Source organism: Phascolarctos cinereus, unplaced genomic scaffold (assembly GCF_003287225.1).
Source record: "Phascolarctos cinereus isolate Bilbo 61053 unplaced genomic scaffold, phaCin_HiC Scaffold_726;HRSCAF=1367, whole genome shotgun sequence".
Taxonomy (NCBI): Eukaryota; Metazoa; Chordata; class Mammalia; order Diprotodontia; family Phascolarctidae; genus Phascolarctos; species Phascolarctos cinereus.
The window spans coordinates 220325821-220453200 of record NW_027556098.1 but is presented as its reverse complement, the minus strand read 5'-3'; the positions used below and the strand labels follow the sequence as shown (position 1 = coordinate 220453200).

Below are 127380 nucleotides of genomic sequence, written 5' to 3'. Positions count from 1 at the left end.
TACATACAAGTGGAGAGTGGATCACACAAAATAATCAAGATTGGTAGTTATTAGCACCTATGATAGAAATGCAAACATTTACCACCCTTCAAGAATGGAGTCAACCTTCTGTTCATGCCTGTGGATGTTTGTGTACAAAGAATCAACATTTTCTCAAATCCAGACTTTACTTTAAACTTCCATAGTCTCTTAACACCTACATGACCAATACTATAGTCCTTCTAGTAACTCACAGACCTTTAAAGAAAGCTCACTCCCCTCTGCATACATTTGACTTCCTTTCACACCTGTTGCCTCCAACGTTTCTCCAATAGGAACAATTTTTGCTCCTTTGATCTTTCCCTCCATCTACAATTCTATTATTCCATCTTCTTGCAAATCAGGAAACACTGGCAGGATGAACAATGTTTTTGTGTTCTGATCATATTGTAAATCTTATTTAATTTCTACTAAGCTTTCCTTTTTGAAAGAAGGGTTATTGCAGTGTCATAGTCTAAACTCATTAGGACCACTGATTAGCCACTCACCCCAGCCAGGAAGGCCTGTCTAAATTAAATAACATTTTCAAAGCAGCTTTGTTATTTTCTTTTGTCTCCTGTAATTCAAACTATGTTAACAAAATTAATTAATTCATTCAAAACATTGCCTTAGGCAAGGGCTTTAAAATAGAAATATTAATTTGTAATTTGTGTAAGAATTGTATGTAAATAATGTTTTTGAAAGCATTTTATTGTATATACATCCTTTTCTTAAATATTTTAACTATCCCCCCACCCAACTCCCAATCTTTCTCTGTTATCAGAGCTTAAACTAGGTCAGGGAACTGGATCTTTGACTCAACTCAGGGCATCTGTATTTAGAGAACACAGACAGCATTCACACCCCTTAACAGCTAGAAACAACTGAACTTAGCACTTAGGAAGAATAATCGGATAAAGTATGAAACTGCATCCTCTTTCTGAAGCTTCTTCTCAATCTAGTCTTCTCTCTTCCCCACAGAAGATTCTTGAAGTTTCAGAGTCTCCCCCCACCAATTAACTTATTTTTAAAAAGTTGATTTTAGAGCAAATTCATGATACTTGCCATGGACTTCTTTTGTGAAGCTTGTCCTGAACACTAAACTTGTTAGTTAGCTCTGATAACTATTTATCTGGACTGCTAAGCCTTATCTTGCCTCAGACACTATAAATTCCAAATCTGTGAACTCCAATTTAATGAGACAAAATTGCATGCCATTATGATATGCCTTGCCTTATTAGCAGGTGCTGTGGTCCTGAGGATGGTGCAGTGTTGGTCACATAGATCCTAAAGTGTATTATCCAATGTTGATGGCTTTGAGAGAATCAGCCACTTCAGGCAATTTGAAGTGCACACATACACACTCACCCATCCCTCCACATACACACACACTCCCATCCCCCCTCCACACACAAAGGGTGTGCTTTAAGCTGTTGCTTAAAACTACAGAAAGACTTTTGAGACATGCTGTATAATGAGGCAGTTATAACAGGAAACCTGGCCCACAGCCCAGAGAGAAGTCAGGGCAAACCTCAAGAGAACCAGGCAGAGAATTAATTTTACAAATGAGGAAGGGCTTGGAATGAAGAAGACTCATCTTAATGAGTTTAAATCCAGCTGCAGACATATACTAGCTCTGTGACCCTGGGCAAGTCACTTAACCCCATTTGCCTCAGTTTCTTCATCTGTAAAATGAGCTGGAGAAGGAAATGGCAAACCACTTCTGTATTTTTGCCAATAAAATGACAAATGGGGTCATGAAGAGTTGCACATAACTGAAATGACACAATTGCAACCACTAAAGGTACTTGAGGCCTCGTAAGGCTAAGCTGCCTATGGCACATAGATAGTAAACATCAGAAATGGGATCTGAACCCAGTTCTTCTCATTCAGTCATTAAACATTTCTTAAGTGCCAACTATATGCCAGGCACTGTGCTAAGTGTTGGGAATAAAATAAAGGCAAAAGACAGTCCCCGTTCTCAGGGTATACACAGTGTAGTGGGGAAGACAACGTGCAAATAACTTGATATGAATTGGAGGTAATCAACTGAGGAAAGGCTGGTGCTCTTACAACCATACTACTGTCTCATACTGCATCCATCTGCTCATTGTCTCTATTGCTCCCCATTAAACACATCCCCTTTCTTCTGACAGTTTCTGTTCTGCCTGATTTTTGCAGGAGCTAAGGAGAGGTACCCCTTAGATTGTTCTAAGAAGAAGCAGTAGATGGTACTGGGGAGAACTATAGATACTCAATGAAAAATTTTAGGTTAAATAGGAAGTTGTAGAACAGAGGATTTTGACTTATTTTTGTGCAATGAAAAATTTTCAGTTTAAATAGGAAGTTGTAGGACAGGATTTTAATCTATTTTTGTGCAATGCATCCCTTTGGCAGTTTGGTGAAGTGTATGGAGCCCTTCTCACAATGAGATTTTTAAATACATAAAATAAAATACATAGGCCTACAAAGGAGATGAATACGATTGAAATATACTTATCCAATTTTTTTTTTAATTTCAAAAATGAGGTTAAGAACCCCATGTTTTAGCACCATGTGTTTTTTGCTTTCATACCCAGGTCATGGTTAAGAAACCATTTAGGAATGGCTCCTGCAACTCCCATTTCCCTCACAGCTTTTTCCCATATTTTTAAAGCTTAAAGAATACAATTTAGAGTTTGGGGGCTACTTTCAAAGTTGTTAGTTATTATTACTATTCCCCTGACAAGACCATGCATATTTAAAAAGAATACTCTATTAAAAACTACTGCCTTAATAAATTATTTGGGACTTACAGGAGCTCCCACAGAGCCTACAACTTATAAACCTTATGCATTGATCTTTGAAACATATTACAACACTTTGTAAATGCATTTTACAGCTAGAAAAATTGCTGAATGGAGATGCTAAGAGAGTTTACTTTAGACATTCTAGTTCCAAAATGACTATTAAAAAAATCTACCTTATATCATCCTACGATATATGATGTCCTAGTGGTTGTCACCACTTTTCCTTTTATAGTTTTTCATCTTTACCATTTAGCTAGTCCTAGACACAGCTGCTAAGGAAGGCAGGCTCAGATGGTTATAGATTTGGAGCTGGAGGGGAACTCAGAAGCCATTTGGTCCAATCCTTTCCTTTTATGGGCAATATAGGTAGTTGAGGCGCCATGAGGTTAAGTGACTGACCCAAGGTACCTAGGTAGATGCATGGAAGTAGGATATGAAATCAGTTCCTCTCACTGCAGAACCAGCGCTCTTTCTACTAGACCACAAAGTGGTCCTAAGTGAACTTACCCTTGTCACTATGTATAACTTTTCAACTCCTACTTAGTTCATTTTCTGTTCTGTCTCAATGAACTCTGGCCATGCTCCTGTTAAAGCTCAGTCAATAGAATCCTGGCCTTTCTTCTTCAACTTTATAATGATAAAGTAAGCACAGAGACATATCCAGTAGCATATTAAAGGGGCCACACCTTTAAAGGGAGCTATGCATGATACTCAGGAAAGCCCCCAAGATGGATTTAAATTGCAAATGATATCATATTCACATTTTGTGATCTTTGAGAAGAAGGAGAAGGAAGAAGAGCAGGAGGAGGAGAAGGAGAAGGAGAAAGAGAAGAACAAGAAGGAGATGAGGAAGAGGAGGAGGAGGAAGAAAAGAAGATTATACTCAATGATATTTCCCCAAAGATGTGAAGATTATATCTGAAGGTCAGGGAAGCATCATGTAGATAAAGCTGCACTATTGAATCATTCCTTTTATTCTCCTGTTTCAGGGCTGTCATTAATAATGGCTAAATAGGCTTCTAATTTCTGCAAATATGGCCCATAATCAAATTCTTATCTCAATACCTCCACCCTTTGCCTGCTAAAATTTCACATTTAAATGAAAATTTGATTTTTCAGCTTCCATGACATTTCATAAAAGAGCTCTGTCCATCTATCCTTTTCATTTTGTGCCCAATAAATTTTTATTATTAGTCAACAGGGCAGCATTGAATTGTTGTTGTTGTTATTTTAACCCTATCATCTTTCCAAATAATTGCATGTTTATACTACAGAGCCTTGGGGATGCCTTCCTTTGGGTGTCTAGTTATTCTGGCTTTTCTGTCTGTGCCAGAGAAGTGAGCTGCTTCTGAATTTTAGTGTCTCCTTCAGGAAGGAGGAAGCTGTTAACTGCAAATCTACCAGCTGGACTGACTTTTCAGGTTTTTTTCATTCGTTGTTCAGATTGTCCTAGGTCTGATTTATTGGGTTGCATGGTGTATTTGGAATGTTACAGAGCTATTATATATACCGTCTGATTACTAATTATGGACCTTAGGAGTCTACAACTTACTAATGAGCATATTACTATGCTATGCTGGCCAGTGCTAATTAGAGGATGATCATGTGCATTGCCTTATTTACATTCCATTCACTTAGATTAATTGGGCATTTAATTGAGGACAATGTGAAAGAAATTTGAATTGTGGTTAGAGGATGGTTTAAGGTACTGTCCTTAAGTATCTAGGCCAGGCGTGGGGAACTTGTGGCCTTGAGGCCACACGTGGCCCTCTAGGTCCTCAGGCGTGGTCCTTTGATTCAATCCAAGCTTCACAGAACTAATGGGGATTTGATAGGAATTTGTTATGAAAATGTCTTTATCTATCAATATTTTGTGCCCTTTGCTCATATGTCTCTAGCTTAAATTGTTTTCTTGTCTCTTCTCTCTTTTCCTGTCTTGGTTGGCTGGGGTGAGGTTATAAGGGTACATTATAATATGATATTATTCTACAATATGACATTATCATATTATATGATATATATTATATAATAATATGCATTATATAATAATGTAGCATATCATGTTTATATATTATGTATTACACATATCTATTACCATTTTGTACAAAGATTAGTTTCAATGTTGTCTATATGTCCTTTGTAAACCAATTAAAATTTTAATGAAAAGAATTCTGATTCTATGTACTTCATTCTTTTACTATAAAGAATCAAAAGAAGCAAAGGACCAAAATTATGAGGTGATGTAATAATACTCTCAATTTTAAAGTCAAAGCAGTATTATTTTTCTTTTCCATATTTTCAACTTTTACTAAAAATTTCCGTGTATCACATGCATACTGCATTAAATAAGATTAAAAAAATAAGATCCAAAGGTTAACTTCTCTATTTAACTTGTAAACCGTTGTGGTTTTGGCTTCTGGATGGCTGGAATATGAATGCTAGTATAATTTTGCTATTTAGATACAATTTTCAGCTGAGCTGAATGATGGGCGACATTGAAGCATAACAGATTAGTGGGAATTCCTGTGTATCTTCCCAAGGCTGCTTTGATGGGCAGCCTTCATTTGGAAGGAATAAAAGGATAGGGGCAAGAGAAGATTCAGGCTGTCAAGGGCGAGCTTGAGATGTTGGGGGTGGGGTGGGCAGAGGAAGCCATCATCTAAACATGAGAAAGGAACCTCCTTTTATGTTCTTTGCATCCTAAGAGGCACTTTAGCGTAGCAGATTGAGTTTGGCAACAGAAAGATCTGGGTTTGAATCCTGTCTCAGGTATTTGCTAGTTGTATAATCTTGGTCAAATCACTTTTTAGTCTCTGGGCCTCAGTCCCCATCCCCCACTCCCATAAAATATGGATAATTGTAATAATAGTTATTATTATCACAAAGTTGTTATGAGTGGCAAATATATTTAAAATGCAATATAAATGTGAGCTATTATTATCTTGAAGTAAGGTATTGTTCTTTTACTGGCCTTTCATAGGGAGCAGTTTAGTGCTAAAAGGGGCAAAGGTATAGAAAAGGCTTTAAATTAACCAATAAAGGGTGTAAGGTACTGCCACTCTTATAGACGAAAATTTTATTGTTTGAAAGTAGAAAAATAACTTTAATTTAGTAAGAATTGCTAAAATATGTATATGAAGAAATAGTTTTCAAATGGGATTTGAAGAGTTTAGAACTAAAAATGAATTATGGCATAAACATAGACAAATCATCTTATAAAAATTGTAGGAAGATTTCATCATTTGTATGCGAACATTTGGATAGTTTAGAGGGAACAGAGAAAGATTTTTTTAAAACTTAAAAACTTAGTATGAAGAAAATTTCAAGGACAGAAAATGAAATAATGGATTATGTTAAGAACTTAGATATACATGGCATTATGGTTCTTTAGTTCACTTTATATAATGTATTTTCAACTCTTAACATAATGAGAAATCTTGAGATTGATGGATTTTTTTTAAAAAAGAATGCTGATTTCTTGGGGAAAATTTGTGAGTTGCTATTTTTTAAGTGAAAGATGAGTCACTGAGAACCAGGAAACTAATTTAAACTATTGAGAGATATTGGAGGTACAGGCTGAGGCTCTCAAAATTGAAGAAATAGCAGGAGGGTAAAAAAAAAAACAGCTGTTGCCACAGTTGTTTGAAGAGACCACCAGCAGCAGTAGTCAGTTGACAGTCTTCAGCTATGTGATTCCTGATTGGCTGAAGACAAATTTAATCTCATTACACAAGAGTTTCAGTCCCAAATACTGCTCTTCAGGACCACCAAGAGCTTAAGAAACTCTTTAGTAGTGCCAGTAGCTCTTTGCTGACCCCTTCTGGCTTGATAAGAAAAAACCAAAATAGGAAAGACAGGTACTGCTGCTGATGTGTTATTTAAGAACTGGCTAGGCTGGTTTGTCTTGTTCAGCTGTTTTCTATAAGCTCCATTCTGATTTAACAACATAGCAATCTGGGAAGCACTGGCCAGGTTGGCCTGTAGCACCCAGAGATAACAAGCTTGATGAACTTTGCATTCTCTTACTTAAAAGGAACTGCAATTCAAATTAAGAGGCAATATTTTCTAAAAGCTAGGATGCTTCTAAACTGAACAAGTTTGTGAATGCTACATTATTTTGCATGCACAAAAGAGGAAGATTTGCCCTGCTATAGAGCAGTGAGGACCAGCAGGCAAGTAGCTAGCAGAGAAAAGGTTTCACAGTATGTAGATATTCCGGAATGGAACAGTCCACTCTTATATAGGCTGCCCTGAATACACTGTTTTTCCTCCCTCATGTCTTAGCTTGCCAGATTCTTTGTAATTGTGTACCCACTTTCCTCATAGTTATCAAGTGCATTAGTTTATGTGCGGATTGTGGTGTATTTTTATTATTATATATTAGCTTTAACGTATGAATATCTGTGATATTATTAATTTTTTGGCTAAGTAAATAATTTTATTTAAGATCTAAAGTCTCATTGTGAGTGGCTGGTTTGTGTAAGTAGAAATACATTGGTGGATGCTCAATGGCTAAAAGGAGGGAGAAGGGGAATGTATTTCCCATCAACTGAGTTACCCCTAGAACTTTGAGAGAATTTGAGTATAACTATTCTCTGGGAACCTAGACCAGCCAGTATGAGAAAAGGTTGGGGAGAATGAGCCAACCCAAAGAGTTTATGTGTCCACATGCCCTCATGAGAGGTGTGAAGATGCCTACATGTGGATATAGATTCTATGTCCACAGTCCCTTATATTTTGGGAGTTTATGCAGAATTTTACCCTACCCACTTACATTGACATGGAAGGAGAGACTCAAGGGCCCATTTGTCAGTCTAATCAGGGTAACTCACCTAGAGAAGTTACAGGTCAATTCCAGAAATATCCCATGTAGCTCAGGAACATAGTATAGTCAGCTTTTTTAAAAAAAAATTGATTTATTTTTAGTTTTCAACCTTCACTTCCGTAAGATTTTGAGTTTTAAATTTTCTCCCCCTCCTTTGCCTCTTTTCCAAGAAGACATGCAATCTGACATAGGCTCTACCTATACATTAATTTTAAATATATTTTCACATTAGACATATTGTAAAGAAGAATTAGAACCAATGGGAGGAACCATGAGAAAGAAGAAACAAAACTACAACAAAAAAGAGAATATAGTATGCTTTCATCTGCATTCAGACTCTAAAGTTCTTTCTCTGAATGTGGGTAGCATTTTCCATCATGAGTCTTTTGGAGGTGTCTTAGATCCTTGTGTTGCTGAGAAGAGCTAAGTCTATCAAAGTTAGTCATTGTACAATGTGGCTGTTACTATATACAATGTTCTCCTGGTTCTGCTCACTTCACTCTCACCTTTTGTTTCTTATTGTCTCTACAAGCCACCCAACTGCCACCCTCAAGGTCAGATGGAAGGCAGGAGGCAAAATCTGGCCTTAGAATGAATTAACCATAGGCAGAAGAGAGAAAGATGTCCATTTCCAAGCTAGCCTCTACCTAAGGCAAAAAAAAAGTAAATTTTCCCCTCCTCCCCCCATTGATTCCATTACTAATTAGAAAATATTTAGTTTAAATCAATACATAGAAATGTCTTCTTTTATGAAAGGTCAGTTCCTCTTTATCCAACCAAAAATGTTTTTCTCCCTCAGTTTTATGATTTAATAAAATTATTCTCTAAATACTTGGTACCACAGAAGCTAGTAATACTGCTGGTTAAATGAAGACAGCCCTTTAAATATAAATGCATCAGGAAGGCAGTGTGAATGAAACTGATGATAAAGCATGAATATATTCCTTTAAAAGCCATCATTATCCCAAGCTCATTGACAATTGCGGTTAGCCTTTTTAAAAGTAAAAAAAGGCAAAAGGTTAATTGAGTCAAGGGAGGTTAATCAAATCATATTCCATAGATGGAGAATACTTAGGAAATAAAGCAAGATCTTCTTTTTTAAGGAGTGATAGGTATACCTGGACATATCATAACTTAATGCTGTTTTTAGGACCCCTTTGACACTGGAGTTAGTAACATTTTCTCAAGGCACAGGAAATACTCAAATGTTTGAATCAATCATAAGACCTCCTTAGGTAGGATAGAACTTCTCAGTGTGTTACCTTTGTGCATATACACTTGTGGAAGGGTCTGAAATTTGTCTTTGTTCTACCAGTAGTGGCAGGACAAGCTTAAACCATGAGGAAGTGGGAAACAGAATTGATTAGAGGAAAGAATTTCAATTGCCTCCATACAAGCAGACAACTCTTGAGTCAGCTTCCAACAGAACAGGGAGATGAAAAATCCCCTTAAAAGGACTGAGGTTCTAAGAGGCAGTCAGTCAATAAACATTTATTGAACTCCTACTTTGGTCAGGCTCACTGGGGATACAAAAGGAGGCAAAAGACAATCCCTGCCCTGAAAGGAATTCAGAATTTAATGGGGGAGACAAGTAAACAAATACAAACAAGCTATATGCAAGCAAAATAGGAAATAATTTTAAAAGGGAAGGCACTAGAATTAAGAGGGGTTGTAGAAGATGGGATTTTAGTTGGGATTTAAAGGAAGCCAGGGAAGCCAGTAGGCAGAGATGAGGAAGGAGAGCATTTTAAGCATGGGGGACAACCAGAGAAAATGCCTGGAGCCAAGAGATAGAGTGTCTGGTTTAAGGAATAGTAAGGAGGCCATTGTCACTAGATGGAAGAGTACTTGGTGGGGAGTAAGGTGTATGAAGACTGACAAGGTGTGTATTGGGGGCGGGGACTAAGTTATGAAGGACTTTGAATAATAAATAGAGGATTTTATATTTGATCTTGGAGGCCATAGGGAACCATTGAAGTTTATTGAGTGGGGGAAGGGAGGTGACATGATCAGATCTGTGGTTTAGGAAAATCACTTTGGTCACTGGAAGATGGTCACCTCCAAGGGTGAGGTGATGAGGGTTGGTATTTTCTAAGGATCAAGAGTAGAATCTACAAATTCTTCTGTAGCATAGATTCATGCAATGGCTAGGTTTCATTTTATATTGGTCTAACTGGGAAGATCTACCAAATGTCAGGCAATTCAATGAACCTAGCTATAGAACAGTAAGTTAGTTACTCACTGAAGTTCCATGCCATTGTAATGCCAGCTAGTTCATAATTAACTCTCCAAGGGGTTAATTTGTATTCGAGTGTCTTGGTAGTTGGTATACTTACCAAAATGTCCCACTAATATACTCCTAAAGAGTAGTTTGCATGTTGGAGGATTGTATTTAGATTATACTTATACCACATTAAATTTTTCTTTGAAAATTTGTAAGATTCACTAGAAGCAACTGAATCTAGTATACCTAATGTGCAATAATTTTAGCAATGCTAACAATGGTCAATATAATACATATGATCACTTTTAGTCCCTAAGTTACTTGCAATGTTGCTTTTACCATGAGTTCTTTTCAGATCACAACTGATGCTGTAATCTTTAGCTTTCCTAAGTGTGGCAAGCAGCATTTTCTTTACATTGCAGCCAGTGACTGAGGACACATTTTAACATTACAGAACCACTCAAATCATGGAGACTCGGGACTCATCTAATGCATCTGGGTTTGCATATCCTAGCAGCCAAGTATAAGAGATGACTTTTCTGATTTCCACTGTCTCTTAGTCAGTGATATTACGTGATAACCAATTATGGAACAGCACAATCTCAAATGAAGCAAAATTCCTAATACAGGACAATGTCTTCCTTAAGGCATTTGTGAGTAAGTAGGCTATGACATGTTACCAATGGTGGATATGAATACAAGAAGTGTCTTAAAATATGTATTCAAGAGCATAAAATGACTAGAAAAAGAGATGGGTCAGTTATGGAACAAGAATAAGAAACAAAAGATAGAGACCCTGAGCTGGACAATAGTATTAAAATAACCAGAAGGTGTGCTGTGTGTTGGGTGTACACTCTGTGGAAGATTTATAGAAACAAATGGACAATCATCGTAAGAATAAAAAGGCAAAGAGGGGTTGTGATTCAGTTCAATCTGATATGCATTTATTAAGTCCCTACCCTGTGCTAGTGATGGTTCTAGGCATTGAACATACAAAGACAAAAACAAGGCATTTTCTGCCCTCAAGTGACTTATTTTCTACTCACTGGAAGGAGCAATTACATCTATGAAATCACAAATCCAACTAAGTTTTATCTTGTGAAGGCCGAAAGGTTAATGTACGGGCTGGGGTAGTTGCTTTTTTTGAAAAATGAATCTGCATTTTAAAAAAGGGAGTTATCATCTACTTAAGATTGAGATTGAATAGAAAGAAAGATCAATATTTCAAGGACAGTTTCAGGTACAAAAGCATCTCAGGTAGAGAAAGGGCTATAGCCAAGGTGAAGGGTCTTCCAGAATCTGAACCATGAAATGTTGACTTCACCTTTCTTCTCCAGTGATGATATCTCAGCTTCTTGGGACTAGAATGTCAGCTAACTCTGGAACTCCTTCCCTGCTCTTCTTCTTCTTACCCTCCTTTCCTATCCCCAGTCCATATTTCATGGTATATGGAGAGTAAAAAGCACCAAAAGCATTATTGCCCTACCTTTACAGAGCATGAGAGAAACTGCCCTGATTATGAGAAAACATTGAGCATAATGGAATTGGCTAATTACTCTTATTCCTAAAGCATCTTTCACAGTAGCTGTCCAGCTGTACTTCAAAGGAATTGTGGTAAGGACTCTGTAAGTGTTATACAATGGCTCTTCTTTTGGACTCTATGGTGTGTTTGCTTCCATGTTCTTCTCACAGGACTAATTTCTTTTCTCCTTTAGCTACAGCATAGTCCCCTTCACTACAATTCCCTTTTAAAAATTTTATTAAACACTTGCCATGTGTAAGGCACTGGGGATATAAAGGTAGATGTGACACAGCTTCTGCTTTCAAAGAGCTAACAATTTAATAGAAGAGACATCTATACAAGAAACTGGGAAACAAGGGTGAACATAAATGCAAAGGAGAGGTCTAAGAAAAGTATTATAAGAAACTTAAGAGAGAGAGAAGACTGTTGGTGGGAATCTGAATGGGGCTATGAGAGAAGGGGAAGGGCTGGGGGAGGGTGGGAAGATGGGGGAGAGGGTGGGGTCTTGAATAGATAGAAGTGTGGATATATGAGAGGGGCAGAATCTGGTCACTAGAGGTCTTTCAAATGTCATCAGTCTAGGTCCTAAACATACTGTTGTGTTCTAAAACTTTATTTGTAATTTGGATGCTTGAAATTTGGAGCACATTTTCCTAAAGAGAAAATACTATAAATAATCTATGCCTACTCACTAAAGCCTATTTAGCCTGTATGCCAGTGAACTTTAGAACTAAAAGCACTAGCATGAGTTTGGTGTTCAGAAGCAAGAGACCAGTATGAGGAAGTAGGGAGTTTCTTATTCCTTTCTTTCTCTTTTTTTTAGGCAATTGGGGTTAAGTGACTTGCCCAGGGTCACACAGCTAGTTAGTGTCAAGTGACTGGTCTGAGACTGGATTTGAACTCAGGTCCTCCTAACTTCAGGGCTGGTGCTCTATCCACTGCACCACCTAGCTGTCCCCATTCCTTTATTAAGCATAAGGAGAACTCCAGAAAACATTTTGAAATAGATGAGATTTTTTTTCCTTTGATACCCTCCTCCCTCCTTTTTTTGCACATCTCTTCTCCTATACCATTGTTCCTATGCTCAAATTTGCAGTCATCTCATGCTATCCAAGTAGCCTACCCAAGCCTGTTCTCCCTTCACCCCAAGCCAAGAGCTCCATTATTCATAATTACTTAATTTCTTTTCCTCTTAATCATAGCATCAGATCTAGGGCTAGAAGAGACCTAATAGATATCGAGTCCTACCCCATCATTTTACAAATGAGGAAATCGAGGCCTAAGGAGGTTAAGTGACTTGCCCAAGGTCACACTGGTAGTGAGCATGAGTCAGGATTTGAACCCAGGTTCTCTAATTCCATGGACAATAGTCTTTCCACTGGACCATGCAATCAGTGCTTCAATTTTCTCAGTGTAGGTAATCTTGGTTAAGTGTTGAAAGTAAAGTACTCTGATTGAATTTGTGCACATCAATATAGGTCTGATAGACCCATAAATCTCCCAGGGATAACTACTTCAGAAAAGGAAGCTTGGACACCCTTAGGAACTACTAATTGGTGGAATATCAAGTAACGTCACATAAAAAAGCAAAAATATTCAGGCAACATGGGGTACGATAACTTTGGTTGGCCATCACATAGGCAGGCTCACCCTGGCTATAATTTCTCTAGGCTGTTCCTGCTTTTCACAGTTTCTTTCCTCCCTCCATTTCTGAAACTATAGATTCTCTACAGACATAAACTTTTTCAAAGTATCCTCTCAGTGTAGTGATAACAAGACCTCTATTGAGGGTGCCCAGTTAGGGCATTCCCCAGATTAGGTTGAGATGAGTTGAGATGTGTTCAGATGCATAATTATTTCTACATTTTAAGTCTGTAGATCAGAGCCTTTCTGTTCATAAACATGATAGGAATATATCTATATACATATCTTTGATATAACCATTCTTTTATCTCATAACATCATAGGAGGATTGATTGAAGGAGCAGGGAATATTTAGTACAGAGAAGCGAAGGATGATGGGGGATATGATAGCTGTCAGCAGATATCTGAAGGGTTGTCTCAAGGAAGAAGGATTTGCATTTGTTCTGTTTGACCTGAGAAGGCAGAACCAAAGCAGTAGGTGTGAATTGAAATGAGACATTGAGGTTTGATGTCGGAGAAGGCTTCCTAACACTGAATTGTCCGTAAGTGGATTGGGCTACCTAGGGAGAAGGGTTCCTCTTCCTTTGAGTTCTTCACAAAGAGGCTGGATGACCACATGTTGGCTATCTTATAGCAAGGATTCCTTTTGTGTATGGGTTGGACCTGAGGACCACTAAAGTCTCTTCCAATTCTCAGACTTTGTGCTTCTGTGATCCTCATGGTTTCTTTTCAAAATACTTTTCAAAAACAACCTATATTTCAGATGTACAAGTTCTTGAAGGAAGTCAACTAATGGGTGCCCCTGTGGTGACTAGTTTGTAATATACTCCACCTCGGGCCATCAGTTCATTGTGAGTCCCTTTTTCTACCACAACACCCTGTGACACAACAGCTATGATATCTGAATTTTGGATGGTGGACAGGCGGTGGGCAATGACAATGCAAGTCCTTCCTTCTCTGGCTTTATCCAAAGCTGTTTGCACTGTCTGTGAAAAAAAGACCGAAAGTTCAAGTGAAGGAACATGGCACCAGGTGTCATCTTGTAATCTATGCATGGCTTAATACCACAAAAGCCTGATTGAACATGGTGAGCGCATCTTCACCAACATCATCACTGGCATTTATATGTTACGTTAGTGCAGTGGGCAGAGTGATGGACTTGGAGTCAGGAAGACCTTTGCATAAATCTTGCCTCAGACACTTATACTGTGTGACCCTGGCCAAGTCACTTAAACTCTCAGTTTTGCCTCAGTTTCTTCATGTGTTGTAAGGATCAAATGAGATATTTGTAAAGTGCTTTGCAATTCTTAAAGCACTATATAGATGCTAGCTTTTATTGCTATTTTTCAATAACTACCCTGTGAGGTAAGTACTATTGTTAATTCCATTTTACAAATGAAGAACTGAGAAGAAATCACCCAGCTAATAAACACAGATATGGTACTTTGCTAAAAAAAAAAGTTGCTAAAAACATTTTTGGTATATATGAGTCTCTCACCTCCCTCTTTGAATTCTTTAGGGCACAAGCCTAGTCATGGTATCACAGGATCAAAGGATGTAGATAATTTATCAGCTTTAAGGGAATACTTTCAAATTGCTTTCCAGAATAGTTGGGCCAATCCACAGTTCCACCAACAGTACTTTAGTGTGCCTGTTTTCCAGCAGTCCCTCCAACATTTGTCATTCACCTTTCCCTTCACCTTTACTAATCTAATAAGTGTTGAGGTATAACTCAGATGTCTTTTCCCAAATTGTATACTATGGAACTCTGGTGTTCCACACAAAGTGAAGAAGGTTTCCAAGAGAAAATTTTCATATTAGCAATATTTTTCCTTCTAAAATGCCAAATATAAGATTATGTATATATCAAAAATAATTACTGTGCATGACAATTTGTGTGTGTGAAAGTAAGCCAATTTTCCTCTGCCTTTTCCTTCAAATTCCCACAAGTCCTCTCCAAACTAATATTTTTGGGATTCATCGATATTTTTCAAAGCCAAAAGTGTCTCAGGTCCAAATTAATTTGGGAAACAGGTGTAGGGTTTAGTCAGTTACTCCTGACTCAATGTCCAGTATATATAGATATATATACACACATATACATATACATACATATATATATATATACAGAGAGAATGTGTATGAATATGTATACATATATGTGTGTATATATAGTATGTATGAATATATATATATGTATATATATACATATGTATATATACACATATATCATCACTTTCTTTGTGTTTTTATGAGTCAGGGCCCCCCTGCTCTGACTTGCAACCTTACATCTTCAAAAGATAAAATGAAGAAAGGAGATGGAACTGAAATGCAGATTGAGGCAAATATATATTTTTAGACATGGCCAAGACAGGACTTGGTTTTCTTGATTTTACATATTTGTTACAAGGGTTTTGTTTTCTTTCTTTTTCAGTGGTTGGGAGGTGGAGAGATAGAAAGAAGTCAGAGAACACAGATATTCATTAATTTAAAAAGATATAAAATTTGAAAAAAGACATATTAATTAAAAAATCTTGTTACTTAAAAAACCAAAAAAATTAAAAGATAAAATTTAAAGTAGAAAATTTGGTTTATAATAATCATTATCCTTTGAAAATCTCCATTTGGGTTCCTGAAAGAATTTTACAAATAAGCCTTATTTAATGATTGGACTTTTGCTTATTTGAAATAGCTACATTGAAAACAATATTGTTCTTAACTATTTGTTCAGTTGTATCTGACTCTTTGTGACCCCATTTCAGGTTTTCTTGGAAAAGATCCTGGAGTGGTTTGCCATTTCCTTCTCCAGCTCATTTTATAAATGAGGAAACTGAGGCAAACAGGGTTAAGTGACTTGCCCAAGGTTACACAGCTATAAGTGTCTGAGACCAGATTTGAATTTAGAAAGATGAGTCTTCCTGTCTCTAGATCCAGCACTCTATCCACTCTGCCACCTAGTGGTATTGCATGCTTCTAAAAGGAATATACTTCTAGAAGACTGGGAAAATGACACTACTTGTTACAAACACATCTAAAACCAAAGACATAGACATAATCACAGCAAGGCTTTCCATATTCTTTTGGAAATACATACCTTTTCACTTTCTGTATCTAAGGCAGAAGTTGCCTCATCTAATAACAATATTTTAGGATCCCGAAGGATAGCACGTGCTATTGCGATACGCTGCTTTTGACCCCGAGAGAGCTGGGAACCCTGAGCCCCAACGTTAGTTTCATATTTCTGAAAAAAAAAAAGTCAATGAAATTAATAAAAAATTTTTTTAAAAAGTCGATGAAGCAATGAGTTACTGAAGTGGGCCACTGTTGCCACACTGTATAAGTCCCTCGTTGGCAATGGCTTCACCACATGGCATGGCCTTGTATCCATTTTGCATTTATTATGTATGTACTTACATACGTCGTCATCCCTGTTACATATAGGCCCCACTCTCACCCCTGCGTGGGCTCTCAGTTTTGTCTTTTTATCCCCATTGCTAAGCCTAGTAGTGGACACAAAATTAGCACTTAATAAATACTTGTTAATTGTTGATTGATTGATGACTCAGGTCATCTCTTACTTAGAAGTCATCTAATTCAAAAACTCCATTTTATAATTTTTTGTTAGATATTTTTATTAGATTTTAAAAATCTGATCATCAGAGAAGTTAACTGACTTGTTTTAAGGTCATGAAGGTGGTGGTGTTTAGTTGTTTCAGTCACTTCCAACTCTCTGTGACCCCATTTTAGAGTTTAGAGATATTGGAGTGGTTTGCCATTTCCTACTCTAGCTCATTCTACAGATGAGGAAACTGAGGCAAACAGGATTAAGTTACTTGCCCAGGGTCACAGAGCTAGTAAGAATCTGAGGCAGGATTTGAACTCGGGAAGAAGAGTCTTCCTGACTCCAGACTCACTTCTCTATCCACTGTGTCATCCAGCAACCCTAAGCAGATAATTTAATCTCCTATTTCACTGAAGAGATCTACCACTCATGAGCTTTTTCAGCTCCCTTCCTCCATTCTCCATAACTGCTCAGCATCATCACTCACTTTCTCCTCCCTGATTGCAGGGATAGAAGAGATGTTCCTATTCTTTATTAATCCTACTAACCATATCTTTGCTTCCTTTACCTCCTCCCATCTTATCTAGGACCTTACTTAAGCAATTGTTCTTTTTTTTTTTGTCTTTTTCTCTCTCTGTCTGTCTCTCTGTCTGTCTCTCTCTCTCTCTCTGTCTTTCTGTGTCTGTCTGTCTCTCTCTCTCCCTCTCTACTGGTTTGTTCCCATATGCCTACAACATGTGCATGTCTCCAAAATCCTAATGTAACACCCTTGGACCATTACTGAAACTTGGGGTTTGCATGGACCAGATTCAATCCTGGAGGCTTCTCAATGATAAATAATATCTTTGATTCATGTTTGACCCCACCCAAAAAGGCTCTTCTGGTAACATGTGAATTTTATTTGTTTTGTCCCTACCCATGGATTCTCCTGGGAACATCGGAATTTTGCTCATGTCTAAAAGACCTCTCAGCTCTTATGTGAGTGCTCGGGCTAACAAAACATCAAATACAGAATGTTTTACTTAACACAATAGATTATTCCTCATTCTTGAGAACATAAACTGTCAGAATAATTCTCTTCCTTTTTCTGACTTGGTTTATATCTTCCACTAGTACTTATATAGCCTTTTAGACTTGTAATACTACGCTGTCATATATACTACCCCCGTCTACGTTTGATGCTGCCATTTCCAAGCCATCTACACTCCCCACCTCCACCCTTCATTTTGACCTTCTACTCCCACTACTGAAGTGAAACTATTCTCTCAAACGTCATAAATGACCCCCTAATCATCAAATCCAATGGCCTCATCATTCTTCACCAATTTCCGAGCTCCAACACTATTGACCCCTTTCTTCTCTTGGATTCCAAGACATGGTACTCCCTTGGTTATTTTCCTGCCTCTCTGACTGCTCCTTATCTGTTTCCCTCTTTGTTTCTCATCCTCTTTGATCCCCTTCATGTGACTGTTCTCTCAAGGCCTATCTTTGATTGTCCTCTCTTTTCTTTCTACACTCTTCTTTGGTCATCTCCTTTCCCTCTATAGCTTCAACCACCAGCTTCCAAATCTGGACACTCAGGCTTGACTTCCTTCTCAGCTCCCAACTCACATATCCAACTGCTGGGTATATGGTGTGGTAACTGACATTTACAAAGGCCTTTCAGGTTCACAAAGTGCTTTATATACAGGATCTCATTAGATCACAGCAGCTCTGTAAAATATGTACTAAGCCATTTTATCCTCATTTTATAAATAAGGAAAATCGAACCTTAAAGAAATTAAGTAGTTTGCCCATGATCACTTAACTAGTGAGTTCTGGAAGTGAGATTTGAACCCAGTTCTCTCCTGACTCCAAGATCAAGATTCTTTCCACCGTACCACACTGCCTATCATCCGTCCCACAGGACCTTAAACTCAAGATGTCCCAAACTGAGCTCTTTCTATTCCTCTTGACATATGTTCTACCTTTTGACCTTATATTTCTCTAGTCATTCTGTGCCCTATATTCCTAACCTTGGGGTTACTTTCAACTTCTCTCTCCTTCACCTCTCATTCACAACTAGTGACCAAGTCTTGTTGATTCCACATACATCACATCTTATATCCATCTCCTTCACTCTATTTCACTATCACTGTCCTAATACAAGTCTTTATCCACCATCCATTCTAGTCCTCTGTATAGCCTAACTATACATAGTTATTTACATGTTATCTCCCCAGTTAGATTGTGTTTGCTCTTCAAGGGTAGGGACTGATTTTTACTTCTCTTTGTATTGCCAGTGTTTAGCACAGTCCCTCATATGTAGTAGGTGCTTAATAAATGTTTATTGACTGACTGACTATTCTAGTCCATCTTTCATTATACTACCAGAATAATTTATGCTTATATTTTGTTGTATTGCTTCTCTGCTAAAAAATAATCTTGCACAATAGCTCCCTACCATTTACCAAATAAAGGTCAAACTTCTTTGACATTCAAGACCTTCTACAATCTTGTGACACTCTACTTTTTCTGAGTCATATTATTTCTCCATATACCTTTCCTTTATTTATAAGACCTATAAGCCTCATTCAGGCTCTATCTAACAATGGAGATCTGGGTCTGCTCTTCAGTTTAGAGTCTTTGAGAGCTGCCTGGAAGTTGTACTGAGAACCAAGATTATCCACTAGTATATTTCAGAGATATGCCTTTCTGACTCCAACGATGGCTTTCTGGCCACTGTCACGTTTCGCTTCATGGACCCCATGCTCCAGCCAGATTGAACTTCTCTCTGTCCCCTGAGCTTCCACACCTCGGTGGCTACTCTCAGGCTGTTTCCCGTGCCTATAATACATTCCTTCCCTGTTCTCTCTGCCAGTTGAAGTCCTATCTATTCAGAAAACCCACCTCAAATATCACCTCTTCTAGAAAAACTTTCCCAATCTCTCCTCCCTTCAGAATGTATAAAACACTTTGTTTTATAATATGCTTATTAGGTAATACTGAATAAATTTTCTTGGTGTCATTCTCATGCCAGACTATAACTTCCTTGACCATAACTGTTTTTTTTTCTTCTAGTGTCTGGCACATTGCTCTGCACACAGTAGGTGCCTGGTAAACATTATTTGTTGTTGTTGTGCTGAAATTATCCCCACAACTTTGAAATTTACAGTAAAGCAGTAATATTTGCCTTTCATATCAGGATATACAATGAATAATTATCATGTTGTTTGAGGATTAGACCAAGTCTCTGCAGAGGCTTAGAATCAAAACTATGGGAGACATTTAGCCAAAACCCTTGGAACAATGATCAGTAAGCAAACAATAAGCAAATAGGCCAAAAAAAAAAAAAGCCAACTTTCCCCTCCAACTCCACCCAGAGCACCACTCACTTTTACAAATAGAAAAGTAAGCAACTTTTGTGCCTAGGAGATTCTAAAGGAAGACAGAAACCAAAGTTAAAGGGTGTATTTGCCTCTCTGGGAGGTTCCAACTTCCTCATCTTTATTCTACTCTGAGCCCAAAAGAGACACCTGAAATAAACTCTTGGTGATGGAGAAGCACAGAATTAAAGTAGACATGAGTTAGTCCTCAGCACTAGCAAAGCCACTCCACAATATAGCAGGTGCAGTTTATACCTGCCTCCAAATAGATAGGGCCCAAATGAAGTATTATCTTGCCTGACAAATTCTGTAAGGTTCTTTTCTCAAGTGTGCTTAATGAGTCTTCCCTCAAAACATTACAGAATGTTGATACAGTACATTTATTTTACTTTGAGAGTAATAAAGTCTGAAGTACAAGAAAATTACTATGTGTTCATTTACAACCTTGGGTTTCCCTTCCCAGTCATCACTAGTCTGCTTTTGATTTTTGCTTCCCTTTTCTGTGGAAAATTCTTCTGGGAATTCTGGGAAATGATTCTGGATTCTACTGTAGTACTTACCTCTGGAAGTGACATGACAAAATCATGTAGCTGAGCCTTCTTTGCTGCATTGATGACATTCTCCATTGGAACATCCTTACTATTATCTCCATATTTGATATTGTCAGCGATGCTGCAGGCAAATAATATAGGTTCCTGGGATACAATTCCAATTTTAGATCGAAGGAACTGGACGTTAACATGTCTGCTATCATGTCCATCTATTATCTGCCAACAAAGGGGATAATACAGTTCATCATAGTTAGGAATTCCAGCTAGCAGGGCATTTTCCACATTCAGAATAATACATTTCTTCTTAGAGGAAGAGCAGAGCCAGCATTTCACAGCTCTAACAAGGCTTTGATTTGGTTGGAATTAGGCAAAACTATAGACCTACAAGGGACTCAGCTATAATACATCATCTAATGTATGCTTTGGGGCTCTATGACTTTGTTGATGTGGGTACTCCATCCATCAAGGCAAACCACAAACTTTCTAAACCTTAGTCAGTGGTGTTAATCTGTTACTATAACCAAAAAAAAAAAAAATCATCTGGTAGTCAACCTTGTGGTGAAGAGTTGACCACATTAGGCTTGGTTCTTGGATGGCAAACATATTGACCATCACTGAACCCATACTTGAAGACTTCCTGCTTGGAAGGACTTCCTAGGGCTTATGTTCCATTGTCCTAGCCCTTAGAACCTAGAATCACCTTTGCATCTTGTTGAAGCATCAGAGTAGGAATTTAGTAGAGGTGTTTCATGTAAAGAAAAGGATATATTCTCCTGTAATGTTGGTGCAAAAGATGCCTCTGCAATAAATAAATTATTCCCTTTTAAAAGTGTATGGTATAACAATGCTCTGCAATTGAGAGTCCAGTTGGCCTCATTAATACAGTCACTGCAACATACCACAATTCAGCAGGAATCAGAAAGCTAGCTGGGAGTCCCCCACATCGTATGGCAAAGCACAGAGTATTTCAATTCCCAGTTCCTCTGCCTTTACATTAAAGTACACTGAGCTGGATAATAGGAGACAACATGGAACAATAGAAAGAGCACTGTCTCTGGAGTCAGAGAACCTCAGTTCAAATCCTACTTCTGTTGCTTACTCCCTGTGTAAACTTGGGTAAGCCCCTAAACTTCCTCAAGTTTCAGCTTACTCATCGGTGAAATAAAAGGCAAGAACTAGATGACCTCGAAAGTTCCTTGTACTTCTAGATCTATGATTTAATGAGCCCAATCATTGTCTGATCATTAAAATAGACAAGTATGAAGACTACAAGGAAATCATGAGTTGAAAGAAGCATGAAAAAGTATGAATAGACAAATTATCCTAAAGAGGAGAAATCCAGATTTGGAAAAATTGAAAAATAAATGCTGTGATATTATATGGATTGAAATTAATGTAAATGTAAGCAGTTATTGAGCAAACATATATGCTTACTTTTATGTTTAATTTTTTTTCTAATAAAAATACAGTATTTCATAGACCTGTATTGATCAGTGAATGCTTGTCAGTCTTCAAGAACCTTGGTGTAGTGCAAAGGGCATTGGATTTAAAGTGAGAAAAGCTGAGTTCAAATGCCATTGGCTCTCTTACTTGTCCTTGAGAATGTTACTGTATAACTTTCCTGGACCTCAGTATCTTCATCAATTAAACAGGGGTACTAGACAAGCTGACCTATAAGGTCTCTTTCAGCTCTAAATCTTATACTACTATGATTGTTTACCTAAGTATTTATCTTCATTTGATAAACCTGCGACTAAGATATTGCTGATTTGGGACTCAATCTCTCATTCTCTGACCTCAATGTGTTTGTGGAAATACCTGCAACAGAAAGCACTGCTGGACACAAGACTGCTTTCCTAGCTAGGTGGCACAGTGGAAAGGGGGCTAGGCTTGGAGTTAGGAAGACTTGAGTTCAAACACAGTTGTGTGACCTGGGGCAAGTCACTTAACCTCAACTGTAAAATAGGGATTATAATGGCACCTATCCCTCTCAGCATTGTTGTTAGGTTCATATGAGAATGTTTGCAAAGGGCTTAGCAAGATGCCTGGCACATAATAGTCACTTAATAACTTCTTATTTCCTTCCTTCCTTCCCTCCTTCCTTCCTTCTTTTCTTCCCTTCTTCCTTCCCTCCTTCTTTCCTTTCCTTCTTCCTTTCCTTCCTTCCTTTCTCCCTCCCTTCCCCTTCCTTTCTCCCTCCCTCTTTCCTTCCCTTTCCTCCTTCCCTCTTCCTTCCTTCCTTCCTGCTTTCTTTCTTTCTTCTTTCCTTCCTTCCTTCTTCTTCCCTCCCTTCCCTCCTTTCTTCTTTACCTCTAAACAGCACTAAATTTACTCTCAAATAAGCAATGATGGCAGTGGTGGTGGTGGTAGGTAGTGTGTGTGTGTGTGTGTGTGTGTGTGTGAGATTGAACACTGCCTTGTTAGGAGACTCCAGAATGCCACATAGGGAGGGAGATACAGAGATTCTGCCTTAACACCAGAGTGGTCCTTAGAGAGGATCAAGGCTGGGCCAATATGTGATATGAGCTCACTGGGTGTGTGGATGGGAACAGGGGTGTGGGAGGAAACTAGACATTTGGTAGCTTTTTAGTTTAACAATTTTACTTCTTTCTATGCTGCTAAAGGAGGAAAAGCACTACCAAAATGTAAATTGAATACATTTTAAAACTGTACACTTTAAAAGAAACCATTATTTTGAATCTGTGCCACAAAAGTTTAGTGCCCTGGAACAGAATTCTGATTTCCTTATCCTGGTTATAGTTTGGTTGAACAGATACAATGCACTCTGCTAGTTACTATAGGGAGATACAAAAGACCTGGTAAACATGGTCCTGGTCTTCAAGGACTTTACAGTCATCTTGGGCAATAGGCTTCATGTAAATGGCAGTTTTGGAAATCATATTCTATTCCTTTGAAAAATGTTGATTCCACTATAATCTGTTTTATAAATACTCTGGTCAACAGCTACTTTCAAAGCAGATTAAATATCTTTATACTGAAAATGGTTAGCAGGAAGTGATGGTAAATACTATGTAATCATTCAGCATTCGTTGAGAATAACTGAGTCCACTTCTCCAGTATCTTATTCCTCTTCATCTCACATTCCTGGTCTTTCTTAATCTACTCATATCCATTTGCTTATTTCTTCTTAGCCCTTGTTTGCTTTGCTTTGCTTGGGAATGTGCTTTAGTTGCATCCTTCAGTTCCCATTGCGTCTATCATCATTATTATTCTCCATCCCCATTGTCCTCCTTTCTCAGTCTCTCCTCCTCACACTATTCCCTGCTTTGCCCTTTTCATTCTTCCTTTCTTTCCCTCTTTTTTCTCTTTTATTCTTCCCTTGTCTCCCTTTCTCCCTCTATCCTCTTTCCTTCTCTACTTGTCTCCCTCTTTCTCTCTTCCTTTTTTCCTCTTCCTGTATCTCCTTTTCTGCCTTCCCTTCTTCTCTTCTCCATTTTTCCTCCTATCCTCCCTCTCTTCATATCCCCTACTGCGCTCTCTCTTCTCTCTCTCTCTCTCTCTCTCTCTCTCTCTCTCACTCTCTCTCTCCCCCCCCTCCTCCATTCCCATTCCACTGCACCAATTGCCAAACAGAACTTGTATCCGTCTGACACTTTCATGGAGACCCCCCCCCGAAAAACCCAAAAAACTCTTTCAATAACTTGGGGTGGCCTTTAAAAAAAAAAGCAACATAGGGAAGTCAAAATAGCAAGCTAAATTCTTCATTTGAACATTCTGCTCCAGCATCTCCAGTATTTATTCCATTTAGATAACAAGCCACTTGAAAAAAAAAATCATCTACCAGGTCCTTGGGTACAGCCTTTTGACTGAGTCCAAGTTTTACAGAACAGATCTGTTCTGCGAGGTTTGGATTCAGTCGAAGGGCTGCTCTTGAGGATCAAGAAGGCTACATGTGGCCCTGGGGCCACAGGATCCCCACCCCTGATCTACCTTTTTCTTATATTCTACTTTGTACCAATTTTGACCAACTCAATTCACCATTTCCTGCTACCTTACCAATTGCCCCTTTCTCAGATTTCCCATCATCCCCATTCTGGTTGGGGATTCTTTCTGCTTTATTTCCAGGCAAGCCCAGGCTTCTCTTAAACACACTGAGCTCTAGGCTTACAGTGTGACCTGCTGTCATTGCATGATATAGTAGTCAGCAGGCTATCTGGAGGAAGGAATTATGGGAGCAAAGTCAGGTCAACCAGCAAATGATTGGAAATGGAAAAACATTCACAGGGTTAAGTGTTCAAAGCAAAAGCCAAGGAGTGTCTCTAGCCAACTGGAACCTTGGAAGACAATTTCAGGAGTTTGGAGATAGTCTGTAGTAAACAAGATAGCAGGAAGAAAGTCTTTGGACTGCTTACCACTTGCCCTTTGTTGGGGTCGTAGAACCTCTCCAGCAGCTGAACACAGGTACTTTTGCCACAGCCGCTACTTCCAACAAGTGCGAGGGTCTGCCCAGGTTTAACAGACACTGAGAAACCATTCAAAACTTGTACACTGGGTCGAGATGGATATGTAAATTTACAATCAATAAAGTCAATGCTCCCTTTGAAGTTGTCCTATGGATAGAAGAAATAGGGAATTACTTATGTTCACATCAGAGCCCAGAACCTTGAAAAAGTACATTAATCCTTTCTTTTTTTTCTTTTTTTGACTAGGCAATGGGGTTAAGTGACTTGCCCAGGGTTACACAGCTAGTAAGTGTCAAGTGTCTGAGGTCATATTTGAACTCAGGTCCTCTTGACTCCAGGGCCTGTGCTCTATCCACTGCACCATCTAGCTGCTGCACATTAATCCTTTCTTAAGACCCTTTTACCATTATGATGGCAGAGCATGCCACTTAGAAATAGGAACTGAATAAAAGTTCTAATTGTGCACTATTAGGTATGGAAGGTGTGAGTAATGAAGTGATAAGAATCTCCTTCCCTTTTCTCATTCCTGAGTTCATTTCCCTTCCTTGGTCTACTAGGAAGGAAACCAGATCTCAAACTCTGTGCCACTGAAGGCCTACAGCAAAAAAAAAGATATTAATAGGGCATGTTTCTTGAATTCATGCCTCCTGATCTATTCACTTTGTAATTCTAGAAAAAAACATCATTGATTTCCCTGAGAATGACTCAGAAGCAAAATCGCCAGGTCCTATAGAAAGCAAATTTAAATTATGGGCTGTGGAGAGACACGGTGACCTTTAATATCGTTCTCCAATTCACTTACAGTGGCAGAGTTTTCTTCTAAAGGTCGACTTTGTAAAGCTTAGGTTTATTCAGGTCATTTGGCCAATTTTAAAATATTTTTGAAGTTCTGAGTGTGGTGTAAGTTTATTCAGCCTTCTTGGACCGAAGGCAATTTCCACATAATATCCCCTTATCCCCCATCCCCAACACACATACATACACACACACACACACACACACACACACACACACACACACACACACACACACAGAGTCCATTAAAAAGATAGAAGGACTTAAAATCACTTTGGGGATTATCAGAAAATAAATATTTGGAAAGAGTACTAGATTTATTTCCCTGTGTGATTATTAGCAAGTTATTTAATCTCTTTGGACCTCAGTTTCTTTATATGTGAAACAAGGAGGCTAGACTAGATGGTTCCTAAGGTCTCTTCCCAATCTAAATCTGTGATTCTATTTTTTGGGGGAAGGCAATTGGGGTTAAGTGACTTTACCCAGGGTCACACAGTTAGTAAGTGTCTGAGACCAGATTTGAACTCAGGTCCTCTTAACTCCAGGCCCAGTGCTATATCCACTGAGCCACCTAGCTGCCTCCCATATGATAATAAACATAGCCTAAGGTCCCAAAACAAAGCAAAGACCCTAGGTTTTTTGGAAAATAAGAATTTGAAGAAGATTGAACCTCTGACCCATCTATTTATGTATACTCATAGCCATCAAAGACAAGAGAATGCTGAGGAAGGACACTAGAAAATATAAGAAGCTGCTCTATCCACCTTGCCATCTAGCTGCTGCTACGATCCTATTTTCTAAAGCTCAAATTAATGTGTTTTTTTTCTTTCTTTTTTTGGCTAGGCTAGGTAATGGAGTTAAGTGACTTGCCCAGGGTCACATAGCTAGTAAGTGTTATGTGTTTGAGGCCACATTGGAACTCAAGTCCTCCTGAATCCAAGGCTGGTGCTCTATCCGCTGTGCCACCTTGCTGCCCGAAGAAATTAATTTGGAGAAAAAAAAAAGAGGGGCAGTGAGGTGGCGCAGTGGATAGAGCACCAGCCCTGGATTCAGGAGGACCTGAGTTCAAATCTGGCCTCAGACACATAACACTTACTAGCTGTGTGACCCTGGGCAAGTCACTTAACCCCATTGCCTAGCCAAAAAAAAAAAAAAACCAAACCCAAAAAACCAAATTAATTTCTTAAAAGTTTACACAGTGCTTAAGATAAGTAGTTAAATCTTAGGGAGTTGATTGGGGTTAAAGTCAAATCAAATTGGGGTTAAAGGTTCAGTGACTTGTTCAGGCTTACAACATTTAAAACTATCAAAGACTAACTTTGACCTCAGGTCTTCCTGACTCCAGTCCCCCTCTCTATCCACTATGTCATGCTCAACCTGTGATTTCTTTGGTATAAGGGAGTTCTTCATGAGAAACTTCCTCTATCAATTTAGACTGATTCTCTGCAAGTCTTAGAGAGTTGCCTAGACTAGAGCACTGAGTAGTTAAATAATGTACCCAGGGTCACCCAGGCAGTATACGCCAGAGGCAAGACGCGAGCCCAGGTCTTCTTGGCTCCAAGCCCTGCATTCTAACTACAATGGCATACTACCCTTCATAATTCAATATTATTAGATGATAAATATATTTCAGGATTCCACACCAGAACAACTTCAATAGAAACATGGCAAGTACATCTGCTTTCATTTACCTTGAGATTAAATATATTTAACATTTGTTGTTCAGGCATTTTCAGTCATGTCTGACTCTTTGTGACCCCATTTGGGGTTTTCTTGGCAAAGATACTGAAGTGCTTTGCTATTTCCATCTCTTCAGATGAGGAAACTGAGGCAAACAAGGTTAAGTGACTTAAGTCATTTAGCTAGTAAGTGTCTGAGGCCAGATAGGAACTCATGAAGATGAGTCTTCCTGATTCTGGGCAGGCACTCTATCCATTACACCACCTAGCTGCCCGTGTTTAACATCACATAGAGTTTAAAACAGCATGTATCCTACCCTAATCCAAACATGATATGTTGCTATGACAGGAAGTTCTAATTCATTTCCCTCCTGCATAGGCATGAATTCAATGATGAGAAATTCACTTGAATAGATATGAATTTATAAAATGCATGGATTTTATAGACTGAGTTGGGCTGCCAAGGCTGAATGAATGACCAAGCTGAGTGTTACCGCCTGCATTCCTGTTTCCGTTCTTACCCATTTTTCGCCTGCACGGCTGTAGACGTTGATTTTGGGACAATGATCTAAGAGCTGGAAAAAACGTGCTGCAGCTATTTTAGCTTTAGCATAATTTGGAGTGTAAGAAGAGGCTCTTCCAAGAGCAGTTCCGCTGGTCACCACTGCAGAGATCACCCTAGGGGAACCCAGACAGTAAAATCAATTTATTTCAGGAAATACTTGAGAAGTATCCATAACATAACAGGTACTATACTGTGCACTGACACTCACATCCTCTAGAATAAGGGTTCTTAGCTTTTTTGTGTGTGTTTATGGATCCCTTTGGCAATCTGGTGAATTCTATGGACCCCTCCTCAGAACAATGTTTTTAGTTGCAATAATATAAAACACATGGAATGACCAAGGAAACCAATTATATTGAAATATAATTAATAAAAATTCGTGGACCCCATGAAATCTATCCACGGACCCTTCTCCCCTTTGGAATTCATAGATCCCAGGTTGAGAACCCCTGATAAAGAATTCTAATGGCTCCACATTCTCAACATTGTGGGCAATCCCTCCAACAAGGAACATTACAACCCAACAGTGAGTGCCTGCCCATCCTTTGAGATGCTTATCTATATCCTCACAGAAATTCACCACAGGGTATACAGTAAAAATGACCCATTCCCTACTCCCACAGAACTTTCAAAGTAATAAAATCAGTCAGCAAACTTCTATTAAGAACTTACTATATGCCAGGCCCAATGGCAGTCCCCCCAGGGATACAAAGACAAAATTAAGGATCTTATGTTTTAACCATTGAGCATCCATAGAAGTAGTATATAGTCTGCCAAATGCATGAGGACCTGTGCCAAGCATTTGATATTGCCTGTGCTTTTGTCTACATGACTGAAGTGTAGCCAGGTTTTTGCCCTCAGATGCCCTTTCCCCATTCTATCCTAAGTAACTACATAGCCTGTAACAAAACAGTGAGAGGGCAAGGACATTGTTATGTGGGTGGGTTTGTCTCAAGACTCAAACAATCAGCCATGGCTGCTTCAAAATCCCATTTTGTAAACACAGAAAATATTTCTGAGGAGGAGGGAAATTACTGAGAAGAAAAAATATCATAGATGTAAACCTGGAGGCAGGCTCAGAAGCAATGCCTTTATATTACAAATGTTGAAACTGAGGCTCAGAGGGGCTAAACAATTTGTTTGTGGTCACAGATGCAGGAAACATTAGAGGCAGAATTTAAACCAGATCCTTTGATTTGAGACGAAACCAGATGGAACATACAGAAAATTTTGTTTGGCCCAGGGAATAAGCCACTAAACAGCTCATTCCCATCAGGAATGTTTTGTCTGATTCTCTTTAACTTGATACTCTCTGAAATCTCAATCTCAGGCTCCTGTGAGTTTTGGAATGTTCAGTCATTTTTTGATTGTGTCTGACTATTTGTGATCTCATTTGGACTTTTCTTGGCAAAAGACACTGGAGTAGTTTGCCATTTCCTTCTCCAGATCATTTTGCAGCTGAGGAACTGAGACAGACTGGGTTAAGTGAATTGCCCAAGGTCACACAGTCAGTTAATAAGCGTCTGAGGCCAGATTTGAATTCATGAAGATGAATCATCCTGCCTCCAGGCCCAGCACTCTATTCACTGTGCCACCTAGCTGCCCTAAATCTTGGAAACTAGATGTCAAAATCACACATTTCCAACAGTCACAGGTAGGCTTCAGCTTCGAGGCAAGAACCATTCCTCCTTGCTGATCTTTGCTGTCTCTAACTGAGAGCAATTGGCTAGACACTCCCCCCCTCTCGGCAAGTAAACAGAAAATGAAAGTGTGCTCTTCATTGGAACACCTTGTTAAGTACAGTTTTTGGACTGGCCTGAGCTGGTTGGTCTAATCTTCATTGACACAGAGAATTGCCCCCTTCAGAGATATGGTGTACAAATTATTACCTGAAGACATAGCTGAAATGAAGTCCTTCATGAGGAACCAGATATCCCCCATATCTGTAAGAGGCTGAATTGGCTATGAATACTATGCCTTGTGAAAAGCCAAAGCATAATCCATAGATATTTGCTTTTCGGGTAGCTGTACTAAATAGCTTTTCCAGTGCCTTCTCATACGCTTCAATGAATCGGATTTCCTTTCCCATCCCAGCAACTGTACGGATATTACTGAGGGCTTCATTAGAAATCTGAAGAATAAAAAAGAGTCTCAGAGAAAAAGAGAAGAAATGACTGTTGTGTTCCCAGTACACCAAGAGCACGCCCATATGGCCGACCGCACAAGCCAGAGTTGGTTGCAGCAAGTCAGAAACCTTTTAAACAGAGTGTAAATGTGGATACTATGGCTCAGGATGTTTAGTAGAGTGACTATACCTGGAGTCTGCCTGACAGAAAGACTGACCTAACTAACCATGGAAATCAACATAGTTGTTCAGTCATGTATGACTCTTTGTGACATTTAGGTCCACAAGGTTTTCTTGGCAAAGATACTGGAGTGGTTTGCCATTTCCTTTTCCAGTGGATTAAAGTAAAGAGAGGTAAAGTGACCTGCCCAGAGTCACACAGCTACTAAGTGTCTGAGGCTGGATTTGAACTCTTACTGACTCCAGACCCAGCACTCTATCCACTGAGCCACCTAGCTGCCTCCATATAATAATAAAAAACATACACTGAGGTCCTAAAACAAACAAACAAACAAAAAAAAACCAGTTGTTTTTTGGAAAATAAGAATTGAAAGAAGATTGAACCTCTGACCTATGTTTATTTATAGCCATCAGAGACGGCAAAATGCTGAAGTAGGACATTAGAAAATAGGAGAAGGGTTGGTGGGAACTTTTTGGGTTGGTAAAACATTTTGTAGGTCAGAAAGTTCTTTACCCTGTGAAAAGCTAACATTCTGCCTGATTGCTTCTTTGTCCAACATGAAATTCAGACACCTCCTTACCCTCCAGTTACCTGGCCAGTAGCTTCTAAGACATGCTTATCCAAAGAGGCAAATCCCGTCAACATTCTAGCTTGTATGGCTCCTGATAAAGCCAGGAAGGGGAGGAAGCATGATATCACTAAACTCAGTTTCCAGCTGAAGATAAATGAAATGATCAGGGCCACACCAATATTTGAGAGGGAATTGACGATCATCCCAATCTGAGTTCCAGTAGCCTGAAAATCAAACACAACCCAAGGCAATGATTGTCATGATATAGGAAATATGTTACATGTGTTCAAGAAATGCAAAGCATTGTTATCAACATGGATCAGCATGGGTGTAACTCACTTTAAAATAAATCTAGTAAATGAAATTCAGTATGTTTTTTGGTGTTCCAAAATGAATTCCCTTAAAAATCAAACTCCTTTAGTAAATTTAAAATGTACTGCAAAGCATTCCCATGTATTAATATAAACTCCCAATGGAAATAGAAAGAAAAGGAAATCTGCGTGATCTAACCAGCAAGGGATTCAATTAAGGTATAATGAAGGATTTCTGGATGGGGAAGGCTATAAGGCATTGAATGGGCCCCTAAGGGAGGTTGTGACATTTCTTTCTCTAGATTTACTTAGAAGTCTTCTCTGTCTGGGAGGTGGTTAAGCTGTTAAGGCAGAAGCATGGATTATATGACCTTTACAAGTCCTCTCCATGGTTTGAATCCTTTGATTTCTGAAGCTCCAAAGGTAGGAGTGGCATGAAAACTAACCCATTACAAAAGATTCTTGGTTGGTGAGAGGAATAGAGAACACTTGCTTTTATTTTCTCTGATCAGTACTATTTACCACACTCACAAGAACTAACAGCAGTCATAGGACATATCCATGGTTCAGGAGAAAGCTTTCTCCCAACTTTTTCCTGGGAAATGGATACAAGTAATAAAACAAGTAACAGAAAGTATAAATTTGTGGTGGGAGTGGAGTGGAGAAGATTCCTAAGAAAATGCTGGTATTGTACTTGAGCTAAGTGAGACAAGTCAAATTAAATAGTGCTGGGAATATAGATGTCTAACTTTAAAAACGCACTGTTTCGTCGAGCGTGTCAAAGTCCCTTGAGTAAATCTGTTCTTTGTCATGCTCAGTAACAACCAATTAGGACTGCTCATTCTTTTAGCTCAGTTCCCCTGACCTGGCTTTTACCCTGGGAGCCTGAGAGAGTGGAAAAGGCCTTCTACTTCCACAGAAATCATACTCCAAGCAGGGGAACCCATGACCTTGGAGAATTTGGAATTCTGTTTGCCAAGAATGGGCTCAAAGCTCCACCAATCACAGGCAAATTCTCCTTAAGCACGTGTTATAAATTTCAAAAACTTGGAAAAGAAGCTGCAAGGTCTGGGGGAAAAAAACTATTGGCCATAAGGACCTTTCAAACGACATGGGATGGTATCCATTCATTGCCAATCTTAGAACTGATTGAAAATACAACTTTGGCACATCCCAGACCCTCAAGTACCTAAACCAGTAAAAAATGTGTAGATGTTTGAACATATCCAGGACAGAATTCCCCCTGGAGTTCTCCTAGCCCCTCCCTCCCACTGTCTGAAGACTTACCGCCTGCACTTGAGACGCATCTGTAGCAAGTCTCGTGGTCAGAGCTCCGGGGCTGTTCTTCGCATCATCAAACCATCCAATGTCTTGCCCTAACATGGCCTGGAAACCAAGTCTACGTAGCCTTTTGGTGAGCAGCTCTCCAGATTTGGCAAATGTATATCCCTAAAGCACAGAGAGTTTATTAACTGATTTTTGAAAGGGGGGAGCAATGGAATTTTTTAAAAATGTGGTTTTTTAAATTATTAACCGAAAGTTCATTACCTGTAGAAACTGAGTGCAAAAAGGACACAATTCCTAATACTATGAAGAATATGCATAGCCCATTAATCTGACGCCTTTGTTCCTCCATATCAAGAAGAGAGAAAGTCTTTGGGAAAATAACAGACAACAAAGAAATGTTTCATAAATAACACGTCCAATGAAATGACTTCATAGATGTTTTAAAATGCACTCTGGATTAAAAACATTTGTTTTTGCTTAAAAGCAAAACACTGAAGTAAAATGTTGTAAATATGCTTATAAAGATAACTATTTCTTTATGCAGCAAGAGGTACAATCAAGAGTCAGCATGGCCTAGTCTAATAACAACTAGAGCAGGGGTAGAGAAGCTATGGCCTTGAGGCCCATGGGGCCTTCTAGATCCTTAAGTGTGGCCTTTTGACTGCATCCCGAATTTACAGTTCCCCACCCCAACACTAGAGTGTTGGACTTAGAATCAGGGAGACATGATTTCAAATCCTGCTTCTGACCCTCATTAGCACTTGGTGGTGAGTCCCTTAATCTCTTGGACCTCAGTTTCCTCATCACTAAAATGAAGGAGGTGAATGAGATGATATCTGAGGTCCTTTCCAACTCTAGTGTCTATGATCAATTTTTATTTAATATTCATATATACTTCAAGATCCATAAATATTTCAATTCTTATTTAATGCTCATAAATACTTAAGCTATTCTAACAGTACTCAAAATGCAATTAATTTATAATGTGTGTGTGTGTGTGTTTAAATGATAGATGCAATGATGATGTTTTTACTTCCCATCTGGACCCTGTCTGTTATTATAGCTTTACAGGAACCATACGTAGAATAAGCAACGTAATAATTTCCAATAGTAGCAACAAATGTTTATCAATCTTTTATTTGTCTGATACTAGGACAGGGTATCAAAATTATAGTAAATCTGTTTTTATAATATTTATTATGCCCACCCTATCTCCAACTAGTTCATCCAGATTATGCTTCCAAAAACACAATTGTAATCATGTTTCCTCCGCCTCCCTCCCTGCCCCACCCCCCACATCTACTCCAAAACTCCTGTGGATTCTCATTACCTATCGAATAAAATCTAAACTTCTTGGTCTGGCATTCACAGCCCTTCCCAGTCTGTATCAAATTCATTGTTCCAACTTTATCTTCACCACTCCCCTTCATCAGACTATTCAGTATTCCTCAAACCTACCTCACAATTTCCCACTTCAGTGCTTTTGTTTTGCTTTTTTCATTGCCTCTCCTTAGAATGCCCTTCACACCCAGGAAAATTTCAGCTATCCTCTTCAAGATCCAGCTTAAATCCTGCTTCCTCTCTGAAACATTCTCCATGATCACACCAGCCAGAAGTGAATTGTCACTGCTACGAGTCTGACCAGTGTTTTGCCCAAATGTCTCTGATAACATATTGTTAAGTTAGATTTTCGTGTCAACGTTTTATTTTCCCTTCTTTCTTTGAAGATAGAAAGCATGCCTTATAGAGTTCATCTTCCCCCCTTTACAGTATATAACACAGTAATTTGCACAGTGTAGGAACTTGTCATTTGCCCTTGGTTCTCTGAGAGGACCAATGACATCAAGAGGGTGATATCTTGACTTGCAAGTGAATTGCATTTAAGTGAGGCAGGCCTATGCAAAACCATCAGCCTCACTTTCTGCATCTGGGTCCAGTAGATTATATATCGAGAGAGAGAGAGAGAGAGAGAGAGAGAGAGAGAGAGAGAGAGAGAGAGAGAGAGAGAGAGAGAGAGAGAGAGAGAGAGAGATGTCCTTGTCCTTTTCAAGTTAAGGTTTTTCCCAGATTTCAGTTTGTCTGAGGCAACACCCATTCAGTGATTAAGGCTAGGTAAGAAATGAGGCAAAAGATGGCCTCTTTTACCTACTTAAAAAAAAAATCAGTCTGGGAGGGGAAGACCCTCAGGGTTTCTGGCCAGAACAGAAACAATTGCTATTTACACTCACTTTGGAGCCAACAAAACTCAAACAATGACCAACAGAGCTTTGGGTTGGGACCTATGATCAGTGAGATTGGGTTTAAGGCATAGTCAGTAGTTCCATTTGAATCCCAATAGGCTATCAAAGCCTGGTTTTTCCAGAACTCTATTTCAAGAAATTTATATTCCTTTGGGCAGAGCTCCCACATGTAAGTGTATGATTCCCCATGGGGAGGGAAGAAGGAAGGAAGGAAGGAAGGAAGGAAGGAAGGAAGGAAGGAAGGAAGGAAGGAAGGAAGGAAGGAAGGAAGGAAGGAAGGAAGGGAAGAAGGAAGAAGGGAGGAAGGGAGGAAGGGAGGAAGGGAGGAAGGGAGGAAGGGAGGGAGGGAGGAAGGGAGGGAGGGAGGAAGGGAGGGAGGGAGGGAGAGAGGGAGGAATGGAGGGAGGGAGGAAGGAAGGAAGGAAGGAAGAATTGCCTAACTGGAACTGGCCAGTGATTTTCACAGTGTAGGAACTGAAATATGCGTGGAATGAATGAATATTATGTTTATGTAAAATTGGACATTTTGTTCCAAAATGAAATGCTCCTCTTCACAGTGGTATCTAGGGAGAGAACAGCACTATGGGAAGTGGTGTCTGGCCTCTGAACTGCAAGTTGGAGTCCAAATCCATACATTCCCTCATCCCTCTACATTGCCTGCTATAGTGTTCAATTCTTTCCTTTTGGTGTATCCTTCAGAGTTTGCCTTCTGATTTATTTCCTTCCTTCTTTCCTTCCCTGTCCCCAAAGTAGCAATTTAAAGTACAACTAATTGGCAAATTAAGTTGCTTATGACCTAAAAGCCACCTCTACCTACCACACCAGCTTCACCCCCTATCCCCACCCCTGACCCTGGGCTTCCGATTGATAGCAACCAATGCCAGACCAAATCCACCGTATGTATAGCTCTCATCCAGACCCTCAATGTTGGTGCTTCACCAACCTATTTAAGCCATGCTTCCTTGGGCTAGCTCAGGGAACAACGGTCAATCAACTAGATTCAATCAATTGCCCTATGATGCCATTTACCATTTCTGTGACTTCCCAAACCAAAACATCCCTTCTAAGCTACCACTCTCCATTACATGTTATCTTCCCATTAAAATGTAAACTCCTTGTGGGCAGAGACTGTCTTACTTTTTTGTATCTGACTCCCCAATACTTAGCACAGTGTCTGGCATGTAGTAAGTACTTAACAATTTTTTTTTCATTTATTCTCAATGCAAAGTCTATAGGTGTGGCATAGGCCAAGTCCTACCAACCCTAATTCATTCACCTTAGGTTCCCGCTATTTTCCAGTGTATAATGGAGTTTGGTAATGAGTCATATGAGCTTAGCTTCAGGAGGGAATAATTTTAATGATGGATATGAACTCAAATATCTTATGGAATAGGGAAAACTAAGACATACCGCTGTTATACAAACATCCAAAGACCTGCCATCATTGATTTTTACTGAGACACATTGACATTCAATGAAATGGATTTCATGTGTGGAAAAATCCCATCGACTTGTAACTTTGAATGAATGAAAAGTTTAAATTATAGAGTTTCAAAAAAAGAAATAGTTTCATTATCAAGTACTTCCACTAAAACCAGATTAACAAAATGTTACTCAATAGTGGCCCAGTATGATCTACTTTAAATCCAGATTAAAATTATTGCAACTAGCAATAGAGTAGAATGCTGAATTTGGATCTAGATTCAAATCTTGTCTCTGACACTTATTAACTGATGACCCTACTCTAGTCACTTAATCCCTCTGAGCCTCAGGCAACATTTTAAGACACTTCCTTAATTATAAATGGGTTGCAATCTACTTTGGCCAATGAGATCACAGATTCTTGAAGTAATTCAATTAAGTAGCTTATCAATTATTTCTATGATGGATTTTAAGTACCTGAAAGCATTTTATTTCCTCAAATAATTTAAACCTTTCAAAATTTATTATGCTAAGTTATTATTATTATTATATAATTATATTATATATTATATAATTATATTATATATTATATAATTATATAATAATATAATTATTATGATAAGTTTAAATAACTTAGCAAACCATTTGCTTTAGTAAAATATCCTTTGCCTGACCCTTGGGGTGTTTTCCCAAGGAGTTCTTAACTCCTTTTTTCTCTTTACTCTTTCCTTGTAAGCAGTGGCTTCACAAACCTAGACGTTTAGACCTAATCGCTTTTCTAAAATCCGGTGCATCTCCAGTTACCTATAAGAAACCTCTGCCAGGATGTCCCACCATCATCTCAAACTCCCACGTCCAAATCAAGTTTTATGCTCTTTTTCCACAAACATGCTTCTCTGATTTAATTATTTCTGTCCGTGGTGTTGACTTAATTACTCATGTTCGTAATTTCAGTATTGTCTTTGACTAATCTCTTTCCCCCAACTAATTTTTAACTACTTACCAATTCTTGCCACCCAGCCACCCAACTCCTTTTCATTCTCCCTGGCATTATCCTAGTATAGACTTCATCACTCTGTGAAAAACTATGGTCGAGAAGCCTTTTAACAGATCTTTCCAGCTCTGCTCTGTCCTGACTCCAATCTACTTCACTGTGAAGTGGTCAACAGAAATGGAATAGGATTCTACAGCTGCCTATGATAGGGAAGTCATCACTCTTACAGGCTACAAAGCAGCAGCTGGGATGTATCAAAGACCCTTGGTTGTAGAAAGTAGTGGGATAGGCCTGGCAAATTGTTGCTGCTAATGAATAATGACCATTCATACTTGTTGTAGTATTTTAAGAGTTTGCAAAGCACTTTATATATATACACAATTTCATTTGACCCTTACAACAACCATGTGAGGTACGGTGCTGTTATTAACCCCATTTTACAAACGAGACTGAGGCTCTGAGACATTAAATAACTTGCTCAAGGTGATAGCTAATAAGTATCTGAGGCAGGATTTGAACTTTGCTCTCCCTGATGACAAGTCCAGTACTCTGGGAGCTTGGAAGAGTCAGAATGAAATGATGAGGGACAATGTGTGAATGGTATTTATCAGGCCAAGAAGAAAGTGCACGGGAACAGGACCTGGTAGGTGGGTATCTTGGATGGTGGTTATCCTGACTAGGATCTTGTATTATGTTCCTGTAAATGTGTAAAGTGAGAGCAGCCTGCGTGGATCCTGACAATTTGTGAAGCTCATCCCTTCTGGTTGGGGATTCTGGGAGGAAGGGAGTGTAAATGGCAAATTGTCAGAGCAAGTATAAGTACACATTTAGTTTCAGTGCTGATTCCCCACTGAGTACGAGGAGATTTCTCACGGGGGAGTTCTCTACGCTAGTGAAATCAGAGGTCCAGGCCTTATGCCTGTCTTTAAAACCCAACTCAAATGATATTTCCTTATGGACCATGCTGGCTAGGATTTCAGATGCTCAGTATTTGACTGGCACATTGAGTCCTGGATGAGTCCATTTGGAGCTCAGTATGCTCAGAGGACCCAGAGTAGAGGACAGTGATTGTGGAGGATTGCAGAGCACCTGTGTCCTTAACACAATCCATACTTTATAATGCAGCCAGAATAATTTTTCCTTTGCCTAGATTTTGCCACACCAGACCCTTGCTCTGCAAATCTTCTGGCATTCTCTGTGGTCTATTTTGTTCAATTCAGACACCTTTGCTTGACATTCAAGGATCTCAACAATCTCATGCCAACTGCCCTCCTCACATTCTATGGTCCTGTCAAACCTGATGACATTCTGTCCTTCTCCTGATAGCTACTATTTATGTGGCACTTTAAGATTGCAAAGTACTTAACATTTTATCCTCACTACAATCCTGAGAAGTACGCTCTATTGTTATCCCCATTTTACAGATGAGGAAACTGAGGCATATAGAGGTTAAATGACTGGCCCAGGATCTCATAACTCAGGTCTTCCTGTGTACAGCAATCTAGTCACTTGAAATGGATTAGTGTCCCCTAACTGCCTCTTGTCCCAACGTCTTCTCAAAATGCCTTCTTCCCCAAATGTCTCCTACTTTCTACTCCCTCCAAATTCCTGCCAATTCTTTTTTTTTTTTTGGCTAGGCAATGGGGTTCAGTTACTTGCCCAGGATCACACAGCTAATAAGTGTCAAGGTCTGAGGCTGGATTTGGACTCAGATTCTCCTGACTCCAGAGCCAGTGCTGTACTCACTGTTGCCAATTCTTTAAAGACAGACTTTAAGCCACAAGCCATGAAGAGTTCAAGTCTAGCCTCTGACAATAAAAGACTGTCACCCTGGGCGAATCAATACATCTTTCTCAGTGCTCTAGGCATCTCTTTAAGACAAAGTAATTGCAGAGAACTGCCCAATCTGCATTGGTACGAGGAGATTTCTCATGAGGGAGTTCTCTATGCTAGTGAAATCAGAGGTCCAAGCCTTATGCCTGTCTTTAAAACCCTACTCAAATGATATTTCCTTCATAAAACCTTCCTCCTCTAGGCTCACATGGCATTTTGTTAAGTCAACAAGCATTTATTAAGCACTTACATTTTGTTTTGCAACTCTTTAATTCTCTTATGTCATAACTGTATATCTCATCCTAATAAACTATAAACTATAACCAAGGGTCTGTATCTTAGTTATATTAGTATGGAGGTATATGGATATTTAAATCATGTATAAGCAACCTTGATTGAAAATTCCAAATTAATGGATTCTAAGTGAAAAGTTTTACTTTTATTACTGATTAGTAGAATATGACAGAATTTGGCACTCTTAAGGTCTCATGACTTTCTTCTTGTGATGAGTATATGTGGAATGATCTCAGAACATATCATAGTAACTTTTTCCCATTTTGATGTAACATAATTCCATTGTTCAGTGAGAAAGAGTTTCATGAAGGGAAAAACCAAATATGTTTTGGTTAGATCTTAAGAAATCTTCTTTTAGTCCCCTTGTGTGCCAATATTATCCAAATGTAGATACCACTTTCATCTGAGTTACGATCCAGGTATTAGAATCCTAGAATTATAGGATATTAGAGTTGGGAGGGACCTCAGAACTCATCTAATTCCACTGACTCATTTTATAGATGAGAGGCTTGATGATTTGCCAAAGAAGGACACACAACTCATTACTGGCCACTGTTCAAGATAGAAGACCCTGTTATTTCAGACAGAGAGACCCAGTGATTTCCCTTTGTGTCCTCTCTCTGCCTATTAGCCTTACCCAGCTTCACAGGAGTGTACAGTGGAGAAGAGCCAAACTTGGCAAGATCCATTGTAATGACATTTGGTGAATACTCATCTAAAATCCACATTGACTGTCTACTGTGTGATAATGTTTTCAAGTCCAGGGAAAATACCTTTTATGAAAACAAATGAAGGCATCTCCTGTCACTAACAGTTTTGCCGCTGCTATCATCCCTGGAGAGAGTCCAGCTCACCCTATCTTTAATTGCTGAGCCTCTGGGCAGGCATCTCTACTACAGAATGGTCACTTAGGTAGCTGGGGATGCAGAACTGAAGCTGTAACATCTGCTCTGGGGGAATTCTGGCCAGTTTTCTAGCCAGCCAAATGAGATCCAGGGAAAGAGAGTCAGTCTCTTGTCAAATGATGCTTTACACTGAGCTAGGGCTTTATCTGGATTAGGAACCCAGCTCTGAATAGCTCCCAAGGCTTGGCTGGGTTCTCAAACCACACTGCAGTCTCAGTGCACCAAACACATGTCCTGCATGCATTAGTTAACTAGGATGAAAATGGCTCACTTATAAATTGGCTATTTTCTGGATGGGAAAATTAGACCTCGAGTATGAAAACAACATGCAGTTCTTGAAATGTACATGCTAATTAGCCCTGTTAGGGACAACCAGAAACAATCATCTTTAGCAAAGAGGGAAGACAATAGAGGTTGCTGGAGTTGGCTGATGCAGCCTTACTGGACCATTAACAACGAAGAGACTTTGGGTTCTTTCTTTCTACCAGCTGGCTGCTTGCCCCGCTCTTGTGGCACTACAGGAAAAATGCCACCGTCTCAGACTGCGTAAAAAGCTGCACCTTCTACTCTGTTCTATTTAATCGATTGGTATACTGAACTCTGAGATAGGCGAGTCTGCTACCACCAGGAGGCAGTGTGCTCAGTCAGACCCATGGCCAGTGGCTGCAAGCCGGCACTAGCTCTGCCGTGCAGATTTCCTAACCTTGGGCAGATGACAGGGGAAACCATTGAATACTAGTGATAGAAAAAGTCTTCTAAGGCAACTAGATGGCACAGTGGACAACATGCCAGGCCTGGAGTCAGGAAGACTCATCTTCTGAGTTCAAATTCGGCCTTAAACACATACTAGCTGTGTGAGCCTGGACAAGTCACTTAACCCTGTTTGCCTCAGTTTCCTCATCTATAAAATGAGCTGGAGAAGAAAGTGGCACCCCACTCCAGTATCTTTGCCAAGAAACCCCCGAATGGAATCACAAAGGGTCAGATGGGACTGAAACGACTCAGCAACAACAAAAATCCAGACTACTGCTTGCATAGATGAAAAAGATGAAGCTCAGAGAGAGAGGAGGTGGTTTGCCCAAGGTGATGCAATTAGGGAATGGCAGTGTTGGGACTAGAGCTCCCAACCCAGTGTGTGGATTAATGGAAAAAAAAAAGCACTGGATTTGGAGTTAGATGATCAGGGTTCCTATAGAGGTTATTCTTCTTATCATCATCATTGTCATCATTATTTTCACCATCACCATCACCACCATCATCATTCCACCTTAGCTAAGGCACTTTACACCCTTTGGATCTCTGTTTATTCATCTGTAAAATAAGAGGATTGGACTAGATGAATTTGAAGTTTCCTTCTAGCCCTAAGAGTTTAGGATTCATCTCTTTTCATCATACTATACAGTGAGAACTCAGCTAATCAGAACCATCAATAACTGGGTTTTGGTACAATGTAAAGAATACTGCAAGTGGACTTAAAACATGAATTGAACTCTCAGCTCTAAAACTTCTTATCTATGGAGAGACAAACAAGCACAAAGTGTTGAACTCCAAGTAAGAAAGATCTGGGTTCTAATCCTACTGGTGTTATTTACTGGTGGTGTGACCATGGGTAAGTAACAACTTCTCAGAGCCTCAGTATCCACATCTGTAAAATAGGCATAATAATACTTGTGTCTATGTCACACCATTATTATGATTCTCAGATGAGCTAATCTATGTGTCATAGGAGTGCTTTTGACATTAATGATTCCATTCTGATGAGACCGTACGGGTCAAGCCCATAGGTAGTAAACAGCTATGTTGTACAGATAACAGAAAAATTAATTGAAAAACTTGAAGTGCTACAATAATTTCAATTGTATATTATATGGCATGACTGGGTAAACAACAATGTCTCTGACTCTGTCTGTAAAATGGGGAACATAACATATACTATTTATCTCTCGGGGTTGTTACAAGAAAAGTATTTTTTAATTCTAAAGCAATAATATAAATGTGTATATATGTATATATGATGTACATATAAATAACATAAATATAAATTTTGAAATCTGCTCTATTTCAGAAAATGTCCTTGAGAGAATAAAGATTCAGATGAACCTCCTATCCCACCTACTACTGATTCTATATCAGGTGTTCTTTACATAAAACTTTTTTAAAAAAGCTAAATTTCAATATAATTAGTTTCCTGTGTGATCCTATGTACTATATTTTACATATTTAAAGTATTCTTCTGAGAAGGGGCCTATAGGCTTCACCAGACTATCAAAGAGGCCTATGACATTAAAAAGGTGAAGAATTCCCAAAATAATATTGTCCAATGCAGACTGATTTTCAGAGACTCTGCAAAGATCCTAAAGCACCAGAGAAAGATTCAGTTACATTCCCCGTACCATCTTCCTAGGATGATAAAGGAAACTTTTTAGAAAGGACTTATTTTAGAAAGATATTTAACAAAAAGTACCATGGAAATTAAAGGGTTCTAAACCCTCAGTTGACCAGAGAATCAAATTAAAGCCTCTCTTTCCCTGAGGATTCCAATTATGCTTTTTTGTTAGTTGTAAATAATGCTTCTCAGTGTATGAATAAATAACCAATGTATTGGGAAGACTAAATTCTGTAAAAGATGAGGGCATATGGCCTTCCAAAGAAATAAAAGAGAGATAGGATTTACATGTACACAAATACTTATAGTAGTTCTTTTTGAGGTAGCCAAGAATTGTGAAATAAGGACATATCCTCCTTTTTGGGAATGGAAATGGTTGAACAAGTTGTGACATATGAATATGTCATAAGAAAAGATGGACAATTTCAGAAGAAACTGAGAAGGTCTCTATGAACTAAGGCAAAGCAAAGTGAGCAGAAGTAGTAGAAAAATTTACACAATGAAAATAGCATTATAGCGGAAAACTTTCCAAGACTATAATATGCTGATCAACACAATGATAAACCATGAGGCCAAGTGTGCCTTCTCACAGGTGATGATTCTAAAATGCAGAATGTAACCTTTTTTTTTAACATGTCTAATGTGGAAATTTGTAGCTACATAGCTAGAAATTTATTTTTCTTTCTTTTTTTCCTTCCTTTCTTTCTTTCTTTTTTTAAAAATCTGCTCAGTGGGGTAAAGAGGTGTCTTGGAAGGGACAGAGACAGGTTTATAAAAGCACTAAACAAATTAATAAAAACCAAGGCTGACATCTTGATGACTGAATTAGGAGAGTGTGCAAACATCCAGGATAACCTATCTTCCTTCTTTTAACCATGTTGCACTTACTTCATTGGTAATTTCAGCAGAGAGAGCAAGGGTAAAAGTTTGATGGAAGAAAAGATGGAAACAATTGGCTAAATGAAAACTAGAATTATTTTTGTATTTCATTTATCCAGGATCTCTCAGTTCTAGCCCACATTACCACACTTCCCATTTATCGCCTGCACATATTCAGGTTAGACCTGAGTGTTAGCTGTAGGCACAAAAATTATTCAAAATGTGAATACCAAGTTATATTCTGCACTTTTACCATTCTACAAGGAAGGAAATTGCCTCCATTGGATACTAATGACATTGTACTCTCTAGACTGTCTGCCTTATTTTCTGGTCTGATTGCTTTGTAGGCAAATTGTCTTTTGCCACTATTTAAATTGCTTTCCTGATATCTTTTATACAGACCTTCTGATTCTATGAATGTAATGTAAGCCCAAATGAGAGAGCTCTGCTTTGCCTTTTTATATTCTCAGTGAGAAAAAAATATTCTCCTTATTGAGAAAAAATATATAGCTCACAACCAGCAAGGAAGAAGAAGGCACAGCTAGCAATTTCCTGAGGCTCTTTTTGCTGGTAGAGGAAGAGTGCTTCTAATGATACAGAAACAAAGAGACTGGAGGGCAGTATAAAAATGTACAATGTCTTACCCCAATAATCTGGCTGAATAAAAGAGCATAGAGGGGATTGACTGCACCATTCAGAGCTGCTCCAAAGGAACCTGCCAGCATGTAAGGCCATTCTGGAATGTTGTACTTCAAAATCCTCGTAACTGGTGCAGGCTCAACTTTTTCTTCAGAAGGATGATCCTTAAGGTGGGAAAACATTATAGTCATTATTAAATCAGGTGGGCACTTGCAAATGTCATAGGCTATATATACTTAGGAGTTATTGCTGGCTAAGACCTGTAACAAGCAGAAATGATTACTAAGCTTATTAAACATGGTTATACTTACATATGTTTTTCAAAATAGTATTTTATTTTTCTAATTACATGTAAAAACAATATTTAATATTCTTTTTAAAAAATTTGAGTTCCAAACTTTCTCCTTCTCTCTCTTAAACAGTAAGTAATTTGATATAGGTTATATATATATGTGTATGTATGTATATATATGTATGTATGTATGTATGTATGTATGTATATGTATACACAGCTGTATGTATGTGTATACACACACACACATACACACATATATATACAATCATGTAAAACATATTTCCATATTAGTTATGTTGTGAAAGAAGAAACAGACCAAAAGGAAAAAACCATGAAAACAATAAAGAAAATGAAAATAGTATGCTTTGATCTGCATTCAGATTACATCAGTTCTTTCTCTGGATGTGGATATCATTTTTCAACATGAGTCTTTTCAGTTTGTCTTGGATCATTTTATTGCTGAGAATAGCTAAGTCATTCACAGTTAATCATTGTACAATGTTTCTTTTATTGTATACAATGTTCTCCTGGTTCTGTTCACTTCACTTTATATTGGTTCAGGTAAGTCTTTCCAGGCTTTTCTGAAATCCACCTGTTGGTCATTTCTTACAACACAGTAGTATCCCATTACATTCAAATACCATAACTTGTTCAGCCATTCCCCACTTGATGGGCATTCCCTTAATTTCCAAATCTTTGCTACAACAAAAAGAGCTGCTATAAATATTTTTGTTCATGTAGGTCCTTTTCCCTTTTTAAAGATCTCTTTGGGATACAGACCTAGTAGTGCTATTGCTGGGTCAAAGGATATGCACAGTTTGTGTTCCAAATTGCTCTCCAGAATGGTTGGACCAGTTCACAACTTCACCAACAGTGCATCAGTGTCCCAATTTTCCCACATCCTCTCCAATGCTTATTTTCCTTTTCTGTCATATTATCCAATCTGATAGATGTGAGATGGTACCTCAGAGGTGTTTTAATTTGCTTTTCTCTAATAAATAGTGATTTAGAGCATTTTTTATATGACTACAGATAGCTTTGATTTCTTATATTATAGTAGAAGCAATATAAATGTTATAGCACTTTTGAGTGGCTTCATCAGTAATTACCTAATCAATAACAAATTTCTTTTTAAGCCCCTAGGACTTTTAAGCACATCCGTTTTGTTCTTCAACCAATGTTATTTTTCTGTTAAGGATTTTATAAGCTTTTAGTAACTCAATCTGTGAATTACTTGAATAAAGTACAACACATATAATTGGTCAGCAATGTTCTCATCTTTTAGCACTAGATGTCTTTCTTATCTTTTATCAGAATATGTGTGATACCTTCTGTTAAGAAAAGTGGAATCAGGTTTTTATCTAAGAGTAAGCTTGTAAAATTCTTTCTAGCAATTCATGTATCATTGTGAAATGTGCAAGCCAATAATTATGGATCTTCTCCAAACCCAATATTTTCAAGTTTTATAGAGAACCTAGAGCTTCAATCACATCCTTTTACTTAGTGGTTCATTATAGTAATGGTACACAAACTTTCTGGTTTATGTTTGATCCAATTTGTGTTTTTGCTGTGTTGGACTTCTTATGACTATCTAGCCTTTCCCTCTCCTTGTCTCCCATTGGCATCATCTGAAAAGATTAATAAGGGAAATACATCCAACTGGGAGCAGAGAGAGAAATACCAAGGACAAAAATGGACAAACATAAACACAGATAGGTACAACAGGATACCCACCAGAGCAAACAAACAATTTCAGGGAATGTGACCTCTCTGTGGTGGAGAGAATGCTAGCTATGGACTCTAGGAAAGCACCAATCTCAGAGCTTTAATAGGGAGCCACACCTGAGGAAAACATAATGAGCATTCCACAAAGGGAGAAAAGAACTCTTGTTGCCTTGCAAGGTACCTTCTTGACACAAATATTCCTTACATTTGTGCCTCACTATCTTTGTGCTTTAAGTGAACACATTCTTCCTAGGGACTTTTGTGCATGCAGGAGAAAAGTATACCTCACCTTTGAGCAGAATGTTTTGTACCAATTGTTGTTGTTGTTGTTGTTGTTTTTACTATATCTATTTAGTAACTATCTTTTGCTAAAAGCTTATTGAGGGCATTAATTGATTATCCATAGGGATCACACTGGTAGGGACCCATGAAAGACTTGGCCTCTCAGGGTTACCCTGACAACATTGAGAGAATAATAACAACCACCTTCTTAGGGTGGCACTTGGCCTACCAACCTACATGCAAACTGGTAAGTGGCTCCAGAGAGGGGCTATGCTTTCTTTCAGTTATTATGAGAGAACGTATTCTCCTATATACATCCAGGAGAATTCATCACGGCTATAGCAAACACCAGCTTTTCTGAATTAATCTGGTTTGGTATAGTTGACCTACTAGTTGGATTTATGCTATCAAATTGCGAAGGAGCTTTTCAAAATTCTGTATTCTTATTTCCTCTGTACTGTAATTTGAGATGTTGATATTCTTTTTGTTGCTTGTTTCATTATTAGATAGAATTTCTGGAGATTATGTTAAGTGGAGATTTTTAATGAACTGAGATTCTTCAACTTTCTCTCTTCTGATTTTAATAGTAACTCAATTTCAGCTCTCATTTCATCTAACCTGTATTTGGGGAAGAAGTTATTTCTTGCAATTGCCCTAATTTGTCTTTAATGTATTGCTGTGACCTGGAGCTATTGTAAAAAACAAACAAACCTAACAAACCTAAGATCTGTTTCTAATTTTTTCAACATACTTATTAGAGAATGGGGCAACTATGTAATACAGTGGGTAGAGCACTGGGTTTAGAAACAAGAACACTCATCTTCATAAGTTCAAATCTGGCCTCAGACACTGTGTGACCTGGGGTATCTCGCTGAACCCTAATTACCTCAGTTTGCTCATCTGTAAAATGAGTGGGAGAAGGACATGGCAAACCACTCCAGTATCTTCGCCAAGAAAACCCCAAACAGGGTCACAAAGAGTTGGACACTACTAAAACAACTGAACTAGAGAATAATGAAAGCATTTGTAGCCAGTAGTTTATCTACCACTCCCACCCCATCCCACATTGTGGGCTATTCCTTTGACTTTTAGTCACAGTTGCATCACACTGATTGGGTATCAACAAAGCGCAATTCATCAGCTTTTCAGGCTTCATAGCCACTGCATCTGTCACCATTGTACATTATTCTAACTGGCGTTGTCCTGCTTTGCCATCTGCTATCTCCCTCTAGTCCTCCACCTCTAATTATAGCATAGAACTGAAGCATTTTTACTATTGTTGTACACCCTTAACAATGATTTATATTCCATGTTCCTATTTAAGAATGTAGATGAATGGAATGCCTTAATTTTCTATCTTTCTAAAAAAAAAGAATCTAAAATAACTAAACTCAGTTTCTTTTTACTAATATGATTTAATTTTTTTTTTCTTTAGCATCAGTGGCCTTCAGTAGACTACGAGAAGGGCATTTATCCCCATAGTTGACAGTCAGGTGGTCTTGACTATCTCTTTTTTTCTAGAAACAAATTCTGATTTTATTTTAAAGCTTTAGATATTTCTACATACAAATGGATAAGGACCTCATTTGCCATGGACAAATATAATGCAATTGATCTTATTCTTTTTAACTTTCCTATTAGTGTCAAAAGATACCATTATATTCACAACTTAGGTGGTATCCTTGATTTTTCAGTCTCTCACTTCACATATCCAGTTAGTTACAGTGCTCTCCTTTCTACCTTCACAACATCTGTCATAGACACCTCTTCTCCTCTGACATTGTCACCACCTCATTCCTGGATTTTCAATGGTCTGCAAGTTTTGACCCCCTGCCTCAAGTCTCTGCCTACTCTACTCCCCTCTATTAGACTGATCTTCCTAAAGTACAGGTCTAACCATGGGTCTTGACTATACCTTGAGGCTCTACTATGAACTCTATAGACTTAAAAAATAAAGGATTTTGTTTTCTTCTTTTTGAATGGGCCAACTGCTTAAAAAGTTAATTGGAAAAACCATTAAAAAGGCAAAAATTGGAACTGGATTGTCTTTAAAATTTGTGTTCTGACTCTGGTCAGAGGTTAATATCTTTCTCCTCTCAATAATTTTTTGAATGAGACTCAATAAAATGCAGTCATTCAGTGATTGTCAATGGGAGTGTCATAATGACTGTAAAAGAATCCAGAACTGAAAGATATATAATATCTAGAATGAGTAACACCATATGGTTCTCATAAACATTTTCTATGACTCATCTTTTTTATAAGAAAACTGAGATCTATAATCATATTCAAACCTTCTTAGAAGTTGAATAATCTTCTATTTGTAAAATGACTCTGCATTAAGATAAAAGAGGACCTTTCCACTCCTTCTTGCTCCATCTTTTGTTTGTAAACCACACTGTAATTCACTCCCTTTCTCATAATGGGTCACAAATGTTCACAATTACTCAAGGCAAGTTTCTAAATTCCTGTAACCAAAACAGAATCTGAGATTTTGTTAAAAGAAAAAATGCTAAATGCACGGTTATCTTACTAAACACAAAGTCATGAATTCTGTTGGTACTTAAAATTGTAATATTTTATTGTTTCTTTTCTAACTTGCCTTTATAAAATATTATAGAAAATCTTTGCTCTCATGATAGAGGAAGCTTATGAGCTTAAGTAAGCTTAAACAATGTCTATGAAGCCCAGTATTTGCTGTATTACAAAGACAGACATTTATGCATATGTGTAGATTCTTTTCTTGTATCTTTAGTTTTTTGTGCTGTGACTTTTGTGCTTTATCATTTGTTTCAAATTTCTCCCAAAACCTAGAAAACTGTGTGTTTAAAGAAAGAAAGCTCACCATGAAACAGAACCAAGGTTGCAGAGTTGGAAGGAGTCTTAGGCACTGCATTCAACCCCTTATTTTACAGATTAGGAAACAGAGTCCTAGAGAGATTAAATGATTTGCCCAGGGTCACAGAGCTAGGAAGGATTTGAACTCAGGTCTTCCTGAATCCGAATTCAGTGCCCTCTCCAGTATAGTGTTCTGTAAATGACTTTAATTCAGATCCCATTCATTTAGAATGTGTTTTCATTTGGACAGGGTTCCAGGGGTGGGGAAACTGGGGCCTTCTAGGTCCTTGGGTGTGGCTTTTTGATTGAGTCTAAGTTTTACAGAACAAATCCTTTTATTAAGAGGATTTGTTCTGTGAAGTTTGGATTCAGTCAAAGGGCCCCACTTGAGGACCTAGAGGGCCACATGTGGCCTCGAGGCAGCAGGTTCCCCATGCCTGGTAGACTCAAGCATACCTTTGTTTAGCAAAGCCTTTCTTTGTAATTATGGGAATTATGTGGAGAAGTAGTGCAAATGTTTGTAAACCTGACTGCAGGGGGATATTTTAAACCATAAGAGAAAAAGGATGTTTTCTGTCATCCTCAAGTATTTTAGAAGCACAATTATGTGTCAGTAATTAATTTACTAATTATAAGCAATCCTTATTGATTCATTAATGTCCCCTACAAACCTCTATTACACAATGTTTTATTCACCTAGTTTTCATTACTGTTAAGTACTTAAAAACAGTGAGAATTCTGACATGTTATCACTTGAGCATAACTTACCCCCAATTAATCTGAGTTAGAACAATTTATTGTAGAAACCCCCAATCAATCCATATGCTTAGGTTTAAATGGCATCTGAATGATATGGATTATATTTATCCTTAATTTTCCCCATGCATAGTTATGTCTGACCTTGTTGTCTTCTTCATAAGAAGATATATTGTCTAAAGCAGGTAACGGGGGCTGCTGCATTATATTAGAAAGTTGAGACTTGGAACGCTGGCGGAGGGAAGCTCTGAAAACAGAAAGATGAAAGAGAGGTAAGTGATCCAGACAGGTTGGAATGAGCTCCCCTTCTACTCAGGTTTACACCACAAGCATGAATTGAAAAAAATAATAATCAACAAAACTTTTAATCCAGCATTAGTAACAAAGGGCTTCCTGGCAAGATTAGTGATAAAGCTGGGAATTAAGTGATCACTCCAAGATGCAGGCATTCATTTGAATAGTCAGAGGGGCAGAAGTGACCTGCTAGCTGATTGCTGAAAGGAGAATCATAAATGGTTAATGCTGGGAGAGACCTTGGTTTGCTGCTCTCTTCTTTCTAAAAAATGGAGGCCAGAGAGTGGAGCTACTGCCTAAAAGTAGCATAGCCTTTGTGGTGAGAGGCTGATATGTATACAATCGGCACATTCCCACTCCTCCCCACCACCACCTCCAAGACAAAGCTATTCTTGTCTTCCTCGTACACCTCCATTCAGTCTGCATGCTGCCCTTTCATGGTGACTTCTTATACATTTCAAGGCTTCCTTTGATTCCCTGTAGTGGAAAACTTGCTGAATTTAGATGCCCAAGACCTAGAAATCAATGTGTCAACTTGAGACAATTCCCCAGAGCTTCAGTTTCCTCATCTGTCAAATGGGGATAATACATAAACCACTTATTCCACATGATTATTACGAAGCAAATACTTTATGAACCTTGAACCAGGGTGATTTTTTTTTAAATTGTCAATGTTCTCTTCATTTATTGTAACCTAGAGCTCTAATCTGCTTTAGGACCTCAAATGACAGAGACCATTTTTGGATCTGACTGATGGGTTTATAAATAGCATATGAACAGCTGGTAGAATACTTGTACACACACACACTCTCAGCTACCAGGAGACATGATATCCTCAATTTTCTTCATAGGATTATAGATTTAGAGCTGGAAGGGGCCCTAGAGGTCACTTATTTCAACCCCCTCATTTTACTGATAAGGAAAATGAAACCCAGAGATTTTATCTGAATAGCCCAAGGTCCTCTAACAGATTTAGGGGTACAGCCAGGTTTCAAACTCAAATGTTCTGACTAAACCCAGCTTACTTTCTACTAACTAAAATGCCTTCATATACATTTTGAGAAGTGAAATCAGCTCTCCCCAGAACTGAAGACTGAATCAGAGTGGGCCTAGGAGCTTGGAGCAAGCATTTTCTTATACTCAAGAGGACAAAGGGAGATAATAGGGTTTGGTTTTTTGTTATTTATTTATTTATTTATTTATTCTTTTTTTTTTTTTTACAAATCTAGGTTAAGCAGACCCCCCCAAGAGCTTTTAAATATACCTACCATTTGTAGATCCTACAAGGATAAACACAGAGGTAGGTAAAATTACACCTACAGGGGTAGGTATCAGGGGTTGCACCTACGGATTAATTTATTAGTCATTCTAGATATTTCTTTGCACATGATTCCCTTCTTCCCTTAAGGGAAAAAGGCATACATGGTCCAACCAGATCGCATCACCTGATTTCCTCTGTATAAATATGTTCATGGGTGTGATACAGGGAGGGTACAGGGCAACATTGTGCAGGTTCTACGTACCAAACACAAGGATCACCTTGTGAATATTTTAGTAAAATTGAACCAAGGACATTATCTTTTCATACATATTCACTCAGCTATTGGAGCAGTCCAAAAACAGTTGGGATCAAAGAAGGGACACAAAGTTGGTCCAGCCCACAGATGTTCTTCCCTATTGGTCTGTCATGATGCTAAGCTCACCCCCCCATGTATTCTTAGATTCCCTAGCATCAGAGTCCCTTCTTTAGATTAGGTAACATAGGTAGAATCATTTTTTCCAGAACGAAGAAGTGACATACAAGACAGGTAGGTTTCAACCTGGGGAAGGTAGAAGATACACCAGTGGGGGGTGGTGGCAGCAGCAGTAGGATGCTAGATTAGAAACAGGAAGACCAATTAAAAGGCTGTTGCAATGGAGCAGGTAAGTGGTGATAAGGGCCTGAACTAAGGGTAGAGGCTATGTGAGTAGAGAGGAGAAGATGAACATAGAAGTGGTAGTCAAAGATAGAATTGACAATGTTCCTTTCCTTAGAAGTTTGTAATGGCTCCTGCCAAGTGGTGTCATTGTGAGCTCTGAGGACCCTTCTTAAATGTACGAGTGCTTTATTTGTTTGCAGAACACTAATTTCAGGTGACATGATAAAATTCACGTACCTAAGATTCTACTAAGGAGGAACTGAAATACTGCAGAGATGAGTCCAATCTTTCAGCACAAAATTTTTCATAAGAGGCAGGGTGACACACTGGAAAGGGAACTGGCCTTTGAGTCAGAGGATCTGGGTGCAAATCCTGTATTTGACACTACTTATGTGACCTTAGGAAGGTCACTTAACCTCCTTAAGAGCCTCAGTTTCTTCTTTCTTCATCTGTAAAATGAAAAGTTGGGACAACCCCTAAGGTCTCTTTCAGCTACCAGTTTAGGCCTCCTCACTCATTCCAGTTAATCTTTTCTGCCAAAGAGTAACGGTTTCTTCACTATGTGTACATCTCTCTGTCAGTATCTCTTCATGGTCATTGAAAAAGTTGTTGTTTTTAGAATTCATCAAATAAAAAAGGTATGTTCTAGAATATGACTAATTGATACAAATGGTAAACATTAAGCAGACACATTAGAATATTTATTGTGACTTTAATCTGAAAAACTCAAACCAGTATCTAAAAATTTGTTTAAAAAAATCCCACTTCCTCATTTCTATCACCCTAGACCAGTCTTGGTCCTAGACCACTTTTGCTATTTCCTTTTCTGAACGCTTCACCTGGGAGTGAAAATAACATCCAGATTATTTTCTTTGTTAGAAAAGATAGGCTATTATCTTCATCACACTTATGATTTTTAATCTCCATTGGTAAGCAACATGGCTGAGTCAGGGAGTCAGACTCAGAGATAGGAAGATGACTTCCAGTCTTGTCTCTAGAACCTAATGACTGTGACCCCGACAAATCAAGTGGTCCTCAGTGCCCCAGTGACTCTTTATTAAGGAAATCAGTTGCACAAGAGATGCTGATCTGCATTGTTAAGGGGAGTCCCCTCACCAATGACATGAAAGGTCTAGAGGACTATTCCATTGAAATCAAAAACATGTGCACATAACCATAAGATTACTGGTTGCTGTTCAGTCATGTCCAACTCTTTGCGACACCATTTGGGGTTTTCTTGGTAAAGGTACCAGAGTTGTTTGCCATTTCCTTCTCCAGCTCATTTTACAGGTGAAGAAACTGAGGCAAACAGGGTTAAGTGATTTGCCCAGTGTCACCTAGCTAGTAAGTGTCTGAGGCTGGACTTTAAACCCAGATCTTCCTGACCCCAGGCCTGACACTCTATCCACTGCACCACCTAAGACATAAGGTCAAAAGACCTGACTCTGGGTACAACACTTAACTTGAGTTTCAGTTTCTCCATCTGAAAACATGGAGCCAATAATATTTGCTCTATCTTAGAGGGCTGTTATGATGAGAACATTTTGTAATATCATATAAATGCTTTTCACATATGAGTTCTCCAGAAAGTGAGAAGCAAGCCATGTGTTTGATGAGCAAGGAATGGCTGAACAAATTATAGCACATTATTATAACAAAAATTATTGTACCATAAGAAAGGACACATATGAAGGATACAGATGATAGGGTGCTCAGGCCTCAGCTCTAAGGTCATATCTCTGAAAGCCTCCCAATTTCTCAGTAGGCCCCTGTCCTGTGAGAAAATTTACTCTCATGGCAGAAAACATTCTCTTATCAGAACTGACAGAGGAGTGCCTGGCCTAAGGATTTTTGTCCCTGTCTTCCTCTTGCCAGATCCCCAAGGTCCATGCCTCTGACAACTTCCTCGACATCTGGTATACTCCCTACATTTTCCCATCCATAGCTCCCAAGGACACCCCACCCCTTAGATTACCTAATTAATATCCCTGGCATTCTTTTCCCATGCCCTTTTCCCATATAAACCCCAGCACCATCTTCAGTCTCTCACAGGTTTCCGTAAGGGACCCTTGCCCCCTTTTGCTAAAGTGTAACAATAAACCCTTTGCCAGTTGATTAAGAGAAGGCTTGAGTGTATAATTCATTCCAGGCAACTCTGCCTTGGCATTCTCATGTCCCAACACTCCAAAACCTCATCACAAAGAAATGCAGGAAGACTTAAATGAAATGATGCAGAGCAAAGAAAGCAGAATTAGGACAACAATGTTCAGGATCTTCTAAAAGTCTTAGTGCAGTTTTAAACAATTAAAGATATTAAAACTTTAAACCACACTAAGAATTTTGGGACACCATATACACACTAACTACAATTTTTTTTTAAGGCCAACATCTAAAAAATGCAGAAATAAAGAGAAATCAGAAGAGGATATAGCAGTAAGGATTTTTTGTTATTGTATTAAAGTTAATATATATAGTTAAAAACAAAATCGTAAGTAATTTGTAATTTATAGATTATCTATGAAATTTCATTTTGTTTGAATGATTTTGTTGATTGTTGCTAAGTTTAAGATAAAACATAAGCTATCATTATCAAAGCTTTAACATAATGGTTTTGACACTCAGAATTTTTTATGACTTTCACTATTCAGAGTCCTTCAAGTTAAGTGAATGTTTTGTGGGAAGGTGACTTTTTTCTTAAAAGATGTATCTTCAAAATGAAAAAAAAGAAAGAAAATTTTGCTACAAAGAAAAGCAACCATGTTCAGAATGCTGAGTGAGTTGGTATTTGAATTCAGTTTTAAGGAGAATAATTTTATCAGAACCTCTTGAAACTTTTCATTAAACAATTAACAACTGAAATGAGACAGTCCTATAAGTGAGCATCTTCTCAGGGCACAGACTTTAATTAAATGTCCTAGAAATAGTGCAGACAATGGTAGAGACATGCCCTGATATTTCACTAATTGTTCTATTAGACTCCAATCTTAACTCAAAAGAAAACCCTTAGAGACAGTATATTGATAACAAATATAGTTTGACTGAATTGTTTATATACACATCTTTATTCTTATGTGAGCAATTTGATTTAAACTTCAAATTAAAGTTCAAGATTAAAGTTTAGCATTTTCCCAGTAAAAACACAGAGCTATACCATTAGGGTGAACAGCCGTATTTATTAACCAAGAAAATAATGAGTTGCTCAACAGATCTTTGGAAACCCTACCTTGACTGCCCCACAAAATACATTGCTCATTTAATTCAGTAAAAAAAACAGTGTAGGATGTCTGGTGGGTTACTCTGGCAACAGACTTTTTTAAAAAATTATTTGTGTTTGTCAGAGCATGGTGCTAATAAAGAAAAATTCATGGGTTTGATTTGCAAGATAAAATTACATAACAATTGGTTTTGGGGAACAAATAGCTAAAAACAATCACTTTTCCATTTATCAGCTTTCTAGGCTCAACAAACAATTCTTTGATCAGTTATCACATCCCTCTGCCTTGCTCCTCCACATGATCAAGAATATTTTATCTCTTGCCTCTTAGAACACCTAGCTCCCTTTAAGGCTGAGCTCAAGTGGAGCTTCTTACTAGGAACTCTTCCTAATCCTCTCAGTTATTAGTTCTCTTTCACACATCCCCAAAATACGAATTACTTTGTATTTACTTATCAATATATACATTATTTCCTGCCCTCCACCCTCCCCATCCCCATCCCCATAGAGGCTCCTTGAGAACAGAGATTGTTTCATTTCTATCATTGTGTCTCAGGAGCCCGGCACAGTGCCTGGTAAGTTTATTGTAAGTGTTTGAGGAACACTTTTTGAATTGCACTGTCAGAGAAGCCTTCAATTAGATTGAAAAGGAAGCCAGCATAGACACAATCCATTTATTTGCTATTTATTGATGGGTGCTGTGACATATATACATTCAAGATCCTTCTTTAAATTCTGTTCACTGATACGTGACCTTCGGAAATATACTAGTGGAGAACACAGTTTTAGAAGAACATGGAGAAGTTTTGAAAACTGTAAATTGCACTGTGTGCTTCAGGCTTACCGCAGACTGTCCCGATAACTCCCCCTTTGGAAGGTCTGCTTCCTCTCAAGTTTGGAATCTTCAGGCACATCATCTCCTGTACAAGATAGCACGAACAATCTTTCAGCACATGGTGAAAACAGAATAGATGATGAGGAGAACCACTTATTTTGATGTCAAAAATGGCAACTGCAATATATATGTTTGTTCGTCATAGATAATACTTATTACCACCATTGTGAAAAACAAGGCTTGTCACCTATATAGCACCACTGAGCTAAAAATGTCCAAATCCTTGGCATTTAGTCAATGAAGTTCTATAGTGTCCTAGGTATTGTCCTCTCAGAAGAAAAAAACATAACGAGAAACATACAGAGCCTGGGGACAACTTCTCAGGAAGGACAGGCAATGGAAAACAAAGCCAATTTAGACCAAGAGAGTCATGCAGGTGAAACTGAATGGACACATAGTTGACTCTGTAATGCATAACGTGAAGGGGGGGGAGTTTGTATTTATTTAGTTTTTAAAAAAAAACTTTTAGGAAGGAAGGAAGGAAACAGACATTTATTAAGCACTTTCTATGTGTTAGGCATTGTGTTAAGCACTTTGTAAATATTATCTCATTTGATCCTCTGAGATCAAACCCTGGGAGGTAGGTGCTTTTATTATATCCCATACTTGAAGAAACTGAGGCAGACAGGGATTAAGTGCCTTGCCCAGAGTCATACAGCTAGTAAGTGTCTGAGGTCAGATTTGAACTTAGGTCTTACTAACTCCAGGCCCCACATTCTATCCACTATGCCACCTAGCTGTCTCTCAAAAACACAAAACCAAAACCAAAATACACACACACACACACACACACACACACACACACACACACACACACACACCTGGGAGATCCCATAGCTTTTGAGATCTCTACTGCTGTGTAAAGTGCGTAGATACACCTGAGAGTCACCCTCTGCCCATTTACAAGCTCACTTCACAAGAGTAAGGAAAAAGGACACTTGCCTTTCACTGGCTTTTCATTTAAATTTTCGTCTCCTTGACTTTGCAAAGTCACCAGAGTGAAGTAAACACCTTTCCTGTTCAACAGCTCCTCATGGGTACCCCTCTCAACAGCCTTTCCAAGTTCAAATCCAATGATGACATCTGCAGCTCGTACAGTAGACAGGCGGTGAGCTATTGTGATTGTGGTACGTCCATGCTGAGCCTATAAGAAAGGATGGGTAACATTTTTTCTTTATTAAAAAATTAAATTTTACTTTTTTTCAATGTCTGAAAATTAATTTTCTCTTCCATCCTCTCCCACCAAGTTAAAAAAAATCTTTATGAGAAACATGTATAATGAAGACAAACAAATTTTTACATTGGCTGTGTCCAAACACATATATCTTATTCTATACCCTGAGTCCACCATCTCTCTATCAAGAGGTGGGTAGAATGGTTCCTCATTGATCTTCTAGAATCACTATTGGTCATTAAGTTGATCAGAGTTGGGCAATACTTTAATGATAGATAACTGAATAAAGACCAGGAAACACTGAGTCAAATTATTTTCTCAGTTCCTTAGGATGCTTTAATAGATCAGAAGTTTGTTGTATAGGAACACTGATAAGCAACTAACTATGCATGGACTAGCTTGGGCCATCCTACCTTCTGATAGTCAAAAAGGGAATCTCTCTTTGGTACCTGCCACTGATCTAGAACTGAGAATGATAAAAAAGAATAAAAAAAAAACACCAAATACTTTAAGTCCGCTAAGTTATTTAAAGGTTGGCAGTATTTCAATTTTACAAATATTCAATTGCTAGGTTCCACAATAAGAATGAAATTTTCAATATATCACTGACTTATTCAGGTCAAAAGAAAACAAATGTCTTTTAGACAGGCAACTTGTGCTGAGCAGTCACTAATGAAGGGCATTGGACTAGATGTTTCTGGAACATGCAAAAGAAACAGAAGATGGATATTGTCTCTGACCTCTAAAGATCAAAAACTTACTTGTAGAATAATAGTCTCCAAGCCTTTTTTTTCTAAATTTTAAAAAATTTTCAACTTACATACTAAAACTTAAATAACCAATAGGAGAAGAAAAGAAACATATTATAAACTTAAATATTAAAATTTGAATACAAAATAAGAAAATTGCCATGTACACAGCATAACAAATATACAATAATAAATTTCCATATCAAGAAAGCCTATATAATAAATACCATCCGTTGTATTCAGAGCTGTCCGTCTTTTCTTTGCTTCCTTGCAAGTTTTCTTTTGTTTTCTGCTGTGTACTTTTTACTTTGTTCTTTTTTTCCTCCTTCCTCCCCCTCCCCACCAAGAAGGCTACAATTAAGCATGGAGATACATATCTATCTATCTATCTATCTATCTATCTATCTATCTATCTATCTATCTATCTATCTATCTATATATCTATATACACACATATACATATACATAAATATACACAAATATGTACATATACATATATATACTCACCTATATACATATACACCTACGTGCACACATACATATACAAATATATACACATATACACAGCAAGATATATATATATATATATATATATACACATGCACATACATACATGCATTTAAATACACATACATATACTTAGATTTCTATAATCATACTCATATAGGCAAATACATTCATATGCACCTATGTAAGATCACACTATACTGATTTGTCCTCTGTTTCTCTGAGAGTGGATAAACTCTTCCTTCATAGGTCTAAGTCTTTGCATATTTTTCTAAGTTCACCAACTCATCATTTCCTACACCACAGCAGTATTCCAACCCCATACTGTCTAGTTATTTTAAATAGTCTAAAACGATATTGATTAATATGGCTGACATATAATATAGTTTCCTTATTTTCTCTTTTGATTAAATCTATTTTAGCTTTAACTTTGTATGAGATCATGATTACTACCTCTATTTTTTCCCTAACAAGTTCTACTCCTGATCTTTATTTTATATTTGTGTGTATCTCACATTTCCTATCCCTCCTGACTCCTCTACTTTACTTCTACCTACTATCTTGCCCTCCTATTAACCTACCCCCCTCCAAAGATCCCACCCTTATCCTCCCATTCCCTTAATCTAAATATTCTTCTATACCTCCACTTAATCTTATTTCCTCATCCTCCCCTCTAAAAACTCTCCCTTATCCTTTCCCCCTCCTTATCCTCTTAAGATTTTATTTCTTTCTGAATTTAGAAGACTTTTATACCCTTCTAAATATGTATGTATTATTCCCTCTTAAACCTATTCCCTACGAAAGTAGGGTTGCAGAACTACCAGCCCTGCCCCCCTCATCTAATTTCTCTGTGTCACTTCTTCCTCTAGCACCTCATTTGTATAAGATAATTTCTCTTTTTACCTTTTCCTAAATGGTTTTACTTTTTAGAATCCTATCATACTCAGATCTACTCCAATCTTTATTTTGAACTATGTAATTATTGATAACAATCTTAGTCATACATTTTACATTTCCTCATATAAAAAGTAAACAGTCTGTCCTTATTGAGTCCCTTGTAATTAGTCTTTGATATGTACCTTATATTTCTCTTGGATCTTATATGTCAAATCTATTAAAGTTCAGGTGTTTTTGTTTTTGTTTTTTAACAAAATCCTGAAAATCTGGCAATTCATTAAATATCCATTTCTTTTCATTCAGGGTTATGTTAACTTCGCTGGGTGTGATATTTTTTGGCCACAACCCCAGTTTTTTTCTCTTCCATATATAGTGTTCCAAGACCTGTGGTCTTTTAGTGTTGCCACTGCTAAGTCTTGTGTATTTCTAATAGTGGCACCACCATATTTAAATTGTATTTTTCTTGTTGCTCATATTTTCTCCTTGACCTGGCGGTTTAGGAATTTGGCAATGATGTTCCTGTAGGTTTTCTTCATAAGATCTCTTTCAGGTAGTGATCAGTAAATTTTTCCTATTTCTAGGAAATTTTCTAAGAAATTCTATTTCCCCTCTTGTTCTAGTGCTTCAGGATAATTCTTTGATTATTTCTTGTATTATTGTATCAACGTTCTTTTTTTGATCATAGCTTTCAGGTAATCACATTTTCTTATGTTTTCTTTTCTTGATATGTTCTCCAGATCAGTTGTTTTTCTTATAATATGTTTCATATTCTTTTCTACTTTTTCATTCTTTATATCTTGTTTTATTATTTTTTGATGTCTCATAACTTTGCCTAATTCTAGTTTTCAAGGAGTTGTCTTCTTCCTTAAGATTCTAAATCTCCCTTTCTAATTGGTTGACTTTTTTTTTCATAATCTTCTTGTTTTTCTTGGACTGTTCTTTTAAAAAAAAAAATTTCCTCAATCTTTCTCATTTGATTTTTAAAGTCTTTTTAGAGTTCTATGAATTCTTTTTGGGCAGGTGACCATTTGACATTACTCTTTGGGGCAGGAGAGGCTTTTTTTCCTTCAGTATCCTCCCCTGAAGACAAACCCTGGTCTTCTTTATTCCCATAGTAACTTTCTATGGTTGGATTCTTTCTCTTTTGCCCGCTTTTTAAAATTATTATTATTTGTAGCAGCTTATTTTTTGTAATCACCTCTAGCCCTGAGACATGGAGGATGTTACCTCTGTCCTCATATCCTCCTTCAGTTCTCCCCTCTACCCTGGAACTGAAACCAAGAACTCTGCCTTCCTTTAAGTGCCCACAACTAGCACAGTCCCTGCCCCACTGCTTCTGCATTCACCAGGCATGTGCTGGTTTGTTCTTGCCCTGGGCCAAGTCTCAGCAGCATAGCTAGGTCTGGTGTTCTTTATCAGCAGCGGTTCCTTTAATCTTCCCCAGCTCAGACTCAAACTCTCAACACTGTCTGGGAAGTGAAAGTTCCTGTGTCTAACTCCCAATCCAGCAAGCCCCTGGGGTTCCTGCTTGCTGTTTCAGTGGAACAAGTCTGGAGGTGTTTACATTTCATAGGGACCAAACCTCATCCTGGGATTTTTCTTTGGATCTTCTCTGTGTTGTCCCAGGAGGACCTCTGTTCTGCCCTAACTCTTGTTTATTTTTACTGCTTTTCACCATAAGGCGCTATTTTGTCTTGTTTGTGGGGGAAATCTGAAGAGCTTGGAATTTTCTGACCTACTCTACCGTCTTACCAGAATCCTCTTCTCTCCAAACCCTTTTTGATCATATACTTATATTAGCAAAAACATTTTGTTATGAATCCCCAATATGTACAAGGTGTCCCAAAAGTCCTTAGGATACCACATGTACATATTTGCAATATGTACATGTATACATATACACATCTACATGTATGTACACATATAGATATAAAATGGTATGTCCACATTACTGTACCAATATATCCATTATAAAACATACACAAAATAGAAATAAAAAGACAAAATAAACAATATGTATAAAATAATTTATTTTACCTGACTGTGCAAAAACCTTTATGTTCCCACTAACTACTAAGTATAAAAATTTAGTGATTGAAGTCTGGTTCTAAGTTCAGTTTATTTGGAAATTTGGATTTAGTGGCTGTCATATATGAAAAAGATGTTTACAAAAGATAGATAAATCCAAATGCATATCAAAGACTATGCTTGCTGAATCATAATGCTCATTTTCTAACCCCATCTACCAATTATACAAATATTTTTAATTGAAATTTTGCTAGTAAATTTCCACTTTCCCTAATAACAATTAGTTGGGTTTTGGAAATGAATCAGAAGATATAATTTGTTAAATATAATTTTAACAAATAGGTCCAAAACCCACTGAAACTCTTCACTTTGAAAAATTTTAATTTAAAATTTAGTTCCAAACTTTTGAAATATGAATGAACATTTCTATAAAGGACATGCATTGTTGAGAGAGAGAGAGAGAGAGAGAGAGAGAGAGAGAGAGAGAGAGAGAGAGAGAGAGAGAGAGAGAAGAAAGAAAGAAGAAAGAAAGAAAGAAAGAAAGAAAGAAAGAAAGAAAGAAAGAAAGAAAGAAAGAAAGAAAGAGAATGAGAAATATTTCTCTCAGGTAAAAGATATTTATCTGTTTTCAAAACCCTCCTCTAGCATGTATCTTTTGAAAAGCAGTTAGTTTCTCCTTCATTATTTAAATGTCACTTTTACCTTGAAGAGACACATTAAATGTGTTCATCTAAAAAGCAAAACTGCTAGGCTGCATAACATGACAGCTACCTGAGAGAAAATAATTGGCAAATTGGAAATGCTTGTCTTTTTTTAATAAAAGAAAAATTCATTACTATTTTTTCTTTTAATAACCGCCACAAGATAATCAGTGAACTTCTGGTTCATAGTGGTAAAAAGATTTTCATGGTCACTCCCCACTTGGCCTCTTGTGAGATCTGACTAGATCATCATTATTTTTACCTAGTAATGTGACTAGCTCATGCTAGGAATCTGTCATAGAAGTCATTTCCCAGTCAGTTTTTGCTCCTTTGCAGGCCTCTTTTTAAGTTACCTCTCCATTTTTTAAGTTAAAATCAGTTACTATAAGCTGTAAGTCCTATTAACACAGTACAGGTAAACTATAGTACCTTACAAAGAAGGGCACCACTGTCAACCCAAGTGTTATAGAATTCCCATGGGGGCCATCTCCAGTTGTCTTGATTTATGTCTTACCACTGGACCCAGATGGCTACGGGGGAGAAAATAAGGCTGGTGACTTTGCACAGCCCTGCCTCACTTAAATCCAATTCACTTGCAAGTCATGGCATCACCTTTCTAATGTCATAGTCCTCCTCAAGAACAAAGGACAAACAACAACATAGAATTCCCATTCTTTCTTCAGGGACTTTGAATACTGTGGTGACGTGATCATCTGACAGTTAGATGGAGTGAGGGAATCAGTGCCAATGTACATATTAAACATTACATCGTATTAATTAGTAAATATTAATTTCTTTTTAAAAGAAAAAATAAATAAAAGTTCTAATTTTTCCCCATAGCTCAGTGGATCACCTGTGAATGGTATGTACTGAACTTGGAAGACCAGTCTTACAAAATACTAGATTGAACATTTTTTAAAATTTCAGTTCAACATCTTGATTATCTTAGCAGTAAGTAATACCACTAACCCTGAGCAATATACTCCTGAAATTAAACGTAAATTAAGCCATCTCCTTTCCCACATAGGGTCACTAGGCACTATAAGCCTGAAATTCTCCCTTTTCCTCCCACGTCCTACTGCTTGATTAAATTAGTGAATGAGCTTCCTATGGGTATGTGTCTGTAGCCCAACTATCAGATCACAAGCTCCCTGAGGGCAGGAATTCCATACGGTTATCTCTTCCACATGGCGACTTTCCCCGGCATAAGAAATTAAATGGGAATTTTTAAGGAGTTTCACAGAAGCCACAGATGACACATGAAGACCAGCAGATGACATAGAACCTCTGAACAAATACTTAACCCAAATTTTACAATAAAGTCTTGTAAACACCCCATAAAAGAAAAAGAAAAGAAAATCAGACTTTTTCTCTGATATGAAGGGAGGGCCAAAAAATCTTACACAGATTTTCCAGATCATTGGGGCACTGTAGTCCTAACCTCCATGACATCAAAGGGATAACTGTAGTACAGCGACATGCACAAAGTAGGTCTTTAGTAAATGCTTTTTAAATTGAACTGTCTGCTTATGAAGGCAGTTTGGTAAAACATTGGTGACACCTGGGTCTAAATCCTGCTTTCAATATTTACTAGCTATGCAGCCATGGACAAGTCATTTAACTTCTCTGAACCTCAGTTTCCACATCAGTAAGACGAGAATAAGAATAGGAGTAGCATCTAATTTAAAGGGTTTTTGTGAGCACCAAATTAAATGAGATATGTAAAATGTTATTTAGAATGTCAGCATTTATTAGACTCAGCAAACACTCTGAGGAAATAGGATATTCTTCTCTGTCTTTCTCTACCATTATTTCCCCTCATCCTGGTTCTCATGAGTGTTGCAAATGGTATGTGTCCTTTGCCTTGACCCTCATCTGATGCTGACAGGGGAAGGTAGGATCAGAAGAGGGAGCTGTCCCTGTGGTTTCCACATCTCAGCTGTTGGGCTCCCAAGCTTAAAAGGGAAAATTCTCTAACTTGCAGAGCAGGGACTCAATCCAGCTTCTCTTCTACTGACCTTGGGAACCCTAGAAAGAGAGACTTTCTTTGCCTCTTTAATAATCCAGAAGCAGAGGAAACCATTATGTTACTGCACACATTTGGCTAAACGTCAACACAAGCCACAGAACACAAATGTTTCCCAAAAGCTTCTTTACATATTGTAAATGAACCGAGCATTTCAACAGACCTCATTAAGTGCTTTCTGAACTATAGCTTCACTCTCATTGTCCAGGGCAGAGGTGGCCATGTCCAAAAGCAGGATCCTGGGGTTTCTGATCAGTGCCCGGGCAATAGCAATCCTTTGTTTCTGGCCTCCACTCATCTGGCCTCCACCCTCACCAACAAAGGTATCAAATTTCTAAGACAAAAGACAATAGTTAAAATGAGAGGTATCCTTTGGTACACGACAATGGATCAATACTTCCATTCTTTCATGCTATGTCCTGCTCAGACTTTAGCTTTCTTAGCTCTAACTTCCCAGGGAGGGGGGGAGGAAATTTCCTCCTTTAAGAAAAACAGGTTATATTCTAATCAATACTTTGGGGCACGTGTGATGTAAAGAAATTGATTCATGCTTTCATTCTCAAGCTCTCCAGGCTATACAAACACTCTTAACTTAGGCCAATATCAAATAAAACTCTGCAGTGAAAGGAAAAATTGATCAGGATCCTGAAAAATCACCTTAGAAAACTCTGCCACAAATCAAATTCTCATCTTTTCTCTCTAGGCAAACAACTCAGTAAAACACAATTCTCACAATTGTCTTTCTGCTATGAAAGAAAAAGTGATCAAATACGTTATGTCTTTCATCATGATAAAATGAATTATGCTATACAATTATGCTATATTATGTTAGTTATAATATATAATTATATCCCTCCCTGAAAGTAGGGACATTTTTTCTTTTATTTTGTCTGTATATGCCTACTACCCAGCACAGGGCCTATTAGTTAGTAATTAGCACGTAGAGGGCAGATAAAACAAAGGATCTGGAGTTAGGAAGATCTGTGTTCAAATTCACCTTCAGATACTTACTAATAGTGTGACCCTGGGCAAGTCATTTAACCTCTATTTGCCTCAATTTCCCCATCTGTAAATGGGAATGATAATAGCATCTGCCTCCCAGGGTTGTTGTGAACATCAAATAAGGTAATATTTATAAAATGCTCAGCAAACACTAAAGTACTATATAAATGTTAGCTATTATTATTATTATTATTATTATTAATTTGCTTAGAAAATGCTTGTTCACTTAAGTTGAATGAATTAGCCACAGATGTTTACTGAGTATGTACTCTGTGTCTGTCTAAATACACTAGACACTACAAATGGCCAGCGCATTAGCCAGACTTTAATCTTATATGAGGAAATGGAAATATGCAATATCATAAATGAACTTGAAAAATACTGTTCATCACACCTTTTCTACTTGAGAGCAGAAAAACTCAAGCTCAAGGTTATAGCAACTGCTCTGTGAGTTAAGAGATCAGTGACTAGAAACTTGCCCCACCTATTTTAAAATCAACAATATTATTTTAAATTTAATTATCCCTTTATAGAAAGACAGATATGGAAGGGGAAAATGTCTTGAAGATATGAGTTATACTATCTGGTTAACCATGTCTGGGTCAAGGAGCATAAAATCCCTCAAATCAATTATTTAAGACAAAATCAGTTGATTGCATGAGACCTCATGACATTGCTCCTTGGAGTGAAAACGGGTACTATACAGCTACCACAAGAGGAGTGGGAGGAGCAGGCAGGGACAAAGCTGGGAAGGAGTTCAACTACGGTGAATCTGGTAGTTCCTATTTTAACCAATTATTTTTGTTGAATAGGCATTCAGCTAATTGTTTTACTAAAAGATTGTAAATTCTACCACCACCCCTTGAATTTCTGAGACAAAGGTCTGGTTGCCACATATTTTATTATAGCTTGAAGATAGCTTCCTAAGCATAGAACAATTGAACTGAGAAGAGAGTTGTTAGATCTTAAACACCATTATACGAGTTATTTTCAAATAACCAATGGCACTCTCAGGAATCTCCATTTTGTTGAGTTACAGGAGTCAGAGACATGTTTAATGGCATAGCAATAAAATCATTTAAGTTTGGAGAAAAGAAAGTTTTTCAGGGCGTGTTGGAAAATGCATTGAACTTGTGGCTTATAAGACCTGGTTCTAAGAGTGACCTTGATACTAATTAGGTGAGTGACTTTTGGTAATTCACTTTACCTCTAGGAACCTGAATTTTCTTGCCTTTAAAATAAGAGAGTTGGACTAAATGACCTCTAAGTCCTCATAGTATTTTAAAAATTCTTTCATTCATTAAATAAACATTTATTAAAGAACTAATATGTGCAAAGCACTTGGGGAACAAAGGCATAAATAAAACAGTCATTGCCCTCAAGGAGTTTACATTCTAGCAGGTGGATTTATGACTTTGAAAATATTCTTCACTCTTTCATAAGTTATGTTGAAACCATAACACAGCAATGCCAAATAATTTCTCTGATAGAGAGAGAGAACTATGAATGGAGCTATGCACTCCCATGTGGGTTTGAAGGACCACTATTAAAGCAATGAGGAAGACTGAAGTTTTAAAAAAATTTTACTTGCTGCTCCTCACACTCAATATTCCATCTCCCAATTTCATGTCCTTCCACTGGCTGACTCTTATGCTTAGAATGCTCTTACCTCTGTCTTTTGGCTTCCTTCAGGTCTCTGCTCAAATGCCACCTTTTTATAAGAGAACTTGCCTGGTCCTTTAATACTAGTGCCTTTTCTCTGAGATTATCTCCTATTTTCCTTTTATCTATATTGTATAGACATAGTTTTATACATGTTGCCTCCCCCATTTGCCTGGGAGTTCTTTTAGGGCACAGACTGTTTTTGCCTTTCTTTGTATCCCAGGGCATAGCATAGTTCCTGAAATATCAAAAATGCTCAGTAAATGCCTATTGACTTGACTTGTTGATTTTCATTAGCAATTTTCTTCCATGTTATTACTTATTCCATGTTATTATTGGTAATTTATTTTAAGATGTAGATGGGCATTCAAGGCTGAAATGGAAAGAAAAATGATTACTATTCACTAAGTTTAGGTGAAGTAGAGGTAAGGCAGAGAGTACCAGTGGCAAATTCATGATAAAGTTGTAGATGTTGGCTTCTTTGGCAGCTTTGATGATATCTTCCATGGTTGCATCTTCTCTGCCATAGCGAATGTTCTCTGCAATTGTGGTGGAGAACAGGACTGGCTCTTGTTCAACAATCCCAATATGGGATCGGAGCCATTGAATATTAAGGGAGCGAATATCATGTCCATCTAGGGTCACCTGCAGAATATAAAAACATAGTCACCATTGAGATCTCCTCCAGTGATGTGAGTCTTAACGTTTTATCACAACCTATCAGAAATATACAAAGAGGCTCAATGATTACTAATGAAAACACTTTGTAAACTGTCAAGCACTTCGCTACTGTTCCAGTCTTCATATACAGAATGGGATCTCTTGGCAGGTAGTAAGTTCTTCATCACTGGAGGTCTTCAAGGGGAGGCTAGATGACCACAGTTGAATATATTATAGAAGGGATTCAAGCATCAAGCAGAGGTTAGATTAGATGACCTCTAAGTTTCCTTGTAATCAAATTATTCTAAGATTCAATATAATCAAATTATTCTAAGATTCTATATGATGGGTCTGTCACTAAGGTGATTTAGCTCTAGCTTCAATTGAATAAATAGTAAGTACCTGCCAAGTACAAAACTCTTCAGAATAGTTTGGACAGTGTAATCACTATCTAATCTAACATACTTATTATGGTGTTGGACAAGTTTTTTTTATTGTTGTTGTTGTTTTGTTTTTATTCCATTAGAGCAAAAAACAACATCTAAACTTGTCCTGGCAAAGCAAGTGACATGGCTGTGAATCATGTCAGTCACTAAAGAATTACAAGATTCAAAAAGAATGAAAACTATCACACAGAGGACAGTACAGAAGGCCACACTGGGTGTGAACCAGTAACAACACATTAAAAAAAAATGAAACTTTGAAGAGCTAGAATAAAGCATGTCAACAGGAAAATGTAAGACTATAAAACAAGTTGTTCTGGCCACATAGTAACAGCAGTAGATAACAGGTAGATAGCCCAAGTGCTCCACCAGTATTTTTACAGTATCAAGAAAAACTGAGGAAAGCCTCTAACACTTTGGGTAGATATACTGTGATGAACTTATGAGAAGACAAGAAGAGAGAGGCACATGACAGGGGCGGGCATGGATGAGTTATGATCTTCTTGGAAGGAATACTCACATTGATGAGAACATAGTTATACTTGAGGAACTAGGGATTTTGAATGTCTATTATTCTTAAACTAACACCCGTGTTGTTGTTGTTCATTCTTCGTTTTCAAAGAGGATCAATGACTTCATGGGGTGATGTCTTGACTTGCGCAGGATTTGGGTTTAAGTGAAGCAGAGTTGCACAGTCATCAGCCTCCTTCTCTCTTCCATATTCATGGAAGTCCAGGGGCAGAACAAAAGTCAAGACAACTGGAGATGACCTGGGATGCAGAAGATGACCTTGGAGTCTTTGATATCTGACCAAGCTCTAAGCACTCCAAAGTGCCTTCTTCAGCCACCTTCATGGCCACTGGAACAAATTGTTCTCATCCATCCATTCCACCTGGTCAAGTCTTCACGTGCTTGGGGTAGACATCTGCCTAACTCACCAATGGGTTTGAGGACTATCAGTTACCCTCAAACTGGTTGAGCCATCAGCTGAGATGGTACTGGAGTATGGCTGCTAGCCATGCTACAGCTTCTTGGAGCCACAGATGAGAGCTGGGTGATAGGTGGACACCAAAGGTGGATGAGCAGTTCTGAAAAGGGCTTGGCAGCCCTCTCACCAGAGATGCTAGTCCTCTCCAAACACCCCAATGCCCATGTAGGACATCGGTGAGTGGAGAAAATGTGAATGTCAAAAGCCACAGACTTTGTAAGTAGCTATCACCATACCGGGACATGAATTCCACAGTAAATTTTAGTTTGTGATAGTACATACAAAGACACCTTGCTATTGTACACTAGTATAATCTGAAAGCGGGGCATCAAGTTAAAGGACTATCTGCAAAAATGGTGCCCACTTTATGTCCTGTAAACTGTGGGTGCTATTCAGACAAGAGGAATGAGAACCATGAAAAGTGTATGAGAGAGACATCATGTCTGTGAAAAATGAGAAGTCACTTTTGTTGCTGACTTTTCTATTTGTCAAAATAATGCAGTTCTCCAGAGTGTGACAACACAAGGCATTTCACCAGAACCATCAATAATGTGTGTTCAAATGTGCTTGTCACTTAGAATCAGAGAGGACTGTGCCAACATGACTTTCCGCCTCTAGCTAGGCTTTCAGTCAGTTAGGCTGGAGAGTGTCCAGAGCAGGGCCTCAAACTCATGTCAAATGAAGATCAGTTGAATGGACTGGGGAAAGTAAGCCTGGAGCAAAGAATCCTTAGAGACAGACATGATGGTTATCCTCCAGGCATTTGAAGCGTAGGCATAGGGAAGAGAGATTAGATTTGTTCTGCTTGGCCCGGGTGGCCAAATTAGGAGCAATGAGTAGAAGGCAACAAAGAAACCAACCTAAGCTTGATGCAAAGGAAACTTTCTGCCATTATAGTTGTCCAAAAAGGGATTGGGTGGCCTCTGCAGCTGGTGGCTTCCCCTCTCTAGAGATCTTCAAGCAGAGTCTCGGTAAACAGTTGTAAATAGGATTCTTATTCAGGTGTGATCTGAATTAAATGCCCGCTGAGTCTTTCTAACTGAAAATCTATGGTTCTGTGACACATTTAAGGCTAAATTTGGGGAACTGCATAAATTTTGGGTGAAAATACCCGCTACTAATAATTAAGAACCATCCCGGGGGGCAGGTAGGTGGCACAGTGGATAGAGCACCGGCCCTGGAGTCAGGAGGACCACAGTTCAAATCTGGCTTCAGACACATAACACTCACTAGCTATGTGACCCTAGGCAAGTCACTTAACCTCAATTGCTTCACCAAAAAAAAAAAATAATAATTATCTCCAATCTGTAACTGAACCTTTCATTTAAAATCTATATAAACTTGTTATATTGTTGTTCAGTTGTTTCAGTCGTGGCCAACTCTTCTTGACCCCATTTTTGGGTTTTCTTGGCAAAAATACTAGAGTGGTTTGCCATTTCCTTCTCCAGTTCATTTTACAAATGAGGAAATGGAAGCAAACAGGGTGAAGTGACTTGCCCAGAGTCACACAGCTAGTAAGTGTCTGAGGCCAGCCATGAAAACTCAGGTCTTCCTGACTTCAACCCAGGCACTCTATCTACTGCGCCACCTAGCTGCCCTATATAAATAAACTCAACCCTAGGCTTTTTGGGGGTCCCTGGGCCTATGATTTATTTCATTGATATTAGGAATTCCCATTGATGTCAGAAAATGCCCTCTACTAACGCAGATCACAGTTTTGCAATTTATAACCTTAGAGATTTGCATGGGGTACTGCAAAGTTCAAGACTTGCCTGGCAGAGGGAAAGACTTGAACCCTGAGTAGAAAGCCAACTCTCTATCCTCTTTGTGTTGTCTCTAACTCTGAGCCACTTTGGTTTTAATGTTTTTGTTGTATACATTTTGAGCCTCTGTAACTTAGGCAAACAATATATGCAAAAACAAACAAAAGAGATTGACCACAAAATGTCAAGGAAGCTTAGGCTCAGAATGAAGGGGTAGAAGGGTCAGGCCTCATTTACACAGATAACCGGTTGGATCATTTTGACTGAATTCATCGTCAACTAAGCTTGTCCAAATTTAACCCAAAGAGTTAGTCCAACTGATTGTTCCAACTTTGCAATTTAGTCAAAATGCTCGAATCAGGGTGAGTATAGACACAGTCCCAGTGTAGACTAGAATTATTCTGGTCAAAGCACTCAAGACCAACTTCCACACACAGAGGGACTTCCTAAAGAAACTCACCATGCCTTCACTGGGATCATAGAATCTTTGAATCAGCTGTATTGCTGTGCTTTTCCCAGCCCCACTGGGGCCTACGATAGCTGTCGTCTCTCCAGATTTTATTACCATGCTAACATTATCTAAAATCTGAAGAAAAAATAAAACATAGGTCAGTTTTACAATTATCATCACATGATAGCATAGGATAAGCAAAAGGATGCCTAAGACAACTCATTTACTCTTGCATCTATAAATGTGCGTGCGCACACACAAATACACACACACACTGGATTGTGCACATTTGGATTTAATCTAATTGCTCATTTAATTGATGGCTGTTATTAGTGCATAAAAATGTTTGTTTAGATCATTGGAGTATTAAGTCATGTTGTTATTGTTGGTGACTGTAATTAATTTTTAAACAAAAGGAATTCCATCCTACCAAAGCCTCAAAATGAGACAGTTGATTTTTTTTAAGCAAACAAAACATTAAGAAGACAAATTTTCATAGAAACATAATCTCCAGTTTGCAGGTTGTCAATAGATATTAGGGAATTTGTACACTTTAGGCATGATACATACATCATATAACATTTTAAGATTAGATTCTGGTTAATGTCTACATTAAAGAGCAAAATCATAATTACATTTATGTTAAACCAATAATTTAAATTTAGGGGAGAAAATTAAACAAAAAACATTTTTACTATATGCTTCAGTGAGTGAAAATGCTTGGAGATTTCAAAATATGGTTAAATTTTACTAATATTTCATTTCATACCAGAGAAATAATCCTAACTCACATACACACACAAACATATATATATATATATACACACATATATAGATACATGTATGTATACATACAAATATATATATTCATATTCTAATGGCTTCAGTCAAAGAAGAAGATCTTGTTTAGGCAAATAAAGAATCAGCCTTGGGGACAGAAGTCTAAATAGAAATATAATTACTGAATTTCCATTCAAAAGCATTTATTGAAAAACCACAATGAGGTTGTTCTTTCATCACAGGTATCTGATTTTTAATCATCATTTATTTATAGTACCACCATTTACACACAAGATTAAAATACATCTTTTAGCTTTTCATATTATCAATTCTAGGAATATTATGTAAATCACAGACTCAGGTGGCAGTTGTGTATATTTCTACATAGCCCATATAAACAATGCTTATGTCTATACTTGTGAAGTGATCTATATAGGGACAATTTTCTTTTTTATCTTTCCCAATATCTAGCCCAATGTTTTGTACACAGTAGGTGCTGAATGCATGCATGCATGTCAGGTCATGCCAATTAAGGAGAATTCAATAGAGGGACAAGAGGAGAAGTATAGCTAGAGTTCCACTAGTAACAAAGAAGGACCAAGTTTAGCTGGCATGGTTTGAAAGGACCTTGATTTCCTTGAAGGGTCATTGCCTTGAAGACTTGCTATGTAAAGTCAGGGAAACTCTCATTAGAGGGTGCTAGTCTATCCCCATATCTGTGTTATGGGAGTGTAGTAACTCAGTAACACTTGCCCATCACTGAAACTTCTGACCTGGATGCCCTTGTGAACCTGCCCTACCAGTAAAAAAAGCAAGTAGGGGCAGCAGATGCATCTCTTTGCCACCTCACACACCCTGCAACTCAGTATAATGGCACTTTCCTGGAATCCCAGCAAGGTTGAGAGATGAAGCTTTTCTCTTGCATTGTCTCTGAACACTGTGTACCTCATATGGTCATGACCAATAGAATAAAAAGACCTATGTGACTAGTTTCAGCAACATCCCCATGGGCTTGACTGATCCCAAAGTACTGGCATTTGGTGTTCTAACCAAGGCACGTGCACAGAATGGAGAATGCAGAAGAATTTTGTAAGTGAGTAACTGGAGAGAGCAATTGTACAATCCTTAAGATCATTTCCAGAAAGTTGCTAATAAACTACTCCAGTTCCAGAAACAATCAGACTTCAAGGGAACCACCCTTATTGTGGAATCTCAGAAATTATTAATCAAATGAGAAGACTATAATATGTTAATAGACAATATTTGTCACCAGAGGATAATTACCTTGACATCAGGCCTGGAAGGATAATGGAAGGTCACATTGTGGAACTGAATTTCACCCTTCACTCTGTCCAGCTTGTAACCCTCTTCTGACATGCAGTCAATGATTGGTTTCTGAAGCAGAGTGGGAAGGGTTAAATGATCAAAAACTAGGAGCTTCAGTGTTTATCCCAAGCTTCAAACTGACTTTGAATTTACTATCTGAAAAAATCCTCTGTCCGGCAGTCCTTCGAACACCACCATCTATCTTTGGATCTGAACTCATCTCTAGTTTTGTCTCAGCTATGTTATGCCCCTAGGACTTTCTGGTCCTATCCACCAAAGACAGAGCTTTACCAGGTTCCTTTCTGTATAAGCACACAGGCTGGATAACCTACCAACTGTTTTCATTTTAATTTCTTGATATTTCCTGACATCAGCTATTGATGGTGGTGTAGCAGAAAACTACTGGAGTTCATGTGTGCAGATTGAAGCATACTTTTTCACTTTATTTTTCTTGCTTTCTTTTCTTTTGCAACATGGCTACTATGAAAATGTTTTGAATGACTTCACATATATAATGGCTATCACATTGCTTGCCTTTTCAATGGGTGGGGGAAGGGCTGGAGAAAAGAGACAGAATTTGGAACTGAAAAAAATTTAAGGGGGGCAGCTAGGTGGCGCAGTGGATAGAGCACCGGCCGTGAAGTCAGGGGGATCTGAGTTCAAATCCGGCCTCAAACCAAACACTTGACACTTAGTAGCTGTGTGACCCTGGCAATTCACTTAACCCCAATTGCCCCCCCCAAAAAAAAATTAAATGAAAAAAATTTAAATGAATGTTAAAAATAAGATTTTTTTTCAAAATAAAAATAAAAATACTGGAGTTATCTGTCTCAACTGAACTGAACTTCAGCGTCCTCAACTAAATGCTGATGAGGATCTGTTGATAATGTTGTTAAAAGTCTCTTTTTTCTTTAATCTTACTTCAATATGAAGATACCAATACTTTAAGATGTCAGAGTAGACAAAATGCTGGTTTTAGTGTCAGGAGGATCTATGTTTGAATTCTGCCTCAGACATTAACTCTGTGACCCAGACTGAGGAAATGATTTGTGAGCAACAAATTATGAGCAATACTTTCCTGGAATCCCAAGGAAGTTGAGATATGAAGCTTTTCTTTTGTGCTGTCTCTGAACACTGAGTACTTCACATGATTGTGTGCCAATGGAAGGACAAGAGCTGTATGACTAGTTTCAGCAATATCTCCATGGCTTGACTGTCACTTGGTTGCTCCTCTATTGCCTACAAACATGCCAATATCTCCCCAGTCATCCCAAAAACAAAACATAAAAAATACTTCGCTTGATCTCTGCTAGCTACTCTTGCATATCTCTTGTCTCCTTTGGGACTAAACTTGAGAAGGTCATCCTTCTATGCCTCAACTTCCTCTCCTCTCACTCTCTTCTTAACTCTCTGAAGTCTGGCTTTCAGTCTCATCATTCAACTAAAACTGCTCCCTGCAAAGTCACCAAAGATTTCTTAATCGCCAAAACCAATGGCATTTTCTCAATTCTCATCCATCTTGACCTCTCTGCAGCCTTTGACACTGTAGATCATTCTCTTTCTTGATATTCTAGTCTCATTCTGACCTATCTGTCCACTTCCTAATCTTCAGGTCACTCCCACTAACAGTAGATATCTCCAAAAGCTCTGTCCTGCTCCTGCTTCTGTTCTTCCCATACACTGTTTCACTCAGTGATCTCATCAACTCCCACAGATTCTATTATCATCTCTATGCAGATGATTCCTGGATCTCCTTACTCATCCAGAACCTCCTTCCTGATTTCCAGTTGCAGTCTCCCACTGCCTATTGGATATATCAAGCTGGATGTGTCATAGGCATCTTAAATTCAATATGCCCCAAACTGTACTAGGTTCTAGGGATATAAAGATAAAGGGATATAATTCCTGCCTTATCTCTGCCTCCTGGCTTCCTTTAAGTCCCAGTTAAAATCTCCTCTCTATAAGAAGCACTTCCCAATGTCCCTTAATGCTAGTGCCTTTCCTTTACTGATTATCTGTAATTTATCCTGTACATAATCTTGTTTGTAAATAGTTGTTTGCACATTGTCTCCCTCATTAGACTGTAAACTCTTTGGAAGCAGGGACTATTTTTGTTTTTATTTTATTTTTTGACCTCTTTACTTTCTTTGTATGTCCAGCACTTAGCACAGTGCCTGGCACACAGGAAATATTTAATAAATGCTCGCTGACTGACTGACTCTAGCTATATCAGCACGAATAGGTAACATACCCTCAGTTTTTCGACTTGTAAAATGGGGATGATAGCATCTTCCACAGGATTAAATGAGAAAAATGTATAAAGCACTTTGCCAACATTAAAAGGGCTATATAAATATCGGCTACTATCGTGTTGGTTTTAAAACAATTGAATAGCTTGTAAATTAGTTAACACATACCCGGTCTATTGTCTCAAAGATGGTAGCAGCTGCAGCTCGCCCTGTGGCAAAAACTTCCAAACAAGGTGATGCCTGACCAAGGTTTAAAGCTCCTATCAAGACTCCAAAGAAAACCTGAAATGTGAAAGATATATTACAGTAATTATCCATCAATTTATATATACTTGGACTTTCAACAGTTTTGAAAAATCCTCAAGATCATTCAAATGATTACTGAAGACTATCAGATTGCTGGTGATATCTAGCCCTGGCAGTCTGAAAGATGCATGCTAGCCTCTAGAAAACTTTAAGAGCACATCCTGTTCTTCCTCTAAAACTTCACAACTTTCTCCAGTTTGTTTTTGCAAAACAGGTCTCATTAGGTTGCTTCCATCAGAGATGATCTGGGACTGATGAGGCAGGACTAGACAGATGCATCATTCTCTGGAATGTTGGGATGTTAATTTGGCTAACAACATGAATGGCTTTAAAAATATGATTCTTGTGAAAGATTTGGTCTTTAATTCATATTTGTGAGTACTGCTACAACAGCAATTTATAAGGGGAGGAATCAAATAAATTCAGTTCAATTCAACATTAATTTATTAATTCTAATAACCTAGCATCATCTCTAGAGATTTTTATACTTATTCTCCCACTATACCCCCCCAAAAAAAACTTACTAAGGTTTGCAATCTATTTTGTACTTCAATGGGTATTTATTTTTTTCTTTTACAAATTTATTGATGTATTTTGGTTTTACATTACAAACTTTTTTTTATTTCCATTTCATTCAAGGTCTCTTGTAACAAAGTAAAACAAGCAAAACTAACAATACAGCGGCCTCATCTGAAAATTCATGAAAATTCATTCACATCCCACATCTGTAGCAGCCCCTCAACCTCTCTATTTTTAAATTGTTCTTTTAATTAATAGAAACCTATTTTCTCTCCCTCTTATCTCCAACCCCACTAAAAAAAGAGAAAACAAATTCTTTGTAACATATATACATAGTAAAACAAAACAAATTCTCTCATTTGCTATATGTAAATATATGTGTGTCTATATATACATATGCACACACACATATGTATATATGCCTCATTCTCTGTCAATAGGTGGTTAGCATATTTAATCATGGGTCCTCTGGAATCATTGCTGGTCGTTGCATTGATCATAGTTCTTATAGTTATAAAAGCTGTTTATCTTTACAATGGCATTGTTATTGTACAAATTATTCTCCTAGTTTGCTCATTTCATTCTTCATCAGTTTATAAAAGTCTTCAAAACCGTTCATTTTTATAATATTGCTGTTATAGCATAAGTCGTCCCTCTGATTCTGCTTGCTTCGCTCAGCAACTATTCATATAAGTATTTCCATGTCTCTGAAATCATCCATTTGTTCATTTCTTAGAGCACTACAGTATTCCATCACATTCATATACAACAACTTATTTGGCCATTTCTCAACTGATGGTAGTCCCTTTAATTTCTAACTTTTTGCCACTACAAAAAAGGTTGCTTTTTGTATATATAAGACCTTTTTTCCCCTTATTTCTTTGATCTCTTTTGGGTACATGCCCAGCAGTGGTATTTAAACCTATTAAGTGCTTTCTGTTTGCAATGGCACTGAATTAGGCACTACAGGTACAAGAAACAGCACCACAGTTCCTGTCCTTAGGGAGTTTGCACTCCACTGGGGGAAATGGTATATATGGTTTGTAATGTGCTTTTAAATACATTATCTTATTTAATTCTCATAAAACTCGAATCAAGCTAGGTACTATCATCCCCATTTTTCAGATAACTAAAGTGGAGGCTCATAAAAATGTTTCATCTTTGGTTACTATCTGTTTAATATCAGAAACCTAATTTGAACTTTGGTCTACTTGACTCAAAAGCATAGTTCAATCTAATTCATGACTGGGACAAAGATAAAGTATCCTAGGAAAATTTGAATAACCTATGAGTACTCTTTTATATTTGGAAGGGTCTTTATAAATAATCTTATCAGCCCCCATTCATTTTACCAATGGGGAAAACAAGGACCAGAAAAGTTAAGTGGTTTGCTTAAGGTTACTGAGGTAGTTAGTAGCAAGACTAGGATCTGAATTCTGTTCTGTAACTAGAAATCTAATACTATCCCACTTTCCACTCTGTCATCCTTTTCCTCTGGGGAACTTCAGCACCTGAACTTATCATTGAAGGGAGAGAAGAATTTCAATTGGCAAAGATGAGAAAGGATGTTCTGGAAAAAGAGACAATCTATGCAAATACATTGAGGTGGGTTGTAGAAGGGTACTCCAGTTTGGCTAAAGCATTAGAGTGTGTGAAGGAGACTAAGATAAAACAAGGCTGAAAAGGTAGGCTGGGAAAAGACTATAAGAAGGCCTTAAATGCCAGGCTGAGCAATGTGCATGTTATCTCAGAGAAAGGAGGGATTCTTAGCCTTTTGTGCCATGGACCCCTTCGGTAGTCTATTGAACCCTATGGATCCTTTCTTCGTATAATATTTTTAAATGCATAAAATAAAAAGACCTAAAGTGTGAAGAAAATCCATTATATTGAAATACAGTTATCAAAAAAGTTTTTTCTAAGTTCGCTGACCCCAAATTAAGATATTCTGCTCTAAAGATTCTTCACTAAGAGAGTGACATGATAAGACCTGTGGGTTAACGAGATAGAGGATGAATTGAGAGGGGCAAGAGTAGAGGCAAAAGACAAATTAGGAGGCCATTATAGTAATAGTCCAGATGAGATATGATGGGGCCATAAACTAGACTAGTGCCAATATGAATGGGATAGAGGGGAAAAATATAAGAGATATTTTGGAGGAAAAATCAATAAGAATTAACCTAGTGCTCGGCCCATAATTGGTACTTAATAAATGTTTTTTTTTAATCCTTTCAAGGCTTAGCAACTGATTAGATGTCGGGTTGAGGGAGAGGAAAGCATCAAAGATGACCAAGATTTCAGTCGTGGGTAACTAGAAGACAAGTGGTCCTGTCAAAAGATATAGGGAATTAGGAAAGTGGCATAGGCAAAAGCCCCAAAAGGGGAATCGTAAATTCAGCTTTGGACATGTATTGTTTTGAAGTGCCAGTAGATAGAGAGATGTTCTGCAAGCAATTGGAGAGGTAAGATTGCATATGGAGAACATAGTAGCCTCTTGCACAGTGATGATCATTGAACTCATGAAGTTCAACAGAGAAGAGAGAAGGGGAATGAGGAAAGAACCTTGAACAACAGTCACACTTAGAGATGGGAGAAAATGATGAGCCATGGAAGGACAAGAAGAAACAGTCAGGTAGGCAAGAGAAGGACCAGGAAGCCAAGGGAAGAGAGACTATCCAAGTGTGAATGGTCTATAACTTGAAAGTTTCAGAGAATTCAAGGATAAATACTGAGAAAAACCAGTGGATTTGCCAATTAAGAGTTTTAGTGACTTTTGAGGGAGAATTCCAATAGTCAGAAGCCAGATTGCCAGGATCTGGGGCATGAATAGGTGGAGTGGTAGGAGAAACAATCAAGAGTGAAAAGGAGGAGATATATGATGACAGCTTGAGGGGGTGGCAGATTCAAAGTAAGCATTTTTTTTTCAAAGATAAGAGAGAACTCAGCATTTTTTGACCAGATTAAGGAAACTGCCTAGACATGAGAATAGTAGCTAACTTATGACTTCAGTTCCAACTCAGGCTTTTTCAATCTCTTTCTTTTTCATTCGTTTTAGCATAAAGGTGGTCCTGGCTACACAGTCAGAGGTATTACTAGGAAGACAGTGACATTAGAAACCCAAGAATTCTGGTGATTCATGTTTGCACAAATGATACCTCCAGAATAAACTTAGTAAGCATTATTATGCAGGGGGAAGAAGGGAGAAATAACTGAAGACCTTGGTGTGTAGGGGGTGGGGAGGAGGCATGTTTCCATCTTTACTTCCAGCTGAAAGTAAGGGAGTCAAACGGGAAAGGCATTTATATAAAATGAGCAATTGGCTAGAAAGATGTTACCTGAGAATAGGACTAGGATTTTTTTTAATTGTCCTTTAAGAACAGTGGGTTCTTTTAGTATCTTTGCAATGACAAGAGAACATGATTAATGTCCCCAGGACACTGGGTACCCCCATTGTTAGACTTATTAGACAATTTATACAAGAATAATACTGAAAAGGAAGCCATGGATGATGTCCAGACTATATTGGTAGAAGATCAGTAAGATCACAGGTTTATCTGAATATTGGATATGTGGTTACTAAAAGCCAGCATGGCTTTATCAAGAGTAAGTTCTATAAAATTAATAAAATTTCTTTTTTTTTTTACAAGGCAGCTAGACTGGTAGATCTAGGACATGATATTGAGATATATATTATATAAAGGTATAAACTCAGATTTCAAATTATGTAACGGTCTTTAGCTCTATGCTTGTGAATAAAGAAAGCTATAACCTAGAAGGTTTTACTTTTAAATGGATTTGAAACTGTCTTAATGATTAGACTGAGAGAACCATTAGTTGATCAATGCCAACTTGGAGGGAAATCTCTAGTGGAGTGACATAGCAACCTGTCCTTGGGTATGTATAGTTCAATGACACATCAGTGACTGGGATGGAGACATAGGTGACATCCTTGCAGATTTACATATGACATGAATATTAGAGAAAGAGCTAACATATTGCATTTAAGAGTCTGGAGTGAGGAAACTCTAAGCAGTCTAGAATGATGGTCTGATTTGAATAAGGTAGAGATAAATATTAAGTTCTAAACTTGGGTTCAAAAAATGAAATTTGTAAATGTAAAATAAGAGAATCATGGCTAAACAACCATTTCTATGGAAAAAGTCTAGGGGTTTAAATGGACTGGGTTTTTTTGAGATTAGATCTTGCTATCTTGTCCAAGCTAGAAGTGCAATGACGACACGCCCATTCTTTCTAATGATCAGCTCTCAGCTCTCTGATCTGCTCTATTTCTGGCCTGGCTGGGTTTGGCCCTCCTTAGAGGCAGCCTGGCTTATTCTCAGGAGCTCACTAAGTTGGTGCCTGACTTAGTCAGTCAAGACTTGCCCCACTGCAGCTTGGAAGAGTATGAACAGTCTGCCAGCCTCTACTTCTCCAGAACCAGAGATTACAGGTGTGTGCCACCATGCTCAACTACAACATATTTCTTAAAAATGCTTCCCAGCTGCTATAATCTACACCAAAGTTTTTATGGCAGATTGATGTGAGGTGCGCAGAGTGAGGAGCGTTTTTGGAGCATGAGACACTGTGGGAAAACCAGAGCTAGATGAAATACTGGAATACCATAATACCTTGATCACCCTCCTCAAGCAGCATGAGGACACTGGGCTTCTGAGGGACAGGTAAGAGGAGACATCAGGAAAAGAAGAGCAAAAATGGAAGGAAGACCTTGCCAAAGACAAACTCTACTTTGCAATGCTATTTTGAGCAGATTGCCCTTCCTCCAGAGACCAAGCTGCCTTTCATTTATTTTCTAAAGCGTCTACTTCCTCTCTCCCTACCTACTTGCAATTCCGCCAGCTAGAAATTCGTTTGAGTTAAGAAGTCAACATCCCAGAGAGCCTTAAAGAAAGGGAGGGATGGTAAAGCTTGGAATCTGCTTAATCAAAACCAAGGAAGTGGGAGTTGGATAGGAAAGGAGATGGAGGTTTCGATCAAACAAAAGGAAGAGAAAGGAGAGTTTGTGACCCCAGAACCCAGAAAACATTGTGTTTGGATCTACCCTTCTGGTGAAAGAGAAGAGACTGGCTCACCCAGAGTTACAGATGCAAGGATCTTTTGAGGGCCACTGGAGAAGCTTCCTATTTCACTCAGTTATCTTTTCCTTCACTCCAGCAGCCCCCAAAACACTTGATTTGATGATGTAAAAGTAACAGTTATAGCACTGTGGAAAAAGCATTAGATTCAGAATCACAGGACCTGGGTTTCCAAGTACTAGCTATGTGCCATTGGGCAAGTCCTCAAACATCTTGGGTTTCAATTTACTCATTAGTACAACGAGGAAAGTTGAATTAGGTAACATCAAACACCTCTTCCAGCTCTACATCCATGAGCCTCTGATAATGATTGTGAATATCATGAAGCTTTTTAAATTAACTTTGTTCGAAGCTTGATTTGATTACAACACTAATGGTCTTTTTATTTCGTATTATAGAACATAATTGCCCACTCACAACTTTGACAAAATTAGAAGTCATCCTAACAGATAACTGGCCATTATCATCATTATGTAGTGATTTAAGACTTAGCATACATTATCGCATTTGATCTTCACAGAATCTAAGGTAGTAAGGTGGGCGCTATGAATAATAACAGGCAGGTGGAGGGTAAGTGACTTGTCCAGGGCCACAAAGTTAACAAGTATCTGAGGCAGAATTTGAACTCAGGTCTTCCTGACTTCAAGTGCAGTACTCTATTTACTCTAGGCAACATTGCTTATAGCATGTTACACTTATCTTCTCCTCCCTCACCTCAGAACAATATCACAATGGCTTAAAAGGTAGTAACAGGAAGGTGGGAAAAGCCAAGAGTAAGAGGTTAACAATTAGCAGTTAGAACATCAGGCACAGAAGAAGCAGGTCAACAAGGGAGAGATCTCCTATAGAAAACAGTATTAACGCCAGAAATACCTATCATATGTTTTATCCTTAGACAGAATGTCAAACACAGTCAGTTGTGGAGGGAACTACTTATATTGCTTAAGAATCAGTGGATAAATGGTTCATTCGTATGCTCTTCAAGTGGAGAAGCTAATGACCTTATAGGTTTACTATGCATTCATTACTGCAAATAATATAAATCAGAAACTTTGGATTCAGGTACATGACAAAACCAGTTAAAATTCTGTTCACTTTTCTGTAAAAGTGTGAGTATAGCAAAACAATAAATCCTGAATTTATGTTTCCAACTAATCTATTTTTGGTGCACAATACTTTGATTTTTTTATCTCAGAGTCTATACGTGCTGAGGATTTAGATGTAAGGATGGCATTTACTTGATTACACTCTATGAAGTCTTTAACAAAGAACTGTAGCTAGGTGCAAATAATGAATCCCCTGACCAGGTTACATTTATTCAAATTCATGCTATTTGAATAAAATTATGGAAAATAGGCTCATTGGTCCCAGAACAACAGAAATATGCCGGGTAAATTTGAATAGTGCAACCACTTCAGAAGATTCATTATTTGTAATGATCAGTACCCAACTGTACTATCTCTCCCTACTTTTTAGCAATCTTTGGACACATTCACTGATGCTACCACTTCAGAAAGGGCAACTTAAAATGTATTCTGAAATGCAGTAGCTGTGGAACCTCCTATAGAAGGCCCAAATGGTCAATAACATATATTTACATTACCTGCTCAGTTGAGGATGTTATTGCCCTGATACTTAATAAGCTATTATGTCGCACAATTATGCCTATTAGTACATGCTATAATACAGCTCAACTATATGAGCAAGCTAATTTTCAGCTGAGGGCATGGCTGGCTTTTCATTTTCATGGAATATTATCTCCTGGGCTACACTCAAACAACCACTGTTTTATAGCTATAAAAACTCTAGCTAATTGCAAATCATTAAACTTTTGATCCAATCAATTCAAGATCATTCCCCATAAAATGCAGAGGCATATCTTGGTTCTACAGATGGACAAAATTAAACACTATCAAATCAGTGATGCTTTCCATGCTTGGAAACTAAGGGAATAAACAGCAGACTTTCCTGAGAAACTAACCCAAAATGAAATGAAATGTCCCTGGACTCAAAAGTACCTGTAGAAGAATTCCGGGTGTGTATTCACCTTCCTCCAAGACAAGTTTTGAGCCATACCAGAAGGCTAATGAATAGCTCATGAAAATGATACACCACATATATCCAGTAAATAATCCCATTATCATCCCCTTTCGAATTCCCCAGCGCTGGGCAAACACAAGATTTTTCTCATATCTGTGAGGGAAGAACAAAGAAAAAGGGACATGTTTCACAATTATTGGGAATATGTGGTTCGAAAATTATCTCCTATCCCACTGTCATAGAACATCCCTCCCCATCTTCCAAAATACTCACAACATCATGGTGTTTCTGGACTGTAATCTATAATTTTAAGCATCCACCCCTGAGGCACTCTGTGTTGCATTTTTAATAAGCTTGAGAATGTAAAAAAAAAATTATACCTACTGAACTTAAGTTCCAAGAGTTTATTACTTTGGATAACATACCTCCTTCCTCCCCACTCAAATCTTGTTGGTATAAAATCAAAGCACAGTCTATAACTGATAATATTTTTTAGTGTAACTCTAAGTACATTTTTATCCCCAAAGAGACCTCATTTTAAGTATTCAGCTTATTTGCAGGGCAGTATGGCATAAAAATATTATAGCTTATATTTGTTATTAACAATAAAATAATTAACAACTATCAAAGATAAGGCAAATTCAGAGGAAGATTTGTACTTCAAGTAAGGTCTGGACTATATGACCTTGGAAGGACCTTGTAAATCTAATATTCCATAGTTCTATAAATATTGGTTCTGGCAGATTGCTAATGGCATTCAGTTGAACATCTTAAAATATTAAGATTATAGTTTTGGGGCTGGAAAGGATTTCAAAGATTACCTTCAAGTAACCTTTATAGATGAAGAAACTGAGCCCCAGGGTATTTAAATGATTTACCCAAGGTCACAGAGGCTATAAGTGGCAAAGCCAGGTTTTGAACCAAGGCCATTGTTTCCAAATTTTGTAGTGCTTCCACTATGACATATGGCCTATCAGAAGGGGCAGGGGGACTTCTGGAGAGCCTACAAAGCCTATTTTATTATTGAATTGGTGTATTTAATAGTGGCCTAAACTAAATGGTATGATCACACTGCATTCTGTGAGAGAGGAAAAAAAAAGTTTCCATTAAGTTGACAGCAATTCTATGAAGTTATAACTTATTCTTTGACTGTTGAGTCACAGTCATTTATTTTCATTGTTTATAAGAAGAATTAGTCTTTGCAGTTACAATCTTTATATACTCATGCTGAGTTTTACTTGCTAAAATAAAGACCATGTCAAAAACTCAAAATGCCCAATGGCATCCTAGTATAAAATATAGCTACTGTGGAAGTACAACTGTTTTCTTTAAAAGCAGCGAACTGAGAATTAAAATTATGCAGCACATTTGTCTAATATGGACAGTCACCAATCTGAGGGACATAGCAAATCAGAATCTATGTTGCTTTTTTAAAAAATGCCTTTAAAAAAAACCACATTATTAAAAGTCAGCTGATTCTTTATGGTGCTTAAACTAACTATTTTAGGTCATTCAATTCAGGATTGAGGTAGAGAAAATGTCCTAATTTTCAAAAAAAAAGGGAAAAAAGCTGAATCTATATAGACCAGCAAACTTGATATCAACTTCTAGAAGAATGCTACAACATATTATTAAACGAATGCCTTTTGAACATCTAGGAAAATGCTGATATGGCTATATCAAAAAGAAGTCAGGCCAGTCTTCCTTTTTTGAAATAATTACTAGACTTGTAGATCCTGGAAATATTAGTAGATATATCTTCCCTGGATTTTGGCAAAGTATCTGACATCTGTCTCTTATGCCATTCTTATGAAAAGGACAGAGTGATGTGGTAGGGGAAAAAATGCAGTTCAAAGGATTCAGAACTGTATGAATGGCTGGAGCCAAAAAATAGTTATTAATAGTTCATTGAGAACTTGGAATAATATTTCCTGTGGAGGACTTTTTGAATCTCTGCGTGGCCTTTGTCAATAATTTGTATAAAGGTAGAGAGATGGTGTGTTCATCAATTTTATAGGCAATGCAAAGCTTCAAGGAAAGTTGACACACAAGAGGACAAGAATTCAACAGATCTTGATAACCTAGAAGAGAGTGTCAAACAGGAAGCCTGTGGACTTCTGAAGCCCACAATCCTTCCTAGTGCTTCAAACCAGTTTTCTCTTTGGGTTTGGTATCATTGGGCTAGACAAAATAAAATAAAATAAAATGTAAAGTCTTAAATTTGGGTTCAAAAATCAATTTTAGAAGTATAAGATGGGGAACTTGTATTTAGAAAGCAGTTCATCTGAAAAAGATCTAAGGATTTTAATGGCCTTTAAGTTCAATATGAGTGAACAGTGAGAAATGGCAGCCTTGGAAAGCTAATTCAATCTTAGGAAGTAATAATCCTGCTATATTCTTTCCTGGTCAGACCACATATGGAGTAATGAATTATTGAATAATTTCAGGAGGACCTGAGTTCAAATTCCACCTCAGACATTTGAAGCTTAATAGCTGTGTGACCCTGGGCAAGTCACTTAATCCGACTGCCTCACCAAAAAGAAAAAAGAAAAAAAAAAGAATAATTTTATTCTGGATGCCACAGTCTAGGAAGAACTTATTGATAAAGTGTTCAGAGGAAGACTGTGAAGATTGTGAAGGGTCAGGAGATTTCATCCTATGAGGACTGGTTGAAAGAATAGGTATGTTTAGGTCAGAGAAGAGAAAATAGGAGAAAATGATAGCCATATTCAAGTATTTGGAAATCTGCCTTATAGAAAATTACTTCAACTTGCTTTGCCTGGCCATAAAGGGCAGAACTAGGAGCAGTGTTTAGAAGTTGTGAAGAGGCAGACAATACAAAGAAAAGCTTCCTAATATTTAGAGTGCTCCAAAAGTAGAATATGCAACTCTAGGAGGTAGTGAGTTCCTCAAGTCAATTTATTAAGCACTTACTATGTGCCAGGAACAGTGCTAAGTGCTAGGAATGCAAATACAAGTAGAGAGAAAAACAGTTCCTGCATTCACAGAGCTTGCAAGGAAACTGGAAAGAGAGGGATAAGGATAAAGGGAGGGAAAGGATTGTAGAGAAAGTTCAGGGGGAGAGCCAGGAGTGTAGCCTGGAGAACAATGACATGGTGAGTGACCTGGGCATCTTTCCTGAAATGGAGGGTCTAGGAGGAAACAGCCAATCAGAAGGAGGGATCACAGGGGCAGAGGGTACTTCCATTGGGTGAAGTGCAGGGCTTAAGTGAGATTTCAGGGTGAAGAGGTTTCTGGGATATTTCAGAGAAAGTCTGAAAGGAAAGATAGGAAGGAGTACAGTCAGGAGAGGATAAAGAGGATTTAGGTAAAGAACTCCCTAGAGTTCTTCCAGCAGAGTCTGAGTGGCCATTTGTTGTATGTATTATAGAGAAGATTTTTGTCCAAGAACAGATTAGAAAGAGGATAGACTCTGAGACCCTTTCTAACTCAGAGATTCTATAAGTTTATAATTCTTTGTAAGTCAACAAACACATAGTAAGTACATACTCTTAAATGCAAGGTATCACTGTTTGGTACTGGTTAGGATAAAAAGAAGTGAATCAGTTGAACAGAAATACAACATAAAGAGGAAAATGAACAGAATGTTTGATAAATGCAAAGAGTCCAGTTACTGGGAGGACTCACTGTTTGACAAAAACTCCTGGAAAAACTGGACAGCAGTCTCATCAAAATTAGAGTTAGATCAACACCTCTCAACATACATCAAGATAAGCTCCAAATGGATATATGACTAAGACATAGAAGGTCACTTCAGAAACAAATTGGAGAAAAAGGAACAAATTACCTTTTGGATCTATAGTTAGTGGAAGAGTTTGTGACTATCAGATGATAGGATCACACAAGTTAAAATGGACCATTTAGATTATATGAAATTTTTAGAAGTTCTTGCACAAATCTACTGTAATGAAAAATTAGAAGTGAAACAGGTAACTGGGGGGAAAATCTTTACAACAAATTTCTCTGATAAATATCTTATTTCAAAGATATGTAAGGACCTGATTCAAATTTATAAGATTAAGAACCATTCCCCCAATATGATGTGAAAGGTTTTCAAAGGATAGGAACAGACAGTTTTCAAAGAAAAAATGCAACCCATCAATAATTATATGGGGGGGATGCTCTAAATAACTAATAATTCGATAAATGCAATTTAAAGAAACTTTGAAGTTCTATCTCAAACCTACCTGATTGGCAAAGATAACAAAAGAGGAAAATGACAAATGTTGGAGGGGTTGTGGGAAAACCAATACATGGCTGGTGGAGCTGTGGGATTATGCCCATAGAATTACCAAAATGCAGATGTGTGTGTGTGTATAGATAGATAGATAGATAGATAGATAGATAGATAGATAGATAGATAGATAGATATACATACACATACCCTTTGACCCAGCTATACCACAACTAGACCTGTACCCCAAAGACATCATAGAAAAGAGGAAAAGAGGAAAAGGACCTATAGAGACAAAAATATTTATATTACCATTTATTGTGGTCAAAAATTGGAAACTAAGGCAATATCCACTTATTGATAAATGATTAAACAAAATTGAGGTATATGAATGTAATGTGATAATATTATGCTATAAGAAATGATAAAATGGATAATTTCGAAGGAATCTGGGAAGACCTAAATGAACTGATACAGAATAAAGAGAGCAGAATCAGGAAAACAAATCATACTATGAAAACAACATTATAGACAAAAATAACTTTGAAAAACTTTAGAACTTGGATCAACACAAGATAAACCTGGAGTCCAAAAGAATGAAGATGAAACACTATACTCACCTTCTGAAATGCAGAAAGAGATGGATATTTTTAAGCATGGTTAATGTGGGAATTAATGTAGGGGTCCGGGAAAGGCTTTAGGGATGGGGTTTTAGTTACTGGAAAGGAGCCTTGAGGATTCTGGAAGATGGAGATTAGGAAGCAGTGAATTTCAAGCATGGAGAATGTCTTGTGGAAGCCCAAGATGGAATGAGATGGAATGTTGAGTTCCAGGGAAAAGAAGTGATTAGTAATTCCAATTGTCTGGAACACAGAGTGGATGAAATAACAAAATATAAAATAACACTGAAAATATGGAATCAGTTGGTAGAAGGTATTCTCTTTTGTGTGTTTTCTTGTCTTCTGTTGAATATTTTGAAACAACTATCATCAGTGTGCTAGTGACTAAGGTGAGGTGGCTAAAGTAAAATGACGGGGAAGACAGTGGAGACTGCTAAAAATAAAGATGTTTATAATAAAAACTACAAGGGAACCAACCTTGCTACCTCTTTCTTTTCACCACCAAAAGCAGCTACCGTTCTAATTGAGGAAAGAACTTCGTCAGCCACAGATCCAGCTTTGGCATATGCCTTCAGCTCTCTGCTAGTGAGTTTGGCCACACTCTGAAAACACAAGCAAAAGAGAAAAACCAGACATTGTAGTAAAGTCAGCTAATTTGTCATTGTGGTGCCTTCACTTACTAAATAAACTAAATCTCTCCATGATGAAGCAGCTGGATGGTGCAGTGGATAGAGAACCCTACTTGAAATCAAGGAGAACTGCTTTCAAATCCTGCCTTCTACAGTCACTCGCTGTGTGACTCTGGGCACACATTTATTCTAGCCTCAGTTTTCTCACCAAAGATGAGATAGGGAAAATGGGGATAATCATAACAGCTGCCTCCCAGGGTTGTTGTGAGGATCAGATTGTTAATTTAAAGTACCTTACAGACCTTTTAAAGTTATAGAAATATTACCTCTTATGATGATGATTCAATTCAGTTAGACAAACGGGACAAATAGTTATTAAGTGCCTGTTATATGCAATGGCCCTAGACTAGTCTCAAGGATGCGAAGACAATAATGCAATAAGCCCTGTAGGAAAGGAGTTTACATTCTACCCGGGGGATATAAAACAGTTATGTAAATACAAAGAAACTGAAAGAGGAAGAGAACAGGAGCAAAGGTGGGGAAGAAGAAACTGAGAAGCTTTCAAACAGGAAGCCTAACCTGAGTTGCACCTTGAAGAAACTCAGGGATTCTAAGAGATGAGGGTTAGGAAGGAGTATAGTGTAGGCACATACCGTCAACAACCAGTACTAAGGCAGAAAGAATGGAGATGGAATACAGACTATTAAGGACCAGCCAGAAGAGCTAGGAAGGTAGGTGAGAGCCCAGACTGGGGAAGACTTTACAATCTGAACTAAGGAGCTTGTGGCATACCTCAGAGGTGTTGTGGGTTCATTCCAGACCACCGCAATAAAGCAAATATCACAATAGAGCAAGTCACATGAATTCTTTGGACTTCCAGTGCATATAAAAATTATGTTTACACTATACTGTAGTCTATTAAGTGTGTAATAGTACTAATTCAAAATAAATAATGTATATTATTTAACTTAAAAAATATTTTATTGCTAAAAAAATGCTAATCATCATCTTCGTCTTTAGTGAGCAATAATCTTTTTGCTGCTGCTGCTGGTGGAGGGTCTTGCCCCATTGTTGGTGACTGATTGATCGGGGTCCTGGTTGCTCAAAGTTAGAGGGCTGCGGCAATTTCTTAAGACAATGAAGTTTGCCAAATCAATTGACTCTTCCTTTCACTTGAACACTTAGAGTCCCCTCTAGGGTTATTAATTGGCCTAATTTCAATATTGTTGTGTCTCAGGGAATAGGGAGGTCAGAAAGAAGGGAGAGAGACTGGAGAACTTTCAATCTTCGGAGCAGTCAGAACACATACAACATTTATCAATCAAGTTCACCATTTTATATGGGCGTGGTTTGTGGCACTCCAAAAGAATTACGTTAGTAACATCAAAGGTCATTGATCAGAGTACACCATAACAGATGAAATAGTAATGAAGACGTTTGGAATATTGCAAGAGTTACCGAAATGTGACAAAGAGATACAAGGTGAGCACATGCTGCTGGAAAAATGGTGCCAGTAAACTTGCTCACCATAGGGTTGCCACAAACCTTCGATTCGTAAAAATGCAATATCGGCAAATCTCAGTAAAGTGAAGCACAATAAAATGAGGCACGCCTGTATTTTATCCTTGGGGCAATAAGGAGTAGGGAAGTGACATGGTTAGACTTATGTTTTAGGAATATTAGTTTGGCAGCTGAGTGAAGGATGGATTAGCAAGTGGAGAGACTATAAATAAGAACAATTAGGGGGCTATTGCAATAGTTTATTTATTTATTTATTTGTTTGTTTATTTATTTATTTAGGCAGGTAGGCAATGGGGTTAAGTGACTTGCCCAGGGTCACACAGCTGGTAAGTGTTATGTATCTGAGGCCAGATTTGAACTCAGATCCTCCTGAATCCAGGGTTGGCACTCTATCCACTGTGCCACCTAGCTGCCCCTGCAATAGTCTAAGCAAGAGGTAATGAGAGCCTAAATTAGAGTACTGTGGCTATGGTGAGAAAAGGACACATGTAAGAGATGTTAGTAATACACTGAAGCCTTAGTATAGCAATATTCACAACAGGACAAAACATAGTCCACAGTAGGTCCATTTTGGAGTACATCCAAGAAAGTTTAGCTTTTGAAATATCAAAATGACTTAAATATAACACCACCTAACCTAAGAGCTCTTGACCTAGGGTATGTGACCTTGGTTTTAAAAAACATTTTGATAGGTATTTTAATATGTTTGGTTTCCTCCGTAATCATATATATTTCGCTTTACACATTTAAAGACATTATGCAGAGGAGTCCCTAGGCTTCACCAGATTGTCAAATGGATCCATGAAACAAACAGAAAGCTAAGAATCCTTGATCTAACCTTTTAATCATATCATCATGAGGCAGCTTAGGTGGTACAGTGGATGCAGTACTAGACCTGGAGTTAGAATGACCTGGGTTGACATCTAGCCTCAGATACTTACTAGCTGTGTGACCCTGAGCAAGTCACTTAACCCCTGTCTGCTTTAGTTTCCTCTACTATAACATGTGGATAATAATAACACCTCCCTCGCAGGGCTGTTGAGGATCAAACGAGGTGATATTTGTAATGTGCTTAGCATAGCACCTGAGGTCCTTAATGAATGCTTATTACCTCCCTCATGCTCTCAGGAAAATTTTGTGTCAGCTTGCCAATTAGTTCTGATTGATGATGCTAGTTGGTCAAATGATGTGTGAATCTGTTTTCAGTTTTTATGTGAAGTCTATTCTCAGTCTAGAGCAGAATATAATATATATTTTATTACACATTTCCTTTTTGCTTGAGTTCAGGAGATATCATCCGGTTTGTCATTTTCTTCTAAAATAGATTTTTTTCTCTTATGGATTTAAAAAAAATAATAAGGTATGCTCATGGTCATTAAGTTAATTTATTTTGATAGCCCCCCCAAATTCCTACTCATGAACATCTATGCTTCCTTCTCCCAGAATACTTGTAGTGACTAGGACTACACCAATTTACAAATACCTGTAAAATGGGGCTAATGATGTTTGTATTGCCTGTTTCAGAGGCACTGGGAGGAAAGTGCTTTGTAAACCTTAAAAATCCTTTATGAACGTGCGTTGTCATCAACTTCATCATAACTGATGCTTGTTAAACACTATGTGCCATAGTGATAGGCAGAAAGAAGCCCCAAGATGACTTTGTGAGGTACCATGCTCTCACTAAGGGTAGCTGATTACACTGATTATTTGGTAGAGAGACACCATTACATTCAGAAAGATCTTTTCCCTGCTATTCCCGTATCTCTGGCTATGCCTCTAACATCTTATCAGTGACCTAAAACACCACAGTTGACAATTGATAGGAATAATGCTCATTGTAATGATACTTTGGGAAAAGCCAATACTGTTTAGACTTTCAGCCACACTGCTGAAGTCAATTTCTTTCTGAAGCTGGATGAATCCCCAGGAGGCACTCTTACCAGACCAATGACTGCTGCTCCTATTCCAAGGAGAGGACTGACTGAAATCATAACCAAAGTCAGTTTCCAGCCTTGGTAAAACCCCAGCAGGAATCCAAAAACACAAGTGGTCATGCGCTGGGTAAAGATGGCGACCTGGTCAGCAATGGCATCGTTGATTTTATTAATATCGCTGCAAACAAGAAACGCTGTGATTTCAAAAAACTGGGTTATGTCCATTGAAATGACATTTTCTGATGTTTTCTATTCATTTCCAGTTAATGAGTACCCTTCCATTATACACTAAACTAATGCCTTGGTTTCCTCATCTGTAAAATGGGAGGAGGAGGGTTCAAACCAGGTGACTTCTAAGCTCCTTTTCAACTCTATATCTGTGACCCTATGATCCTACTCAAACACAGGAAAGTAAGATATATGTGCATTTGAAGGACTTCTTAGGAAGTCATTGAATACATCCCATTATTTCCACATAAGATTTTCTTTGATCTGTCAGTCACAAATTAGTCTGCATTTTTTTCAAAGGATTTACAGAGGAGGAGCTCTACTCTACAATCCAGTTCTTTCTTTTAAGTAACATCAATTCCCCCTGTTCTGTTATAGGGGATATGTAGAATAACTGGCCACCAAACATTTCACGGTTCTTGCAAATTCTCACAAAAACTTATCTACATGGTAAGACTTAGAAATCCAGTTCAATTTGCTAAACTTGCCCAATTATGACCTCATCCAGAAGTTCATGGGGCCTGTCAACAGCTGTAGACCAGTATGTGTGATTTCCATTTTCAACCACTCCTTTTCCAGGCTGCTTTTAGGTCCTACAATAATTCTCTATGAAGGTGAGCTAACAAGTTCTCATTTTATCTCCATGTTGCATCTTACTCTCCCTCAGTTTTCTCTTCTTCCTCAGGCTGAAGTAGCCTAAATCTCTTTCTCATAATACCAATGTTTTAATGTTTTGATCATCACCAGAGGCTATAGTAAGTTTTCCATTTGTGATTGTATAATTATTACAGTTGACAATGTATAGGACATAAAAATACACCTTCCAGGAAGCACATTTTGAAGATTAAACACATCAGAAAAATCACAGAAGAAATTATTTCAATATATCATCTGGATTAGAGACATATAGAGATACATGAATATAAACAAGGTATTCCAAAGGCTTTAGTACAGGTTTAACCTTTAGTGGCTTCACAGATTATATGTATGCACACACACACACACACACACACACATATACATACACATATATGTGTAAATATGGCATTCCAAAAGTATATATTTACATATATAGTGTCCTAGAGGTATGTCTATATTTACATATATGTGTGTATGTTCCAAAAGTATGTATGTATATGTGCATGTGTGTGTATAACAGGTGTATGTAGTAATATCCTCTTCTTTAGTAAATACTTAGGTTGTGACATACAATGACATTTATATTTTAAAACGTTGTGCTGCTGATCTACTTACTCTGAGATTCTGGTATTTAGTTCTCCCACTGAATTGCAATCAAACCAGCCGATTTCCATTCTCATTACTTTCCTAAAGTAAACTTGTCTTATTCTCTGTATCTGACGAGCTGCAGAAACTACCCAAAAATATATCTGAGGAAAGGTAATATAGGTTTTTAGTACAATGATATTAAAATTCCATTCCAACAAATTTCACTTGATCACTCTAATAAGAAACTACTTTCAAAATAGCATTGGGAGAAAAAGAAGAGGGAGAATTTGCAAGATACTGTACATTAGAATGAGTGACTGGCTCTGGATCTGGTGACTTGGTTCTCATAGGGCATAGGAGCTGTCTCCAGGGTATTGGGTTTGTTGTTGTTGTTGTTGTTGTTGTTTTGTTTGTTTGGTGAAGGAGGGGGGTCATAGGATGTAGAGCTAGAAGAGACCATAGACATCATCTTGTACAACTCTTCATTTAACCAATAAAGAAACTGAAACCCAGAGACATTTAGTGCCCAAGGTCACTGAGGTAATCAATAGAGCTAGGATTCAAATTTAGGTGTTCTGCCTTCTTGTCCTACAAGGATTAACCATAATTCCTTAGCACTCTGTATCATTTGTATGTATCTGTTTTATGGATGTGCACAGAAGCTCCCCATCAGTCTTCAAGTCTCAGGTCAAACCAGGCAAGAACTATGATATGAAACAAAGAAAGAGAGAAGAGTGGGAAGGTTTTTCTTTTTTCCCACAGCAAAGCAGGGCACTCCCACCAAGCTAAAAAGGGAGAAACAAGTTGATTCATTCTGACAAGAATAACTTTATCTCTGGAAGTCTTAAGTCAGCAGTGAATTTAATGTTTCTCCCACAAAAGAGCAGCCAAAAAATGAATTGTTTTGCAAAATAGGTCAAGTAGACAGCTGGTATCTGAATGTGGATGGTCTGTGGATAGATTTCAGGGGGCCTGTGAACCTGGAGAAGAAAATTGCATCCTTATTTAGATATAATTTTTTCCTTGGTGTTCCTGTACATTTTATTTTGTGCATTTAAAAGCATTATTCTGAAAAGAGGACCATAGGTTTCACCAGACTGCCAAAGGGTTCCATGTTAAGGACTAGAGTCACAGTTACAGGGCTCTTTAGATCCTTCAAATTTCAAAGGATGGAAAGGCAGTTTTGTTAGAAAGAAATGGAAGAGAAGTTCAATTTTAATATGTTACTCTGAGATAATCTTTTCTATAGAAAAGGTTGGTAAAAGGTGGGTCATGGCTTGGCAAAAGGTATCATGTCCAGTGCAGAGCAAACAGATCATCCATCTCCTCTCCCACTGAACTACAGGCAGATTTTGAATGAAATGTGACACTAATCTACCGCCATCAAAGCTTCACTGGCATGGTGCAGAGAGTCATAGTGACACTACCTCTGAAGCCCTGACTTCGAATGCTGCCTTTCACGCTTACTACCTGTATAACTTTCGGCAACTCTTCTAATCTCCCTGAGTCTCAATTTCCTCATATGTAAAACAGGAGAGGTAAACTAAATGACCTCTAAGATTTCTTCTAGCTCTAGTTTTATGATACTACATTATGTGAAGGAAACAAAGGAATAGATTCTTAATTCTCCAGATCACACTGAGAGGAGCCACATGGAATGGAGTGCTGGACTTGGAGTCAGGAAGTCCTGAGTTCAAATCCAAATTCATATACTCTCTATCTGTGTGACCATAGGCAAGTCACTCAAGCTTCTGTAGCCTTAACTTCTTTATCTGTAAAATGGGGATAAGAATAACACCTATCTCACCTCACAGGGTTGGTGTGAGGATTAATAGGGTAGTACTTGTAAAGCATTTAAAGCACTACATAAATGCTAGTTATTTTTATAATAGTGATTATTCCCAAATGAGATCTAAGAGTTACCACCATAATGCAATCTCCTTAAGAAATTGGTCAAGAATTAAAATAACTTTGAACAAATTCATGTGAGTGCCACATACAGGACATTTTTGACATGGCCTAAAGGGAACATCCCAACATTCTAAAAGTGATCAGATTGGAAAGGAAACAAATGAACAAATTTAACAATGAAAGAAAAAAAAGGTACTTTTCTTTGATTCCTGCACCAAAGGACCTCAGTCCAGCTCAGCTGAGTGTATAGTTGTCCAATAATACCTTGTACTCATAGCATTTTACCATTTACTTAGTATTTATTACCTTATTTGATCATCTATAATAATCTTATAAATTAGGCATTTGTATCTCCTTCCTCCTACATGCTGGTTAGGTAACTAATCCCCACAGAAGTTAAGTGACTTGCCCAAGGTCCTACAGCTGGTAAGTTGTAGAAGTGACTAGAACCAAGGACTTGTGGCTCCTAGTTCATACCGATGTTTCCCAACTTTGTAGGTCAGTAAAATGTCTAAATTCTCTATCTTGAACCATTTCAATCCCAATATCAGCTTTCAGTAGCTCAAGAGGAAGAAACAGGGAACTTAGAAAAAGGAGAAAAGGAAGAATGCAATGGGTAGATAGGAGAAGCACCAAGGGGGAAGGAAAAGGAAAAAGAGTAGTTAGTTTAAAAAAAAAGTTTGCAGATTTTAAAAGGAAAGGATTTTTGGTAGGATAAGTTTTATGGACTGGTTAAAGTTTTTCACAAAATAATTAGCAACTGGTAAGAATTGCAAGACATCTTGTTATCCCTCTAATCATCAACTTGGCATGGAAGGTTCATCTGGGCAGGGTGAGAAGGGCAGAGCAAAGCAGCCATAGAATCAACAAACATAGTCATCATAAATCCACCCCAGATTTTCAGCTTAGCCCTCTATCTGAATTAACCAATCAATAGGCATTGATTATGTGCAGGGCACTGCACAAGTACAAAGGATGAAACAATACCTACTCTCTGGGAGTTTACATTCTAATGGGGGAGTCAATGAGTGTGTGTGTGGTGTGTGTGTGTGTGTGTGTGTGTGTGTGTGTGTGTGTGCAAAATCACTACAAATAAATAGAAGATAATTAAATAAAGGTGGTTTGGGAGGGGATTACTAGCAGTTGAGGAGAACAAGAGAAGCTTCATATTTCAGAAGGTGTTGTTTGAACTGAGTCTTGAAGGAAGAGAGATATTCTAAGGAGTAGAGGGAGGGGGGGAATACATTCTAAGCATGGGCATAGCCAGGGCAAAGGAAGGAAGGTGGGAGCTGGAGTGAAAACAGGGGGAAAACAGAGAGAAATAGAGTTTAGCTGGATTACAGATTGTAGGAGTTTTGGTTTTTGTTTGTTTTTGTTTTTTGTTTTTTGTTCTTTTAATGATAGAGATGTCTCTCCATTTCTTTCTGAAATTGTATTAAATATTAAAAGGAGAATCTGATCTGGGAATCTGAGAAAACTTGTTTTTTTGTCTTTAGATTGCGACTGGATTGAAGGCTCAAGGAAATTCTTTGCCGTGAATAGGTAACATTTTTCAAGTATGACTTGTATTATGTAAAGGGCACAGAAGATGATACTGACTTGGAGGTAGCCCAGGATGAAAACCGCAAAACCTGCTATAGCATAGTAACTAGCAAATGAGACCATCTCACTTTCAATATCCAACAACCTGCAAAAGAGGAAATATTTAAAAAGTTAGAAGTGCCGTGTTAAGCTACCTGGGTTGGATTCAATTGATGGGTAACATCCTAATCAAATTTATCATCAGTCAATCAACAATTACTTTAAATACCTACTATGTGCCAGGTACTTTGCTAGGTAATGGGGATACATATATAAGGAAGGAAACGACACCTACGTTCAAGCAGCCTAAGTTCTAATGGAGGAAGCAACAATTACTATATACAACATAAATGTAAAACAAATAAATTCAAATACCTACAAAGTAAATACAAGGGAGTTTGGAAGGTAGGGTGCTCACACTGAGGGGAAGGGAACCAGGAAAGGCTTCATGCTGAAGAAGGTGTTTGAGCAGCACATTAAAGGAATAGAAGTACTCAACGGGGCAGAGATAAGAAGGAAGTACATTCCAGGGAGGGCATATAGGTGGCTCAGTGGATAGAATGCCATCCCTGGAGACAGGATGACTCATCTTCCTGAGTTCAAATCTGGTCTCAGATACTTACTAGCTGTGTGACTCTGGGCAAGTCACTTCACCGTATTTGCCTCAGTTTCCTCATCTGTAAAATGAGCTGGTTAAAGAAATGGCAAACCACTCCCAAGAAAACCTTAAATGGGGTCACAAAGAGTCAGACACAACTGAAACAAATGAACAACAATAAAACATTCCAGAGATGGTGGAGATGGCCAGTACCAAGTTCCTCAGAAGGAAGCTGGAGTATTGTGTATGAGGAACAAAGAGAAGGATAGTTTGGCTGGATCACAGAGGAGGGGAATGGGAGAAATGTCCAATTGTGCTGGAAAGATAGATTGGAACCTGGTTTCAAAGGACTTTAAAAGCTCATGACTAAAACTTCTCAAATTATTTAAAAATCGGCTTTGTCTCTGTGGCATTGCAACTGAATCACGAATGACTTTAAAAGGCTCACAGTAACAACAAATCAGCAAACACAGAGGCCTTCATGCTGCAGATTGAGAAACTGGGCACATAGAGAGGGGAAAAATGGTGTGAATGATAACTAATCTATTGTCATCTGCTATCTTGTTGTCAGGATGGGGCCAGGGGTCCCTGGACACTAATTCAGTGTTCTAGCTGTGGCCTCTCCACTCGTGCTCAGCACATAATGATAATTCTATAGAGAAAGAAAAGTTTTAAAATCCCAAACAGGTCGTCTCCAAAGACCCCTGGGTAGAATAATGTGAGCTGTAATTCAGGAGGTTTAATGTCACCTCCTCTAGGAATCTAAAGCAATTTTATAGGTCTTCCATCTCAGGGTGATGTTGTAAAAAATGTTTCTGTCACTTTCTCACGGGGAAAAATGTGTTTCATTAGCTTTGTCTTTCTGCTGGGTACATACACACCATGCGGTTCCATTCTCCAGGATTATACTTAGTGTTACTGCCAAAGGCATTTGTAGCAAATAGCATGGAAGGCACTTAGGCATGTTACCAAAGTAATTACCAGCACTGTGAAATAAAAGGAGATAAAACATTTAGGAATTACTTTCAGGTGGCAAAGAATTAGGAAACAAACCCACTGCCCTCATGACAGCCCTATTTTTCAGAGAATGGACAGAATGACCACAGACTTGCAGCCATAGGAAAAGAGAGATACCATCTTACAGTCACTGAACTTTATTACTAGAAGGGACCTTAGTGACCATCTAATATAATTTCCCTTTATGGGTGAGGAAACTGAGGCATTAGAAGAGGAAGTGATTTTCTCAAAGTCATAACAAATTAGTGGCAGAGCAGAGACTGGAACTCCTTGTCCAGGGCTCTTTTCATTAAGCTATAATTAACTTTCCTTGCTACTTTCCCTAAACTTCCTCATCCTATACTCTGTTTTCTCCTGGCAGGTTCTCTCTTTGAAACCGAAGTCTAAAGAGATCTATCTTTCCTTCCTTTGCATCCTTATAGTTACTGTCTATATCATCATTTGACAATTAACAATATAAAGGCATTCCCCAATGAATGTTATTCACTGTCTCTGAAAACAAAACAAAATAAGACACGAGTCCAAAAACCAAAAGTTTTGGGAAGTTGAGATCCTGTGAGAACACTGTTTATGCACACAGAGTAAGTAATAAGGTAAAAGGAGGCAGGCAGAGAGGAAATTATACTGCCAAAGCTCCAGTGCTAGCTTGGATCATCCCCATCTAGCTGATTGGCATCATGTGGTACAATGAAAAGAGTGCAACATCTGAAATCAGAAGATCTAGATTCAAATCCCAGCTCTGCCGTTTATCACCTAACATTTCACCACTCTGGCTACAAGTGTCCTTATCTGTAAAATAAGGAAGTTGGAAAAAAAATTACCACTAAGGTTCTTTTCAGCTTTAAATCTGTGATCTTATGACCTAAACAGTCCAGCAATATTATAATGGAATTTCGTGATGTCAACAATGGTGCTTGTATATGATGGTATGGTAATGATACTAAGCTAATAGGATCACATAATACAAGGTTTGCCCCATGCCCTTGTTGTATCTCTTTTATTGCCTCTTCATTATTACTTGAATTTTTTGTTATTAATTAACTTCTCATTAGTTAATTGTTAATTAATTTTGTGTTGTCTACCCACCTGCATGAAAAGTCCTTTGAGGGCAAAGACCATGATTATGCTTCTTATGTTCAGAATGCCTGATAGATAGCCAGGCATAATGGATAGAGTCCTGTCCTTGGGGTAAGAAAGACCTAGTGTTAGGTCCTTCCTCTGACAAATACTAGTTGTATTTGTATGTATGTATGTATGTAATCAACCAGTAGAAGTTAAAATGAAAACTGCATAGAGGTCGGTCTTTAATCAACCTCTTTCACATCAGTCTGGCTTAGGCATCAGTGCCACATCAGAAGCCTGTATTGGACACTGCGCAAAGTTTGCCTTTGGCCCTCTGCTGCAGATGGTGTGGTGACTGTTGGGTAGCACTAGTGAATATTGGTCACTTATTGGAGGTTGTAGGGCTGACTGTTACCCTCTTGGGTTGGTTGTAGGGGTGGACCATCACAATTTGCTGCGATTTGTGGGGGCAAGTCAGAATACTAAATTAGGAGGGATGTGTTTACCTTTCATTGCAAACTCCAGAGCAGCTGAAGTTGGTATGTTCATCAGCTTTGTTCCAAGTGTTCAGAGTTGTATTCTGCCCATGAGATGTAAGGGAAATGGGAGGAAAGAGCGTGTGCTAAAATGTGCTACTCATATCTTTCCAGGGTATGTGAAGTACAATGTTCCAGAAGGAGAAAAAGAGGCATTAAATATTGTACTCCAATTCTTCAAGGATATGTAATTTCATCATTCCCTGTAATCTCTCCACCAAAAGAGATCATAAACCCTTTGTACCTAAGTCATGTGGTCATTAGCTATAGAATATTATTCAAAACAGAAAATTTTACTTAAATATATCCCACAGAGATACCCAATAAGAATCTCTTCTTGACGAAATATACAGTTTATATAATTGTGTGGGGGAGCTAGTTACAAAGAAATGTATATGTCTTATCTAATCCATGAATAGAAATAGGCTCATCATCTTACTAGAAAAAAAGTTCTCAGAAGATAAACATCGATCACTGATACAGTAGGAGAGTCACATTTCAATCATCATTTCTTACCATTCAGATGTCTTTGGGATATACAGCCAATAATTTGAATTGTTCCAAGGACAAAAGTTTGTATTATGGTTTCAATTCTTACTACCTAAGTATGTTTCTATGTCCCCAAAATAGGAATAACCAATCAGTATGACTAAAGAGAAAATAAGAATGAATTTTATCTATTCAAAATACATTGATGAACTAGTAATCCATAATGGTGCAATCCTGTTATAGTTGTAAAACTCTAGAAAATATTCTTTAAAGTATGTACCTATCAACTTACTGACCAAACTTTTGTGTTCCTGAAACCATACAGAATTGTGATAGTATATATACCTAGAAGTTCCTCTTGGTTAGGTTAATTTCATAGCAAGGCCTTTTAGAAAGATGACCCCATAGGCAGCTAGGTGGCACAGAGGATAGTATACTGGCCGTGGAGTCAGGAGGACCCGAGTTCAAATTTGACCTCAGATACTTGACATTTACTAGCTGTGTGACCCTAGGCAAGAAACTTAACCTCAATTGCCTCATCAAAAAATAAATAAATAAATAAATAAATAAATAAATAAATAAATAAATAGATAGATACAGAAATAAATGATGACCCCATTCCCGTTCATAGTTCAGATAAGACTACCACATTCATTTAAAAGCAGCTCCCCAAACAACTGTACAGAACATTTGACCCCACAATCAAAGACACTTATTTGTGGCTACTAAGCATCCCTGTAGAATGTATTTAAGTATGTATTCTACTGTGTTTAATATTCAGTAGACAAAGGCCGCCTAAGATTGCCAATTCTCATAAATTTCAGCATTTTTATTATCTGAGACATTTCCTCAATCAAAATTTCGTCATTCCAGGTGCTGGAATATTGTACACAAAACTGATGCTGGTTATTACCCTGGCTGCATCCACCACTCTTAGAGAGCTCAACTCTGACATCACTCAGACACTCAATATTGGGCTGCCTTTGGCAAAGTGCTCTTCTGCACAGTTCAGATCTGAAGTAGGTTCCTCCTTGAAGCTGCTGGTACTGCATCCTACAGCTCCCTGGTGTGTGATTGGTGCCATAGTTCAGTCCTAGGCTTTGTTTGGACATGGCTATCTTTCCAAGGTTCCCAAGATTGTATAATTTCTTCATAGACTACTCAAAGAAGCACGTTTCTTTGTAGGCAAGCCAGATATTATATTAGCATAAGAAGGTTAACATAGGTGTTCAAGGAAAAAGCTTATCCTTTTGCAACTCCTTGTATCCATTGCTTACTGAGAATCTACCTGACCTATACAACTTTGGGAAGTGGGTAGTATTAGTACTTGTGGCACACCTTCAAACTAAACTTCCCTTGCTGGCAGAAATTTGACTATTCTACATTTGGCAAATTCTTGAAGGTTTGTCTTCCTCACTTACTCTCTGGGCCATGCTGACTACCAAGATGGTGGCATTCATTTTTTAAGAATGACTTAAGATGTTGCAGGCTAATATTTTCACCAAAGCTTCTTTAAAGATTTATAGCGTATATTATGTAAAATCAAATAATCTACATACTACTTAGATAAAACTGCCATTTTCTGACTTTAGTCCATGCTTTCTCTCTCTTCCAATGGAATTATCTCCTAGTCCATAAATAAGCCAAAATAAGAGGAATGCAGAAATGTCTATGACTCCTGTTTCTTTGCAAAAGAAAGAACAGAGAGGTTTAAAAAACACACAATCTCTGTAATAAGCAGCCCAATCTAAGAGATCATGAAATCAGGAAACAGTCTTATGACAAAAGTTAAGAGAATACAGTTATACCTAAAAATGATGAATACCTATATTAGATGTCTATAGTTAGGAAAATAAACAGCGATTAAAGAAAAGCCATCTGCCTATATTTGTACACTGTAAGTCTCCATATATACTCTGTTGTTGAAAATGTGCATAGGCTTCTTTTAAAATACCATAAGTGCTTTTGTTAGGGCTAATCTAAGGCTTTGTCAGGACGATGATAATGAGGGTGATGATAATAATTTGCTGAGTGTACTCTAGGACTTAGCTCAAAATATTTCTTCCTCTTTTCTCCTGCTCTCCCTCCCCCAATCATTGTTTATCTATAACATCCTAGTGTAGAGATTGGATTATAAAGGAAGCCTTGTGTCTATGCTTTGAGTAGAGTTACTCATCGGTTATCTAATCCTTCCATTTTAGTGTGGAAATGCCTTTCAACAGTTTGGAAAGGCTATCTTGGAAACATAGAGAAATAAAGAGAGGAACTTGTTGCCATCATTACCTAGCCAGTGCCACCCACATTCTCACATATCCATTTATGTACTATTGAAATATTTATTTGCTATTGACAGAACCTGATATTGATTTCTGCAATATACTTTATTACTCTCTTTACAAGGCCATAGCTGTCTGTGCTGAGAATTCCCATCTTAACAGAAAACAATTGGCCATGTTCTTCCAAGTAAATTGCAACTATGTCTTACAGAGTAGCCTATGGATGAGGAGGGGTGCGGGTGGGGCATGATGACAGGGTTAATTTCATCAGAATAGCAATACTCTACATAGAAGAAAAGCCTTTTCTTTTTTCTCCAGTCTTTACATACACCAGCCTGTAATTGAACTTTGCTTTCTAGTTTAGGATTAAACAAATATCAAATCACACAGAAATCCAGAGTACATTCAGTATGTCATAGTTCACAAATGGCAAGAATTGGGAGAACTCATCATTCATAATGGTTGGCTAATGGCCTGAGTATGGCAGGAATCATATAATGGCCATGTGTCCAAATGACACTAGAAAACAAGTCATAGGTGTAGATGTTTAACATCATGAAAACAGCCAGAGCGAGGACTCTGAAGGTCAGAGGTTTTCACCCAGGATGTAATCTAGTCCAGAACTTCTTAGAGTGTAGGTCATGACTGTGGAAGTGCTAAAGGGGTCACAAGTGGAAAAAGTTGAAGAAGCCCTGAATTCTAGTCAACTTCCAGAACTTGACCCAAGTGCAATGATAGCATAGGGTGCTACTGTGCAATCCAAAAAACCAAATAGCTGAGATTTAGCTTCCAGGAGTGAGGATATTTCTGAAAACTGTTGAGATATTGACAAAAGAGCTGTCTTAGAACAGAAAAGAGCAAGTCATAGAATTCTGAATATGGGCTCTGTTTCCAACACCATTATCCAGGGGGACTTATTACCAGAAATACCAAAAAGGCCTTTTCCTGTAATGCAGACCTGAGTTATGTATTCTGACACAGACTGTATTATAGGGAAACTTAAATGGATTTTTGACAGTCTCTGATACCTTACTATTAACTAATGATTAGAATAGGTGAAAAGTACAAATTCTTTTGGGAAGGGCTTCTCATGGTCAGGATATGTCATGTGTTTTTTTTCTCTTTGAGTAGGGATGTGCAAATGAGGCTGTCAGCTATGAGGCAGCAGAGATTTTAGGTCTAGGTTGCAAAGTCCACTTCCTTGCACTGACTCAGTAATGTGTCTATTATAGACTTCATGATTACAATTAAGCCTGTGTTGGCCACATCATCAGTGGAGAAAGAAAGACTACCATAGTAAGTTACCACAGAATAGGAGGATCAGTGGATAGAAGTTGTAGAGAGACAGGTTTTGGCTCAATGTAAGTTAAAAAAAAAAACCAACTTCCTGACTGAGCTATCCTAACAGAAGTATTTAGTTCCCCATAACTGCAGGTATTCAAAAAGAGGCTGGATGGCCAAGTGTTGAGGAGGGTTATAGAAGGGATTTCTGGTTAGATATGGGTTAGACTAGATGACTTCTGAGGTCCTTCCATCTCCTAGAGTATATGATTTCTGCAAAATAAACAGACCATTACTGTCTTGACAAGGCCATTGCTGTCTCCTACATGATTACAATAGCCTCCTATAGGATAGGATCAGCTGCTCAAACTCTAGGTCATTTAACACCCTTATGTTGTTCAGTTATTTTTCAGTTGGGTCCAACTCTTCATGACCCATTTGGTATTTTCTTGCAAAGATACTGGAATGGTTTTCCATTTCCTTCTCCAGCTCATTTTATAGATGAGGAAACTGAGGCAAACAGGGGTAAGTGACTTGCCCAGAGTCACACAGCTAGTAAATGTCTAAAGCCAGATTTGAACCCACAAAGATGAGTCTTTCTGACTCCAAGGCCAACATTCTATCCACTGTGCCACTTAGCTGTCCAACATCCTTGTGACTCCCTCATATAAAAAGAAAGGTCCTTGACCAAATGGATCACCTGCCTCAGCACCCAAGGTACAGTAAGGATTTTGTTGGGAAACATAACACATATATACCAGAAGCAGAGAATTGAAGAGTATCCAATTAAAACAAATTCATGGATGAGAAATCACCTTACAGACAGAACAAAGCTATTACGTGAGCTGAGAGTCAACCAAGCTGTTAAATCCTTACAGCTGTCAGGTAAAATGAATGATTTCCAATCTAGTTTCCACTGAAATGAGAAGGTCAGATGGAGATAGTGGTCCCTTTAGGCCAGAGTATTCTGTAGCAATTTGGGTAAGTTGACATTTTTACTTACCATGTGGCAGATACATAGTCTCTAGAGCTGCCAATAAAGTCCCCTTCCCAAGTTCTGAATTTAAATGTAAAAACTGAACAAAAAGGAAAAAGAATAAATTGTGTCAACTCACCCACAACGGGTCCCGTTAGTCTCATTGTAGTTGAGGGAGCTGTTGACCCACACTATGGTGTTGTTCACACATATCCTACCAGGGACACTAAGCTCTTGTAACTCAATGTCATATTCAATAAAAGCATCTGTCATCAAGCCAAAAACAAGTAACATTCCTGGCTGGGCCATTCCATGTAGAAATGCACAGAGAGTTCCCCCAAACATCAGCCACTTGTCCCTTGATGAAGAAAATCGAAACTTGAAAAGAAAAAAACACAAAAGTTAGGAATGTGTGTATGTATGTGTGTGCATGTGTGTGTATATACACACCCACCACATATATACACGCCTATAACATATATTATATATAATATGTAGCATATATGCACATATATGTAATATATACTGATACTTGCATTTATAAATGTGTATTTATATATGTATATCTATATAAAATACACAAATATATTCTAGGAAGTGATATTGAATTATGATTTCATAACAGCCATATTCAACATCAAATTTTCTAAGGAAACCACTCCAAACAAGATAACCCAATTTTATTAAATTAAATCTGTACACCAATTTTCCAGAAACTTATTTAAATTATAATCATTTATTCAACAAATCATCATCATCATTTGTGTGACATTTCAAGGCTTATGAAAAATCTTTGCTCATAATAGCCCTGTGAGGTAAGAGTTTTCTCCTCATTCTCCAGATAAAAAACTGAAGCTCAAGGGTATGACAAGCCCAGGATCACATAAGTGATAAGTGTTTGAGGCAGAGGTGGAACTCCGGTTTGTAACCTCAAAGCCAGTTTTTTTTTTCCACTGAGGTTCTTAACATTGAGTCTGTGAAGTTGAATTTTAAAATTTAAGTCAATTCAAATGCTTCCATAAGACTTTCCCTGATTTACACCCCTTCAGCTTGCTTAGAATATAATCTCTATGTGGGAAAGGATATAGTGGGTAGTTAGTTCATGAATGGTCCTTGCTTTTGTTCCTATGTGGCATGGTGCATTATGTTAGACACTGAAGGATTAGCAAGACCTGGTGAGGAGAGCCCCAATTTAGGAATCAGAATGTTTGGGTTAGATTCATGCCTCCAGCACTTAATAGCTGAGTGACCTTGGGCAAGTGATTTAATCTTTAAGCTTCTCATCAGTTTACTTCTTGGATAAATGAGGATATTAATAATTGCATTATCTAGCTAATAGGAGTGTGAGGAAAGTGATTTCTAAATTGTAGAGTACCACAGGTATGTCAGCTACCATACAAAGATCAGTAAGACACGGTCCCAATTTATGATTTGGTGAGGGGTTCCCTTCCAACTTTAATTAGTATAGTGGTTCTATTCAGGCATTTGAATATTTCACTAGCCCTGAAATCTCCTTCCATTCTTAGTGTCCTCACTCACATAAATACTGATATTTCAAATGAATTTGTACTTTGACCTGGAAAAAAAATTATATCCTTTGATATAACATAGATGAGTATACAGATTTACGATCACGTGAGGTACATTTCTTCCCTAGAAAAATATTTTCCAATGTACCAAAAAAAATGAACACTTGTACAAATTTGTACAAGGTACAATGTACATTTTCCAATGTACAAAAAAAGAAAAATGGTCCCTGAACTTTATCATCTAGCGAATTTTTCCAAAATGTCAGATTTATCAGTTATTGTTTATGGCTTTCTTCTCTCCTTTCTTGCCTTGGTCCTATTTATCTAAACTTTATAGGAAGGATCTATGATTTCAGTGGTGGCAACTACCCTAATTAAGGAGACAGAGGAGATCTGAGTTCTCAATCTGCTTCTGACTAAATAGAAAAATAGAGGTTGAATGAGTTGTCCAGGCTCTCACAAATCAGTTAGGATTTGAATTCAGACTTCCTGGTTAGCATTTTTTTCCACCACTCCGGGATGCCTTAGCCAAAGAACTTAAATTGAGTCCTTCTTCATTTCAGACACATGTGTGTGTGTGTGTGTGTGTGTGTGTACACACATGTATATTTACATATGTAGATATATACATATATACACACATATACATGTGCACATATATATATATACATATACACATATATACACATATACACATATATATTTTTATAAAAGAGGTGGGGAAATCAATACCTTGCGTACCTCTTGCAAATGACTTTATTGTGCTGACAAGAATGGGCAAGTCTTGAGCCTATCTTCAAGCCAAGCTAACTTTTGTTATTGATGGTTAGAAGAAAAGTGTAAAAACTTGAAATGGAGAGAGACTTGAGGATCTAGGCTATGGAGGAGACACTTCAGAGTCTTTATGATAAAAGGGAGTATATACATTGCTATTAGAACACGATTTTCCTGATGAAATGAAAAATGGGGCCATAGAGGGTTATTTTTCTAGAACATTAAGTCCCAAGTAATATATTACCTAACATAAGGTATTTTACTAGCAATATGTATGCACTCACTATTTAGCATATGATCACTGGTGCACAGATTATGACTGAAAAAGTCCTCTCTGGAGTTAATTAATACCTTCAGATATGACTTTTACAAATGTAAAACTTCCTTAAAGACCTTAGTCAGTCCAATTACGCAATCAGTGCTGTAAATCTGCCACTGCGCTGCACGGCCCCACCCAGTCACTGACTGCATGCTAAAAACGTTTATTACCAATTGAAAGAAGCTGACTTGAATGCGTTCATCTTTCTTCCCATCTTGTGACCTGAAGAAAATGAAATGTGCAATTATAGACCATCCTTTCCAAGACAAGGAAAAATTCCCATGAAGGCACAATTGTATGTGTCTCAGGCCCCCTTGCAGAAGGAACAGGAGCCTCAGGAACCTACCACACCAGGCATCCCAAACACAAACTTGGAATATCTTTTTACGTGAGTGACCTTTCTCCTGCCAATCCTTGTTCTTCTCAGGTTATCTCCTGCTGACAGTAAAGCATACCTACCTATCTCTGGTGTTCAAAAAATGTTAAATACTACTGATATGAAAGAAATGCTGATGCTCCCTTGCTACCTACTGATAGGATTCCTACTCCTCATCTTTCTTGGAAGGTCATGCTTAGGCATCTACAATATGTCACTTGAAGTACAACTTGAGTTTACTTTAGTTTTCTCTAAGATCCTAAGCACCATATATAGAATTACTCTCATGCCACACAATTAGGGTCAGTTATATAAATAAGACCAGATGTAGGAAGAATTTGTGTTTAGTGTTAGGGAAAGAAGCACAGAGGGCATTATAGGGGCTGGGAGGAGATGAGGACTATGGATTGTAGACTGTGAAAGAATTTCAAAGCCAAGTAAAGTAAGTTTTCATAATGATGCTCAGACCTTCTGATGAAAGTTTTAAGCATTCAGAATACTGTTTGGTTGGTTGGGGAGAAGATAGGGAAAGCATCGGGAAAGTATATTCCTAGCACTATTCCAGAATAGGAATGGGTAAGAATTTCTATTTTGTTCAGTGTTTTTCAGTTGTGTTTGATTCTTTGTGACCCCATTTGGGGTTTTCTTGGCAAAGATACTGGAGTAAGCATCTGAAGCCAGATTTGAACTTAGGAAAATGATTATTCCTGACTCCAGGTCCAGCACTTTGTCTGTTGTGCCATCAACCTGCCAAGAACTTGAAAGTCTCCCCAAGCCTTCCATGAAAAGTATTTTAAGTTTCATGCTGTTTCATTAACATAGTAGTTGTTTAAACAAAAAATATAATGAAATATCACATATGCAGACTGTCAATATTCTAATTTGGAATTACAAATTTGGGGGAGGTTTTATCTTTTGAAGAAATCTTGACTGTTATAGGTTTAGAGCTAACAGAGATCACCTTGTCCAACATTTGCATTTTATATGTAACTTGCCTTAGGGGGATGAAGATTTTAGGGAAGGGTATGACTATTGGATGGAAAGTAGACTTGACTCCCCCAAATATTCTCCCCCTGCCTTGGGAGAAAGGAATTGTGGGTAAAAATTGTGGGTAAATTGTAGAATTGAGCAAACAGGTACATGAGATTACAGCACAAAAGCATGGATGAAGCAGCTGTTGAGAAGTAAGTCAGTACAAAGAGAGCAGCAGTGTAGGGATCTGGAGACTGGAGTTAGGAGAACCAGCTAAGGGGGAGGAGTGACTCTGTGACCTCCTCCCAAAGTACTTGTCTCTCTTCAATCTTCTATGACAGCTATTATTCCATCAGGTGCAACAGTTGAGTGTACAGCTGTCATGTTGGCCAATAGTTTTTTATAGTAGGCAAATGGAATCTAAATGGAAAGTAACAGATAAAAAATAAACAGATTTGCACACATAGCTAACTGGGAGAGGGACATTCAGGTTTGCCAAGAGTTGGAAAGGGTCATCAGATCAATCAGGATCATTCCAGACCCGCTGGCAGCCTCTCATGGCTTATCTCTCAGCAGTTGTCCACTGCAGGGTGTGTGCAGATGAAGAGAGGTAAGAAAAGAGCCAAAGACTAAAATCGCTCCTTTTATAGACTATTGGGAGTGGCTGGCACATTCTCTTTCAATGGCCAATCCTCTTTGTTACAGCTTTAGTACAATTCCCTTGCTTCACTTGGCTGGAGGTGGGAAGGAAAAGGGAGACCAAAGGACACCCCAAAGTTTCCTGCTTTTCATCCCAAAGCACCAAGTCCTTCAGAGCTGAGCACAGGCTTGGCACTCCATGATCTATCCAGGGCAGACCAGGGAGGGCCTGCTATCTGTCCCCATTACAGGTGTCTCCACATTTGTGTCTCTTCTTCCCACTTACTCAACTCTGTCTTCAGTTTCCTTTGTCTTCTACCCATAGGTCCTTGGAGGAAGCCTAACTTGGGGGTCAAGGCTACTATCAGGAAGGGGCGGGGGTGACAAGCCCTTCCTCAGATGTCTCTACCCCAAAGGAAAACATATAGTTGAGGAAACTCAAAGGAAAACCAAAGCTTAGAAAGGATCAGTAAGTTGCTCAAGCTAATAACTAGCAGAGTCAAGTTTCAAACCCAAGTCCTTGGGCTCCAAGTCCATCATTCTTTTCATTGTTCCAGGATGTCACACACATATCCATCTGGAACCACATTTAGGAGAGTGTGGCTATGTAACCACAGATTCAGCCAAATTTACAATTATGGAGAGTGGAAAGAGTTGAGCAAAGATCATTTCTCTATTTAGCCACAATACTTCAGTCCTGGGGGCAGGTAGGTAGCATCATAGATAAAGTACCCAGCCTAGAGTCAAGAAGACTCATCTTCCTGGTTCAATTGTGGTCTCAGACTTGTGGTTTTTGTCCTTCATTCTCAAAGAGGACCATGACATCAGGAAGATGATGCCATGACTTGCAAGTGAATTGGATTTGAGTGAGTGAGGGCTGTGCAAAGTCAACAGCCTCACTTTCTCCTCCAGAGCCATCTGGGTCCAGTGGCCAGATATAGGTCAGAACTGAAGCTGGGTCTTACAGCCACCACCTTAGCTCGGGCCCTCATCACCCAGATTCCTAATTGATCACACCTTCAAATCTTTCGCATCTCCCATCCTTCATCCACATGGTTGTCAAAGTGGCATTCTAAAAGCACAGACCTTACTGTGTCACTCCCCTGCTCAAGAAACTCCTGATTCTGCTCACTTCACTTTGCATCAGTTCATGTAAGTCTTTCCAAGTTTTTCCAAAAATCATCCTGCTTGTCGTTTCTTATAACATGCTAGTATTCCATCACAATCATATACCACAACTTGTTCAGCCATTCCCAAATTGTTGGGCACCATTTCCAATTCTCACTTTCCAATTCCTTGCCACCATGAAAACAGCCACTATAAATATAGTAGGCACTTAATAAATGGTTATTGACTAATTAACTCTAATGCCATATCCAGCACTCATTCCATCAAACACATTGTCTCCCATTTCATACCTCAAAAGCCTCAACCTCTCCTTTTTTTTAAACTCTTTGATAAAGAGGCAGTCCTTGATCTTGTGAGGACAAGCCACCCATCCTTTATCCTATATCGATCTCCTCCCATCCTTTTCAGGAGTTTTTTCTCTCAGTCATCCCCTCTCTTTCATCTCTTTATCATCATCAGTCTCTCCTCTTCATGCTCTCCACCACCATCCACGTACATACCTAGGTCTCCTCCTCTTAAAAAACTTCCACTAGATCTCATCATTCCCTAAGGCTACTAACTCTAAAAGCTATTGCCTTTAAAAGCTATTATCTCTCCTCCTTTTCATAGCCAGACTTCTAGAAAGAGATGTGGACACTTGTTGATTCTGCTTCCTCGTTTTTCAATCCCTTGCAACCTCACTTCCAGAACCATTTGAGCTTTGATATTACTGATTATCATTTACCTAATAGATCTAATGAACTTTTTTAGTTCTCATCCTTGTTTACCTCTGCAGCTTTTGATGTAGTTGACTATGCCATTTTCTTAGATGATCTCTCCCCCCTTGCTTTGTGTGGCACTTTCCCTAGTCTAATCATTCCTTTTTAGTTTCCTTTGCTGCATCTTTATCCTCTTTCTACCCATTAAATACGGACAGTCCCCTAAGTTCTGTCCTAGTCCCCTTCCTTCTATACGTACTGTCACTTGATGACCTCCTTAGCTTCTGTAGATTCAATGATCCTCTCTATACAAATGATTCTCAAATCTATTTTCCACCCTGAATTCATATTTCTAACTGTCTACTGTATTTCTCTATCTGGATATCCTTTTAGGAAACTCAAACTCAACATAGCCAAAACAAGAATTGTTCTATGTTTTGCCAAAACCTTCCCTCCTTGAAACTTCCCCATTCCTGTCAAGGACGTCACCATCTTTTCTTGGAGTTATGTTTGGTTCTTCTTTCTCTTCCCCTGCATCTGTTCAGTTGCAAAGCCTTGTTGATGCTACCTCCACAACACCTCATCTCCATTCACATAGTTTCCATACTAGTTCAGACCTTCGAAAACCAACTGGGTTCCCTGCTTCAGGTCTCTCCCATGCCTCAGTCTATCCACCACACAGCTGCCAAGTTGATATTCCTAAAACACAGATCTGGCATGACAGCCCTCTACTCAAAAATCTTCAGTGGCTCCGTATTGCCTTTCAGACAAAATATAACTACTCATCTTAGTACCTAAAAGCTATCACAATCCAATGTCAAGCATTTTCAGCTCTAGTCAAACTATCCTATTAACTCTTCACTCTACATAACATCTCACCTCCCACCTCCTTGACTTTTTATTCTATGTGTATAATGCTCTCCTGCCTCAGCTCTACCTCTGTATTCTCTGATTTCCTTCAAAGAACAGCTCAGGTGTAACCCCTTATGTGAGATTTTTCCCCTGTTATTAGCATTCTCTCCCTCATGACGTGATTTTCTATATATGTTTTATTTATATCATTATACGTGCTATATATCATTGCCATCACCATCATCACTCCCCAAACAAATGATTTTTGCCTTTGTATCTCTAACACCTGACATGGTATCTTACATACAGTAGGTGTTTAATACAGGCTTGCTGAAATAAATTACATGTAAAAATAACAACATCTGAGTGGACTCTGGAAGCAAATATAAATGCCTGGCTTAAACTAGGTAGAGATAGAGGTAGGGAACAAAGAATGTAGCTTAAGGACACCATAATGTAGAATCTCTTCTACAAATGGTGCTATTTTTTAGGTTATATTCCTTTTGTAAAAATGTCATGAAACAAAAAAAAAAGAGAAAAAAAACCCCAATTTATATTAGAAATGCAGCATTATTATTGACAATATTAACTTACCTTGCTTTCTTAATATTGTTATCTGTCAGGACAAAAATCAAACAAAAATTGTTAATACTTGGTGGTAAATTACATGCAAAATCACCAACAGTTTTATTTCCCAATGCCATAAAATAATGTTTTAAGGGGTATGGTCATACTGAGTAGGGTTCTGTGTCTGGTGTGTGTATGTATGTGTGTGTGTTGTGTGTGTTGTATAAATGTTGTGTGCATGTTGTTGTTTAGCTTATCCTCAGAAGAAATCCTTCTGAAAGATTTGACTTTTAAATAAAAACAAGCTAATTTCTATAAAAGAATGAAACTGTCATCCTGTCACAAAGACCCTGGTAGGTTTGGCAGTTAACCAGTAAGAAAGAAGGGTGTTATTGAGATGGATGCTACTAAAAACACAGTATGCAAGCTTGGTTATGCCTGAAAAAAAAAAAGTTTAGTTAATTAAAATTAGTATTTGTTAATTATATATATTCTTGCTTGTAGTTTTCCTTCAGAAATGTTTGTGTATACGTTTGAGGGTCTAGTCATTATTTGAACTTACATCCATATTTGCCACTGAATGAGAATAGAAGTCTAGAACTGCCTTATACTCAAAGGAAAAGAGATGGGGATGGGGTGGTCTTCCAGGTTGTCTGCTAGATTATGGTGCAGGGTAAGTAGGTAGCGAAATACCCAAGATTAATGGTTTCATGTTACCTTCCTCTTCTGGCCCAAGCTTTAACATAGTTATAGTCAAAAAACATTTATTAAGTCCTTATATGGGCCAGGCACTGTGCTAAGTTCTGGGGATACAAATATAAAAAAAGACAACTCCTGCCTTCATGGAACTTAGAGTCTAATGGGGGAAGACAAAACAGAAAAGGAAGCTGGAAATGGTGAGTGGGATTGGGGTGAGGAGTGGTGGTGGAAGAAAGCTGGGGAAGGTATCCAGCTCAGGGGCATAATGGAGAGGTCAGTCAGAGGAGTCTCAAGATAGTGCAGCCAGGTGGGAGATGAGAAGGTAACAAAGTTGGGCTCTCTCCTTAAATGAAAGTTTGGAATCCATGGTCCCACTCTCAGTCATTCCAGCACCAACTTCCACTGATGTTTCTCTCCAATCTGTTCTTATATGATTCTGAGCTCCTGCCCTCTGAATCAACCTCAACACTTCGTTTCCCAATCCCTGGAACTTATTTTCCTCGGTATTGCCTTTTTGTTATAGGGTTTAAAGTTTCAGCTTTTTTTTTTCTCTTTCATTCTTCACAAGTGGTCAGTTCAGAGTTACTAGGTGATACATCTTAATTTATTTCAAGCCCCATCCATTTATTCAACTCTTAGGAATACGATTAAAAAATTGTTTCAGATCACATAGAGGGCCAGCCTTGGAGTCAGCAAAACCTAGATTCAAGCCCTGTCTCTGACTTAATACTGTCTAATCACGGACAAACCATTCAACATTTCAGTATTTCAGGCTGCTCTCTCGGGCTCAACCCTAGACAAGTTCCTGACATTCATTAGCTGGAGGAGTTTCCACAGCGAGAATTACCTGCCTTGATAAAATCACTGGTCTGGGACCTCAAACCTGCCCCATCCACCCCCTCCATCCCCCCCAACCCCCACATTAAATCATCACATTTAGATTTTTTTATAAAAGTTCATTTTTTTAACAATTGCAGACATTTATAAAAGGTTTTTAGGTTTGCAAAATATGTTAACATGCATTATATCATTTGATCTTTATTATAAGCTTTGTAAACTAGGCTATACAAGTATGATTATCCCAGTTTTACAAATAAGGAAACCAAGTTTTGGAGAGGTTAAATGACATGACCTTGGTCACACAGCTAATCTGTGTGAGAGGCAGCAGTTGGGCTTTCTGACAAGTTCCAGTGTTCTTTCAACTACACCGTGCTGCCTACAGATATTAACAGAACAGTGATTAACTGAAATCTTCCTGCATAGTTATGATGATTTAAAAGGAGTCCTCTGCCTTCATCACCATCTAATTCTTGGACTTTTATATGTCATTGCTCAGTCGTTTCAGTAGTTTTTGACTCTTTGTGACTCCATTTGGGGTTTTCTTGACAAAGATACTGGAGTAGCTTGCCATTTCCTTCTCCAGCTCATTTTTCTGATGAAAAAACTGAGGCAAACAGGGTTAAGTGACTTGTCCAGGGTCACACAACTCATGTGCATCTGAGGCTGGATTTGAATTCAGGTCTTCTTGACTCCAGGCCAGGAGTCTATCTACTGTGCCACCTAGCTGCCTTACTTTTACATGTATAGTATACTATTTAAATATATAAAGACACAATGCCAGACATGGTAACTAACATTGTATAGGGTACCCCAAATGCAGTCCTTCACAAGTTGTATTTTTTTCCTGAATTCATTATTAAAAGAACTTACAAATTACATCAGTGTTACATGCTATTCAAGCATTTCTTATAATTAATTTGTACTATTACTTCCATCAAGCTCCATAGAACTAATCTATAGCTAGAAAGTACTTCAACCTTTCCTTCAAGAGAAGGAAAACTCAGGCCCAGAAAGATTCAGTAAATTTTCTAAGATCACACAGGTAATAAGTGGCAAAGTTGGGATTTTTGAACCCAGACCCCCCGACTCCAAATGTAGCTCCTTTTCTACTTCATCACAATACCAGATTAATCTCTAAACATCATGGCATTTTAATGGTAGGTACTAGCTTGTGTTCGGTGAGTCTGGTGGGGTCATTGAATATATTGTTGCTCTTGTTTTCATAGACTAGGTCTGGTTTCTGCAGGGCCTATGTTTCTTCTGATTAAATTCTTCCAAGCATCTCCCCATTTAGCTAGCTCCATTCTCATCCTAGCCCGTTCCTATTTCAACTGCAAATTCAACATGGCAGAAGGAGAAACAAGAAAAGGAAGCTCTACCTCTCTGTTAATGTCCCAAACACCTCTAGAGGTGCTGATATCACCCCATCACCATGTGATGCTTGGATCAAGGACTGATTCCAAGCAGGTCACTTCCTTGACAGCTAGGTAACATAAGAGAGAGGATGCTGGAGTTGTAGTTAGGAAAACCTGAATTCAGGTCCTACCTCATAAGCCTATTAGCTCTATAACTATGGGTAAGTCATTTGCCCTCTCTCAGACTCAGTATTCTCCTCTGGAAAATGGAGATAATAATAATAGCACCTACCTCACAGGGATGTTGAAAGGACTAGTGAAATAATAATAATGACAATGTTACTATTTATACAGCACTTTGAGGTTGGCAAAACACTTTACAAATACAATCTCATTTTATCCTTCCAATAGCTCTGTGAGGTAGGTGCTACTCTTATCCTCATTTTATATATGAGGAAACTGAGACTGAAGGAGATTAAGCGACTTGCTCAGGGTCATACAACTAGAAAGTGTCTGAAGCTGGATTTGAATTCAAATCTTTCTAATGCTTTACACATGTAAACTGCTTTGTAAAGCTTAAAGTGTTATATAAACTCCAATTATTATTATTATTTATCACAAGGAAAACTGTGTCAAATAACCCTATTCTAGATAGAAAAGGATTCCTTACATATAAACTGATGGAAGATTAAGATTCAGTTACTTAATCAGATTTATTGAGCATTTGCTATATCCAATGCATCATACTTTATGAAAAGGAAATTAGATTCTTAATGGCAATCACTCTGTAAAGATGTGGTTCTTTAAAACTTAGTAACTTATTACCCATTTGTGTTTTGGCCTCCTTTTATACAACAGAGTGAGGACAAAGTTCTTGCTTCCTTCAACTGTTGGAAAAGCATGCCTCCCTCCCTTTGGCCAAAAAAACGTGGAGTATAGGTACAAAATTGATCATATGTTTTCAGACATGGCCACAGTGTTGATTTATTTTTTAGTTGTATTCCTTTGTTTTGCTTGTTTTCTATTGGTGGTAAGGGAAAGTCATGAGAAAATAACAGCATTGTTAATCTTAATGTTAAATCATCAAAAAAAACATTGATTTAGCAGGGTTGGGGGGGGGTTTCTTTGTTTTTCTTTTAGGAAAAGAGTTCGTACCTGATTCATTTGATTCAAAGGCATGATTCTCCTCTCCAAATTTTCTAACACGACGTAGAATGACTGGATCAGACATGATAATTTCTACTTTCAGTCAATGACCCTGTAAAATAGAAAAGAATCACTGCAACTCTTACTTCTTCTAGAAAAAAAAACAAATCAGATTAGCTGAAGTGAAAGAAAAATTCACCCCCACAATCAACCTTTAATAATCAATCACTCTGAGTCGAAACGGGGTCACTGACCTTGGAGGGCTCTTCCAACTATAAATTTTTATGATTAACTATTTATGAAGTTATGTAAAGGAATCTTGAAATCATTTAAAAATATTTTCTACTTTATTTTAAAGGGGTGCTGGTGAGTATCAAAATGTTGTAAGAAGAAATAATTTACTAGTTTTTTAAGTCAATTTAATTTTTCAAATTTTTTTTAATTTAAAGAAGCTAGATTAGCAATTTCAGATAATTAATTTAAATAATAAATAAATTTATTTAATTAATTAAATAATAATTAATTTTAGGAAAAACAGAAACAATCCCATATGAACATACCGAGATCCCCAAGATTCTAAATTCTGAAAAGAAGGAGTCAGAGGGCATTTTCATATTCTGGAGGCTTCTTAACAAAGTATGGTAGTAAAGATTCAACTTTAACGTAAGGGGATATGAAATATTAACTTAGGAAAACACAAGTCAACATTTTCTAGATCATGTTGAATTTTCATTTATTATGTTAAACATTTGCCAATTACATTTTAATCTAGTTCAGGCCTCACTCTCAACCCTCTATTTTGTAGACGAGGAAAGTAAGGCTCAGACAGTTGAGTAGTTCACCACAAGTTGTGGCATGTTGTATAGAAAAATTAAATTATGATTGTGAGACAGCGTGCCCCCTTTCCTACTTAGTGAATTGAAAGGTCTTAGGGGGAAAAAAGAGAGTCCAAGAAATGTAAGGGTGAGGCTCTTTCAGGTAAAATGAAGCACTTGCCCCTCTTTGGAAACTGAGCCTTTGAACAGATAAATTGCATATGAAAAGAGAGACAGTGAACTTGCCCTCAAAGCATAGAAAGCCCTAGTACCTTTTGCTCCATCTACTCACTTAAAAGACTCACAGGATCTGGGGAAATTTGTGAGGTGGTCACCATAGGCTTGGGAGAGGTCCTTCACCAGTGGACTCTGAACTAAAAAAGAATTGCCTGAGAGGTGAAACTACACCTCTGCTATATCCAGCCAATGAGATGACAGACTGATCGTGTGGCACAGTTCCTGAGAGTACCCTTTAATAAACTTCTTCTTCCTAATTCCTTGTTTATAATGCTCACTACCATAATGAGCTGCTCCAATGCCCTTTGCTTGTTCGTTTGCTGTGGTTATCCTCGTTTGTTTGTTTTGCTAGGCAATGGGGTTAAGTGACTTGCCCAGGGTCACACAGCTAGTAAGTGTTATGTGTCTGAGGCTGGATTTGAACTCAGGTCCTCCTGACTCCAGGGCCAGTGCTCTATCCACTAAGCTACCTAGCTGCCCCCTCTTTGGATGATACTCAACCTCAACTTTTCAGAGATTTGCAGCCCCACAGTATTATTTTTTATTAAATTAAATCATTAAATGTTAAATATTTTATTGTTGGATTAAATTACTTAATTATTGATTAAACTATTTTATTTGAATAATTAAAATTATGCTATTAAAAATAGCATAAGCATAATAGCATAAATACGAGGTCATTAAAAGAAATGCACATTCCCCAAAGGCAATCCAGCACTCTTGCTTGCCTTCTGTTCAGTTCTGGGTCTAACTCATTGTCTGTTGGCAGAATATGTAACCGTTCTACAGGATGTCCATCCAACTGTATATGAACCAACATGACAATAACAGTATTTTAAGCATCCATAGCACTTTGTATCATAAGTTTACATTTTATGTAAATTTTATTCCTTGCAACATTGTATCTAGGTAAGATGAATAATTTGCAAAGTAATTTGTACTGAAGGGCTGAGGAGATGAGGAAACTTTTTTAAGAAGTCAGAAATTGCTCCAAGAAGTCTCTCCCTTTCCAGGGGTGGTGAACTTGTGGCTTCAAGGTCACCTGTGGCCTTCAGGTCTTTGGGTGCAGCCTTTTGACCGAGTTCAAGTTTTGAAATCCTTTTATTAGAGGGATTTGTTCTGTGAAGTTTGGATTCAGTCAAAGGAGCCCACTTGAGGCCTAAAGGGCCACGTGCAGATTCCCCAATCCTGCTTTAGGCTATACAACTGCTTCTAAAATCTTATCCAGAGTGAATGTGGGAGATTCTGGGAAATTGGTGGAGTAGGGCAGAAGACTTCCAGCTGTCTGAGGAGGGAGCCTTGCCTCAAAGTGATTGTAGAGCATCAGAAATAAACAAAAAGGGGTAAAGCAGTTGCCTTCCCAAGATGTCCTGAGAGGACCGCAGTAAAGACTCAACCTCCCAAGGTGGAGGTTTAGCCTGAGTGAAGGGCAAACACCTCCAGGCATACTCTGCAGAATCAATAAACAACAAGCCCTGGGGTCAGCTGGGTTTAAAGGCAACTTTAGCTTCAAGAACTTTCACCTCATAGACCGTGTAGGGGTTGGAAGGCTGAGTAGAAGTTTAAAGAACCTTCCACAGCTGATTCTGCCGAACTGACCGGGTCCTAGCCTATGGCTTAGTACATGCTTGGTGAATGTGATAGCAGAGGAGTAGGGACCTTGCTGCCTGTGGGCACTTGCAGGAGAGCAGAGTTCCCCATTTTGGTTCCAGGTAGGAAAGGACAGTTGAAGTTTGCAGCCACTGGAGGGAGTGCGGGGAGCAAGAACCTTTGTGTGACAGCATGGCGAGGCGGCCTGACCTTGGCTTAGGAGGAGAAAGGAGTGCCCAAAGTTGGGCCCAGGACAGAGCTTAGAAAATAACAGTGAGAAGAACCTGAGAGGCCTGGGGCATCATTGCCGACATCTGAGGACTAGAATTTGATTGTCTAAAACAAAAAAAAAAACTGTTAAAAATAAAAGAAAACAAAATAAAAATAAAAATGAGTAAGCAAAGGAGAAAGAACCCAACCATAGACACCTACTATGGGAACAGAGGAGATCTAGATTCATATTCAGAGGAAGGTAGTGGAGCTTAAAAAGCCGCTCTTTTTTCAATGAGAAATGTCAAATGGTCACAAGCCCAAAAAGAGTTCTTGGAACTTAAAAAGGACTTAAAAATCAATTACCGAGAGATCAAGGAAAAATTAAGGGGAAAAAAAATAAGAACAATCCAAGAAAAAATCAAGAGAAATATGAAAAGAAAGTCAAACATCTAGAAAAAGAGAATTAAAAAGTCAAGGAAGAAAATAATTCCTTGAAAACTAGAATTGGGAAAGGGGAAACTAATGATGTTATAAGACATCAAGAAATAATAAAACAAAAGCAATAGAATGAAAAAATGGAAGAGAATGTGAAATACCTCATCAGAAAAACAACTGATATGGAGAACAGATTGAGGAGAGACAACTTAAGAATAGTTGGACTACTTGAAAGTCACAATCAAAAAAGGAATCTTGATATAATATCACAAGAAATTATTAAGGAAAATTACTCTGAGATTCCAGAACAAGAAGGGAAAGCAGAAATAGAAAAAATCCACCAACCACTACCTGAAAGAGATCCCAGGAAGAAAACTTACAGGATTATCATAACCAAGCTCCGAAGCTCCCAGGTTAAGGAGAAAATGTTGTAAGCAACAAGGAAAAAATGCAATTTAAATATCACAGAGCTAATTTTAAAGAGTGAATCTGTGTTTCTCTGGAGAAGTCTTCAGTAAGTCCCTGAAGGTCACTAAAGGCCAGAGATCATATACAAGGGTCTATAAGATTCCTATCCATTCCAACTGAGATTACTTTATATTTCTTTTGTATATGATATATATAAATATATACAGATAAAGATAGACATAGATATATTTATACACAGGTTATATAGTTATAAATACGTCTATGCAGATTTACAAGTTATATCTACATAGATATATTTATATCTATATATAGGTTATATAGTTATAAATATATCTATATAGATATAAATATATCTGTATCTATAGCATACATAGATACATGTGAACATCTACCTATATAAATCTGTTATTTTCATGTTGTCTCATCCATCTATTAGAAAGTGAGTTCCTTAAGGGAAAGGACTGTTTTTGCCTTTCCATGTAATCTTAGAGCCTAGCACAATGCCTGGCAATTGAGTAAGCACTTATTAAATACTCACTAATTAACATAGCTCAGAGTTTCTAACTGGTTTTATAGGGAGCTTCCTTTGTCCCAGTGTTTTGTTTCATTGTGTTTTTTATTTGGTGCTATTTTAGGTTTCCAAGAAACTCTGTGGGAACAGAGCAGTATTATCAAGGTCCCTGTGGAAGAACAAGATTCAGATTGAATCAAACTAAAAACGTCATGGGAAAGAATGGTGATGAAAGAAATAAACACTTTTAAGTTCTGCTGTCTGGACCTCAGGCACCCCAGATAAAATTCCTAAGTTTTGTTATGGATAACATCATCCCATGCTGACCAAAAAATCATTATAGTAAAAATAAAATAAAAATAATTTTAAAAAATAATTAACACGATCTTACGTTTATGTGTCACTCTAGAGTTTATAAAGCACTTTCTTTACAATAATCCTACCTGGTTCAAGTTTTATCCTCCCCATTTCACAGATGACAAAACTGAATCAGAGAAGCAGACCAAAATCACACAATTAGAAAGCAGGTGATACGAGAATGAGGCACATGTCAATCTTCTGCCTCTGAGTCTCATGTTCTCTCCACTGCAACCTCTCATCTTAGAACAGGAGAGAGCTATAGTATGTAGTGATATTTCCCCCACCAGCACAGGTATTGCAAGAATGAATATATTAAGTGCATACCTCTCCATGTCTGTCTCTCTAAAGCATCTTTTTTCAAGAGAATGCAATTCAGCTTCCTAGCCCCATGAAGTGCTCAGAAAGAAGGAAAAGGAGCATTAATCCTGTCTCACTTGTGACCCTTCTCTAAATGGCAAATCTGAAGAATGAGTTCTGGTCACATTCCCAGCCCCTTCCAGTTTACTTCTGATTTAAGATACTATTGTTCATGTCAAACTTTGGAATGGTTTCTTTCTCCCAGGACCCACCACTGTCATAAGAATCAACGTGAGTAGTAGGAACATATAGGTTTAGAGCTGAAAGACCAAATGGTACATCCTCTACATTTTACAGATGAGGAAACTGAGGCCCAAAAATTTGCCCAAGGTCACAAAGGTAGTGACAGAGCCAGTGTTTGAAGCCAAGTTCACTGACTCCTTATCCAGAGGTTTTTTTTCCCTACTCTATAGTGAAAAGAAGTATTATCCTGTGTTAAAAAGCTCAAACTTTCCCTTAGAAAATATTAACCTGAGGCAGCTAGGTGGCATTTGGATAGAGAGTGGAGTCTGCAGTCTGGAAGATCTGAATTCAAGTCCAGTCTCAGTTGATAGCTGTGTGACCCTGGGCAAGTCACTTAACCTCTGTCTGTCTCAGTTTCCTCAACTATAAAATGGGGATAATAGCACCCATGTTACAGGGTTGCTGAGAATCAAATGAGAAAATATTAACCTGTACTGATACGAGTTTTAAACATTTTAAGTAGAAAAGAACAAAATTATAAGTTAGTATTGAGGGCCACTAATGTGATAAGCACCACATAGATGATAGAATTAGATGAAGTCCTGATGTTTATGACTGTAGCCACTAAGGTGGTGTTCCCGGCTGGGGGTGGGGGAGGCAGGAAAGAAAATTTTTCATCCTTGATTTAAAACACAATTACTGTCTATGGCTCAAATCACATCTTTAAATCATAGAAAGTGCCAATTAAGGTAGATAATTCAAAATTTGGACCCCAGGGAAAATACAAACACAATTCTTTGCTCTCCAAGGACACAGCTTTCCTTACAGTTTACACAGAACAAATCCTAACTCCAATAATCTGCTTCTTCTTTGGGCCCGTGGTATTTTCCAGAGATAGAGGCCTCCCCTGAGCAGCAAAGTAGGTGATAATTCTTCTTGTGTTCCCTGTCAGGATGTCTTTTACACAGTCCCTAAAACAGAACTTCTCATTTTCTCCCGAAAATCTTACACATCGTCCAACTAACTCACCTGTTCCCACTTGCCTCAATTTGGAAAAAAAAATTACCAGAATTCATCCGGTGGTATTGACATGACTTTAATTACACTCACCAGATTTGTTATATTTCCACAAATGTTTACAACATTATAATACTACCCCACTCTCAGAAGCAGAGACAAGATGAGTCTCACCTTCAAGACCCTTGAAAACTATAAGTGGTCCTTAGATTATTCGTTAAAAATTACTAGACCAGGGAGGAAAATTTAAAAAACGAAAACCTTACCAACCCACAAGTGCAAATACAACTTTAAAGGGAGAAGATTTGAATAGAGAGGTATCCAGACCTACAGAGAGGCACCACTTACCTGTGGGCATAGACCTGGATGAGCTGAAAGAAACTACTTCAGTGCAGGCAGTCAAGAGATACTACATCCTTTCCCAACCCTGGTTTTCATCACTTTAAAGGCCTGATCAGAATTCAGGTGTTTTAGTTAACATTATCTATTCGTTTGTGGGTCAATGGCCAGGAGGCTGTCCTAAAGCTCAGGTCGGTGACATAAGAGGTTGAACTTACTCAAAGCAATAACACCACATACACCACAGGGAAGCTCTTTAAAAGCTATCAGTACAGGCTTTTGAGATAGTTGAGATAGTTGATCTCTCTTCTAAAATCACAATCACATTCTAGCAGACAGATGCAGGAGCTATGCATGATGCCTTTCACCAGGAAAGGGTCTCTGTGCCCATGGTACAGGCTCTCATTTTAAAACTTGACTTGCTCCCCACAATGCTTTGAAAAAGTAAAAGATACATCCAGGAAAATATTGATTTGTAGGCCCGCCCCTGCATTCCTGACTCAGCTCAATTATTAATAATTGGTCAGATAACTTTAAGAACTCTTGGACCAGCCCTTAACTTAGATACCCCAAGTAACCTTTGCACCTGGGTCTAAGAGGTCAATCAACTCAGGCTCACCTATCCTGCAGTGCCTGTACTGTGTAAATTGGCATTAGTGATCTTTTTTTAAGTTTAAGCATTAAGAAATTCAAGCCAACTAAATGCCTCATTAATATATACAATTTTTTAATGGAAAAAGTTTATTCGTCTCACAAGTGTCACAAAATTCACTTATAAAGAGGCACCGGACAAAATCTTCAACTTGGGTAAGATGTTCCTCAATTGCACATTTTGTAACTTTTCCAGGCATCTCATTTTCCACCTTTATTGTCTTCCTCTCTGTTCCTTCTCAGGCCCGTAGACTGACGTTGGAAGGGATCAATTTTCCAGCTCATTGAGTCTAGCCTCTCACTTTATAGGTAAAGAAACTGAGGCCTCGAGAGGTTAAATGACTTGCTCAGGATCATCCAACTAAATAGATACCTTGGGCTGGATTTGAACTCAGGTCTTTCTGATTCCCATCCCTGATGCTCTTCCTCCTTCTGGCTCCAAAGCCATTAGCCTTCTCTCCTGTCCTCAGGCTTCTCCTTCAGGACAATGCTTAATTAGAGGTCCCTCATTAGGATGTTAATGACAAATCAAGTTCCCTGGCACAATTCCTTGTATCAACTGAGGATGCCCCTGCAGAGCTGCCACTGGGCACACAAGTGGCTCTGTTGCCTCTGGTTGCCAGCTGCCAGTTGTGACATGTAGAGAATGCAACTTCTTTAGTTCAGCCCAGAACTTAGAAACCAACCCAAAACGATGTAAGAGATGAAAGAAATGTTGTGATGGACTGACTGGAAGACCTATTTAATGAGTCATCATGGTGATAGAGCCCATCGTTCATCAGAAGGTTTCATTGGACAGTTGAGGTAGGGCTACATGGCTGACTTGGTTGACTCCCTATATATCCTTGTATTGCTACTTAAGGGTTATCCTTTCGTAACCAGGTTCCCAAAGAAGTGGGGCAAGAAGGAAACGCCAAGCTATGTGCCACATATGGTGAGAGACATGATCCTGACAGCAGAGAGGATGGTGAGGTCAACAAGGTGTCCCTGTGTCAGAGACTTAATGCGTTGGCTCCAGACTCTTAGGGAGAGACACATAGAGAGAAGATATTCCAGGGATGAGAGAAAGAATGACAAAATGCATGAAAGCCAGCCCCATCATGTCTCTGGACTTTCTTGAAATACTAGAGACTGCTAGACCCTGGACCCTGTCTGAGTGAGATTGTTCTTTCTCTCTTGATTTGCACTGAGATCCTACCTCCCGACAAGCTAAAGAGTTTATTAACTTTTGTATATTCTAATCTATATAACTTTTCCTATTTCTGCTTGCTGTTTGCTTAGATAAAAAAAAATATTCAGTATTTACCATGTATGATGGTCTTTTATGTAACCAGCATTTGGGGGAGAGGCGCTAAACTGGTGAGTAAGTTAAGGGCTGCTGTCTTGTTTAAGAATGACCAGAGAAGGGGGCAGCTAGGTGTATTGTGGATAGCATACGAGCCCTGGAGTCAGGAAGACCTAAGTTCAAATCTGACCTCAGACACATAACACTTACTATCTGTGTGACTCTGGGGCAAGTCACTTAACCTCAATTGCCTCACCAAAAAAAGAAAAAAAAATGACCAAGGAATCAGCTTTCCTTTTGAACATAAACATATGCCCCTAGCTAGACAGAGAGTTGAGGTGTGGCAGGTAGATATAATTATATTCTTTTTTTTTATGATTTTTTTTTAGGCTATTGGGGTTAAGTGACTTGCCCAGGGTCACACAGCTAGTACGTGTCAAATGTTTGAACTCAGGTACTCCTGACTTCAGGGCTAGTACTCTATCCACTGCACCACCTAGCTGCCCCGATATGATTATATTCTAATACCCCTCTTGGAGATTGGAGAAAAGAACCTCTAGCCTTCGAGGAGTTCCTGGTACCTGCCTGTCCCTCTTCCTTAGCTCTCCTCTCTGCAGACCCAGGCCAGGCCCAGATGCTATCTATCCATGCCACTCAATAGTCGCATCTATACATTTACACAGAGACAATACAGACAGATATATGTCTGTTGGATTTTGGCACATGCCCAGGCCACCTATGATGGAGGCACTCATGTTGGAGGTGCCAGGCACCTGCCTCTGGGAGAAGACATTTTCCAATGGCCTACCATGTGGGTAAAAGCAACCTTTTTCAATTTGCTTGGTAGCAGTCACTCTTTCTTTCAGGAGGCTTCCAGGAGCAAGGGTCTCATTTACCCACAGGATGGGCACTATGTGTTAAAGTGGATGGCAGAAGGACCACCATCCTCTTCCCCTCAGGTCCTGTGTATTATATTAAGCTTGTATTCAATTCTTTAAGCTTTTTTTTTTAAAGGGGGACACTTGAAATATAATTTGCTGCTGGAGAGCAACTACAGACAATGGGCATATGACCAATGGAAAATATTGAGATCTCCGAACATCATGACCTAGTGGCTAATCTTCCTGGTAGTTGTCTCCACCTTGTTGAGTCTGACCTTCACATAATTCCTACCAGATATATAAACTCCCTTTTTTCAGAAGCTAGGCCTCTCTTAATGAAGCCCAAGATCACCTTAGCTCTCCAACAGTCACATCACACTGCTGATGTATATTGAACTTGCAATTAGCTAAAGCCCTCAGACTGTTTTCAGGAAAAAAATCACAACTATGTCTAACCATGACTCTCCTATATTGTGCTTATCAAGTTAATATT

General features: G+C 38.1%; 1 protein-coding gene across 1 annotated transcript; it reads right to left on the bottom strand.

The window, feature by feature from the left end:
• Positions 1-10778: 10778 nt before the first annotated feature.
• ABCB11 (ATP binding cassette subfamily B member 11) lies at positions 10779-124452 on the bottom strand. The gene is given in 29 exon segments (XM_020990912.2): positions 10779-14008; positions 16117-16263; positions 20510-20716; positions 24874-25071; positions 27920-28076; positions 29853-30094; positions 30861-31064; positions 32439-32600; positions 32700-32720; positions 32722-32805; positions 44036-44194; positions 50071-50173; positions 56198-56273; positions 57191-57392; positions 64494-64664; positions 67436-67639; positions 71309-71434; positions 73364-73474; positions 75823-75936; positions 83588-83762; positions 88902-89026; positions 92515-92686; positions 93991-94124; positions 97474-97561; positions 105830-106068; positions 108483-108534; positions 113572-113593; positions 117594-117696; positions 124080-124452. Coding segments are annotated over 28 exon segments (3972 nt in total). The 5' UTR covers positions 117670-117696; positions 124080-124452; the 3' UTR covers positions 10779-13807.
• Positions 124453-127380: the final 2928 nt, after the last annotated feature.